A 122,576-nucleotide genomic window follows, 5' to 3' on the forward strand; every position below is an offset into this window, starting at 1 on the left:
CTTATAGCAAAGGCAAAAATACCTATGGGATTTCTGTAATTGCTGGCATCCTGTGTGGACAAATAGCCCCTGGATCTTGGGAATGTCCTATCTGGTTACCAGGGAAACTAATGATCAGCCCAGGTGTGAGATTGTGAGATTTGTAAACAAAGGATATCGCCTCCTCCCCACCCCCCCCCAGCTCCAACTTTATTGTCCGGAAATTTTCAAGTCACCCTCTCTTTGAATGTGTAATCTAAGGCTGAAAAACTTAACCTGAGCATTTAAAATGAGGAGAAGCTGCTGGGTTGGAGTGTACAGGCAGATAGTAACCAGGCATAACTCCCCCTCACAGGGGGAACAGAGCTCAATGGCTGTCATTTTTATGTAGAAGCTGCCAGGAGCAGGAGTGGGAAGGGTTCGCTCCTACCACTTAGCCACTGTGTCACGTTTGTGGCCGTGACCACCCTCATACTTACCCTGTTTCTGGGAGTCAGTGGCTGTGCTGGCTTCTGCTTGTCTCTGTGTCTGTCTCTGTCTTAGTTTCTCTCTGGCTCTGTGTGCTGATTGCCCTACTGAACCTCACCTGTGTGGGCTATGCCTCTTCCAAGATGGCTGCCGCCTCTTCCTCCTTGCCAGTTTCCAAGATGGCTCCCGCTGTTCCTTCCTATGGAATGACTGCTTTGTGTGTCAAGCCTCTGTTTGGTTGCAAGGTGATTGCTGCAGCTGTGGCTCTGGTCTTGATGGGCTTTATTAGTCACCTGAAGACTACAGTCCTGGCCTTTGCATTGCCATTCCCTCCGCAGTGCTTTAGGTCCCGAGGTTAGTGTGCTGTTAGCACCGTTTGCTTTCCTTGTCTTTTGCTCTGTGGGTTTTCAGCCCTTCTGTGTTTATTGTTCTGTGGGCTTCCTACCCTTCTGTGTTATTTGCTCTGTGGGTCTCCTACCCTTCTGTGGGTTTTCAGCCCTTCTGTGTTTATCGCTTGTGGGTTTCCAGCCCTTCTGTGTTTATTGCTCTGTAGGTTCCCTGCCCTTCTGTGTTTATTGCGCTGTGGGTGTTCAGCCCTTCTGTGGTTATCGCTTTGTGGGTTTCCAGCCCTTCTGTATTTATTGCGCTGTGGGTTTTCTGCCCTTCTGTGTTTATCGCTTTGTGGGTTTCCAGCCCTTCTGTATTTATTGCGCTGTGGGTTTTCTGCCCTTCTGTGTTTATCGCTTTGTGGGTTTCCAGCCCTTCTGTGTTTATTGCGCTGTGGGTTTTCAGCCCTTCTGTGTTTATTGCGCTGTGGGTTTTCAGCCCTTCTGTGTTTATCGCTTGTGGGTTTCCAGCCCTTCTGTGTTTATTGCTCTGTAGGTTCCCTGCCCTTCTGTGTTCTTGCTCTGTGGGTTTCCAGCCCTTCTGTGACCATTGCTTTGAACCTACATATTGCCAGAACCCGGACATTCCCTGCCTGTCTGCCTTGCCATCGCCTAGGGGCCAGGGGGCACCCCTGGACCTTCATTCCTGCGGTTCCTGTAAGTCCTACCGGCTGCCAGAACCTGAGGGCTCAACCCGAGGAGGAAGGCAGTCAAGTGTAGGTGAAGCCTAGGTCCAGTCCGGGTTCCAGTCCAGTGTGTTCCGGTCCGGTGTGTGTTCCAGTCTGGTGTGCTCCAGTCCAGTGTTCCAGTCCTGTGTTCTCCAGTCCGGGGGATTCCAGTCCAGGTGTTCCGGTTCGCTGGGCAGTGCCTGCAGTCCCTGCCGTTGTGCTTACCCAGTGTTGGTTGGTGGGTTTTGCCTGCTGCTGTCGCTCCTCGTCAGCAGCCCAAGGGCTCACGTTTGCTCCAGAGCCCGGTCCCGCGGGCTCAGAACCTGACAGAACCTGACAGAATGCAAAGGCCATGAGCCCGGCAAGAACCCCCACCCAGCTGACCCAGCTGGGGTCCAGCTCCATCGTTGTTCTTGATCCTTCTATGACTCTTCGTCAGTATCGTGGGAAACTTTTGTCTCATCCTGTTTTGAAGAAGACCCCTGAAGCGGCAGCTGAGAGAAAACGTGTCCGGTGGCTTGGAATCGCTGAAAACCCAGTTTCAGATATGGACCCTTTTATCACGCTCGCTGAATATCGCCGCAGCCTGGTCTTGAATCCAGCTTTGTGGGATACTCCTGAAGCTGTCGCAGAGAGGAGACGTCTTGGGAATTCCATGCTCTGGGCCCAGCAGGGGTCCAGTCCCATTCAAGCAGCGCGCCCAGACAAGCCTCTGAATCCAGTCCGAGCAGCACGTCCAGCCAAGCTTCAGAGTCCAGTCCGAGGGACGCTTCTGACCGAGCCTCCGATGCCAGTTCAGGTGACGCTTCCATTCGAGTCTCCGAGTCCAGTCCGTGGGGTGCTTCTGACGGAGCCTCAGATTCCTATGCAAGTGGCGCTCCAGGTCGAGCCTCCAGTCCTCGTTCAAGTGGCACGCCCCTTGAAGTCTCGGAGTCCAGTCCGTGGGGTGCTTCTGACGGAGCCTCAGATTCCTATGCAAGTGGCGCTTCGGGTCGAGCCTCCAGTCCTCCTTCAAACGGCACGCCCTTTGAAGTCTCCGAGTCCAGTCCGAGGGAAGCCTTCGATGGAGCGTCAGATTCCTGTGCAAATGGCGCTTCGGGTCAAGTCTCCGGTTCTTGTTCAAGTGACCCGTCCAGTCAAGCCACTGAGTCCAGTTCGAGGGGGGCTTCTAACCAAGCCTCCGATGCCAGTCCACAGGGTGGTTCAGGTGGCACCTCCGCTTCCAGTCTGGAGGGTACCTCCAATCAAGCTCCGAAGGCCAGTTCGAGTGGTGCTTCCGCTCGAGCCTCCGATCCCTGTCCAAAGGGTGTGTTCTGCCAAGCCTCAGTTAAAGTCCAGTTCGCGGGGCGCTCCCAGCCAAGCTCCTGAGTCCAGTTTGAGGGGCCCTGCCAGTCAAGCTTCTGATTCCAGTCCGGGTCCCAGTCCCGGTTCAACTCCTGCTCCTAGCTCCAGTTCCAGCCAAGATGCTGAGTCTGTTCCAAGTTCCAGTTCTAGCCAAGATGCTGAGCCTGCTCCAAGCTCCAGTTCCAGCCAAGATGCTGACCCTGCTCCGAGCTCCAGTTCCAGCCAAGATGCTGAGCCTGCTCCAAGCTCCAGTTCCAGCCAAGATGCTGACCCTGCTCCGAGCTCCAGTTCCAGCCAAGATGCTGAGTCTGTTCCAAGTTCCAGTTCCAGCCAAGATGCTGACCCTGCTCCTAGCTCCAGTTCCAGCCAAGATGCTGAGTCTGTTCCAAGTTCCAGTTCCAGCCAAGATGCTGAGCCTGCTCCATGCTCCAGTTCCAGCCAAGATGCTGACCCTGCTCCGAGCTCCAGTTCCAGCCAAGATGCTGAGTCTGTTCCAAGTTCCAGTTCCAGCCAAGATGCTGACCCTGCTCCTAGCTCCAGTTCCAGCCAAGATGCTGAGTCTGTTCCCAGTTCCAGTTTCAGCCAAGATGCTGACCCTGCTCCTAGCTCCGGTTCCAGCCAAGATGCTGAGTCCGTTCCTAGTTCCACTTCCAGCCAAGATGCTGAGCCTGCTCTGAGTTCCAGTTCCAGTCAAGCTTCTGACGCCCACCTGGGTCCCAGGCCCGGTTTGCTTTTTGACTCTAGTCCGGGTCCCAGTCCCGGTTTGCTTCCTGAGTTCAGTCTGGGGTCCCTCGGAGAAGGGTGCCTTTTGAATGAGGTTCCTCTTGATGCTTCCAAGTTCCTGAGTTGGCCCAGCGGGGATTGGAAGGAGCCTCCTGTTGACAAGTTCCGCTCCTGTCTGCCACTTTGGAACTTCTTTGTGACTTCCAGTCCAGTAATCTATGTCGGGCTTTTGAGACCCATCAGGAGGTTTCACCATAGTTACCCCTGGACACCTGAACTCCTCAGGGGGACCGAGAGGGGGGTCTTGAGGAGGGGGTACTGTCACGTTTGTGGCCGTGACCACCCTCATACTTACCCTGTTTCTGGGAGTCAGTGGCTGTGCTGGCTTCTGCTTGTCTCTGTGTCTGTCTCTGTCTTAGTTTCTCTCTGGCTCTGTGTGCTGATTGCCCTACTGAACCTCACCTGTGTGGGCTATGCCTCTTCCAAGATGGCTGCCGCCTCTTCCTCCTTGCCAGTTTCCAAGATGGCTCCCGCTGTTCCTTCCTATGGAATGACTGCTTTGTGTGTCAAGCCTCTGTTTGGTTGCAAGGTGATTGCTGCAGCTGTGGCTCTGGTCTTGATGGGCTTTATTAGTCACCTGAAGACTACAGTCCTGGCCTTTGCATTGCCATTCCCTCCGCAGTGCTTTAGGTCCCGAGGTTAGTGTGCTGTTAGCACCGTTTGCTTTCCTTGTCTTTTGCTCTGTGGGTTTTCAGCCCTTCTGTGTTTATTGTTCTGTGGGCTTCCTACCCTTCTGTGTTATTTGCTCTGTGGGTCTCCTACCCTTCTGTGGGTTTTCAGCCCTTCTGTGTTTATCGCTTGTGGGTTTCCAGCCCTTCTGTGTTTATTGCTCTGTAGGTTCCCTGCCCTTCTGTGTTTATTGCGCTGTGGGTGTTCAGCCCTTCTGTGGTTATCGCTTTGTGGGTTTCCAGCCCTTCTGTATTTATTGCGCTGTGGGTTTTCTGCCCTTCTGTGTTTATCGCTTTGTGGGTTTCCAGCCCTTCTGTATTTATTGCGCTGTGGGTTTTCTGCCCTTCTGTGTTTATTGCGCTGTGGGTTTTCAGCCCTTCTGTGTTTATCGCTTGTGGGTTTCCAGCCCTTCTGTGTTTATTGCTCTGTAGGTTCCCTGCCCTTCTGTGTTCTTGCTCTGTGGGTTTCCAGCCCTTCTGTGACCATTGCTTTGAACCTACCTATTGCCAGAACCCGGACATTCCCTGCCTGTCTGCCTTGCCATCGCCTAGGGGCCAGGGGGCACCCCTGGACCTTCATTCCTGCGGTTCCTGTAAGTCCTACCGGCTGCCAGAACCTGAGGGCTCAACCCGAGGAGGAAGGCAGTCAAGTGTAGGTGAAGCCTAGGTCCAGTCCGGGTTCCAGTCCAGTGTGTTCCGGTCCGGTGTGTGTTCCAGTCTGGTGTGCTCCAGTCCAGTGTTCCAGTCCTGTGTTCTCCAGTCCGGGGGATTCCAGTCCAGGTGTTCCGGTTCGCTGGGCAGTGCCTGCAGTCCCTGCCGTTGTGCTTACCCAGTGTTGGTTGGTGGGTTTTGCCTGCTGCTGTCGCTCCTCGTCAGCAGCCCAAGGGCTCACGTTTGCTCCAGAGCCCGGTCCCGCGGGCTCAGAACCTGACAGAACCTGACACACTGGACCACCAACAAAGTTAAAGCAGGTCCAAGGGGGCCTACTTGGACTTGGAAAGGGGATCAGGATGTCTTATTGTTGGTGTGGGGGGCCTTGAGTAGGGTTCAGGTATGTTAGAGGGGGGGGTGTATTATTTTAGGGGGTGGGGGACCTGATATCCCCTTATATAGGTCCGGGCTGATATTCAGTCGGGACCGTATGAATGCTAGCTGCAATCCCATGCCCAGACAGCCCTGGATATTTAATGCCTGCCAGTGCTTACATGTGGCCAGGCATTGGATATGCAGGGTTAATTCAGCCAGGAACAGTCAGCGCATAAAGTAAATGAGTGCATTTATATAATTGTTACTTTCTCTGCTGTCTAGTCTGCGTCTAAAAACGATTGCAGTGTTTCTCAGAGATGGCTAGGAAATGCACTGTGGAATCCTTATAAATAAAAATTCCATGTGTGATGGGGAACAGTATAACAGTGAGGGTATATTCCATTCACCTGATCAGAATGGAGAAATGATGAAATGCTATCAGAAATTAGATCCAGGCCAAAGTTTCAGCATGCCTGTCTGACATTGCTGCCTGGATGTTTCACCGCCATCTGAAGCTAAACATGACCAAGACTGAGCTTCTTATCTTTCCACCTAAACCGATCTCTCCTCCCCTTCCTTTTTCTATTTCTGTGGATAATACGCTCATCCTTCCCATCTCATCAGCACGTAACCTTGGGGTCATCTTTGACTCCTCCCTCTCCTTTGCTTCACATATTCAACAGACTGCTAAAACCTGTCGTTTCTTCCTCTATAACATCACCAAAATTCGTCCTTTCTTTTCTGAGCATGCAACCAGAACCCTCATCCACACTCTTATCACCTCCCACTTAGACTACGGCAACTTGCTTCTCACAGGTCTCCCACTGAGCCATCTCTCTCCTCTTCAATCTTTTCAAAATTCTGCTGCACGACTAATATTCCGCCAGTGTCGTTATGCTCATATTAGCCCTCTCCTCAAGTCACTTCATTGGCTCCCTATCCGTTTCCGCATTCAGTTCAAACTCCTCTTATTGACCTATAAGTGCATTCACTCTGCAGCTCCTCAGTACCTCTCCACTCTCATCTCTCCCTACACTCCTCCCCGGGAACTCCGCTCACTGGGCAAATCTCTCTTACCTGCACCCTTCTGCTCCACCGCTAACTCCAGACTCCGTTCCTTCTATCTTGCTGCACCGTATGCCTGGAATAAACTTCCTGAGCGGTACGCCAAGCAGCCTCATCTCTGGCCATCTTCAAATCTAGGCTAAAAACCCACCTCTTTGATGCTGCTTTTAACTCCTAAACCTAAACCTTCAACTGTCCCCTATCCCTGATATGTCCTGTCTGTCCTAACCCTTATCCCTTACTTGTCCTGTCTGTCTGTCATAATTAGATTGTAAGCTCTATTGAACAGGGACTGTCTCTCCATGTTCAAGTGTGAAGTGCTGAGTACATCCAGTAGCGCTATAGAAATGATAAGTAGTAGTAGTAGTAGGGTGCCAAGTTTAGAAAGGCACATAAACACCTATATTGCCTTTATTCAAACTATTTGGAGGGTGAAATTAACAAACAGGGGTTAAGGAGGTTAGCTCCCTTAATCCTTCCTATAAAAGGTTGGCTGAAAAGAGCAGATGTGAATCCCAGCATGTAATTTTTCCAAATGCATAGTAACATAGTAGATGACGGCAGAAAAAGACCTGCACGGTCCATCCAGTCTGCCCAACAAGATAAACTCATATGTCCTACTTCTTGTGTATACCTTACCTGGATTTGTATCTGCCATTGTCAGGGCACAGACCGTATGAGTCTGCCCAGCACTAGCCCTGCCTCCCAACCACCAGCTCCGCCTCCCACCACCGGCTCTGCCTCCCAATACATATGTCTTCCCTTTCTGAAACAGGGAATACACATGTGTATTTAGGCCCCACCCAAGCTTCATCCAAATCATGCCCCCTTCGAATATCTAAACACTGTGGATTTGCAAATGTAAAAATGAGCTTTCTGAAATGGGCTTTACATGTGTATGCAACATACATGAGTAAATGCTGCAAATCACAAATAAGGCTTCTAAATAAGCTCCTTAATTTGTTCAGACTGATAATTAAAATGGGTCAGTGGGTTTTTAGAGTTCACTAACTGCTAATGTGATCCTAGATGTTCAACTACATCTTATTTAACTGTACAAACAACTTGCCTAGAGCTTAGCTGCCCATCTGTTTATCCCAACTGATTCTGAATCTGTACCACCCATCTTGTCCCCATCTACATATCTACACTTTGCTCCTGAACTACATGGTAAGCTGTGTTGCAGAAAAGCATTAGCATCATATCTATGTTATTTGAATGTTCTAACGTGTGCTTATTAGGAGGGGCTTTTACAAAGGCGCTGTAGCATTTATAGCGCGCGCTGATTAGCGTGCACTAAAAGCTAGAGATGCCCATAAAATAGTAGGACTAGGGGGCATGTGATGAAAACTACAGTGTAGTACATTTAAAACATATTGGAGAAACTTTTTCTTCACCCAACGCGTAATTAAACTCTGGAATTCATTGAAGGCGGTTAGCTTGGCAGAGTTTAAAAAGGGTTTGGACGGTTTCCTAAAGGCCAAGTCCATAGACTGCTACTAAATGGACTTGGGAAAAATCCACAATTTTGGGAATAACACGTATAGAATGTTTGTACGTTTGGGTAGCTTGCCAGGTGCCCTTGAGCTGGATTGGCCGCTGTCGGGGACAGGATGCTGGGCTTGATGGGCCTTTAGTCTTTTCCCAGTATGGCATTACTTATGTACTTAATGGCGTTGGGCCGGCAGTAGTCCCGGAAGAGCGAGCAGTAAGCCTGTGTTGGGCTTACCAATGCTCTGTAAAAGGGCACCTAGGACAGTAAAAATTCAAGATGCCATAAATAACTGCTTTCTGGAGCAGCTGGTCCTAGAAATGATGAGGGGGAAAGCAGATTTAGATGTTGTCATCTTTGCAACTCAGGGTCTCATGCCAAGGTTACAGTAACGAGCACCTTGCCAACTGTAATCATAACACCATTAAATTTAACATTATTACAGAGAGAAGACAATAAAGAAAACCACAGTACTTGCATTTAACTTTGAAAAGGGAGAATATGATAAAACGAGGAAATTATCCTACTTTTTTTTAACTTGCTTTCCCTTAATCTCAATTTTTGCCAGCTGCATGTTGCTGAGGTTTTGAGTTACTACTACTACTATTTAACATTTCTAGAGCGCTACTCGGGTTACGCAGCGCTGTACAGTTTAACAAAGAAGGACAGTCCCTGCTCAAAGGAGCTTACAATCCAAAGGACGAAATGTCAAGTTGGGGTAGCCTAGAGTTAACAGTTTTGTTTTTGCTTTTATGCATGATTTGTATTTTTATTGTCATCTGCTTTGATCTTTGTATAGGATGAACAGTATAGCAAATTTCAATAAAAACAAGCAGAGTTATAAAGCATGGGAAATACCACCTTGAACTTACCAAACCAGAATATCATCCTTGAGCAGATCAGGGGTTTGTATTTTTTATGTAAACTCAAATTATAAATGGCTGTTCCACACACTCATTAAGCCATAGGCAGGGGCTTCTCAACCCAGTCCTCAGGGCACACCAAGTTCCACCGGGTCTTCAGGATATCCACAATGAATATGCATGAGATAACTTGGCATATTTATTGTGGATATTTGATTTATTGGCTTGATATAATGCATTACATAAAAATGCAAGAAAGCAGTTTACAAAATTAATAAAATAGAAACAATACAATACAAAATATTTTTCTAGAACCAATCAATGTATCAAAACAGTTTATAAAATTAATAACATATAAACAAAACGATACAAAATATGAAACAAAATAATTCCAGTGAAACAAAATACATCAAACATTCAAATTGTGGTTGGGAGGAGGGGATAGTGCTGGGCAGACTTATATGGTCTGTGCCCTGAAAAAGACAGGTACAAATCAAGGTAAGGTATACACATGAGTTCATCTTGTTGGGCAGACTGGATGGACCATGCAGGTCTTTTTCTGCCGTCATCTACTATGTTACTATGTTACTATGTAAATTGCCAAAGTGTTCCAGCATTACAAGAGACTAAAACAGCATATTTTTCCAGAAACCCAATGGGACTTGGTGTGCCCCGAGGACTGGGTTGAGAAAGCCTGCTGTAGGCGACAGCAAGGCTGTAAAATGGGTTTGGAATGCAACCCTTGACCTTTTCCTCTGCAGAAGCATCTACTTTCTAAAGCCATCTTTTAATGTCTATCTTATTTTTAGAACTGCTAAGAGATTCGCTTTGAAAAGGTAATAGAACCTATAACATTGTGAATTCCACCATCATGGAGAGAAGCCAGGTATTATATCATTATAAGACTCATGGGAAGGAGATTAGTGTTGCAATAAATGCCACTGACATCACCCCAATTTGTCTAGCTCGTATTTCAAAGAAGCCTCTACCCACTAAATTGTGGATTATTTTAACATTTTACGATCACGCGGGGGTTTTTTTCAAATTATTTTTTTTTGGGGGGGGGGGGGGGGGAGATAACGATAAAAATCTAGAGACAGATTAAAGGATTCCAAAACAATTCATTTACTTACCCTGTGTTGAATCTACAAAAAGCCTAGCGGTATAGTAAATTCAATAAACTGTAAACTGATATAGAAGCATTTCACAGAAATATATTGTGCAAGCAAAAACGTGCACACAGAGCACTGTGAGCTAAATTTCTAAATCTAGAGGGGCCTTTTTACCAAACTGTGGTAAAAAGTGGCCTTAGCATGTCCTTACGTGAGTCATTCCCACGCAGCTAAGGTCATTTTTACTGCCGAGGTAAAATGCCCATTTTTCTGTTTTCGCTATTAATGGTCAAGTGCTAATTTTCCCATCAGTGCATTGCGTGAGCCCCAACCCATTAGGGCTCATGTGTTAAGTACATGCTAATTGGTTAGCACGTGACAATTTAGCTGCGCTAACTGATTAGCATAGAACACTTCCACTCCCCGCCCCCCCAGACCTGCCTCAGTGCTAGCACACGCACATCCAAAAATTCCCATGGGACACCTCAGCGTGACATTTTTTGATGCAGTAAGTACACTTAGCGCAGCTTAGTAAAAGGACCCCGATTGGTTCATGCAGCCAATTTGATGTCAACACTGATTTCTAATACCTCACACAATATTGAATCCTGTTAAACTATCTGCGTAACTAATCATATTACTGATGCCATACTGTTTCAAACATTTTTCATTGATATATTGCCAACAAATGTTTTAATTCAAGGGAAAAGACCTCAGTGACTCTCATGGGTGCTAGTATGAAACACGTAGAAGAACCTCACAAGGACACCACAATCTGGTGTAAAAAAACCTCATTTATTAATACATTTATATAAGTACATACATAACTACATAAGTATTGCCATACTGGGAAAGGCCAAAGGTCCATCGAGCCCAGCATCCTGTTTCCAACAGTGGCCAATCCAGATCACAAATACCTGGCAAGATCCCAAAAAGTACAATACATTTTATACTGCTTATCCCAGAAATAGTGGATTTTCCCCAAGTCCATTTAATAACGGTTTATGGACTTTTCCTTTAGGAAGCCGTCCAAACCTTTTTTAAACTCCGCTAAGCTAACCACCTTTACCACATTCTCTGGCAACAAATTCCAGAGTTTAATTACATGTTGAGTGAAGAAAAATTTTCTCCGATTCGTTTTAAATTTACATTGTAGCTTCATCGCATGCCCCCTAGTCCTAGTATTTTTGGAAAGATTGAACAGACGCTTCACTTCTACCCGTTCAACTCCACTCATTATTTTATAGACCTCTATCATATCTCCCCTCAGCTGCCTTTTCTCCAAGCTGAAGAGCCCTTGCCGCTTTAGCCTTTCCTCATAGGGAAGTCGTCCCATCCTCTTTATCATTTTTGTCGCCCTTCTCTGCACCTTTTCTAATTCCACTATATCTTTTTTGAGATGCGGCGACCAGAATTGAACACAATATTCGAGGTGTGGTCACACCATGGAGCGATACAAAGGCATTATAACATCCTCATTTTTGTTTTCCATTCCTTTCCTAGTAATACCTAACATTCTATTATGCTTTCTTAGCCGCAGCGGCACACTGAGCAGAAGGTTTCCATGTATCATCAATGACGACACCTAGATCCCTTTCTTGGTCCATGACTCCTAACGTGGAACCTTGCACGACATATAAATTGACCCTTTACCAATTTAGTGGTCCTTTACTAAGGTGCGCTGAAAAATGGCCTGCGGTAGTGTAGGCCTGGGTTTTGGGCATGTGCAGAATCATTTTTCAGCGCACCTGTAAAAAAGGCCTTTTTAAAAATTTTTGCCAAAAATGGACGTACAGCAAAACGAAAATTGCCGCGCGTCCATTTTGGGTCTGAGACCTTACCGCCACCCATTGACCTAGTGGTAAAGTCTCATGCGGTAACCGGGCAGTAATGACCTACACGCGCCAAATGCCACTTGGTGCGCGTCCGATATGCGCAGCAGAAAATAAAAATGATTTTTTTCAGCCACGCATATCGGACGCGTGGCAAAAATGAAATTACCTCAAGAGCCACATGGTAGCTATGCGGTAACTCCAGTTTGGCGTGTGCTGGGTGTGCGTAGATGCTTACGCAACTTAATAAATGGGCCCCTTAATTCTATCATAGATTTGTAAAACAAACTCATTATAAATTTCACCTATTCCACACTATTATTAAGCATCTTATTGTTGTTTAGCAGCTTAAAATTGTTCCACATGGAGGGGCATAATCGAACAGAAACGCCTATCTCCATGGGCGTTTATCTCCGAGAACGGGTCCGTGAAGGGGGCGGACCCAAGCGTATTTTCAAAACAATTAGACGTCCATGTTTTATTCGCCAAGTTGTGAGCTGGGCGTTTTTGCTTTTCAGCGATAATGGACAATGAAATCGCCCAGCTCAAAAACGAATAAATCCAAGGCATTTGTTCGTGGGAGGGGCCAGGAGTCGTAGTGCACTGGCCCCCCTCACATGCCAGGACACCAACCAGGCACCCTAGGGGGCACTTTTACAAAAACAGAACAAAAGGTAAAAGAGCTCCCAGGTGCATAGCACCCTTCCCTTGTGTGCTGAGCCCCCCAAATCCCCCTCAAAACCCACTGCCCACAAGTCTACACCATTACTATAGCCCTAAGGAGTGAAGGGGGGCACCTACATGTGGGTACAGTGGGTTCGGGGGGGGGGGGGTTGGACGACTAAGCATTAAGCAGCACAATTGTAACAGGTAGGGGGGGGATGGGCCTGGGTCCACCTGCCTGAAGTCCACTGCACCCCCTAACAACTGCTCCAGGGACCTGCATACTGCTGCCAGGGAGGTGGGTATGACATTTGAGGGTCAAAATAAAAAGTTGTGAAACATCATTTTTTGTGGTGGGAGGGGGTTTATGACCACTGGGGGAGTCAGGGGAGGTCATCCCCGATTCCCTCCAGTGGTCATCTGGTCATTTAGGGCACTTTTTGGGGCCTTATTCGTGAAAAAACAGGGTCCAGGAAAAGTGCCCTAAATTCTAGCTAAAAACGCATACTTTTGTCCCATTATCTGTTAAATGCGCCCATCTCTGTTCGGCAGATAAACACGCCCCAGTTCCGCCTTCGCCACACCTCTGACACGCCCCCATCAACTTTGTCCGCATCCGCGACGGAGTGCAGTTGAAAACGTCCAAAATCGGCTTTCGATTATACCGCTTTAATCGTTTTTGTGAGATAAACGCCCATCTCCCGATTTAGGTCGGAACTTGGGCGTTTTTCTCGTTCGATTATAAGCTGGATAATGATCTGCGTGAGCTGAACACTTATCTTAAGGCTGATTTAAACTCTTGGGCTCAACGGAGCTGTCCGTTTCACCGACCATGGCTGCCTATCCTGCTTATTTTCGAAGGAGAAGGCCGGGCATCTTCCGACACAAATCGGGAGATGGCCGGCCGTCTCCTAAAGCCGGCCAAATCGGTATAATTGAAAGCCGATTTTGGCCGGCTTCAACTGCTTTCCGTCGCAGGGCCGGCCAAAGTTAAAGGGGGCGTGTCGGCAGGGTACCGAAGGCGGGACGGGGGCGTGGTTAAGAGATGGCTGGCTTCGGCCGATAATGGAAAAAAGAAGGCCGGCTCTGAAAAGTGTTTGGCCGGCTTTACTTGGTCCATTTATTTTTAGGACCAAGCCATAAAAAAAGTGCCCCAACTGACCAGATGTCCACTGGAGAGAATCGGGGATCACTTCCCCTTGCTCCCCCAGTGGTCACCAACCTCCTCCCATCGAAAAACATTTTTTTTATACATTTTTGTGCCAGCCTCAAATGTCATACCCAGCTCCCTGACAGCACTATGCAGGTCCCTGGAGCTTTTTTTAGTGGGTACTGCAGTGCACTTCAGGCAGGCGGACCCAGGCCCATCCCCCCCTACCTATTACACTTGTGGTGGTAAATGGGAGCCCTCCAAAACCCACCAGAAGGCCACTGTACCCACATCTAGGTGCCCCCCTTCACCCGTAAGGGCTATGGTAGTGGTGCACAGTTGTGGGTAGTGGGTTTTTTTGGGGGGGGGGGTTGAGGGGCTCAGCACACAAGGTAAGGGAGCTATGTACCTGGGAGCTTTTTCTGAAGTCCACTGCAGTGCCTTCTAGGGTGCCCAGTGGTTGTCCTGGCATGTGAGGGGGACCAGTGCACTACAAATTCTGGCTCCTCCCATGACCAAATGCACTGGATTTGGCCGGGTTTGAGATGGCCGCCATTAGTTTCCATTATCGCCGGAAACCAATAGCGACTATCTCTAACGCTGGCCCAAATGTTGAGATTTGGCCGGCCCCAACCGTATTATCGAAACGAAAGATGGCCGGCCATCTTGTTTCGATAATACGGTTGAGTATGACGCTTTAAGGGGCCGGCCTTAGAGATGGCCGCCCATATAGATGGCTGGCCCCGTTCGATTATGCCCCACGTCTCAGTGCTTTGTTGCTGAGACTAAACAGCTGACCCGCAACATAGTGCGGTATGCCTGTGTGCCTTACTGGGTAAGAACAGCTGCTAACAAAATTGCCAAGCCAAGGCATTACTACTTTAGACTTTATCCTGTGATTCCATCATTCTAGATAACACTGATTTGTGACATCAAGGACCAGCCAGCTTCAGGCGTTCTTATTTACTAGATCATTGCTAATTTGGGCACCTCTAGGCATGTAGACTGGAGAACCTTTTGAACTTTGAAGGGACTTCAAAATAATACCCTTGCAGTAAGATTTTAATTGGTGAAGTGCAGGTGCAATTACTTTTGAAATCACAAAGAACACAACGAAGATGACACAAGAATAAGCCAGTGGCGTAGCCACAGGTGGGCCTGGGTGGGCCAGGGCCCATCCACTTAGGGCTCAGGCCCACCCAACAGTAGCACATGTTTAGCGGTAGCTGGTGGAGATCCCAGGCTCTGCCAGCTGAAGACTGCCAAGGTGGAAAGAAGCATTTTCCTGCCAGCTGAGATATCTTTTGGTGGTGGTGGGGGGGGGGGGGGGGAAAGAACATTTGGTGCCCACCCACTTCTTGCCTAGGCCCACCCAAAATTTGTTGTCTGGCTACGCCCCTGGAATAAGCTCTTAGATGATGTATAAAAAGTCCAGTTTTACTGTGAGTCCAAGCCAATACTGTAACTCAAAGAGATTCGACACAGCCATGTTTCGGCCAACCGGCCTACCTCAGGAGTCTTTATGTTCTTTTGGAATGGTCTGTAGAAAAAACTGTCAGTCTGTTTTCAGAAAGAAGCCTCCGTTTATGGAGCTCAATGCTCAAACAGCTGCGTTGTGCAGGGTTTGGAACAGGCGACGTTTCACTGCCGACCCTGCACAATATAGCTCTTTGAGCATTTACTAATGAGCCCGAAGTCACTGGTTCTACTCCTATTCCATTCTTTAAACTTGCTTTTCACAGAAAAAAATGGTACTACAAATCTGTACCCCACTTATCTCTCCCTACACTCCTCCCCGGGAACTCCGCTCACTGGGCAAACCTCTCTTATCTGCACCCTTCTCCTGCACCGCTAACTCCAGACTCCGTTCCTTCTATCTTGCTGCACCGTATGCCCGGAATAAACTTCCTGAGCCGGTACGCCAAGCCTCATCTCTGGCCATCTTCAAATCTAGGCTAAAAACCCACCTCTTCGATGCTGCTTTTAACTCCTAAACCTAAGCCTTCAACTGTCCCATATCCCTTACTTGTCCTGTCTGTCTGTCATAATTAGATTTTAAGCTCTTTTGAGCTGGGACTGTCTCTCCATGTTCAAGTGTGAAGCGCTGCGTACGTCCGGTAGCACTATAGAAATGATAAGTAGTAGTAGTTATATACTATAGTGCAATATCCGGAGTTCCTCAATCTGTACCTATGACATGGTGCTATCCGGCTGTCTGAGTTTAATCTGTGACTAAGCACTTTTGTAATTTAGGAAGGGCTCATCCATTCACTGTGAACTACCGAGTTCCCTTTTTTTCTTTACTCTGGCATTTCTGCAAGAATTAGGCCGAATGAATGAATCATGTATTTGCGCACATGGGATGAGGAAATGGACACTCGGTTTGATAATCTGCACGTCCATTACCTTTTAAATAGAAACACATAAGATGAAAAGAACTAAAAAGCTGACTTCCGTTTCTGAAAAGAAGATTTCATACCGAAGACCAGAGACTCAGCATAAATGCAGCAGAAGAAACAGTGGGCTATTATATTTATTTACTCATTATTGATTTTTATTTACCGCCATCTCTGGCCGCCTTCAAATCTAAGCTAAAAGCCCACCTTTTTGATGCTGCTTTTATTTTAAATCTATTTTATTGACGATAATAATAATACAGCCAACACGAAGGCACATATACAGTGTCATCATAAAACCATAACAATCTTTTGACAGTTCCAGAACGTCAATACCTTTTAATTTCCTCCCCCCCCCTCTCCAATTATTAACAATTCCCTTCCTCTTTGTCCACTGAAAATGACATGATGCTGCTTTTAACTCCTAACCCTTATTCACTTGTTCAGAACCCTTATTTTATCATCCTCACTTTAATATTCCCTTATCTCTTGTTTGTCCTGTTTGTCTGTCCTGATTAGATTGTAAGCTCTGTGGAGCAGGGACTGTCTCTTCATGTTCAAGTGTACAGCGCTACGTACATCTAGTAGCGCTATAGAAATGATAAATAGTAGTAGTCTTTGGGGTTCCGGAATCTTGCTACTCTTGGATTCTGCACGGAATATTGACACTCTTGGGATTCCGGAATCTTGCTACTCTTTGTCCTTATCCCTTATGTGTGCTGTTGGTCTGTCCTAATTAGATTGTAAGCTCTGTCGGGCAGGGACTGTCTCTTCATGTTCAAGTGTACAGCACTGCGTACGTTTAGTAGTGCTTTAAAAATGATAAGTAGTAGTAGTAGTAGTAGAAGTGGCAATGTGGTTGCTGTTTACATGTATATTCCACGGTGCTAACCAGGGGAGAAGTTATTAATGTGGGATACTGTTAACCCCACTTATTAGTAACTAACTATCATGGCATAAAATGGGACCTGTGCTAAAATAGCACAAGTTAGTGATAAAAAATAACACATCTTAACGCTAGTCCACATTGATACTCACTTGATCTTGGCTCACTTTTATTATGTATAGAAGTGATTTTGATTTCTAGAGACATTTCTTTTTTCTTTAGTTAAGGGGGGGAAGTTATCAACATGGGCTACTGTTAAGACAGGTTATTTTAGTGATAATCAGGGTTATTAACTACGTCTCACTGCATAAAATGTAGCCCACTGGATAGCTACATCCTTTAGTTCATAGCACACTTTAGTAAGTGCATACATTCCCTCAGCAACTGCAGACCTTCACTTTCTAGACAGATTTCTGTGTAACCAAGAGGGGCATAATTGAACGCGAACGCCCATCTGCATGGGCGTCTATCTCCGAGGACAGGTCCGTGAAGGGGCGGGCCAGACCGTATTTTCGAAAAAGATGGGCGTCCATCTTTTGTTTCGATAATACGGTTTGTGCCGGGCAAATGCATTGGGATTTGTGCGGATTTGAGCTGGGCGGTTTCGTGTTTCAGCGATAATGGAAACCGAAGGCGCCCAGCTCAAAAACGAACAAATCCAAGGCATTTGGTCGTGGGAGGGGCCAGGATTCGTAGTGCACTGGTCCCCCTCGCATGCCAGGACACCAACCGGGCACCCTAGGGGGCACTTGTAAAAAGTAAAATAAAAAATTAAAATACCTCCCAAGTCCATAGCTCCCTTACCTTGGGTGCTGAGCCCCCCAAATCTCCCCCCCCAAAACCCACTCCCCACAACTCTACACCATTACCATAGCACTTATGGGTGAAGGGGGGCACCGAGATGTGGGTACAGTGGGTTTTGGGGGGGGGGGGTTGGAGGGCTCCCATTTACCAGCACAAGTGTAACAGGTAGGGGGGGATGGGCCTGAGTCCACCTGCCTGATGTCCACTGCACCCACGAACAACTGCTCCAGGGACCTGCATACTGCTGTGATGGAGCTGGCTATGACATTTGAGGATGGCATACAGGCTGGCAAAAAAGTTTTTAAAGTTCTTTTTTTTTGTGGGAGGGGGTTAGTGACCACTCGGGGAGTCAGGGGAGGTCATCCCCGATTCCCTCCGGTGGTCATCTGGGCAGTTGGGGCACTTTTTGGGGACTTGTGAAAAAAAAGGGTCCAGAAAAAGTGACCCAAATTCTTGCTTCTGGCGCCCTTCTTTTTTCCATTATCGGCCGAGCGCGCCCATCTCTCCTCGGCCGATAACACGCCCCAGTCCCGCCTTCACCACGCCTCAGACACACCCCCGTCAACTTTGTCCATTCCCGCGACAGACTGCAGTTGGAGGCGCCCAAAATCGTCTTTCAATTATACCGATTTGGGCGCCCATGAGAGAAAGGCGCCCATCTCCCGATTTGGGTCGAAATATGGCCGTCTTTCTCTTTCGAAAATAAGCCTGTCAAGCCTACACAAGTTTTAAGGGACGGAATCCAAATTCACTCTTAAGTATGTGTTTGAGTAGGCTGGCATGATATTGCTTTTATCTGAGGAAAGACAGAGCACTTCTTACATACAGAAAAAAAAAAAATCCATACTAATCTCACGTTTGTATACATTAAGCTGAACATTTCTGCTAGAGGGAGCTGTTCCCTTAATAAAGTACCACGACTCGTAGTTATTTTTAATACACGTTCATTGAAGGAGGAAAAAGGTTGAAAAAACCGAGAAACTTTTTAATTCTACAAACAGACTTTTGTCGTCAGCCGTCATCACTCGTCCCGTTTCGTTCGAAAGTTGGTCAATAGGTGGAAACGCGTTGCTGCCGGAGGGGATTTTCCTTCTCTTTTTCCAACGAAATGGTGTGAAATGGTCCCTGCACACATCCGTCCTTTCCAAGGGGTGTGTGTGCAATGTGGGTATAAATTGACAGAGCTGTAACCAGGGGCTCATTTGCAGTCAGGACAACCCGACGAAGTGTTTGACCCAAGGTGTCCAGCTTTCTTTGCCATGGCTCAAGGTACTGTACGCTCAGCCCTGATTGCATACGAACATCTACTTAAAACCATTGCTCTTTAATTTCTAATTGGGTAAAAAAAAAAAACGTAGGTGTGTAGAAACTTTGTGTATCCCTTTACCTTGCTAGTGCTTGCTGGTTCCAGAGCTGATGAATTAATTACTCAACAGAACTGTAACTAATAATGTTAGAAATGGGAATAGATCTTAATGGTTTCATAGGATTTTCTTAATCTATTAGGTACTACCCTGATCTTTTAAAATAGGGCTTTCTTTTAAGCTAAAGAGTAATGTAAGCCCTCGAACTGAAACGTTTTAAATTAGGCGTCTATAAAAAGTCTTACTCAGAGTTGAAAGATACTTTGTTTAAAATTAATCAAAATAAAGACTTTAATCATGCATAAGATGCAAGGCCAGCCTCCTTCTCATAGTCTGTACTGTGTGTGCAGGGTCTTATTTAAAGAGGCTGGTCCAGGGCTATTTGTGTTTGAAAAGTATCTGTATAAATAAAGGTCGTACAGGCAGGCAGATTAAGCAAAAGGCTTATGTGCTCGATCTGCTGTGGACAGACAGGTGACTAGACAGAGCAGACCGGCAACCTTAAATGCAAAAAAAAAATAAAAAACAACAACTGGAAAGTGAGATTTCATTTATGCTATCTGATGTTATGCACAGTATTTCATGTTAACAGGTTAAAAAAAATTTAATCCGTTTGGGCTTTTTACTTGATTTTTGGACTTTTTTTTTTTTGTTCATTTGGTTTAATTTACATTTATTTATTTTCAAATTTTTGACAAGATTAATCTTATCTGGAAATACAGCCAACGCCACTTTAACTTTTAGCTAAAATTAAATACAATCAAATATGATTCCCATTATAGGGGAAACCCCCCCCCCAAAAAAAAAAAAAATGTTAAGTAATAATATTAATAAATTTTAGCCATATAAAATTTCAAAATAAATTGCTACGCTTTCTCAGACCACTTGATCATGGGGGGGGGGGGGGGGGATTCTGAATAGAGAAGATTACTTCAACCTCCTCATTAAATTTAAAGCTGTTATTACAGTGTTCATTTGGGTTAATAAAATGGTTTTAAGCTGTGCTAAACCTTTTAATGCCCACTATATTAACGTTAATATGGATTAGTTCATAGGTTAACAATCAATTTAGCAAGCGCTAAGGAGCCCTTTAATCCCCTGTGGGATTAAAGGCCCTATGCTGGGCGGCATGGGCCATTTCTCCTGTGCGCCAGAGCCCTTATTACTGCAGTGGGTAAAAAGACCCCAGGCGCACATGGCCATGCAGTAAGAGAAGTCTCACCATATGACCATGCGATGGGGAGCCCTTACCGCCACTCACTGAGGTGGCGATAAGGGCTCCCGCAATAACCCGACAGTAACCCTTTGGAGATTGACCGTTGAGCCAGCTGGTCTGATCCAGCCATGTTTTTATTTCGTTCTTTTTTAGTTTGTGTGCAAGTTTCAGTGAATCTATGTGACTGTCCTGCTTATAATCGAACGAGAAAAACACCCAAGTTCCGACCTAAATCGGGTGATGGACGTTTATCTCACAAAAATGAATAAAGCGGTATAATCGAAAGCCGATTTTTGGACGTTTTCAACTGCACTCCGTCGCGGATGCGGACAAAGTTGATGGGGGCGTGTCAGAGGTGTGGCGAAGGCGGAACTGGGGCGTAGCTATCTGCCGAACAAAGATGGGCGCATTTCACCGATAATGGGAAAAAAGTATGCGTTTTTAGCTAGAATTTAGGACACTTTTCCTGGACCCTGTTTTTCCACGAATAAGGCCCCAAAAAGTGCCCTAAATGACCAGATGACCACTGGAGGGAATTGGGGATGACCTCCCCTGACTCCCCCAGTGGTCACTAACCCCTTCCCACCACAAAAAATGATGTTTCACAACTTTTTATTTTCACCCCCAAATGTCATACCCAGCTCCCTGGCAGCAGTATGCAGGTCACTGGAGGAGTTGTTAGGGGGTGCAGTGGACTTCAGGCAGGTGGACCCAGGCCCATCCCCCCCCTACCTGTTACAATTGTGCTGCTTAATGCTTATTAGTCGTCCAACCCCCCCAAACCCACTGTACCCACATGTAGGTGCCCCCCTTCACCCCTTAGGGCTATAGTAATGGTGTAGACTTGTGGGCAGTGGGTTTTGAGTGGGATTTGGGGGGCTCAACACACAAGGGAAGGGTGCTATGTTTTTGTAAAAGTGCCCCCTAGGGTGCCCGGTTGATGTCCTGGCATGTGAGGGGGACCAGTGCACTACGAATCCTGGCCCCTCCCACGAATAAATGTCTTGGATTTATTCGTTTTTGAGCTGGGCGCTTTCATTTTCCATTATCGCTGAAAAACAAAAACGCCCAGCTCACACATTGTTGAATAAAACATGGGCGTCTATTTTTTCCCAAAATACGGTTCGGTCCACCCCTTCACGGACCCGTTCTCGGAGATAAACGCCCATGGAAATAGGCGTTTTCGTTCAATTATGCCCCTCTGTGTCTTTCCTAGTTTAAAATTTTGCCACTCCTTCCCATACCATGATATTTTTATTTGTCACTCGATTGGCCTTATTAATATTCAGTATACAAACAGCAGATACATACATCGATATATTCACACACCATAAATAATCTCTGCAGTTTAAATCTCCACTGCTATTTCTTCTAGTTAATGGACCATATGTGCACATATCTCCTTTGGAAGAAAATTTGAAGATAAGTACTTCACTTTTTAGTAAAACCAAGTGAAATCGTAAATTCCTAAAGCCCACCTCTTCAATATCGCCTTCGGCACCTAACCACTTACCTCTATTCAGAAATCTAGACTGCCCCAATTTGACATTTCGTCCTTTAGATTGTAAGCTCCTTTGAGCAGGGACTGTCCTTCTCTGTTGAACTGTACAGCGCTGCGTAACCCTGGTAGCGCTCTAGAAATGTCAAGTAGTAGTAAATCATAAATGTGAAAGATGACAGTTAGCAAGTAATGAAAAAAAGTGGGACGTAATGAAAAAAAGTGGGACATTGGAATGAAAAAAAAAGTTAAAATTATTTAAAACAGTTAAAAATCTTATACGGAATGATGACGATGAAAGGTGTTATGCCTACTTCCATCAAATGGAAGATTACCTCTGATGGGTTATTTTCCAGAAAAATATGAGTGGAGAATTTAAACAGCGGAGATATTTATGGTGTATGATTTTTATTTGTTATGCACCTTGATCTGCTCATCAGCAAAGTTGGTATATTAAAACAATAGCAAGCATAAAAGTACACCTAGCAAGCAGCTTAAGGGAGCCTAAGGGGGTCTTTTACTAAAGATTAGCTTGAGTTATCTGCAGCAGGGCCCATAGGAATAAAATGGGAACTGCTTCAGATAACTTACCCCACCGATCCAACGTAAATCCCTACACCGAGCAACACAACACAACCAATGATCGTACTGGACAATACCCTTCGACCCACATGATGCCTGATACACAATTACCTCATTCAACCACAATATAACCTGTATTTGTTATCAACTGACTGGCGAACGCCTTTACGGTAGTATGTAAGCCACATTGAGCCTGCAAATAGGTGGGAAAATGTGGGGTACAAATGTAAAAATAAATAAATAAACTTGAGCTAACCTTTAGTAAAAGACCCCCTACATCAGGTGCTCAGTTACAGAATTGCCCCCATGGTCTTTTAAGAGAGGTTCTTATATCATTTCTTGCAGAATCCCCTACAGTAGATTAGCTGCAAGCCTCCTAAAGTTTATTCCCAAGGTAAAAAGTTGAGGTTTAAATTTTTAAAAAATCTGTCATTTGAAAAATTGCCCTTTCTTCATGTTTACTTTCCCTACCTTCCTGTGCTCTCAGATAGCCGTTTGATCTAACACATGACTGCTCTGGAACAATAGTGAACGCTGCTGCAATTCCTAAATCAAAGGCCACGCCACTAACAAAAACCAAAAGCGTAAACTAAACAAAAAAATATAAGGCGGAGTGAAAAAAACAAACAAACCTGCCTTACTACTACTTATCATTTCCACAGCGCTACAAGACTCAGGCAGTAGCCTTATGCTGCCTCTTTATCAGTCATTTCTTCTGACTCTTCAGCACAAGCAAAATGATAAAACAAACCAAACAAAAAACTGAAATAAAAAATAATAAAAGCATATCAGAACCAGAAACGTGACAGTGAGTTAAAGTTGGCATGTTCATATTTTATGTAAAAAATATGTTTGTGAAATCAATACAAATATATGGCAAACAGACATATGGTTTGATTTTTTTCCATTTACACTTCTTCTCCGGGCTCTCTGATCTCATCTCACAGTTTCCAGTACCATCTTTATGCCGACGACACTCAGCTCTACCTCTCCACACCTGACATTACTGCTGAAACCCAGGCCAAAGTTTCAGCCTGCTTGACCCACATAGCTGCCTGGATGTCACACCGCCACCTGAAACTGAACATGGCCAAAACTGAGCTTATTGTCTTTCCCCCACAAGCCCACCTCGCCCCTCCCCCCATTCTCTATTTCAGTAGATGGCACCCTCATCCTCCCTGTCTCATCTGCTCGCAACCTCATCTCTCCCTACAATCCTCCCCTTAATCTCCGCTCGCTGGACAAATCTCTCTTGTCGTCCCCCTTCTCCTCCACTGCTAATTCCAGGCTTCGTTCCTTTTCCCTTGCGGTACCTTATGCCTGGAATGGACTTCCTGAGCCTGTACGTCTAGCTCCATCTCTACCTGTTTTCAAATCTATGTTGAAAACCCACCTTTTCACCACTGCTTTTGGCTCCTAACCACTACTCAATTCCCCTCTCCTTGTTCCTTCTCACCCAGTACTTTCCTTGCTCTTAATTGTCTTGTCTGTCTGTATTTTTAGATTGTAAGCTCTATCGAGCAGGGACTGTCTCTCTGTGTCAGGTGTTCAGCGCTGCGTGGGTCTGGTAGCGCTATACAAATGTTAATAATAATAATAATTTGAGAAATGAAAAAATCTTTGTTGGGAAAAGAGACATCGATGTTCCAATAGGTGGGCAAGAAAATAACCACTCTAAAGGCCAAGAGGTAAAGGATGGGGGAAAGGTGGCACATCACCTTTTGAGTCAGTCAGTCCCCCAGATTCTATATATTGCACCCAGAATTCTGTGCCTAAATTTGTGTGCGCACCCAAGATACACATGCAAATTAATTAACATGCCAATTAACATCAACAATTGGATGCTAACAACCGGTTATTGATCATTGGCACTCATAACAATTTGCGTGCGCATCTGACTGCATGCATGCTATTCTATAATGTATGGATCCTAACTGTACTAGAATGTAACTCTCAAAGGGGTGTGGGCATGGGCGTGTCAGGTGTTCTGAAACATTGCATGTGGAATTATAGAATACGACCTCATTGCATCTAACTTGGATGCCAGTTTTACACCAGATGTCAGCAGAGGTGTAGCCAGACAACAGATTTTGGGTGGGCCTAGGCAAGAAGTGGGTGGGCACCAAGTGTTCCCTTCACCCCCTCCCCCCCCCACCACCACCACCAAAGAAAATTATCTCAGCTGGTGAAAAAACGCTCCTTTCCACCTTGGCAGTCTGTAGCAGGCATGCGCTAAACGCTGAGCATGCGCAGGTGCTGGTATTATGGACAGTAGCGTTTTCGCTACCATAGGGGGAAGTCTTCAGCTGACGGAGCTTGGGATCCCCACCGGCTACCACTAAACGTGTGCTAATGTTGGGTGGGCCTGAGCCCTAAGTGGGTGGGCCCCGGCCCACCCAGGCCCACCTGTGGCTATGCCACTGCAGCAGGCACAAGTCCTTGTGCCTAAAGTTAGGCTCAGGAATCGGCACTAGGCGTGATTCTAGAAAAGACACTCAAAATTCATCACTAAAAAAAATCGGTGCTACACGGTATTCTGTAACGGGCATTCTGGAGTTGGTTCCCTTTATAGAACAATGCATAGCGCTGGGATCCGCGTTCAACTTTGGATGCGCAGATTGGGTGTGGATCCATACTATTCTATAACATTTTGCGCATTTTAAGGAAACACCCTTGACCTATGCATGCCCCTCCCATGTCCACACCCCCTGTGCAGATCCAAGCAGAAACACTTAGGCGCTATTCTATAAACGGGTGTGTAAATGTGTTTTCACACAGATCTGCCGTTTCTGCCCCGTTTCAGCATCTTGCATGCCATAAAAACAACACACGATTTGGCAGCCTTCCGGAAACTATTAAAGACTAACCTGTTCAGAGAGACTTATAAAAAGGACCCTTCTTAAAAAACATGACATCAGAACTGTTCCAGAATTAGTTAACATTGAATTATTCTTATTTTGGTTACTTTATTACATTGTCATTATTGAATGCTTTGCACCACCCTTGATTTCAACACCTGAAATGTATTGGTTACTGATTTTCTTCTAATGTACTGTGTATTCTATATTATTATTTATTACATTTGTACCCCGCGCTTTCCCACACATGGCAGGCTCAATGCGGCTTACATAGTAACAGTATAGAGAATTACAAAGTCATAAAAAGAGTAAGCAATATGTAGTACACGCAATATTAATGGGGTTAACGGATAAGTAAATTGAACATAGGAGGAATTGGGTGCAGAAGGAAATAAGCGTTGGGAGGTAGGCGTAGAAGGATGGAGAGGAATGGATATGGGGTAGCAATAAGGATAATGGGAAACATGGTCAATGTATAACAATCGTCAATAAGAATCACGTGGGCAGACTTTGGTTGGGTTGAATCGTTAGGGTAGGCTATCTTGAAGAGATGGGTCTTCAGTGCTTTTCTGAAGGGCAGAAGGCCGTTGATGGTACGGATGGGTCTTGGTAAAGCATTCCAAAGCTGGCTACCTGAAAAGGAAAAATTGGATGCGTAGAAGGATTTGTACTTAATACCTTTGCAGTTGGGGAGGTGTAGATTAAGGTAAGTACGGGAGGACGTCAAACTGTTCATACTTTAACTAGAACATTACTCTGTATTTCTTATTCCGGAAATGGCGATCGCCACTACGGTATTTGTAAGCCACATTGAGCCTGCAAAGAGGTGGGAAAATGTGGGATATAAATGCAGAAAATAAATAAATAAATAAATTCAAATGCTTTTTCATGAAAATTCAGCATGGCAATAGCACTTCACATTCAGCACCATAAATACAATTCCCCCGGATATATGTATTTCTGAGGTGTCCTATCCTCCACTCTCCTTTCCTCTAGGGTTGGCATACTTAGGTCCTCAGATACCATCTCATATGGGTTTTATTGCAGACCCTGCACCTACTACTACTATAAATCATTTCTATAGCGCTACAAGTCATGGTTAGGGTGGTGGACTTTTTGTCCTGGGGAACTGAGGAACTGAGTTTGATTCCCACTTCAGGCACAGGCAGCTCCTTGTGATTCTGGGCAAGTCACTTAACCCTCCATTGCCCCATGTAAGCCGCATTGAGCCTGCCATGAGTGGGAAAGCGCAGGGTACAAATGTAACAAAAATAAAATAGATACTATTGGAGATTCTACATGGAATGTTGCTACTATTGGAGATTCTACATGGAATGTTGCTACTACTGGAGATTCTACATGGAATGTTGCTATTCCACTAGCAACATTCCATGTAGAAGGCTGTGTAGGCTTCTGTGCAGGACGTCAGACTCACAGAAGCAGAAGCCTGCGCGGCCACATTGATGATCTGCAAGGGCCGACTTCTACATGGAATGTTAGTGGAATAGCAACATTCCATGTAGAATCTGAAATAGTAGCAACAGTGGAGGAGTGGCCTAGTGGTTAGGGTGGTGGACTTTGGTCCTGAGGAACTGAGTTGGATTCCCACTTCAGGCACAGGCAGCTCCTTGTGACTCTGGGCAAGTCACTTAACCCTCCATTGCCCCATGTAAGCTACATTGAGCCTGCCATGAGTGGGAAAGCATGGGGTACAAATGTAACAAAAAAATAACCTTTCTATGGATAATATCCAATCTGTTTCTTTCTTCCTATTGGGCACAGCGATGCTTATTTTAAAGAAACGCTATTTGGATTTTAGATGTGCCTAAACTAGCATTTAGACGTTTACTAAATCCTGATTTTACAAAGCCAGAATATAATATCTAAAACTTGAATGTGTGCACATACAAGGGGGCATGGTCTGGGTGTGTTCTGGTAGAGACTAGGTCAGGCCTAAATAAATAAACATATGTTCCCCATTTTAGAAGGGAATGCATGTCTGTGTCCAAAAAAAAAAAAAAAAATCAACTTTGGGATGTATATCTCCTACCCAGGATCTCAAGGTTTCAGAAATGTGCTCCTACTGAGCAGTGACGACCTGGAGGGAGTAGGGGAGGTCACCCCTTAATTCCCCCAGTGATTGCTATCCTTCCTAAAAGTTATCAATAGAAATCAAACAAAATAAAACATGGAAAAGAAAATAAGATGATACCTTTTTTATTGGACATAACTTAATACATTTCTTGATAAGCGGAAGTAGTTGTGAGTTAAAATGAATTTGATTAACTTTGTAATAGTTTCTGGTGAGTATTGATGGTCCAGTGTGGATTTTTTTAGGAGTCTTCCACATGCAGCTATACCATCCGCATGTGGAATGTTGCTGTATAGTGATTCTACATCCATCATGACCAGAAGGGTGTTAGATGGTAGTTGCTTGATATTTTTCAATTTATTCAGAAAGTCTGTGGTGTCTTGTATGAAGCTGTTAGTGTTGTGTATGAGAGGTTTCAGAATTCCCTCTATGAATCCAGATATTTCTTCCGTGAGTGTGCCAATACCTGATATGATTGGTCTGCCAGGGTTTCCCGGTTTGTGGATCTTGGGTAGCATGTAGAATGAGCCCACGGAAGGTTGATTTGGTATGAGTTTCTTCAGGTGAGGTTGCGCTTGTGTAGGAAATGTTTTGATAAGGTCTTTCAGCTGTTTTGTGTAATCCTGTGTGGGGTCCTCAGTTAGTTTCCTGTAGTATTTATTGTCTGAGAGCTGTCTGTGCCCCTCTTCAATGTATTTTTGTATGTCCATAATTACCACTGCGCCTCCTTTGTCTGCGGGTTTGATGATAATGCGTTTGTTAGTTTGTAGGGTTCTTATGGCCGCTCTTTCTGGTGGGGTAAGATTGTACAGGATTCTCTTATGTTTGTTGGAAAGTTGGGATTAAGTTATGTCCAATAAAAAAGGTATCATCTTATTTTCTTTTCCATGTTTTATTTTGTTTGATTTCTATTGATAACCTTAAGAGTGGACTAACATGGCTACCACACTCCTCTACTCCCTAAAAGTGAAAGTAGCAAAAGATACAGGGCTCTGTGACCGTCTACTGGGGCCAACATAAATGTTTATTTGCCCATGTTGACCCACTGATATTTTAGATGTGTTTATAAAATGAACGGTCCTGCCACACATAATGGACACTTAAAAGTCCATTTTCACCCTGCATTTTAGAACAGGCTGTAGGTCAGAAGACCCTGTTCAAAAATACTACTGGAACTTATGCTTCTCAGTTTCAATTTGTACGTCTTTTCGACAATGCCGCCTGACATTCTCACTAGTACAGTAGTAAAATCACTTCCAGTTCTTCTTTGGGGTTTTTTTTTCCTGATTTTGAGACTTTTTCTGTTTGCTTCACACATTTGTTTTGTAATTTTCTGTTAAATGGCATTAGAACTTTTTAACATATGAATTCATTATACAGACATCCCTGGACTCTATTGGGCACAGATCTCACATTCATGTCCAAAATAATTAGCTCATAAGCTCCAATAATTTAATTATTGGAGCTACAAAGCACTTAACATTAATTAAGATTTGCACACGGATCTGCCTGCACGTTATTTTGTAAGAATGGGTGCGCAAATTGGATCACGTGCAACTCAAAAGGGGGCATGGATGGGTCAGGGGCATAAGTACATAAGTAATGCCACACTGGGAAAAGACCAAGGGTCCAACGAGCCCAGCGTCCTGTCCACGACAGCGGCCAATCCAGGCCAAGGGCACCTGGCGAGCTTCCCAAATGTACAAACATTCTATACAATCAAGCCATTGTGACATCACTAATGAGGTTGGCTCTTATTGGTGGAATGAGCCACTATGACATCACAATAGGTTAAATCACTGCTCTATGTAATAAAAGTGAGCCAAGTAGAGGACATAAGTACATAAGTAATGCCACACTGGGAAAAGACCAAGGGTCCATCGAGCCCAGCGTCCTGTCCACGACAGCGGCCAATCCAGGCCAAGGGCACCTGGCGAGCTTCCCAAACGTACAAACATTCTATACAATCAAGCCATTGTGACATCACTAATGAGGTTGGCTCTTATTGGTGGAATGAGCCACTATGACATCACACTAGGTTAAATCACTGCTCTATGTAATAAAAGTGAGCCAAGTAGGGGACATAAGTACATAAGTAATGCCACACTGGGAAAAGACCAAGGGTCCATCGAGCCCAGCGTCCTGTCCACGACAGCGGCCAATCCAGGCCAAGGGCACCTGGCGAGCTTCCCAAACGTACAAACATTCTATACAATCAAGCCATTGTGACATCACTAATGAGGTTGGCTCTTATTGGTGGAATGAGCCACTATGACATCACAATAGGTTAAATCACTGCTCTATGTAATAAAAGTGAGCCAAGTAGAGGACATAAGTACATAAGTAATGCCACACTGGAAAAAGACCAAGGGTCCAACGAGCCCAGCGTCCTGTCCACGACAGCGGCCAATCCAGGCCAAGGGCACCTGGCGAGCTTCCCAAACGTACAAACATTCTATACAATCAAGCCATTGTGACATCACTAATGAGGTTGGCTCTTATTGGTGGAATGAGCCACTATGACATCACAATAGGTTAAATCACTGCTCTATGTAATAAAAGTGAGCCAAGTAGAGGACATAAGTACATAAGTAATGCCACACTGGGAAAAGACCAAGGGTCCATCGAGCCCAGCGTCCTGTCCACGACAGCGGCCAATCCAGGCCAAGGGCACCTGGCGAGCTTCCCAAACGTACAAACATTCTATACAATCAAGCCATTGTGACATCACTAATGAGGTTAGCTCTTATTGGTGGAATGAGCCACTATGACATCACAATAGGTTAAATCACTGCTCTATGTAATAAAAGTGAGCCAAGTAGAGGACATAAGTACATAAGTAATGCCACACTGGGAAAAGACCAAGGGTCCATCGAGCCCAGCATCCTGTCCACGACAGCGGCCAATCCAGGCCAAGGGCACCTGGCGAGCTTCCCAAACGTACAAACATTCTATACAATCAAGCCATTGTGACATCACTAATGAGGTTGGCTCTTATTGGTGGAATGAGCCACTATGACATCACAATAGGTTAAATCACTGCTCTATGTAATAAAAGTGAGCCAAGTAGAGGACATAAGTACATAAGTAATGCCACACTGGGAAAAGACCAAGGGTCCATCGAGCCCAGCATCGTGTCCACGACAGCGGCCAATCCAGGCCAAGGACACCTGGCAAGCTTCCCAAACGTACAAACATTCTATACATGTTATTCCTGGAATTGTGGATTTTTCCCAAGTCCATTTAGTAGTGGTTTATGGACTTGTCCTTTAGGAAACCGTCCAACCCCTTTTTAAACTCTGCCAAGCTAACCGCCTTCACCACGTTCTCTGGCAACGAATTCCAGAGTTTAATTACGCGTTGGGTGAAGAAACCTTTTCTCCGATTTGTTTTAAATTTACTACACTGTAGTTTCATCGCATGCCCCCTAGTCCTAGTATTTTTGGAAAGCGTGAACAGATGCTTCACATCCACCTGTTCCACTCCACTCATTATTTTATATACCTGTATCATGTCTCCCCTCTATACATGTTATTCCTGGAATTGTGGATTTTTCCCCAAGTCCATTTAGTAGTGGTTTATGGACTTGTCCTTTAGGAAACCGTCCAACCCCTTTTTAAACTCTGCCAAGCTAACCGCCTTCACCTTGTTCTCTGGCAACGAATTCCAGAGTTTAATTATGCGTTGGGTGAAGAAACCTTTTCTCCGATTTGTTTTAAATTTACTACACTGTAGTTTCATCGCATGCCCCCTAGTCCTAGTATTTTTGGAAAGCGTGAACAGACAAAAGATGTGCACAGTGTTACAGAAGCGCAGGGATTTGCGCCAAATTGCGCGCCAGGATTTACACCAGGGGGCCCTTTTACTGAACCGCGTAGGCACCTACCCGTGGTCAACGCACGCCAATTTGGAACTACCGCCCGGCTACCGTGTGGCCTGGGCTGTAATTTCATTTTTTTACGTGTGCCCATTACGTGCATCAGAAAATTTCTGGTGCATGGCACTAAGCGGGCGGTAATCGGCATTGTGCACGTGTTGTTTGTTACTGCCCTGTTAATACTTGAGACCTTAAAGCTAAGTCAATGCATGGCGGTAAGGTCTCAGGGCCAAAATGGACGTGCGCCAATTTTCATTTTGCCGCACATCCATTTTCGGCCAAAAAAAAAGAGGTGTTTTTTGCAGGTGCACTGAAAAATGAGCCTGCGTGTATCCAATACATTGCGTCTACACCAGCACATGCCATTTTTCAGTGCACCTTAGTAAAAGGACCTCCAGGTTTCAGCTAGCAATAAGTCCTTGTGCTTAAAGCTGAGCACTGAATTTGGCAACCAAAGTTTAAAAAGGGGTTAGACGGTTTCCTAAAGGACAGTTTCCTAAAGGACAAGTCCATAAACCACTACTAAATGGACTTGGGAAAAATCCACAATTCCAGGAATAACATTGTATAGAATGTTTGTACGTTTGGGAAGCTCGCCAGGTGCCCTTGGCCTGGATTGACCGCTGTCGTGGACAGGATGCTGGGCTCGATGGACCCTTGGTCTTTTCCCAGTGTGGCATTACTTATGTACTTATGTCCTCTACTTGGCTCACTTTTATTACATAGAGCAGTGATTTAACCTATTGTGATGTCATAGTGGCTCATTCCACCAATAAGAGCCAACCTCATTAGTGATGTCACAATGGCTTGATTGTATAGAATGTTTGTACGTTTGGGAAGTTTGCCAGGTGCCCTTGGCCTGGATTGGCCGCTGTCATGGACAGGATGCTGGGCTCGATGGACCCTTGGTCTTTTCCCAGTGTGGCATTACTTATGTACTTATGTAAAGCTATTCTTTAAAAGAGCACTCATCCCAAAGTGCCCTTTCTAGAATACCGTTGAGTGCTGATTTATATCGATGACTACTTTTTGGCACCACTTACAGAATCATTGGGTGCTAACAATTAGTGGCGTTAATTGGCAACAATTCGGATTTGTGCACGCATCTTGGTAGGAGCTATTCTATAAAGATCCACATACAAATCTTATCGCATACAACCTTTGAGGGGGCGTGGCCATGGGCAGGGCATGGGCAAATCAGGAGCATTCACTAAAGATGTGCGCAGTGTATTAATTGCTAGGGATCCGCGCCTAACTTGTGCACCAGGATTTACACCAGGTTTCAGCTGGTGGAAACTCTCACTCCCAAAGTTTGGCACAGTAATTGGTGCGCAACTGGGAGCACCATTTATAGAATAACGCTCCACGTAGATTTTTTTCGGTGCCGTTTTTTTGAATTACTTCTCTGTATATGTTACTATATATTCGTCCCAGAGTTGTATTCTCTTTCCCGGAACCTTATCAGCTTCCTTGCGCCTCCCGTTACTCTATTTTCCACTTTGTATATATTCCCGGAGTTGGTACTCTCCTCTCCGGAACCTGTAAGCCAAATTGAGCCTACTGCTATGCGGGAAGATGTGGGATACAAATGTAATAAATAAATAAATATTAATTCAGAGATTAGATCGTGTGCAATTGATTTTCGTGCACTAAAATTTGTAAAGCTTGTTATGAAGCAAACGTGTACTAACAAATGAATATGCCAACCTCGTTTTCCGCTTCCACTTCTTCTGAACTCTAGCATTTGTCAAACTTTGCTCACCACTATCAATCACACTGTTGCTACCTTGAGGTCACTGAAAATGTCTGTGATGATTCAGAGGAAGGCAGAGACTTTGGCAGAACACCAGTCTAATTTATTTCCGCTGTTTAAAAAAAATGATTTTGCATGCCAAAATCACTTAGGTTCTACAATCCTTAGAAGTCACTTTGATATTTTTCTAAGAGATCCACTAGCCCTATCTCTGACTTACTACTACTACTACTACTTGACATTTCTAAAGCGCTACTAGGGTTACGCAGCGCTGTACAATTTAACATAAAAGGACAGGCCCTGCTCAAAGAGCTTACAATCTAATAGATAAGAGTGAGACAAATATAGGACAATCAAGCCATTGTGACATCACTGATGAGGTTGGCTCTTAGGCATTGGTGGAATGAGGCATTATGACATCACAATCTCAGCTCGGGTTAAATCACTGCTATATGTAATACTACTACTACTACTACTTGACATTTCTAAAGCGCTACTAGGGTTACGCAGCGCTGTACAATTTAACATAGAAGGACAGTCCCTGCTCAAAGGAGCTTACAATCTAAAGGACAAATGTACAGTCAGTCAAATAGGGGCAGTCTAGATTTCCTGAAAGGTATAAAGGTTAGGTGCCGAAAGCAACATTGAAGAGGTGGGCTCTGAGCAAGGATTTGAAGATGGGTAGGGAGGGGACTTGGCGTAAGGGCTCAGGAAGTTGATTCCAAGCATAAGGTGAGGCGAGGCAGAATGAGCAAAGCCTGGAGTTGGCAGTGGTGGAGAAGGGTACTGAGAGGAGGGATTTGTCCTGTGAGCGGAGGTTACGGGCGGGAACGTAAGGGGAAATGAGGGTAGAGAGGTAATGAGGGGCTGCAGACTTATAGCATATGACAGAGAAGAAGGAGGTGTGTTATTATCACCAGTGATGATCCATTGTACTGTAAGACAACCAGACACCAGACACTGGTGGGGACAGAGATTGTAATGACTAGGGTAGCAATGCTTCATACCCCATGGAGGCTGAGCAAGTGAAGAGTAATGATCTAACCCTTCTACTGACCACTGTGAAAGTCTGTAAGCAATACACGGACTCTGGGACAACTGAAGTAGTTCAGTATTTTTGGGAGTGTGGTTTGAACTCCTGCCATCACTTCAAAAGTGTTTCTGCAGCCATGCCAGAACTGTCACAACCATAAACACCTCTATAGTGTTTCTATTCAAAGCCAGCAGACCCTGTTAAAAAAAAAAAAACAACATAGTTTGCATTTCAAAATGAAAGGAGCCCTTGCAGACAAAAGTTGAGATTTATGTGGGTGTGTGAGATGTTTGGTGCTGGTGTTGTGTACACTATTCTAATTTTTACGTATGTGACATTACAAGCTAGTGGAATCAAATCAGTCCATGATCTGTGCCCTGAGTTATTGGCATCTCACCGACATTGCAGGCTGCTAGTCTCAGTAAACCACAGAACTCTGTTACAAGATACAAAGAGATAGCAGAAAATAAATACATAAATAGCCCCCACTGCGGACTACTGGGAAAAGGAAAAGAAAAAAAAATGCAAACCAGCAATCAGCTACATTGTGAAATCATTATCTTCTGAAACATAGTAACATAGTAGATGACGGCAGAAAAAGACCTGCACGGTCCATCCAGTCTGCCCAACAAGATAAATTCATATGTGCTACTTTTTATTTGTACCTGTCCTCTTCAGGGCACAGACTGTATAAGTCTGCCCAGCACTATCCCCGCCTCCCAACTACCAGTCCCACCTCCCACCACCAGCTCTGGCACAGACCGTATAAGTCTGCCCAGCACTATCCCCGCCTCCCAACCACTAGCTCCGCCTCCCACCACCGGCTCTGCCACCTAAACTTGGCTAAGCTCTCAAGGATGCATTCCTTTATAACAGAGGCATCAGGTCATGAAAGGACTGTTTGAGTCAGTTGTGAGTTTGATTACATGAACGGATCTGCAGCCCTTTTTCCTGTCGAAATGAGAAATACAAATCCATACATGAATGTCCCTTATGATTCAGAACTTTCTGGTGTGCTTGCCAAAATGATAACCCTATTACGTGCTGCACCAAGTACTCTCATAAACATATTTCTTCTTTTCACTCCCCCAAAACCATCAGAAGACATTATCCCTTAATTCCAAGAGAATTTCCAGAACACAATATAACCTGTGTGCACAGAACAGGTTAAGCAAACCAAAGTTCCACACAACAAAACCCCCTGAATGAAGGAATGCGGTATCTGCCCATGCCTTTCAAAACACTATACAAGAACCCACCTGCAAAGTTCAACAGTGAAAAACTGATCAGTTCACTCAGTACTTCATTCTTTCACTGCTCATTTGCTGTAGGAAACCCTAGTTACCCAGGCACATGGCTCTGATGTCCAGTTAATTGCTTAACACTGGCAAATATTTCAGATATCAGCTACTAGTTTAAAGAGCCTAAAAATAACCATTGAGTGAATCATTTATTATTAGCAACCAGGAACAAATAGTGACCCAAAGAAGCTAGCTTTATTCCTGGCATCCAAAAAAAGGCATGAGCAGACTGATATGTGGAGGAGTGGCCTAGTGGTTAGGGTGGTGGACTTTGGTCCTGGGGAACTGAGTTCGATTCCCACTTCAGGCACAGGCAGCTCCTTGTGACTCTGGGCAAGTCACAAGTCACTTAACCCTCCATTGCCCCATGTAAGCCGCATTCAGCCTGCCATGAGTGGGAAAGCGCAGGGTACAAATGTAACAAAAATAAAATAGATACTATTGGAGATTCTACATGGAATGTTGCTACTATTGGAGATTCTACATGGAATGTTGCTATTTCACTAGCAACATTCCATGTAGAAGGCTGCACAGGCTTCTGTTTCTGTGAATCGTGCAGGACGTCAGACTCACAGAAGCAGAAGCCTGCGCAGCCAAATTGGTGATCTGCAATGGTTGACTTCTACATGGAATGTTGCTAGTGGAATAGCAACATTCCATGTAGAATCTCAAATAGTAGCAACAGTGGAGGAGTGGCCTAGTGGTTAGGGTGGTGGACTTTGGTCCTGGGGAACTGAGTTAAATTCCCACTTCAGGCACAGGCAGCTCCTTGTGACTCTGGGCAAGTCACTTAACCCTCCATTGCCCCATGTAAGCCGCATTGAGCCTGCCATGAGTGGGAAAGCGCGGGGTACAAATGTAACAAAAATCAAATAGATACTATTGGAGATTCTAGATGGAATGTTGCTACTATTAGAGATTCTACATGGAATGTTAATGTTGCTATTCCTCTAGCAACATTCCATGTAGAAGCCTGTCCTTGCAGATCAGCAACTCGGCCGCGCAGGCTTCTGTTTCTGTGAGCCTGACGTCCTGCACGTACGTGCAGTACGTCAGGCTCACAGAAACAGAAGCCTGCGCGGCCACATTGGTGATTTGCAAGGGCAAGCTTCTACACAGAATGTTGCTAGTGGAGGAGTAGCCTAGTGGTTAGTGCAGCGGACTCTGATTCTGGGGAACTGGGTTCAATTCCCACTGCAGCTCCTTGTGACTCTGGGCAAGTCACTTAACCCTCCATTGCCCCAGGTACAAATAAGTACCTAAGCCACATTGAGCCTGCCATGAGTGGGAAAGCGCGGGGTACAAATAAAAAAAAAATATATACAGTGGGGGAAATAAGTATTTGATCCCTTGCTGATTTTGTAAGTTTGCCCACTGACAAAGACATGAGCAGCCCATAATTGAAGGGTAGGTTATTGGTAACAGTGAGAGATAGCACATCACAAATTAAATCCGGAAAATCACATTGTGGAAAGTATATGAATTTATTTGCATTCTGCAGAGGGAAATAAGTATTTGATCCCCCACCAACAAGTAAGAGATCTGGCCCCTACAGACCAGGTAGATGCTCCAAATCAACTCGTTACCTGCATGACAGACAGCTGTCGGCAATGGTCACCTGTATGAAAGACACCTGTCCACAGACTCAGTGAATCAGTCAGACTCTAACCTCTACAAAATGGCCAAGAGCAAGGAGCTGTCTAAGGATGTCAGGGACAAGATCATACACCTGCACAAGGCTGGAATGGGCTACAAAACCATCAGTAAGACGCTGGGCGAGAAGGAGACAACTGTTGGTGCCATAGTAAGAAAATGGAAGAAGTACAAAATGACTGTCAATCGACAAAGATCTGGGGCTCCACGCAAAATCTCACCTCGTGGGGTATCCTTGATCATGAGGAAGGTTAGAAATCAGCCTACAACTACAAGGGGGGAACTTGTCAATGATCTCAAGGCAGCTGGGACCACTGTCACCACGAAAACCATTGGTAACACATTACGACATAACGGATTGCAATCCTGCAGTGCCCGCAAGGTCCCCCTGCTCCGGAAGGCACATGTGACGGCCCGTCTGAAGTTTGCCAGTGAACACCTGGATGATGCCGAGAGTGATTGGGAGAAGGTGCTGTGGTCAGATGAGACAAAAATTGAGCTCTTTGGCATGAACTCAACTCGCCGTGTTTGGAGGAAGAGAAATGCTGCCTATGACCCAAAGAACACCGTCCCCACTGTCAAGCATGGAGGTGGAAATGTTATGTTTTGGGGGTGTTTCTCTGCTAAGGGCACAGGACTACTTCACCGCATCAATGGGAGAATGGATGGGGCCATGTACCGTACAATTCTGAGTGACAACCTCCTTCCCTCCGCCAGGGCCTTAAAAATGGATCGTGGCTGGGTCTTCCAGCACGACAATGACCCAAAACATACAGCCAAGGCAACAAAGGAGTGGCTCAGGAAGAAGCACATTAGGGTCATGGAGTGGCCTAGCCAGTCACCAGACCTTAATCCCATTGAAAACTTATGGAGGGAGCTGAAGCTGCGAGTTGCCAAGCGACAGCCCAGAACTCTTAATGATTTAGAGATGATCTGCAAAGAGGAGTGGACCAAAATTCCTCCTGACATGTGTGCAAACCTCATCATCAACTACAGAAGACGTCTGACCGCTGTGCTTGCCAACAAGGGTTTTGCCACCAAGTATTAGGTCTTGTTTGCCAGAGGGATTAAATACTTATTTCCCTCTGCAGAATGCAAATAAATTCATATACTTTCCACAATGTGATTTTCCGGATTTAATTTGTGATGTGCTATCTCTCACTGTTACCAATAACCTACCCTTCAATTATGGGCTGCTCATGTCTTTGTCAGTGGGCAAACTTACAAAATCAGCAAGGGATCAAATACTTATTTCCCCCACTGTATATATATATAGGAAACAAAAGAAAATGAAAATGTTGGGACTGCCCATTCCTACTTTTAGATCGAGCAACCTAAGCATAATTATTTATTTATTTGTAACATTTGTACCCCCACACTATCCCACTCAATAGCAGGCTCAATGCGGCTTACATTGTAAAACAGGACAACAAATTGATATATAGTTATTATAATGACATGTAGCTATTATAGGGAAAATGTAGGGGAGGGGTAAGAAGGATATAACAGATTGTGTGGAGGTGGGTAAAAAAAGGAGTTTGTTAAAGGAACAATAGGGGAGTACATTCCGGTTCTGAATTCTCGGCTGGGTCTAGTGGTACACATGGACTTATTATTTAATTCAGGTTATTTGTGTAAGCTTGTTTGAAGAGGTAAGTTTTTAGCAACTTCCGGAAAGCAACTCTACCACCTATTCTTATACGTGCAAATGCCTGTAAGCTTTAACCTCTCAGCTGTTGCTTAAATGTTGTTTATAAAATGGCTGGATTGCTTTTGAAAATCTCCATCCCCAAGTGTATTTGTCTGGTACAGAGCCGTAGCGAGGGGAGCTGACACCCGGGGCGGCACGGTGCACCCTCCTCTCCCCGGAGCGCATTCCTGCGGCGAGGGACGGGCGGGAGGGCCGATCCGCCCCGACCGCACGTTGCTGGGGTGTGTCGGCTCCGCGCTGGTTCACTGCTCTCTCTGTCCCGGAACAGGAAGTAACCTGTTCCGGGGCAGAGAGGGCAGTGCACCAGCGCGGAGCCGACACCCTCCCAGCGGCGTGCACCCGGGGCGGACCGCCCCCCCCCTTCCTACGCCACTGGTCTGGTATATTGACATACGTCGTGTGTGTGTATAGTTGGCAATGTGCAAACAGAATGATGCTTTTTCCTTGACTTTGCAGATCTGCAGTTGGAGAGGTTTGACCTCGAGTGTGAGACCAATAACAGGACCCATCAGACAGACGAGATGGGGTGTCGACGACTGGTTGTGAGAAGGGGGCAGCCCTTTACCATCTCGCTGTACTTTATCTCCAGGGGGTATCAGGAAGGAGTGGATGAAATCGCACTGAAGGCGGAGACAGGTATATTTCTGTGCACCTACCTTACATAGCAACACCAGAACTAGCTGTTGTAGTCCCTGAGGCATCGCTGCAGGAAACTTCCTGCCCCTCCTCAGAGATGTGCCCTGGAAAATACAGTACCAGCGACAATGCTCAAAAATCTCTCACAGACGAGCAATTACAAATATTTTCATTTCACAGACAGGTAACGTCTGAGTCAATTACTCACTTTACAAACAGGTAGCTGCCACCATGCTCACCACATCGGCAGGTAATCTTCTGTACATCTTTACCACTCTTAATCCTACTACATGTAACGACAAGGGATGAGTATAATATATGATATCAAATGTTCTCAAAGAAGATTTAAAATGTTATGAATCACATATGCTCCAAGAGCTTGGAATAGATACCTTTCATTTAAATAGGAGCAGGGGTTTAATTCACAATGCCAAAATATTTCAAGGTAAGTTTCTATGCCCGGTTGATTCTTCATATTTATGGTTCTCATTGATGCATTGCGGCAGCTGGGATTAATGACTTTTCCATTCTGTAGATGTCACAAGAGAGACAGACAATCCCTATGAGGAAAGGCTAAGACGGTTAGGGCTCTTCAGCTTGGAGAAAAGGCGGCTGAGGGGTGATAGGATAAAGTCTAAAAGATAATGAGCGGAGTAGAGCGGACAGATGTGAAGCGTTTGTTTACACTTTCAAACAATAATAGAACCAGGGGACACAAGAAGAAGCTAGAATATGGTAGATTTAAAACAAACAGGAGAAAGTTTTTCTTTACTCAGCATGTAGTTGGACTCTGGAACTCATTACCAGCGAATGTAGTGACAGCAGCTGGCCTTACGGAGTTTAAGGGGGCTTTGGACAGATTCCTGAAGGAAAAGTCCATTGAACATTATTAAATATATATATATATATTTTTTTTTTTTTTGGGAGGGGGGGGGGGGGGGGTTGCCGGGTTCTTGAAGCCTGGATTGGCCACTGTCGGAGACAGGATGCTGGGCTTCATGGACCCTTGGTCTTTTCCCAGCATGGCGGTGCTTATCCTATATAATAATTCTCACCTCCAACGTTCTGACGCTGCCTGGGACCGTGGCTCACTCGGATGTGGTCTGCTACCTGCGGTAGATAACACTGACGTCATACATCCCTTCGAGTCTGCTGCTTTCCCTTCTCTTCGCTCTGAGCTCTGACTCTGGTCCCGCCCTTGCGGAAACAGGAAATGAGGGCGGGACCAGAGCGAAGAGAAGGAAAGGCAGTAGACTCACTGATCCTGCTCGCAATTCAATGCTGCCGACGGGACCATGGTAAGAGAAGGGGAGAGGGGGGTTGGCGATTTTAGAGGGGGGGACTGGCACTCGGAGGGAGGACAGACCGAAGGAGAATGACAGAGGGAGGGAGGGGGGACTGCAACTCGGAGCAGCTGGTTCAGGAGCCGATGAGAGAAGGAAAAATTCTAGACCTAGCCCTTAGTGGAGCACATGATCTGGTGCAGGAGGTAATGGTGCTGGGGCCGCTTGATAACAGTGATCATTATATGATCAGATTTGATATTAGCTTTGAAGTAAGTATACAAAGGAAATCAAATACGTTAGCGTTTAACTTTAAAAAAGGAGACTATGATAAAATGAGAAGAACGGTGAAAAAAAAACCTAGAGGAGCAACTGCGAGGGTCAAAAATTTACATTAGGCGTGGATGCTGTTCAAAAACACCATCCTGGAAGCCCAGGCCAAATATATTCCGCGTATTAAAAAAAAGAGGACAGAAGACCAAACGACAGCTGGCGTGGTTAAAAAGTGAGGTGAAGGAAGCTATTAGAGCAGAAAATGGAAGAAGGAACCGACTGAAAATAATAAGAAACAGCATAAGGAATGTCAAGTTAAATGCAAAGCGCTGATAAGGAAGGCTAAGAAGAACTTCGAAAAAAAGATTGCGTTGGAGGCAAAAACACAATAGCAAAATTTTTTTTTTAGGTATATTAAAAGCAGGAAGCCGGCAAAAGAATCGCTTGGACTGCTAGATGACCAAGGAGTAAAAGGGGCGATCAGGGAAGACAAAGCCGTAGCGGAGAGATTGAATGAATTCTTTGCTTCGGTCTTCACCGAGGAAGATTTGGGTGGGATACCAGTGTCAGAAATGGTATTCGAAGCTGACGAGTCAGAGAAACTTAATGAATTCTCTGTAAACCTGGAGGATGTAATGGGGAAGTTCTACAAACTGAAGAGTAGCAAATCTCCTGCACCAGATGGTATTCATCCTAGAGTACTGATAGAACTAAAAAAAATGAGCTTGCGGAGCTATTGTTAGTAATATGTAATTTATCCTTAAAATTGAGTGTGGTACCGGAAGATTGGAGGGTGGCAAATGTAAGCCCGATTTTTTAAAAATGTTCCACAGAAGATCCGGGAAATTATAGACCGGTGAGTGACGTCGGTGCTGGGCAAAATGGTAGAGACTATTATTAAGAACAAAATTACAAAGCATATTCAAAAGCATGGATTAATGAGACAAAGTCAACATGGATTTAGTGAAGGGAAACCTTGCCTCACCAATGTACTACATTTCTTTGAAGGGGTGAACAAACATATGGATAAAGGTGAGCCGGTGGATATTGTGTATCTGGATTTTCAGAAGTCGTTTGACAAAGTCCCTCATGAAAGACTCCAGAGGAAATTGGAGAGTCATGAGATAGGAGGTAGTGTTCTATTGTGGATTAAAAACTGGTTAAAAGATAGAAAACAGAGAGTAGGGTTAAATGGTCAGTATTCTCAATGGAGAAGGGTAGTTAGTGGGGTTCCCCAGGGGTCTGTGATGGGACCACTGCTTTTTAACATATTTATAAATGACCTAGAGATGAGAGTAACTAGTGAGGAAGGGATCCCCAGAAGCTTAGCCGGCAGTGGGAGGCAGGGCTGGTGGTTGGGAGGTGGGGATAGTGCTGGGCAGACTTCGTATAAGCACGGTCTGTGCCGGAGCTGGTGGTGGGTGGCGGGGCGGGTGGTTGGGAGGTGGGGATAGTGCTGGGCAGACTTATACGGTCTGTGCCCTGAAAAAGACAGGTACAAATCAAGGTAAGGTATACACAAAAAATGGCACATGTGAGTTTATCTTGTTGGGCAGACTGGGTGGACCGTGCAGGTCTTTTTCTGCCGTCATCATCATCATCAATTAAATTTGCTGATGACACAAACTTATTCAAATCGTGGGTGAATTGTGAAAATTACAAGAGGACCTTACGAGACTGGGAGACTGGGCATCTAAATGGCAGATGGCGTTTAATGTGAGCAAGTGCAAAGTGATGCATGTGGGAAAGAGGAACCCGAATTATACCTACGTCATGCAAGGTTCCACGTTAGGAGTCACGGACCAAGAAAGGGATCTAGGTGTCATCGTTGATGATATGTTGAAACCTTCTGCTCAGTGTGATGCTGCGGCTAAGAAAGCAAATAGAATGTTAGGTATTAATAGGAAAGGAATGGAAAACAAAAATGAGGATGTTACAATGCCTTTGTATCGCTCCATGGTTTGACCACACCTCAAATATTGTGTTCAATTCTGGTCGCCGCATCTCAAAAAAGACATAGTGGAATTAGAAAAGGTGCAGAGAAGGGCGACAAAAATGATAAAGGGGATGGGACAACTTCCCTATGAGGAAAGGCTAAAGCGGCTAGGGCTCTTCAGCTTGGAGAAAAGGCGGCTGAGGGGAGATATGATAGAGGTCTACAAAATAATGAGTGGAGTGGAACAGGTGGATGTGAAGTGTCTGTTTACACTTTCCAAAAATACTAGAACTAGGGGGCATGCGATGAAGCTACAATGTAGTAAATTTAAAACAAATCGGTGAAAATTTTCTTCACTCAACGTGTAATTAAACTCTGGAATTCGTTGCCAGAGAATGTGGTAAAGGCAGTTAGCTTAGCGGAGTTCAAAAATGTTTGGACGGCTTCCTAAAGGAAAAGTCCATAGACCATTATTAAATGGACTTGGGGAAAATCCACTATTTCTGGGATAAGCAGTATAAAATGTTTTGTACTTTTTTGGGATCTTGCCAGGTATTTGCGACCTGGATTGGCCACTGTTGGAAACAGGATGCTGGGCTTGATGGACCTTTGGTCTTTCTCAGTATGGCAATACTTATGTACTTATGACAAGCAGGCAGAAGTGCTATTTTAAAAAACAAAACAATGAAATGACCTTGAAATGGGGAAATTTTTTAAAATCGTTTTAGCAGTCTTGGTGTAGCACTATTTTCAAAGCTGCCAAATCCAGAAAGCCAAACTCAGACAAGTGAAACAGAAAAAGCTGAGGCTGCTTTTCAAGCATTCCTCCTGCCAAACAACAGCGCCTCATCTGTTTTAAGAGCTGAAATATGTGATCACTTAATCCGTGGAATTTTTCCAGCTTTCATGACATTCCTTTACCTAGTGGTGTAATCAATTTGAGAGCCTGATGTGGCTCTTCTATATTTGGAAATCTAAGCTGATGGAACTATTTCCACAACTGTGATATTTCCATCTGTTTGTCTTGATAGGTCACCTAATAGCAGAATAGATATTAACAAGGATTTTGCAGAGAACCGTCCATCACGGGAACCATTTTTTTTCTCATTATTCACAAACTGGTGATCTAAATGGCTGGTTTCCAACTGAGAACATTCATTTTGTAAAACTTAGACCTTTCAGATACTCAGTTAATACAGACAGAATAAAACCGGAACCTCAGCTGAGGAGTCTTTTAAAATGGAGGGAGCGTAAGCGGGACTAGATAATTGTCTAATATTACAGTCCCTGGACATTTCTGCTCCAGACCATGAAACTACAGCACCAGACGATAGGTCTGATTTCAAATGACCAAACTCATACACAGATTTGCCACTTCCGTGATCTCCTTGCTGGCTGCCTAATTTGAGTCATTAGTAATAGGTAATTGTCTGATGACCTCAGCTAATTAATAACATTTAAGAGTTTGCCTCATATCCCGTTTTCCATTTTAATTGCACAGCCATCGAGAATATGAAAAATAAACATATAGCTATGTCCCTTCTATGGCCACACCCCCTTTTGGAATACATGCTATGATGACCTGAACATGTATACTCTGGAAGAAAGGAGAAACAGGGGTGATATGATACAGACGTTCAAATATTTGAAAAGTATTAATCCGCAAATGAACCTTTTCCGGAGGTGCGAAGGCGGTAGAACGAGAGGACATGAAATGAGATTGAAGGGGGGCAGACTCAAGAAAAATGTCAGGAAGTATTTTTTCACGGAGAGAGTAGTGGATGCTTGGAATGCCCTCCCGCGGGAGGTGGTGGAAATGAAAACGGTAACAGAATTCAAACACGCGTGGGATAAACATAAAGGAATCCTGTTCAGAAGGAATGGATCCTAAGGAGCTTAGCCGAGATTGGGTGGCAGAGCCGGTGGCGGGAGGCGGGGCTGGTGGTTGGGAGGCGAGGATAGTGCTGGACAGACTTACACGGTCTGTGCCCTGAAGAGGACAGGTACAAATCAAAGTCGGGTATACACAAAAAGTAGCACATATGAGTTTGTCTTGTTGGGCAGACTGGATGGACCATGCAGGTCTTTTTCTGCTGTCATTTACTATGTTACTATGTTACTATGTAAGTTAGGTACCATGTCTTATAGATTAGTGTGCAACCAGATCATGCGCAAATTTTAATGAGTGTCAATTAACATCAATAACTGGTTGTTGGCACACAATTATTGAAGGTTAAGTGCTCGTTAAGCAATCGTGAGTTGAGGCGACACTGGGAACTAATGACGTCTTAATCTAGGACCTATCGCCCTGACGCTGAGTGGCGAAACATCGCCCATGTTGGTGCGGGTCCAAAGTTGCTATTTGGTAATTAAAAAGATAAGTTTTAAAGTTTCTACTATTTTGTATTAAAGATAATATAAAGTTCAAAATGTTTGTAAAGCAAGCCAGTGACGATGCAGACAAGTCACGGGGTTTATCCCTGTGTGAAACGAATTGCTGCTGAGGTTCCTACATAATTGGAGTTACCCACAGTGTAAAAGTTAACTGGAGAATTTAAGTACTTTTAGGTGTGGCCACTTACACCAATGTTTCGAAACATAGTTCAAATGCCTGCACCTAAATTAGGTAACAGGATCTCACTTATTCTATAATTAAACATGTAACTGAAAGGAACGCCCCCGATTTACCAATGACCTTCTCATTTCCCCACCCCCTTTCTTGACTCATGCCTAAATTTATGCATGTACATTTTAATTAATTCTCTTTAGTGCCAATAACTGCTTGTTTAAAAACCAATTATCGTCACTAATTAGCTCATAACTAATTTGGAGGAGTGGTCTAGTGGTTAGGGTGGTGGACTTTGGTCCTGAGGAACTGAGTTCGATTCCCGGCACAGGCAACTCCTTGTGACTCTGGGCAAGTCACTTAACCCTCCATTGCCCCTTGTAAGCCGCATTGAGCCTGCCATGAGTGGGAAAGCGCGGGGTACAAATGTAACAAAAAATAAATAAATATTAATTTGTGCATGCAATTTTTAGTGCTTTTTATATAATTTGGGAAGAGATATCTTACTCTGATTATCTAAGCAAATTCAAGATGAAAACTTAAAGATCCAGGCCAGATTCCTATATCTCTACATAACAGCATACGATTTCATGCCACTGCACTGCTATCTTGCCCCCCCCCCCCCCCACCACCACCCTTTTTACAAAGCTGCTGGTGTAATTTTGACTGGCTTTCCCCCAACCCTTCCCCATCTTTCTGTCAGATTAATGGATACATACCCAGGCTGACAACCAGGGAGTCCTGGCTGAAATTCCACTGCTACTCCTTGTGATCTTGGGCAAGTCACTTCTCGCCATTGCCTCAGGTACAATCATTGAATGTGAGTTTTCCAAGAACGGAAAAATACCTACTTTACCTAAATCTAACTCACCTTAAACTACTTCTGAAAAGGTGTAAGCTAAATCCCTCAAATATCATAGAGGGTGGGGTCCTTTTCAAATAAGGATAAGCATTGCTTGTTTCTTCTGAAAAGTGGAATTTATTAACAAAAAGGCCAAAGCACAGTTGCATGTGCAAATGTCTCTAACATTTTAACTCAAGTAACATTAATGCATACAATTTTTGGATGTCTAACAAACTAATGACTGACTGGCGATGGAAGGTGACCTTTTACACATCGCTCATGAACTATAGGGGCCTCACTACTTTGATAAGGCTACTACCACCCCTCGCGTATCCAGGCAACTGATTCCTGAAGGGTACCGCCAACAAAGCTGGTTCCCATTAGCACATCTTTCTTCTGCCAGGCTGCCATAATAAGAGCACCTGGTCCCTTCACCGCCTGTCACTTACACCCCTCTCCCCTCCCCACCCGAGTCAAGTCAGGAAGTAGGGGTTCTTGGCAGTTTTTGTTAGCAACTCACACAATACTAAAGCCGTTGGGCCCTCCCATCCGTAGAAGATGGGCCGCCACATTGGTACTGTTGTGACTGTAATCACCCCTACTGTAGAGGGTGTCTTTTTCACTTACTTGCTACTGTTACTGATTTCCCCCCCCCCCCCACCTGTTAGCTTTGTGATGGGTGGGAAGCAGGGGCGTATCTGCGTGGGGCCACAGGGGCCTGGGCCCCCGCAGATATCGCCCTGGCCCCCCTCCCCGCTGTCAACCCTCCCCCGCTGCTTACTTTTGCTGGCGGGGGGCCCCAACCCCCGCCAGCAAAAGCAGTGGGGGAGGGTTGACGGCAGGGAGGGGGGTGGAGAGAGGCGGCGGCGGGGGGGGGGGGGGGGGAAGGAGGCAAAAATGTGCCCCCCCTCTCTGGCTCTGGCCCCCCCTACCGCCGGATTCCAGATACGCCCCTGGTGGGAAGGGTAGGTGCAGTCACTTCGATGCCTGAATTATGGTGTGGCACTCTCTGCTTCCTCTTTTTTAAAAATGTTGTCCTGCCGCTCCCTATTCATCCCCCTTGCTCCACCTGATTGCCCTGACTACTATCCACACGACCCACTCTCCCCTCCCTTCCCCCCTATATCCCTCTTGTTCCTTTCCCTTTGAATCCCCTGCCCTCTGGACCTCCTTGCCATTCCCGCACCATTTGCAGGGATCTGCTTTGATCTGCCCCCAGTCCTGTCTTTCCTTCCCTTTTTATCTCATTCTAGCCTGAATGAAAGAAAACAAATATATATATATATATTTATTTTTGTTACATTTGTACCCCACACTTTCCCACTCATGGCAGGCTCAATGCGGCTTATATGGGGCAATGGAGGGTTAAGTGACTTGCCCAGAGTCACAAGGAGCTGCCTGTGCCTGAAGTGGGAATCGAACTCAGTTCCTCAGGACCAAAGTCCACCACCCTAACCACTAGGCCACTCCTCCACTGTTGCTACTATTTGAGATTCTACATGGAATGTTGCTATTCCACTAGCAACATTCTATATAGAAGTCAGCCCTTGCAGATCACCAATGTGGCCACGCAGGCTTCTGCGAGTCTGACGTCCTGCAGGGCGTCAGACTCACAGAAACAGAAGCCTGCGCAGCCTTCTACATGGAATGTTGCTAGTGGAATAGCAACATTCCATGTAGAATCTCCAATAGTATCTATTTTATTTTTGTTACATTTGTACCCTGCGTTTTCCCACTCATGGCAGGCTCAATGCAGCTTACATGGGGCAATGGAGGGTTAAGTGACTTGCCCAGAGTCACAAGGAGCTGCCTGTGCCTGAAGTGGGAATCGAACTCAGTTCCTCAGGACCAAAGTCCACCACCCTAACCACTAGGCCACTACTCCACTTCTACCAAGTACAAAATGTAAAGCTAAAAATCAATTTATCTACTTGCCATTCAACACATCCTCATCTCTCACCACCACCACCCCTCCCTGCAGTTCATTTCTGCATTGCCACTTCTTTAAACGTAGACAACATGGCGCTACTTCTATGCTTGTGCTATAAGTTAAATTTGAAATATTTCTCTCTTTATTATCATTCCATGGTCAAACTTTTCCTTTAGGGTTTATTTCTGACTAGAGTCTAAGAAGGTAGGAGACTAGGAGTAGAGGTCTTGCCACACTCAGGTGTTATCTCTGCATGTCAGGAAACCCTCATTCTTCTCAAAGGAGCATGAAAACAATAAGTGGAAATTCTGGAATGTCTCTTAGCTCACATGGTGGAAAGGCACTTGCTGAGTGCAGGAAGAATTGATGAATTTTATCTGCCTCCACAGACTTGGATACCTCCCAGCTTGCTGAATCACTAGTATTTAACATTTATTTTCTGCTTTTTTAAATCATATTTAAGGAGGTGACACCCTAGTAGCTGTGTCTTGTAAACAGGCAACTTGATTTGATATTGCAGTATTCATTTCATTTACATTGCACTTTCAACCAAAGCAGATCACATAAAAACATGCAAAATATAATAAAAGAAATAAGCATAAAACAGCAATCACAATAATTAAAATAATCATGCAATCCTCATTCCATAAAAACTTGTACAAAATAATGAGTTTTAAGGTACTTCCTAAACTGAGAAACATTAGCACAGAACCTTAAATTGCCAGGAAGCTGGTTTCACATTAGTGTCCCGGCAATATAGTAACATAGTAACATAGTAGATGACGGCAGAAAAAGACCTGCGCGGTCCATCCAGTCTGCCCAACAAGATAACTCATATTTGCTGCTTTTTGTGTATACCCTACTTTGATTTGTACCTGTGCTCTTCAGGGCACAGACCGTATAAGTCTGCCCAGCACTATCCCCGCCTCCCAACCACCAGCCCCACCTCCCAACCACCGGCTCTGGCACAGGCACAGACCGTATAAGTCTGCCCAGCACTATCCTCACCTCCCCACCACCAGCCCCGCCTCCCAACCACCGGCTCTGGCACAGGCACAGACCGTATAAGTCTGCCCAGCACTATCCCCGCCTCCCAACCACCAGCCCCACCTCGCAACCACCGGCTCTGGCACAGGCACAGACCGTATAAGTCTGCCCAGCACTATCCTCACCTCCCCACCACCAGCCCCGCCTCCCAACCACCGGCTCTGGCACAGGCACAGACCGTATAAGTCTGCCCAGCACTATCCCCGCCTCCCAACCACCAGCCCCACCTCGCAACCACCGGCTCTGGCACAGGCACAGACCGTATAAGTCTGCCCAGCACTATCCTCACCTCCCCACCACCAGCCCCGCCTCCCAACCACCGGCTCTGGCACAGACCGTACAAGTCTGTCCAGCACTATCCCCGCTTCCCACCACCGGCTCTGGCACAGACCGTACAAGTCTGCCCAGCCCTATCCTCACCTCCCAACCACCAGCCCCGCCTCCCGATCTTGACTAAGCTCCTGAGGATCCATTCCTTCGGCACAGGATTCCTTTATGCTTATCCCACGCATGTTTGAATTCCGTTACCGTTTTCATTTCCACCACCTCCCGCGGGAGGGCATTCCAAGCATCCACTACTCTCTCCGTGAAAAAATACTTCCTGACATTTTTCTTGAGTCTGCCCCCCTTCAATCTCATTTCATGTCCTCTCGTTCTACCACCTTCCCAGCTCCGGAAAAGGTTCGTTTGCGGATTTAATAGAAACTTAAAATGGTATCTATGTGTCCATGTGCACGTAAATTTACAGAATGCAAGCACTCAGGGCCGCCGAGAGGGGGAGCAGAAGGGGCAAGATTCCATGGGCCCAGCCTTCAAGGAGGGCTTGGTCCTGGTGATCAAAAGAGACTACTCTGCCGGCCGCAGGTCCTTCTTTCTGCTACGTCCTGGCTATGCGGAAACAGGAAGTTACTTCACAGGAGGCGGGACATGGCAGGAAGAAGTATCTATAGCCAGCAGAGCACTCTCTCTCATTCGCTGCTGCAGGAGGGGGGCAGCGATAGCGGTGGGGGGTACAGCGGTGATAGTGGGGTGCGGCAGTGGGGGGGGGGGGGCAACAGCAGGGCCCTGAACATTGTTTCCCCTGGGCCCTGCTTTGTCCCTCGGTGGCCCTGCTAGCACTTCCGTGATAAGAGAGGAGGGTAATTTTGTTTCACCCACATAACTGAAAGGTAATGCATGATTTTGTAAACAACTATCTTATCATTAATATTCAATGGGAAACTACTTGGATAGTTTAGCTAAAGGGAAGGGCATCCTAGGTGCAACACCCCTACCTTGCACATGCTATTTCTGCAGGCAGAAGATTGGAGTGAAATGATGCATATGCAAATTAGGGATGGGACCAAGAAAGTTTTCGTTTCATGCCATTTCCTGAACGTTCATTTTATTTGGATTTCTTTTGTCCATTTTGTCATTGTGTCAGTTTCCAATTTGAGCGCACACTTTCTGAAATAGGTTAAAGAGGTTAGGGCTCTTCAGCTTGGAAAGAGATGGCTGAAGGGAGATTTGATTGAGGTCTACAAAATCCTGAGTGGTGTGGAATGAGTAGAAGTGAATTGATTTTTCACTCATTCCAAAAGTACAAAGACTAGGGGACACTCAAGGAAGTTACATGGAAATACTTTCAAAACAAATAGGAGGAAATATTTTTTCACTCAACGAATAGTTAAGCTCTGGAACTCTTTGTCGGAGGATGTAGTAACAGCAGTTAGCGTATCTGGGTTTTAAAATACTTTCGACAGGTTCCCGGGGAAAAGTCAATAGTCTGCTATTGAGACAGGCATGGGGAAGCCACTGCTCGCCCTGGGATTGCTAGTATGGAATGCAGGACGTCAGAAACAGAATGAAGCCTTCGTGGGAAGAAGAGGACCTCTGCTGGCGGGGATTGGAGTCTCCCGCCAGCAAAGGTAGCCCACGAAGACGGCGTCGGGTCGTCGTCGGGAGGGTGATTCGAGAGGGTCATCGTCGGCAGGGGGGTACAGGGCCAAATCTATGGGGGCCCAGGCCCCGTGGCCCCACATAGCTACACCACTGGTTTTACCTAAAAATGTCAGTGCGTTTTCAGCTGAAACTGAAGCTCTCCCCCCTCCCCCGATCACTCTCTGCTCTCCCTCCCTGGGATTACTTTCTACTCTACATCCCACCCGACCACCCATAGTCCCTTCCCAGGCCTACCTTAAGAAGTCCTGGTGGTCTAGTGGCCTTTTGGGGGGGCAGGAACAAACCCCACTCGTTCCTGCCTGGTACCACTGCTCAGTCAAAATGGCTGCCAAGACAGCTGTGGAACAAATGTCCCCACTTGCTCCTGCCATGCTGGTTCCAATATCATAATGGCTGCCAGGACCTCCAGCAGCAGTCTCATAAGACTGCCACAGGAAGTCCTGGTAGCCATTTTGACTGGAACAAGAGGGCACATGTCCCGCCCCTGCCCTGCCCATGCCCCATCCCTTGCCCCGCCCACACCCCCTGTCACATATTCCCCTCCCCCGGGTCACATATTCCCCTCCCCTTACTTACTATTTACTACCCTGGTGGTCTAGTGACCTCTTTGGGGCAGGAAAGAGCCCCCTCTTTCCTGCCCAGAGCTCTGTCCTTGCCCTGCATCCTGCTGCTGTGACGGTCTCAGGATTCAAAATGGCCACCGAGAGTTGAAGTCTCGAGAGGCCACTTCAACTCTCGGTGGCCATTTTGAATCCTGAGACCGTCACAGCAACAGAATGCAGGGCAAGGCTGCGCTCCGGGCAGGAAAGAGGGGGCTCTTTCCTGCCCCAAAGAGGTCACTAGACCACCAGGTAGTAAATAGTAAGTAAGGGGAGGGGAATATGTGGGTAAATCCGGACATATGGTAACCCTAGGAGTGGGGGCTGTTGAAGGTGCAGTTTCGGTTTCTGCTGAAATAGAGCTAGTCACTGATTCAGTCTCAATCAGGCTGTAGAGTGGAGTGGAACTGCTTAATTTATAAAATATACCTTAGGGAGGTGCATTCATTTGAAATGACATAGAAAATGTCAACGGTATTTCCCATGTTGTTTCTTGTTGGTTTTGCCTGGGAAAAACCCCAGGAACCTCCCCTCCCCCCACCCCCTATATTTTAAGTTCTTTTCCTGGGTGGTAAAGACTGCACATTTTTTGCACAGTGTGCACTCTGTGCAAATAGGGGGTCTTTTACTGAGGCATGCTAATGATTAGGACGCGCTAAATGCTAGAGATGGTCATGGGAAAATACGGGCGTCTCTAGCATTTAGGGTGTCCTATTTATTAGCACACAGCTAGCACGCCTTAGTAAATGACCCCCATAGTTTGTAATCGTTCAGAAGATGTAGGAAAAGTGTGCACTAGTAATAGAATTAGTCCCAAAGTGGAAAAAAAAGTTATTTTAAAAACCAAAACAAAATGAGAATTCCCGTAAATAACTCAGAAAACTAAACAAAATGAACATTTTTGGGCTGTACACAAATTTGCATCTTTTCATACCAGTAGTTGAGCATTATTTGGGCTGCTTCTGGGAGCATATTTTATTAAGGCAACTAGACGCCTTTATAATATAGGCAATAGACAACAGTTTAGACCTTCTCACATTGGTGTCCTGTTATAAAATCAAGCCCCAACACTCTAATGTGTATTGAGATAAGGGTAGAAAGCCAGAATAAGACCAAAATCATCTGAGAGAGTCAAGATTACAATAGTATCTATTAAATGGAAATACGTAAGGCAAACTGTAGAAGAGGATGCTGGTTGTACATCTTCGTTCCTTCCAGAGAAAGACACTGCTTGTTCTGGCCTGTCCCTCATAGTGGTTAGCATGGTGGACTTTGGTCCTGGGGAACTGGGTTCGATTCCCACTGCAGGCATAGACAGCTCCTTGTGACTCTGGGCAAGTCACTTAACCCTCCATTGCCCCAGGTACACATAAGTACCTGTATATAATATGCAAGCCGCATTGAACCTGCTATGAGTGGGAAAGTTCGGGGTACAAATGTAACAAACAAACAAACAATGTTGCTACTATTGGAGATTCTAGATGGAATGTTGCTACTATTGAGATTCTGTTGCTACTATTTGAGATTCTACATGGAATGTTGCTATTCCACTAGCAACATTCCATGTAGAAGCCTGCCCTTGCAGATCAGCAACGCGGCCGCGCAGGCTTCTGTTTCTGTGAGTCTGACGTCCTGCACGTACGTGCAGGACATCAGACTCGCAGAAACAGAAGCCTGCGCGGCTGCAAGGGCAGGCTTCTACATGGAATGTTGCTAGTGGAGGAGTCGCCTAGTGGTTAGTGTGGAGGACTTTGGTCCTGGGGAACTGGGTTCGATTCCCACTGCAGCTCCTTGTGACTCTGGATAAGTCACTTAACCCTCCATTGCCCCTGGTACCAAATAAGTACCTGAATATATGTAAACCGCTTTGAATGTAGTTGCAAAATACCACAGAAAGGTGGTATATCAAGTCCCATTTCCCTTTCTCTTATGACATCACAATATCAGAAGTGAGCCAAGTATCGGGCAATCAAGCCATTGTGACATCACTGATGAGGTTGGCTCTTATTGGTGGAATGAGTGGCGGAGTAGCCTAGTGGTTAGTGCAGTGGACTTTGATCCTGGGGAACTGAGTTCAATTCCCACTGCAGCTCCTTGTGACTCTGGGCAAGTCACTAAACCCTCCATAGCCCCAGGTACACATAAGTACCTATATATAATATGTAAGCCACATTGAACCAGCTATGAGTGGGAAAGCGCGGGGGGGGTACAAATGTAACCAAAAAAAAAAAATCAGGGGCTTCTCAAAGACAACAACAACAGGAGTCAGAAATGCTTCACTTTAACATTAAGAAACCTCAAAACTCCACCCATCAGGCATGAATGTGCCACTGACAGGGAGGTTAAAAAAAGACCTAGATATGCCTCAGGCTGCCAATTTGTTAACAGAAAAGCTGTGTCATTCCAAGCAGTCTGTGGGGGTGTTGGAAGGGAAGGAGGGGGCTTGGACAGTAGTACATGGAAGTTACTATGGTAATCAGGGAGTGGTAGTGGAGTAGAAAAGCCCAGGCACAGCCCCAACGGAGAAATTCTGGTATGGGAGATGTGAACTGTTGGTACGTTAGTTACTTTAAAAGGAAATGTAATTTTTCTACCCTATATTTGCAAGCCCTTGTGCTAGAGAGGTTAAGCATCACTCAAGGAAAAGCTGGCCTCAGACAGTACACATGAGTCATGAGCTGTTTCTGAGGACCATGGAGTTTGTGCTGAAAGTGTCACAGAGTGAACAAGAATGATCCCCTAGTCTACCTACTGAATCAACACAGATTTCTGGTCCCGATGAATGGAATTACTTGTCCTGGATGGGCAAACAGTGTGCTGAGGTGCAGTAAGGTGCGAAAGGGAACAAGAGATCATTTAAAGGCGCAGCGGTTGTTGAAAAAAACTTATATTTTCTGAATGACCTAAATACTGCTTATTTGGAGCTGGAGTTTGGAGGACTGATTGAGAGGGGAACTCTGTTTAGCCCTCTGTGAGGGGACACCTCCGTTTAGCACCCCGATGCCGTGCAATGAGAATTATTCTATAATGGCTTCTGGGCCCCCAAAGATACATCTTCCGTACCCTGGTACAGTCAATGGTAATAAGTCATCTGGACTACTGCAACGCATTATACGCGGGCTGCAAAGAACAGACTATCAAAAAACTACAAACTACCCAGATTACTGCCGCCAGACTCATATTTGGAAAAACTAAATATGAAAGTGCAAAACCCTTAAGAGAGAGGCTCCACTGGCTCCCACTTAGGGAATGCATTAAGTTCAAGATCTGCACGATTGTTCACAAAATCATTCACGCAGACGCCCCAACCTATATGCTAAACCTCATAGACTTACCTCCAAGAAACGCCACAAGATCATCCCGCAAATTTCTCGACCTGCACTTCCCCAGCTGTAAAGGACTAAAGTACAAGCAGATGCATGCTACCACATTCTCATACCTGGCCACGCAATTGTGGAATGCACTGCCTACAGACCTGAGAACAATCGACGAAACAAATATCTTTCGCAAATCTCTGAAGACATATCTCTTCAACAAGGCCTACAATCAGAACTAATAGTCACAATAATCCACTCGACAACCCACTCAGTTAAGATAGCACACCTACTATAACTACCTTAATCATTCCTTCCCTTCCTCTTTCTACCCTTATTTAACCTCTGCACAATATTAAATGTAACTGTCACCCTGCAATGACAATGTTAACAAAACTATGTAAGCCACATTGAGCCTGCAAATAGGTGGGATAATGTGGGGTACAAATGCAATAAAAAATAATATTGGCACACTTCCCATTTTAGGCTGCTGAAGATACACTAGCCATAACCTGGTGTAACTGTGGCCACCTCCATGTGGCAAGGGCACATGTAACTCACGGAATTCTTGTAAGTCACATGTGAAACTGGCAGCCCCTCCCTTGGGCCTCCCATGCTCCGCCAACATGCATGCCCCTTTGCAATTGTGCACTATGGCACTTATACACACTTATAGAATAGTGCCCAGGGCACATGCACCTGTAGGTACCACTTTTCCCTACATTGTTCAGAAGGAATGGATCCTCAGAAGCTTAGCGGAGATTGGGTGGCAGAGCCGGTGGTGGGAGGCGGGGCTGGTGGTTGGGAGGCGGGGCTAGTGCTGGGCAGACTTCTACGGTCTGTGCCCTGAAAATGGCAGATGCAAATCAAGGTCAGGTATACACAGAAAGTAGCACATATGAGTTTATCTTGTTGGGCAGACTGGATGGACCGTACAGGCCTTTCTCTGTCGTCATCTACTATTTTACTATCCAGCTTATTTTTGAAGAAGGGCGCCCATCTTCTGACACAAATCGGGAGATGGGCGCCCTTCTCCTAAGGGCAGCCAAATTGGCATAATCGGAAGCCGATTTTGGCCATCCTCAACTGCTTTCCGTCGCAGGGACGGCCAAAGTTCAAGGGGGCGTGTTGGCAGTATACCGAAGGCGGGACAGGGTGTGGTTAAGAGATGGCCGTCCTCGGCCGATAATGGAAAAAAGAAGGGCGTCCCTGACGAGCATTTGGTCGACTTTACTTGGTCCCTTTTTGTTCACGACCAAGCCTTGAAAAGTTGCCCGAACTGACCAGATGATCACTGGAGGGAATCGGGGATCACCTCCCCTTACTCCCCCAGTGGTCACCAACCCCCTCCCACCCAAAAAAAAATTAAAAAACGTTTTTTTGCCAGCCTCTATGCCAGCCTCAAATGTCATACCCATCTCCATCACAGCACTATGCAGATCCCTGGAGCAGTTTTTAGTGGGTACTGCAGTGCACTTCAGGAAGGCGTACACAGGCCTATCCCCCCCACCTGTTACACTTGTGGTGGTAAATGGGAGCCCTCCAAAACCCACCCGAAACCCACTGTACCCACATCTAGGTGCCCCCCATTACCCTTTAAGGGCTATGGTAGTGTTGTACAGTTGTGGGTAGTGGGTTTTGGGGGGATTTGGGAGGCTCAACACCCAAGGTAAGGGAGCTATGCACCTGGGAGCAATTTGTGAAGTCATTGCAATGCCCCCTAGGGTGCCCGGTTGGTGTCCTGGCATGTGAGGGGGACCAGTGCACTAAAAATGCTGGCTCCTCCCACGACCAAATGGCTTGGATTTGGCCGGTTTTGAGATGGCCGTCCTTAGTTTCCATTATCGGCGAAAACCAAGGTCGGCCATCTCTAAGGGCGGCCATCTCTAAGGTCAACCCAAAGTTGAGATTTGGCTGTCCCCGACCGTATTATCGACCCAAAAGATGGCCGCCCATCTTGTTTCGATAATATGGTCGGGGACGCCGCTTTACGGGGCTGTCCTTAGAGATGTGCACCCCCATTCGATTATGCCCCTCCGTGTCACTATGTTACTATTTATGCGCTTAAAGGGACACATAATTGTGAGCAATTACTTATAGAATTGTCCTTTCTGGTGTTCAAAGCCACCTTAAACAGCACAAGGTTGAGTTTGGCAGTAGAGGATAACATGGGAACAAAGTTTGTCCGCATCCCTGCCCCGTCTGTGTGGGTTCTGTCCCCATCCCTGCCCTGTCCCAGCAAGTTCTGTCCTCATTTGCAGAAGCTTTGAACACTTATGAACAATGGGTGGCAGTAAGGGCTCCCCGTCGCATGGCCATACGGTAAGAGTTCTCTTACCGCATGGTCACGTGTGCTGGGGGCTTTTTTTACCCGCTACGGTAAAAAGGGCCCTGGCACGCGGGAAAAATGGCCCCCGCCGCCAGTGCAGGGCTCTTTCTCCCGCAGCTTGGTAAAAGGGCTCCTAAGTGTGATATTATTATTATTATTAGCATTTGTATAGCGCTACCAGACGCACGCAGCGCTGAACACCTGATACAAAGAGACAGTCCCTGCTCAAAAGAGCTTACAATCTAAATAATACAGACAGACAAGACAGGTACGGGTGAGGGAAGTAATGGGAGCTAAAAAGCAGCAGTGAAAAGGTGGGTTTTCAGCATAGATTTGAAAACAGGTAGAGATGGAGCTAGACGTATGGGTTCGGGAAGAAGGTTCCAGGCATAAGGTGCTGCGATGGAAAAGGAACAAAGTCTGGAGTTAGCAGTGGAGGAGAAGGAGGACGACAAGAGCGATTTATCCAGTGAGCGGAGTTCACGGGGAGGAATGTAGGGAGAGATGAGAGTGGAGAGGTAATGGTGGGGTGGGGGCTGCTGAGTGGATGCATTTAAAGGTCAGTACGAGTAGTTTAAACTGAATGCAGAAGCGGACAGGGAGCCAGTGAAGTGATATTCAGCACTTAATCAGGCTATGAAGAACCACATAAAGATAGGACTGACTTTTATGCAGTTAACGCAGTGGCGTAGCAAGGGCGGGGCGGTGGGGGCAGTCCGCCCCGGGTGTCAACGGGTGGGGGGGTGCATCCGTCCACCCCCCCTCCCGGCGTAGCGCCTCCCCCCGACACGGTCCCCACCTGTCTACGAGCTCCATCCATCTGCAGCGCTGCTGTAAAAATCGCTTCGTCGGCCCTTCCCTCACTCACTCTGTCCCGCCCTTGAGGAAATAGGAAGTTACGTCAGAGTGAGTGAGTGAGGGAAGGGCCGACGAAGTGATTTTTACAGCAGCGCTGCAGATGGATGGAGCTCGTAGACAGGTGGGGACCGTGTCGGGGTGGCGCTATGCCGGTGGGGGGGTGTCGTGTTGGTCTGCACCCGGGGGGGAGGGGGTGCAGCGGCGATCCGCCCCGGGTGGCAGCCGCCCCTGCTACACCACTGAGTTAACGTGAGTCCGCCCCCCCCCCCCCAATAGCTGGTTTTCAGTTCAGCGTTTACCAGTTGTTTTCAGTGGCGTTAACCAGTTAACTGCCTCTGAAAATGAGAGGTTCACCCCAAACAGGTTATTTAACCAGCCAGGAGCCATTTCTGGCCGGTTAAATCGCTTTGAATATCAACCCCTCTATGTTTACTTATTTTTTTTTTAGCAATCCAGACTTTGACTGGAAAAAACTTTGGGAAAACCAGCAAGAAGCAATGATGTTTTCACTTTTTACTATATTAACCTTCCTGAGTTACCTCATCACCTTCTTTTGATTTTATTTATTGTAGAGTTAGGAGAAATACCCAACGATGCGAACAAAACTATTCACAAAATGAAACTGTTAGTTTTCTGAAACAAAAATTGTTCTAACAAATGGTTATCAACCCAGGAAACCTCAAAAGCCTAGGGTGCCTACAACGATGGCCATCCCCTTAACAGGCTCGTGATAACAGCCTGTTAAGGGGATGCCCATCGTTGTAGCCACTCTAGGCTTTTTTGGAGGAGTGGCCTAGTGGTTAGGGTGGTGGACTACTGGACTTTGGTCCTGGGGAACTGAGGAACTGAGTTTGATTCCCACTTCAGGCACAAGCAGTTCCTTGTGACTCTGGGCAAGTCATTTAACCCTCCATTGCCCCATGTAAGCCGCATTGAGCCTGCCATGAGTGGGAAAGCGCAGGGTACAAATGTAACAAAAAAAATATGGTTTATATATATATATATATATATATATATATGAAGTCCTGGGTTGATAACCATTTGTTAGAGTAATTTTTGTTTGTTTCTCTGTTTTTGCTCTTTAGCATATTTTCATTTTTGAGTTACTGTTATTTTTCTCCCATTTTTCCTGGACAGAACAGTCAGCACGTGCACATTTCTCACGCAGGGTTTACAGATACAACACATACACACACTGAGTTCCTCCACTGGGCTTTGGATTTCTGTTGTTCTTAGGTAGCGTTAGCGAGTGGTGGAAAGAATGAGGAGTCTTACCATCATCTGCCAGAAAAAGCTAGTCACATGTTAGCAGAAGGAAAAGATTGATAACAACAGCAGGAAATTAAAGAGAGAAAGCTGAAACAAATTTTAAAAAATGAAAAAGAACAATAAAGACTGCCAGAAACTTGAAACAGGAAGGTCAGATGAACGTCCAGTATGGGAGAAAAAAAAAAGGTGAAAACAATGTCCCAGTCAGAACTGGGCTGGGCAGAGTAGAATACACCAATGACTTAATTTCTATTGGCTTTTATGAAAGGTGATGCCAGGTAGGTGTCATAGTAGGATCCGCATTAAACGAGGCTTCTGGTTTTACAGGACCATGTCCGTTTGAGGAATCTGGCACCAAAGCTCGCATGATCCTGTCTGACTCCATCCAAGAGAAGGCGTGGAGTGCTACCGTAGCCAGTAATAATGGCACCCATCTCACTCTTTCCTTGTGCTCACCCCCGGATGCTCGGATTGGACGATACAGCCTGACAATGGAAGCTTCCATGGGGTATCAAGGCACCAGCTTCCGACTTGGTGAATTTATCTTGCTCTTCAATCCATGGTGTCCAGGTGAGTTTGTCAAGGCATGGAGCATTTACAGGGTAAAGTGTACTGGAGGTTTCAATGTTTAGGAAAGTTCATCCTCGTGTTATTTATTGGGTCAGGAGCCATCAACTTTCTAATATATTTGCAGACATCCTGTCCTGCACTGTAGCTCAGTATGTTAACATGAACTGCAAGCACTCTACAGAAGTCCTCTGACTTGAACAGTGGATCAAGCAATTATTAGCCAGGGGCGCAGCCATGGGTGAGAGCCTGAGTCCATCCACTTTCACCTCAGGCCCTCCCAGCAGCAGTGTGCCATTTCTGTAGTTGGGGATCCCCAAGACCCACCAGTTGAAGACTAGGCAGCCTGCTGTCCCCTTCAGAAAACGGTGGCCGTATGTGGCAGCGCTCAGCTCATACATGGGGTGTTGGCGTTGGCAGCTCGGAGACTGCCTTGATTCTCTGAAGAGGGTTGGTGGGCTGCTGAGACTTCAGCTGGTAGAGCTTCGGAAGCCTCACCAGCTAAGGTATTTAATTTTAATTTGGGGGGAGGAATGGGGGATTGAGGAGGTGTAGAAAGTAGGGGCAGGGAGATGAAGCTATCCATTGGCTCATAGAAAAATTGCCTTCTGGCTATGCCACTGATATTACTATGCCGTTGTTTGGTTTGTAATAATACTGATCTTGTGGGCAGGGAGTGATCCAAGTATTTCTTTGATGGATTTTACCTTTGGACTCATGATCCTCTATTGTTTTGTGGTTTTCTTATCCAAAATTCAATTTAAGATTTAAAATAAAAAAAGCCTTTCCCTTATGCAAGAGAGTACGAATCTTTCACAGACAATAATGTTCTCTTTCCCCACTTGTCAGGTGATGCTGTGTTTATGGATAATGAGGACATGCGTTCTGAATACGTGGTGACGCAACATGGACAAATATTCCAGGGAACCAAAGACTACATTTATAGCATTCCATGGAATTTTGGACAGGTATGATCCCAGTTTGATCCGGTGTTTGTGTGTTGTCTCAAACTTTCTTCAGCTTTATTTCATTGGTTTTTGTTTGTCCTACGATCCTCCCTTGTCCATGATACTTCTTTTCTCCAAGTTCACTCACCCAGTCTGCCATCCCTGCATTGCCTTCCTTTTGTCTTTCTTCTTCTCAGGCTCAGCTCCAAGGCTGGATTTAAGATTCCGGCATCCATAAACAAGACCTCCATTGGAGCTTGGAAAGTTGAGGGGGGAGGGGAGCCTACTGAAGAATAGAAAGCAGGAGGATGGTGTTGAGCCCGAGTGCCATGTGGCACTAGTGGATGGCCTTGAAGAAAGTGGTCTGGGCACTTTGCACCCTAGGCAGATGCGTACATCTAAATCTGGAGCTGCTTCTCTCGACTCTCTTCTTCCCCACTTTCCCAGGCTTATCACTGATGACTACCCCTCCCTCTTGCCCTCTCCTCTGATCTAGTTCCCACTTTCCTTTAAACAGCTCCCATTCCTACAAATCAAAAGACCACATCAAAATTTTAAGCAATATGTACTTCCTTCATTGCATTTATGTGCATTCTTCTCATGCTCAGCTTGGCAAATCTTTCTACCATGCTCATTTTCTCTCCATTGGCATCTCGGTACATTGGAGATAGAGATGATTCCAATAGAAAGTTACACCCCAAAGGACTAGTTATACAAGGAACAAACTCCAAGGCCCGAAGTTCCAGGCAGGAAACTGCTATTCATTTCCTGAGGGAAATTTAGAATTGAAGACATAAAAGAGAAAATACTTCATCCTCTGAGAGAATTCAGCTGTCAGGGAGACAGACAGACTTTCAAGACTTGGTGATTTTTGATTCCAGATTAATCATGGAGCAGTGTGTGAATGTGTTAGTAAAAAAATAAAAATAAACAAAAGTGTTGTATAACTTACAATTAGTTGGAAAGGCAATAAGATAGACTTCAAGTTCTACAGAACGAGGTGGCAAAATTGTTTTGGATGGAAAAGTAACAGAGAATGCAGCTTCTTATCTGATTTGGTTCCATTGGATCCTGATGAAAGCTAGATTTCAGTTTGATTTATTTGTTGTATTTTTAATATTGTGTATGGTCTTACCCCAGAACATCTTAAGCACTTTATATTTTTGTATCTTCCACCATCGAGACAATTACACTCAGTGCAAGAAATTTGGTTCACACTGCCAACAATTAGAATATGCCATTTGGAAGTGACAGGAAACAGAACCATTAGACATAGGGGACCTGAAGCTTGGAATTCCTTAGCAAAGAAACTGAAATCTGTTGATTGTTATAGAGACTTCAGCCAATATTTGAAAACTTGGGGGCCTTTTTACTAAGCTGCTTACCACAAGTTAAAAACTAATACTGCAGGGCGTGCTCAGGCGATATGCGGTAATGATCCCAGGGATAAGAAGTGGCTTTCTCCAGGTCTACCTTAATAAAAGTTTATAGATTTTTCCTCCAGGAATTTGTCCAAACCTTTTTAAAACTCAGATATACTAACCCTGGATTCTATAAAGTTGTGAGCCCAAATTTCTGACTATTTATTTATTTGTAGCATTTATACCCCGCTCCTTCCCGCTCGATAGCAGGTTCAGTGCGGCTTACAAAGTATGGTACAATGTATCACAAAGCTAATACAAAGTAAGGTACATGTATCACAGAGATAGCACAGTTATATAGAGTGGGACAATAGTAAAAGATGTGGGAAAAGGATTGGAGTGTGGGTAGTGCTGGTGGTGTGGATTAGGTTCGAGATTTAAGTTGGGTCATTTGGGTAGGCTTGTTTGAAGAGGTAAGTCTTCAGCAGCTTTCGGAAGGGTAGGTGTTCATTGGTTTTTCGGATATGTCTAGGTAAAGTGTTCCAGAGTTGACTGCCTATAACAGAGAAGTTGGATGTGTAGTAGGTTTTGTATTTGAGGCCTTTGCAGTTGGGAAGATGAAGGTTGAGATATGTTCGAGAAGATTTGGACCAGTTCCTGGCTAGAAGATCGAGCAAGTTGTACATGTAGCTTGGGTCTTCACCAATAAGGATCTTGTGGATCACTGTGTGGGCTTTGAAGTTTATTCGTTCCTTGATAGGGAGCCAGTGAAATTTTTCTCGAAGTGGTGTTGCGCTTTCGAATCGTGATTTGCCAAAAATGAGTCTGGCTGCTGTGTTTTGGGCAAATTATAGAATAGTTCCAGTTCTGCACCTAACTTAATTGTTAAATTAGACTTCAAATGTCTTTAAGTAACAATAATAGTCCTTAAGTTGCTTTAATTGGTTGCTAATTAACACTAATTTGTGGTTGTGTGCATAGCTGCACTTAGAGTATTCTATAAACATTCTATAAACGTAACCCCCCACCCCAATATTCAGCGCTATTTAACCGGCCAGGAACGACCAGTTATTAAGTTTCAAGTTTATTAGGATTTACTAATCCGCCAGTCGGAAGTGACAACTAGGTGGTTTACAATTTAATAATTAGTAAGAAAGTGTGCGTAGAACGTACCACAGAAAGTGGGGGAAGGGGGGAGGAATTCCATTATTTGAGAAAAGGGAGGGATGAACAATAGGGATTCTTTTCAGTAAAACAGAAAAGGTAGGAGATATTTTATAAATTAAAAATTCGGGATACCTAAATAAACGCATCTTGGAACAGGAATGTTTTGAGTTTGGTCTTGGAAGTTGCCGGAGAGTTTAAGTGTCACAGAGAAGTGGTTATCTCCCACTGAATATTCACGGTCAGTGCTTCACAGGTAACTGGTTATATCTCAAAATTAACTGGTTAGCTGTGAATATTCACTGCATTGCCAGCTAAAGTTTGGTGGCCAAATTGGGTCAGCGAAATAGCAGGTCTATCTTTGGCCACTATAAACTGAACCAGCCAGCACCGGAAACGTCCTGGCATTGAATATGTGGCCTCACTGCTGACCGTGGGAGTTAACCGGGCTGCCTCTCACAGTCTGAATATCATTGGCCCCTTACCCATGGGTTCTATATAGTGCACTTAGATTTAGGCACTGACATTTAGGCTAATGGTGACTGTCATGGCGGCATAATGTAAGCCACATTGAACCTACAAAGAGGTGGGAAAATGTGGGATACAAATGCAGCAAATAAATAAATAAATCGGCACAGATTCTATAACACCGCACGTAACTTAATTGGTTTAACAAGCTGAGTGCTGATATCAGCACTTAACAAGCAATAATGAGCACTAGTTGGCACTGATTAGAATTTATTTTATTTATTTATTGGGATTTATTTACCGCCTTTTTGAAGGAATTCACTCAAGGCGGTGTACAGTAAGAATAGATCAAACATGAGCAGTAGGCAATTAGACAAGTAAAAATATTTGAACAACAATACAAAGTATGGCATGGTATACTACTTATATAGAAACTATAAAACAACAAAACACTCTGTTATTAAGCTGGATTAGGCACTTTGAACAATTCTATATGGATATATATGTCTTTTATAAAATTAGCCTCAAAAGCCCAGAGTACCTTTAGCAAAGGACACCACTGTATTGGCTAGCATCATAGGCTCCTCCCCTTCTGAAAAAAACAACAGAGTAAAAACTTCCAGAGATATTCACTCTACGAAGAAAATGTCTGTAGTCAAAAAACGGAGAAGGGACAGATAAGAGAGATTTATCAACAGAACGGAATACCCGAGGGGGGGGGGGGGCGTAGGGAGAGACAAGAGTGGAGAGGTACTGGGGAGCGGCAGAGTGAATGCACTTATAGGTCAATAAGAGAAGTTTGAACTGAATGCGGAAATGGAGAGGGAGCCAGTGAAGTGACTTGAGGAGAGGGCTAATGTGAGCATAGCGACTTTGATGGAAAATGAGTCGCGCAGCAAAGTTTTGGACTGATTGAAGAGGAGAGAGATGGCTAAGAGGGAGGCTGGTGAGAAGCAGGTTACAATAATCAAGATGAGAGGTGATAAGAGTGTGGATGAGGGTCCTAGTAGAGTGCTCAGAGACGAAGGGACGGATTTTGCTAATGTTATAGAGAAAGAAACGACAGGTTTTGGCAATCTGTTGAATATGAGCAGAGAAGGAGAGAGAGGAGTCAAAGATGACCCCAAGGTTACGAGAAGATGAGACAGGGAGAATGAGAGTGCCATCCACAGAAATAGAGAAAGGGGGGAGAGGAGAGGTAGGCTTAGGGGGAAAGATGAGAAGCTCGGTTTTGGCCATGTTAAGTTTCAGATGACATTGAGACATCCAGGCAGCGATATCAGACAGGCATGCTGAAACTTTGGTCTGGATGCTGGTTGAGATTTTGGGGGTGGAGAGGTAGATTTGGGAGTCATCAGCCTAGCCTAGCATAGAGATGGTATTGAAAGCCATGGGATGATATCAGAGAGCCAAGTGAAGAAGTGTAGATGGAGAACAGGAGAGGACCGAGAACAGAACCCTGACGTATACCAATTGGTAGAGGGATAGAAGTGGAAGAGGATCCACCAGAGTATACACTAAAGGTGCGAAGTGACAGGTAGGAGGAGAACTAGGAAAGAAAAAACCCCTGGAATCCAAATGAAGACAGCGTATCAAGGAGTAGGCTGTGATCAACAGTGTCAAAGCGGCGGATAGATCGAGAAGGATGAGGATAGAAAAGAGACCTTTGGATTTGGCCAGGAACAGGTCGTTGGAAACTTTTGCAAGTGCAGTTTCAGTTGAATGAAGAGGGCAAAAGCCAGATTGGAGTGGGTCAAGAACAGCTTCAGACAAGACAATCTATGTGCTGATTATAGAATACGCTTAGTTGGCATTGATTTCATAGCTAAAATTTAGGCCCCATATGTAGAATTCCTCCTTAGCACTTAAATGCTTTAACGCACAACTACAAAGAGGCATCGGGGCAGGTCTTGCAGTTGCATGTGTAAGTTATAGAATAATATGACTTATGCACACAACTGCCAACTTCAGGCATGACCATTTACACCAGCCTTTGACATTGTATAATTGTTCGCGCCTAAAGTTAGGTGAGTTTATACCGACTATTTTATAACAGCAATTTTGCGTGCATTCCCATTGCAGAATTGGTGCTTGGCGCCTGTATGTATCACGCTTAAATGTTTTCACTGTTTCTTGAATCTACCCCTAACTGCTGGTACCACCTCCGGCAACAAAGTTCCAGAGATTAACTAGTCGTTGAGTGAAATAATATTTTCTCCCATTTGTTCTGAATGCACTACTTGGTATCTTCATGGTGTGTCCCCTAGATCTTGTAGTTTTAGGAGTAAACAATCAATTCATGTTCCACTCCAGTCAAGACTTTATAGACCTCTCTACCACATCCTTCTCCAACCCGAACATCCCTAACCTCTTTAGTTTTAACTCATAGGGGATTATTAATTGTGATCGAAGATGATAGTAAGAACCCAGGAAAATAAGGAAAAAGTGGAGAAACGGGATTTCAGAGTGGTTCCCCCTGAGCTGTGTTTGAATGCAGCAGCCCCAGGTTTCTAGAAAGATTGCCTGTTTTACTTTGTACTTTTCAGTTATAGTTCCCTTGAAGACAGACCACACATGCCTGGTAAATCTCTCTGAGTGAGATCTCAGATTTTCCATACTTTATTCTAGAAAGCTATTTTAGAATGAAACACCAAAGGCTTCCCAAGAATTTGTATGGCTTGAATTGTGATGTAAGGCTGCTGTCTTTTGCAAGCCTAGATTCCCACAAATCATTTAATACTGATATATTTTTTTTTTCCTTTCTCCTCTGTCCTAGAAACACTGAGAGGGGACAGCTCGTATATAGTGTAGCCATGTTTCAATTCAGTGGAGATTTTTTTTTTTTTGTAAATACTGAAGGAGAGTTAAAAAGTAAATGATTAAAAGGAAGGGTGGGGCAACCTCTAAATTCTTTGCTCCCCTCTTAGCTTGTACAGAAGAGAAACGGTCTGCTACATAATTCTGCTGCCTGCCACTCTCCGTGACATTTGCTCAACTATAGTTTTCCCTTTGAAGGCTTTTGGCTGCCACTGCTTATCAGTTCTGCACAGCATAAAGTCATGAAAGAAATTCAGCCACCCCCTTTCTCTCCCCTCCTCCCTCCTGGCCCAGGAGACCCAGAAGATAAGATGTTAGTAGCATCTGACCTACAGGCAAAGATGCTGGTGACATCATTTCTGCCTTCTTTCAAACAAAGCAGGGGATATTTAAACCACAAAATTAATTGCAGATGATTTGTTCTTGTTCAAAGAAAATGTAGATTTTCATAGGTGCAACTGGACGTGGAGGAGGGTCACAGGACTCTTCCAATTGTTTGCAAAATGCAGTTCAGTAGGTGTTCTTTACAGGGCACTTATATTTTGTGCCAAGACTCTGTGGTCCTCTTTCCCCAAAGGGTTTTGTTTTTCCCTCTCAAGTCCCTTACTTCTGGCTTGAAAGAAAGGCAGGATAAGTGAGAACAGGAAATCCAAAGGGTGTAGAAGAACAGCTGTGAAATGGCGGGGAAGTGCTTATTGCAGCTTCCTGATTGCCTCCCTAGGCCAGCAAAACCAAATAATTAAAAGAAACCTAATTGCTTTCTCTCTCTTTCCTTGGTCTCCCTCAATTCTCTCCGTGTAGTTTGAAGATGGCATTTTGGATGCATGCCTCCAGCTGCTGGATAAAAACCCTAAGTTCCTTAAAGACGCAAATCGGGACTGTTCCCGGCGCAATGACCCCGCTTACATTGGCAGAATAATGACAGCTATGGTAAGTATATAACCTTGCAAACTATCTAGTCAACGGTTAGATTTTTTTTATCAGTGATACTTCTACTTTCATCATCGTACTATTTGGCTTATGTAAATTTCTGTCCAGAACACTATACTGCCGGGCCAGTTTTTACCGTGTCTGGGAAAAAGGGCTTTTTTTCAAATGAAACCAGAACACGCCTGTTTACAGCCTGAGCCCTCAATGCAACCCATTGATCTAAGGGTACGAGCTCAAACACTACACACACAGTGACCGGTCCGTACACGCCAACTGCTGATTAACGCCAGAAATGTCCCATGCAGTAGGAAATTCTTTAAAATATTTTGTCCCGTGGTATGCGCGCACGCCAAATCCAAAATTACCGCCAGGGGTGCGCGCTAGACTGGTGATAGTCTCATTTCGGCGCACGCTGCACGTGAAACAGAGCCTACTGCACTTTTGTAAAAGGGCCTCTTATTGCCTTAGGTCTTTATCTGCCGTCATTTACTATGTTGCTCCTTGGGGTTCTACATGGAATGTTGCTACTCATTGGGATTCCGGAATCTTGTAACTCTTTAGGATTCCAGAATCTTCAGATCTTTTAGTACAAGAACAGTGCTGGGCAGACTTCTACGGTCTGTGCCCTGAGAATGGCAAGGACAAATCAAACTCGGGTACACATAGAAAGTATCACATACCATGTACAATGAGTTTATCTTGTTGAGCAGACTGGAAGGACCGTACAGGTCTTTATCTGCCATCATCGATTATGTTACTATGATTATATATGTTACTTGCAGGTGAATTGCAACGATGAAGACAATGGAGTCCTGTATGGACGATGGGATGACAACTACGGTGATGGGATCAGTCCAATGGCATGGATTGGAAGTGTTGATATCCTTAGGAGATGGACTAGATATGGATGCCAAGCAGTCAGATATGGCCAGTGCTGGGTCTTTGCAGCTTTGGCATGTACAGGTGAGGACACGTTGGATACTAAACCTAGAATTGTACATTTACATTTCTTTGACCATTTTCTCCTTTTTACTTGCATTTGATGTAGTTCAAAAATGGGTACAAAATAATGATTTGAAGATAAATCCTGAGAAAACCCAATAGGTTGTGGGCGGGGGGTTGAAATGAGGAGATGCCCCATTGCAATCTCTGCTTAACTGTATAATTGTATCATTACATAAGTACATAAGTAATGCCATACTGGGAAAAGACCAAGGGTTCATTGAGCCCAGCATCCTGTCCACGACAGCGGCCAATCCAGGCCAAGGGCACCTGGCAAGCTTCCCAAACGTACAAACATTCTATACATGTTATTCCTGGAATTTTGGATTTTTCCAAGTCCGTTTAGTAGCGGTTTATGGACTTGTCCTTTAGGAATCCGTCCAACCCCTTTTTAAACTCTGCTAAGCTAACCGCCTTCACCACTTTCTCCGGCAACGAATTCCAGAGTTTAATTACACGTTGGGTGAAGAAAAATTTTCTCCGATTTGTTTTAAATTTACTACACTGTAGTTTCATCGCATGCCCCCTAGTCCTAGTATTTTTGGAAAGCGTGAACAGACGCTTCACATCCACCTGTTCCACTCCACTCATTATTTTATATACCTCTATCATGTCTCCCCTCAGCCGTCTCTTCTCCAAGCTGTATAGCCCTAGCCTCCTTAGTCTTTCTTCATAGGGAAGTCGTCCCATCCCCGCTATCATTTTAGTCGCCCTTCGCTGCACCTTTTCCAATTCTACTATATCTTTCTTGAGATGCGGCGACCAGAATTGAACACAATACTCAAGGTGCGGTCGCACTATGGAGCGATACAACGGCATTATAACATCCTCACACCTGTTTTCCATACCTTTCCTAATAATACCCAACATTCTATTCGCTTTCTTAGCCGCAGCAGCACACTGAGCAGAAGGTTTCAGTGTGTTATCGACGACGACACCCAGATCCCTTTCTTGGTCCGTAACTCCTAACGTGGAACCTTGCATGACGTAGCTATAATTCGGGTTCTTTTTTCCCACATGCATCACCTTGCACTTGCTCACATTAAACATCATCTGCCATTTAGCCGCCCAATCTCCCAGTCTCGTAAGGTCCTCTTGTAATTTTTCACAATCCTGTCGCGATTTAACGACTTTGAATAACTTTGTGTCATCAGCAAATTTAATTACCTCGCTAGTTACTCCCATCTCTAAATCATTTATAAATATATTAAAAAGCAGCGGTCCTAGCACGGACCCCTGAGGAACCCCACTAACTACCCTTCTCCATTGTGAATACTGCCCATTTAACCCCACTCTCTGTTTCCTATCCTTCAACCAGTTTTTAATCCACAATAGGACATTTCCTCCTATCCCATGACCCTCCAATTTCCTCTGTAGCCTTTCATGAGGTACCTTGTCAAACGCGTTTTGAAAATCCAGATACACAATATCAACCGACTCCCCTTTGTCCACATGTTTGTTCACTCCTTCAAAGAATTGAAGTAAATTGGTCAGGCAAGATTTCCCCACACAAAAGCCATTGTAGGCTGAGGTAAAAAAAATTAGGGGTATCATACATTCTAGAACATGATATTTCACATGAATGCAGCAACAAAAAAAAGTGCTATATAAGCTGACATTGATGTGATGAATTAAACATTTTTTGGAACCAAGCTTTGGTTTTATCTCATCTCATGTAAACTTCTACAGTTTGGTATTACTGGTATTACAGAACGGTTTATGCATAGACTTCAGGACTTGCAGAATGTAACAGCTAAATTAGTCTTGGGGTTGGGGAGATCGTGCTACTCCCTATTTGAGTTATTTTCATTGAGTCTCATGAAAACTAGAATGACCTTTACACTTTTATTGTTTGTGTTCAAAATCCTACATGGATTAGCTCCTGAATGCTTGTGTCATTATAGTTTGTCTTATTTACCTACTCGACATTTGCACTTGGGCGAAGAACTTACGGGTTCCATCAAAGAAAACAGTGAGATTAATATAATTTCAGACAGACCTTGAAAACCCGGGTATATGTGAAATATTTGTTTCCTAACTGATCTAATGAAAGATTATAAAATTTATTGCAGATATAGTGTTATATTGTAATACATTCTATGTTATATAATTCACCTTGAACTGTTGGGTGGAGTCTCGGATGATCCATCCTGATCTTACTGAAAACTATTTAAATGGTAAAGCAGACTATAAGTGTTCAAATGTAATTTCATCTCACTTGATTTAAAAGCCATCAGTCTCTCGAGTTTTGGACTCCTTCTCCCAATATATATTGCATGTCATACCCTTCGTCTTCAGTGTGACAGAATTTTGATAAACATTTGCACTTCAAAATGCTACAGTAGGTAGCAAAGAAAATTTTGTAACCTTTGAGTTATAAAAGTCTCTGTCTAGCTCAATGTTCCCCAAGCTATGGCCAACCGAACATTGACTGTTACTGAATTGACCCAAAGCAAGGTTTACTCTGTTTGCTATTTGACAATGTATGATGTCTTAGTGAATGCTACAGTGCCAGAAAGGTTCCCAGTTCCCACCAATAGATTAGAAAGCTGCACAAGTTGGGATGAAGAGGGGTAAAACGGAGGGGAAAAGGGTTAGAGGAGCTAGAAGGAAGTCTGAGTGCAGTTGAGGGGGAGGAAAAGGGATGAGAGAGGAGCAAGAAGAAAAGTGTGGAAAAGAATAGGAAGTGTGGTAGAGGGGTGGGAAAGGAGAGGGAAGTAGGGAGGAAGTGAGTGTGTATAGAGGGGGAAAGAGAATGTCACACACAAACGCACTACCCCATCATTCACCCACCTCCACTCCTCCAGGGATGAGGGGAGGAGAGTCATGCACTGGGTTCCCAAGACTTTGCCTCCATATTGCCCTCTTTCTTTATAACCTTCTAGAATATACTTTTTTTCTGTGGTATTCATTCATTTTCTCAGACAATAAGTCTTTTATGTACCAATTTCCTGTATATTCTGCAGTCCTGAGATGCCTGGGAATTCCCACCCGCGTTGTGACCAATTACAATTCTGCCCATGACACCAACAGCAATTTAATAATTGAGCAATTCCTGGATGAAAATGGGAAACGGCAACAGAGATACAAAGATATGATCTGGTGAGTAGTGGAGAACCATAACAGCTAGTGCCAGAGGCAATGACTGATGCATATCACCATCAATGGAGTTAATTTACAGAACAAGGAAAGTGATCGGCAAGGGACAGTTTAATTCCCTTCCTCTTCTCCTGATCTCCCAGTGTTTTCATTAGCACAAACATTAGGTCTTGCTTAGGTGCATTACAACCAAGGTGACACATGAGATTTACTTTAACATGTTGAATCAGCAAAATGGTCAAAGAAAGTTAAGGAGATACAAATGAGGATTGGCCTAGTGGTTAGGGTGGTGGACTTTGGTCCTGAGGAACTGAGGTCGATTCCGGGCACAGGCAGCTCCTTGTGACTCTGGGCAAGTCACTTAACCCTCCATTGCCCCATGTAAGCCACATTGAGCCTGCCATGAGTGGGAAATTGCGGGGTACAAATGTAACAAAAAAAAAAAAAAGGACCTGGGAAGCCAATGAAAGGTCACAAATCAAAATTGAGCTAATTACTTTAACACCAAGGAGCTTTTGGTTCATGTTCTTCTGCTGCCCTAACATCTTCTGTCTTACTTTCAATCAGCAATATTCAGAGGCCATATGGTTCAACATTTTTAAATACTGTATCCAAAATTGCTAGATGGACAGCACAAGTTCCAAATTCTGAACATTTTATAATGCACTTAATAAAAAAATGTAAAAGTGTAAAAAAGTAATGGACAAGTATTAAAATGTCACAGACTTTACTAAAAGCAGCATTTTCCCAGTTACGTGCTAGCTTTATAGGATGGTACAATAAGAATCTGATAGATCGCAAGTGTTGGTGTACAGCAGAATAAAATATTTCCCTGGTTATGTAACAATTCTCACAGCCAGTGTATGGCAAGGTAACGGGGCATGTCAGTCCTACACATTTTAAGATTTCACTTATGCTCTTTTCTAAGGACCTTCCACTGTTGGGTGGAGTCTTGGATGACCCGTCCTGATCTTACTGAAAACTATGATGGATGGCAAGTACTGGATCCAACACCTCAAGAGAAGAGCGAAGGTACAGATACTGATCACAAGTCACAAGATACCTACAAACAATTACTCATGGGCCCTGTAAAATGTCTTCCATGAGCAGATACAAAGGGGTACATATTTCAAAGGATTTAGCCAGGTAGAAAGACTCCTAGCCAGTTAAATCCTATTGCTGATATTCAGTAGCACATGTGAATATCAACAGAGACTACTATGGCACTATACAATTAGTGTAGGGCTGGGCCAAGGGTGAGGTGAGGGTGGAACTGGGACCTACCCAGTTTGCACAATTTTCAGTTTACTACCAGATACAGTGGTGGAAATAAGTATTTGATCCCTTGCTGATTTTGTAAGTTTGCCCACTGACAAAGACATGAGCAGCCCATAATTGAAGGGTAGGTTATTGGTAACAGTGAGAGATAGCACATCACAAATTAAATCCGGAAAATCACATTGTGGAAAGTATATGAATTTATTTGCATTCTGCAGAGGGAAATAAGTATTTGATCCCCCACCAACCAGTAAGAGATCTGGCCCCTACAGACCAGGTAGATGCTCCAAATCAACTCGTTACCTGCATGACAGACAGCTGTCGGCAATGGTCACCTGTATGAAAGACACCTGTCCACAGACTCAGTGAATCAGTCAGACTCTAACCTCTACAAAATGGCCAAGAGCAAGGAGCTGTCTAAGGATGTCAGGGACAAGATCATACACCTGCACAAGGCTGGAATGGGCTACAAAACCATCAGTAAGACGCTGGGCGAGAAGGAGACAACTGTTGGTGCCATAGTAAGAAAATGGAAGAAGTACAAAATGACTGTCAATCGACAAAGATCTGGGGCTCCACGCAAAATCTCACCTCGTGGGGTATCCTTGATCATGAGGAAGGTTAGAAATCAGCCTACAACTACAAGGGGGGAACTTGTCAATGATCTCAAGGCAGCTGGGACCACTGTCACCACGAAAACCATTGGTAACACATTACGACATAACGGATTGCAATCCTGCAGTGCCCGCAAGGTCCCCCTGCTCCGGAAGGCACATGTGACGGCCCGTCTGAAGTTTGCCAGTGAACACCTGGATGATGCCGAGAGTGATTGGGAGAAGGTGCTGTGGTCAGATGAGACAAAAATTGAGCTCTTTGGCATGAACTCAACTCGCCGTGTTTGGAGGAAGAGAAATGCTGCCTATGACCCAAAGAACACCGTCCCCACTGTCAAGCATGGAGGTGGAAATGTTATGTTTTGGGGGTGTTTCTCTGCTAAGGGCACAGGACTACTTCACCGCATCAATGGGAGAATGGATGGGGCCATGTACCGTACAATTCTGAGTGACAACCTCCTTCCCTCCGCCAGGGCCTTAAAAATGGGTCGTGGCTGGGTCTTCCAGCATGACAATGACCCAAAACATACAGCCAAGGCAACAAAGGAGTGGCTCAGGAAGAAGCACATTAGGGTCATGGAGTGGCCTAGCCAGTCACCAGACCTTAATCCCATTGAAAACTTATGGAGGGAGCTGAAGCTGCGAGTTGCCAAGCGACAGCCCAGAACTCTTAATGATTTAGAGATGATCTGCAAAGAGGAGTGGACCAAAATTCCTCCTGACATGTGTGCAAACCTCATCATCAACTACAGAAGACGTCTGACCGCTGTGCTTGCCAACAAGGGTTTTGCCACCAAGTATTAGGTCTTGTTTGCCAGAGGGATTAAATACTTATTTCCCTCTGCAGAATGCAAATAAATTCATATACTTTTCACAATGTGATTTTCCGGATTTAATTTGTGATGTGCTATCTCTCACTGTTACCAATAACCTACCCTTCAATTATGGGCTGCTCATGTCTTTGTCAGTGGGCAAACTTACAAAATCAGCAAGGGATCAAATACTTATTTCCACCACTGTAAGTGCCCGGATAAAATTAGGACATCTTACAGGTTGTCCTAACTTTATATGACAGTTATCTGGGAACTGGTCTGAATATGGACAGGCACCTGGATTATTTCCAGTGGCCACCAAAGATCCGGATATTCAGAGACTAGATTAGGCCTGGCATTGATTATCTGGGACATTTTCTGCTTGCAGTGGTCAGCGCCTCTGTAATCCTCTGAATGCCACAGGCTCAATCGTTTATCTAGATCAGGCCTGGTTTGAGGGACTTACACATGAAGATGCCTACACGGACCATGTTCTTCAGGGTACTAAACCCAATTGTAAAGTTACTGGTTGGCATGTGACAAATAGGTCCGCAACCTGATGCAGCTTGGGTTTAGTACCCTGCGAAACATGGTCCATGTAGGCAGCAGATCCGGAGACCTATTATAAAGCTAAGTATCTGAATAAGTTTTAATTTATAATTGAATATACGAGAGTAATAAAAATATTAGATAGAGCCTGCATATATGGTGTCTTTGACTGATGAAGAGGCAGGCGATCAAAGAAAAAAGGAGGGAAACAGGCGAGTCATGAGCTGATAGCCCATGTGAAAAGAGTCACCATTGAGGTAATTGAGATACGTATATATAAAAAGAAGCACGCAATGTTGAAAGAGTTTACGAGTGCGAGTTTTTTTTTGTGGTTATTGATTATAGCTCCCACTCATTGTAAGAAATGTGATTGACCATTTAAATTGATTCATCCTATTCTCTACAGCAGTGGTTCCCAAACCTGGTCCTGGAGGCACCCCAGGTTTTCAGGATACCCACAATGAATATTCATAAGAGATTTGAATGCAGTGGAGGCAGTGCATGCAAATCTCTCTCATGAATGTTCATTGTGGGTATCCTGAAAACCTCATTGGCCGGGGTGCCTCCAGGCCCAGATTTGGGAACCACTGCTCTACAGTCAAAAAATCACTGTAGGAAGTGGTATAGAAATGCTGATTGCAGAGGATCCACAGTTGCGTAACCGAATGCCACATTCTCTCAGCACAAGTCATTTAAGAGGAAAGACTGTAAGAAAACTAGGGGTCCTTTTACTAAGGTGCGCTGAAAAATGGCCTGCGGTAGTGTAGACGTGTTTTGGGCACGCGCAGAATCATTTTTCAGTGCGCCTATAAAAAAATGCCTTTTTTAACATTTTTGCTGAAAATGGACGTGCGGCAAAATGAAAATTGCCAGGCGTCCATTTTGGGTCTGAGACCTTACCGCCAGCTGTTGACCTAGCGGTAAAGTCTCCCACAGTAACCAGGCGGTAATGACCTGCACGTGTCCAATACACGCGTCCGAAAATTTATTTTTCGGACGCGCATATCGGACACACGCCAAAAATGAAATTACCGCAAAGAGCCGTGCAATACCCAGGCACTAAATCCATTTTGGAACGCGTTGGGCGTGTACAGACGCTTACGCGGCTTAGTAAAAGGGACCCCCCCCCCAGTGCAGAAAACATAGGCGTTGATAAGTCGCTGCACTTGCATCAAGGTGTTTTTAATGGTCTGCTGTCACAGGTGTTTATTGCTGCGGCCCTGCACCAGTGAAAGCCATCAAGGAAGGGGATCTGAGTGTTAAGTACGATGTCCCGTTCATCTTTGCCGAGGTGAACGCCGATGTCATCTACTACATTCAGCAGGACGATGGTTCTACAAAGAAGTCAATCCACACTTCTCAAGTAGGCAAGTTCATTAGCACGAAGAGTGTGGGCAGAGATGGCAGAGAAGACATTACCAACAACTACAAGTATCCCGAAGGTAAGTTCATCATTTCCTGACTCTGAGCACCTTTTATCTGAGGTTCCTTGATCCAAAACGTCCCAGTTTCTGCAACACACTTTTCACGGTAGCCTATGGAATCGATGGGGCAGCCTAGAAACAGGGGCAGTTCACAGCTGAGATCTTTACTTGGTCTATCCCCTTGTTTTCTCTTCTTGCCTTTAGTTGTTATGCTTGTTTAATTTATACCTTATGGTATGGTGTACACTGCTCTTTCCTGAATGTAGACACAGTTAGGGGCCCTTTTACTAAATCGCAATTACCCCCTAATTCTATAAAAGTTGGCAAAAATTGCGCACACAAATTTGGATATGTGCCCAATTTGCATGTGCAATTTAATTGAATAATGAAACAATTACTGTCAATTAACAAGCAATTATTGGCATTAATTAGATTTAATTGGAACTTACCCCATGTAAATTTAAGTGCAGGATCTGATCCTAAATTTTATGCACAAGTGAAAAACAAGGGGTGCAAAAATGGGAGGGCCATGGGTGGAATGGGAGAGTTCCTATCACTGTTAGAGAATAATAGGGATATGCACCTAATTTAGGTGTGTACATTTGTACCACATTTCAGTTGGTGCAAATGGCCGAATCCCAGGCATAAGTGCTATTCTATAAACCGTGACTAACTTTAAATGCGGCTTATAGAATAGCGCTTTTTTCAGCACTATATATAGAACTCACTCCTAAGTGCTAACACGCATTTAAGATGGGAAAAAAGGCTTGCAAAAAATGCATTAAAGTGTTTAACAGTAACTTGCCTGTCCGTGAGCGTTCGTCATACACTAATTAATTGTTTAATTAGTGGGGCATGTCATGGGCAGGGAATGGGCGTGGAAGGGTTGTACAGCTAGCATGGTCTGATTAGCGCATGCTAATTGGATAATGTGGACCTAATGCAGGAACACTTAGCACGTTATGTTTTGCAAGTCCTGAGCGCTAATTGAAAAAAATAGAGTGGGACCTGCTAAAAAAACAAATTGAAAACATCCTTAATGTACTGCCGTGGTAAATGTATTTATTTATTTATTTAAAACATTTATAGTCCATATAATCTCCAATGTTGTTGGTGGATTATAATCATTAACCTAATTTCTAAAAATAAACACAGTACATATAACAAAGATACAACATCAGATCTCCATTATCCTCTTCAGAAATAAAAAGATTGTGCACCTTAATTATACCTCATCTCAAACTTCTAGGTATGCTTGGTGAAAAAACAAGGTTTTAAGTGCCTTTTTAAATACTCCCACTTTTTGCATCTCTCTCATTTCCAGCGGAAGATTATTCCAAAGTTATGGTCCAATAACATAAAATATTGATGAACGATATTCTTCCAACCTGATTTGATCATATGATGGAACAAAATCTGGATTTAGCATATGGAAAAGTCCCACGTTGGCACGTGCTAAACCCAGATTTTGACGTGGCTTGGTGAAAGGGCCCCTTAGTTGCAGGATGACAACCCTTACATAACAGTAACCTTTGCATTCCTATCTGCTCCAGGATCCGAAGAAGAAAGGAACGTGTTCGAAAAAGCCAATAACCAGAACAAACTTCTCCAGAAGGAAGATAATGGGGTCAGCATTAACATCAAGGTGTCGGAGGGCATGAATAAAGGCTGTGACTTTGATGTCTTCTTTGTCATTAGTAACAACACCCCAGAGGAACGACTGTGCAGGTTGATGCTCTGTGCTCGAACAGTAAACTACAGTGGGGTGCTTGGTACTGAATGTGGCAAGAAGGATCTTCTCAATGTTACTCTCCCAGCTCATGGAGGTATGAGACTCGCATCAAGAATTAAGAAGACATGAGAACATTAGGAGTGCCAGATGTAAAGATGAATTTTTCTTCATTGCCATCCAATTCTCCACAGCCTCCTTCTGCTGACTAACCTATATCAGATTCTCCGCATCCAACACCTCAGCCATTGCTTTTTATTAAGAGTGATGGCACTAATTTTGCTTGCCTGCCTGCAGAGACTATTTCCAGCCTCCCCCCCCCCCCCCCCCCCCACCCTTTGCCATTTTCAGTTTTGTTTCCTTTCTTTTTGGAACTTACTAGATATTAATATCTCTATAGGGAGGCAAATTTTCAAAGCCATATACACAGGGATGAGCTATCATTGCGAAATAATGTCATTTGCCGATAAGAACGTAAATGGCCGTGACTAAATTTCATCACGCGAAAAAACGCTCGGCGTGTTCTATATACCATGTGGAAATTTAAGCCTATTCTATAAAATTTAGGTGTATTTTAGAGAATACACCTAGGTGTATTTTTTTTACTGCGCGGATTTTTCAGGTGCTATGTATAGAATCTAGCCCTATATGACACAATGTGTGCTGTTTTCTGCAACGGTTTGCACATGCATACTAATGTGATCAGGAAAGGGTGTGCACTATGTCATGTGGGGGGGCATAATCGAACGGGGCGCCCAAGTTTTCCTGAGGACGTCCTTGCAGGACATCCCCATGAAGGGGCGGGGAAACCCGTATTATTGAAACAAGATGGGCGGCCATCTTTCATTTCGATAATACGGTCGGGGATGCCCAAATCTCAACATTTAGGTCGACCTTACAGATGGTCGTCCCTGATTTTCGGCAATAATGGAAACCGAGGACGCCCATCTCAGAAATGACCAAATCCAAGCAATTTGGTCATGGGAGGAGCCAGCATTCGTAGTGCACTGGTCCCCCTCACATGCCAGGACATCAACCGGGCACCCTAGGGGGCACTGCAGTGGACTTCAGAAAAAGCTCCCAGGTGCATAGCTCCCTTACCTTGTGTGCTGAGCCCCCAAACCCCCCCAAAACCAACTCCCCACAACTGTACACCACTACCATAGCCCTTAGGGATGAAGGGGGGCACCTACATGTTGGTACAGTGGGTTTGTGGTGGGTTTTCGAGGGCTCAGATTTACCACCACAAGTGTAACAGGTGGGGGGGATGGGCCTGGGTTCGCCTGCCTGAAGTGCACTGCAGTACCCCCTAAAACTGCTCCTGGGACCTGCATACTGCTGTCATGGAGCTGGATATGATATTTGAGGCTGGCATAGAGGCTGGAAAAAATATTAAACATTTTTCTTTTAGGGTAGGAGGGTTTAGTGACCACTGGGGAAGTAAGGGGAGGTCATCCCCGATTCCCTCCGGTGGTCATCTGGTCATTTAGGGCACATTTTTGTGGCTTGGTCGTAAAAAAAAGGACCAAGTAAAGTTGTCCAAGTGCTCGTCAGGGACGCCCTTCTTTTTTCCATTATCGGCCAAGGACACTCATGTGTTAAGCACTCCCCAGTCCCGCCTTCACTATGCTTCCGACATGCCCCCGTGAACTTTGGTTGTCCCCACGACAGAAAGCTGTTGAGGACGCCCAAAATCGGCTTTCGATTATGCCGATTTGGGTGACCCTGGGAGAAGGGCGCCCATCTCCTGATTTGTGTCGAAAGATGGGCACCCTTCTCTTTCGAAAATAAGCCTGATAGTATGCACTCATTAAGAAAAATGTGCCCTGTTTTAGCATTGTGGACACAGAGGTGTAGCTAGGTGGGGTGCCAGGGGAGCAATCACTCCCCCAAATGGACTTCTGCTGGTGCCTGTTTTTCAGGAGGTCCATCGTGTCTACACAGTGCACATGCGTGCCTACACCGTGCGTGCAAGTGCCTCTCCACTCCCCCTGGCGCTACAACCTGGCTACACGCCTCTCCACTTCCCCTGGTGTCACAACCCATTTCTGCGCCCCGCCCCTTTCTTTAAAGGAAAAATAAAATGAACACAAAAACAAACATTTTCTGGGTGCCCACCTTAGTCAAAAATGCTTCACCAATGTAAATTGGCCATTTGAAAACTGCCCTTACTCAATGTTTGTATCTTACTCCTCAACATAAGGACTTTTAGCTGAATTGGGGATGTTTTAGTCTGAGACATATAACAGATTGGATTTGTATATGGTTTGTGTTCAGTTTTGGAGGCTGTATCTCGCTAAGGACATTAAGGGGTCCTTTTGCTAAACTGCGGTATAAAGTGGCCTTTGCACACCCTTATGTGGGTTTTTCCCTTGAGCTAAAGCCATTTTTACTGCATCAGTAAAATGGCCAATTTTCCATTTTTTTTCAATTAACGGTCATATGCTAATGTTGCCATTAGCATGCGATCATTTTAAAAAAATTAGCATGAGACCATTTAGCGACACCTATTTTGTAGGTGGTAAGGGCCTGCGTGCTAATTCTGCGCTAATGAGCACACGGTAATGTAGCCGTGCTAACTGATTAGTGCAGAAATGTCCACTCTCTGCCCCAGGCATGCCCCCTCTGCGATGACATTTTTTTTAAATTTTAGCACACGGTTTGAACATGCAGATCAGAAAATTACCGAAGGACACCTGAGCGCATCCCATAGTAGCCATTTTAAGCCGTGGTTGCCACAGCTTAGTAAAAGGATCCAGTTCATAGGAAGGTGATAAAAATGGTTTGGGGTTTGTGCCAAAAGGTATATAAGAAGAGACTTGATGACCTGAATATGTAAATCCTAGAAGAAAAGAGGAATAGGGGGAGACTTGATACAGACGTTTAAATACTTGAGAACTATTCATATACAAACAAATCTTAAGAGATGGGGAAGCAACAGGACATGAACTGACAGATTGCAGGGACGTAGCCAGACACCCAGTTTTGGGTGGGCCTGTACCTATGATGGGTGGGCAGAAGAACCCCGTCCCATCCCACAGGTAATTTGGTCTCTCCTTCTCTCGCCTGCATGCCATATGGTCTCTCAAACAACCCCCCCTGTCCTACATACCTTTTATATAACAGATTTTCACCAGCAGCGAGCAGCAACTAATACACACTGCTCATGTTGGCCCCACAGCCTTTCCACTGATGCAACTTCCTGTTTCCGCATAGGCGGGAGTATATGAGAGGGAAGGCTGTGGGGCCGGTGCGAGTAGTACGTGTCAATCGCTGCTTGCTGCAGGCGAAGATCTGCTGTTTACAAGGTATGCAGGAGGGACAGTTGTTGAGAGTTTTCAGCTGGTGGGGCTTGGGAATCCCTGCCAGCCACATCATAGGTGTGGTGCTAGTAGGTGGGTCTGAACCCAAAGTGGGTGGGCCTGGGCCCACCCGTGGCTATGCCACGGGTAGGGAGTCAATTTAGGAGTAATGTCAGAAAGTACTTTTTTACAGAGAGGGTGGTGGATGCCTGGAATACATTCCCAGTGGAAGTGGTGAGGACGTGTCTACACATGAGCGTCTCAATGCCGATCTTTCGGCAGTGCTCTATAACAGAATCTTGGCACCGGCATGGTGTTATAGAATTAGCGCTAAGGACTAAATTCTAAAAACTCAGCGCTGAAAAAAAAAACTGCTCAAGGCTATTCTGTAAACCACATTTAAAGATAGGCGCTTATGCCTGGGAACCGCGACTACATTTTAGGCGTGGCCATTTACATCAATGGAAACGTGGTGCAAATGCACACACCTAAATTAGGCGCAGAACCCACCGTATTCTACAATTATCCATGTAACTGAAAACCACATCCCCGATCTGCCCATGACCCTCCCATTTCTGTGCCCCCTCTTCGAATTGCACATAAAATGTACGCATGTACATTTTAATTAATTCTAATTAGTGCCAATTGCTTGTTAAGCCAATTATCAGCACTAATTAGCTAGCTATTGAATTAAATTGCACACGCAAATTGAGCACGCGCCCAAATTAGTCCATGCAATTTTTAGTGCTTTTTATAAAATTTGGGGGTAAGCGAACAGTGTTGGGGGTACCTAGGCTGATAATTCAGTTTATAGAATTGCCCCATTATCTGTTTTTGAAAATATTTTATTCAGTTGATGCAATCCCTACATGTCAAGGGTGACTTGCAATGCTAACATTTTCATCTTGTGTTCCAGATAAAAAAGTACCATTACGTATTCTGTATGAGAAATACGGCAACTGCCTGACCCAGGATAACCTAATCAAACTGGTGGCCCTTCTCTATGAGTATGAATCCAAAGACATCATCCTTGGAGTAAGAGAGATTTATGTCAAGAATCCAGACATTAAAGTTAGGGTAAGTTTTTTTTTTTTTTTAACAATATACACATCTAAATGCCAACTTATGGATGTCTAAAACTGTCCTTCCCCATGTGAAACTCGTACAGTGCTGCGTAACCCTGGCAGCGCTATAGAAATGCTAAGTAGTAGTAGTAGTAGTAGTAGTAAAACAGATATAGAGCAGGATTCAGTTAAAGGGGCTTAAAACACACTGAGCAATATTTTATAACGGGTGTTCCAGGATGGGTGCCCTTTATAGAGTAGCGCCGGGTTTGGGTACGAGGATTTACACCAACTGAAACCTGGTGTAAATCTTGCCGCAGATCCCTGGTATTCAGTAACACTGTGCACATCATTAGTGAATGCCCCTGATTGGCCCATGCTCCTCCCATGGCCACGCCCCCTTCTGAATTTCGCCCTATAAGATTTGAGTGCAGATCTTTATAGAATAGCACCTAGCACGATGTATGGGCAAATCCAAATTCTTGCCAATTAACACCAATAATTGATTTTTAGCACCCAGTTATTAGTGCTAATTGTCTAGTTTGCCAATTTAGTTGCACGCACATCTCAGAATAATGCGCAATTTTGCGCATGGAAATTTGCACGCCATTTATAGAATTGCCCCAATAGTGCTTCTAAAATATGTACCTGAGTAAATAGGCCTTGTTAAAAATCATGGAGCTTGTATTAGTTGGAATTAACACAGGTTAGTATGTGACGACCTACATTTTTACATGTAGCAATGGAGAGTGAAATGATTTGCCTAAGGTCACAAGACACATCAGTGGAATCTGAACTCTGCTTTCCCTCAGTTTCCCACCTATGCTCTCCATTTTCCCACCATGGAGCTATTTCTCCATTAGTTTCAAACTGACTTCCAGGAAATTTCATGAATACTTCTTTAAACTGACATATTACGGAATTCCCCTTTTAAGTTCAAAAACCATTTAAACCACAGATTCGGAGTTAAAGAATGAAAAACAAGCTGTCACGAAAGCTAATGTTATAAACTGTAAGACATCTGTTTTCCCTCTGCAAATCCATTATCTTCTCTCTTGTTTGAATAGATAAATTGTTATTAATGATAGCTCTTTTCTGTCCTGGTTGCATAACCTACAAGTTCTGTGTGCTAAAAGAAAATCATGGTGCTTGGGTGGGAATATATGCCCTCCACAGAGAGAAACAGTTTGCAAATCTATTTTGTAGTTCGTAACAGCACTGGATTTCTGCATATCGTGTGCTGATGTTTCTAGTTCTAATCCTAGAGAAAAGAGATTCCTTGCAGGTTGATATCTTCTATCGAGCCAAACAAGAATTTAACCAAAGATGAGGTTTCAGTACTTATGTTTAACTCATAAATACATAAGTGTTGCCATACTGGAACAGACCAAAGATCCATTAAGCCCAGTATCCTGTGGCCAATCCAGGTCTCAAGTACCTGGCAGAAACCCAAATAGTAGAAACATTCCATGTAGAACCCCAAAGAACAGCAAGATTCTGGAATTCTGAAGAATAACAAGATTCCATGCAGAATTTCAAAGTGTAGCAACATTCCATGTAGAACCCAAAGAGTAGCAAGATTCCATTTAGAATCCCAAGTACATAAGTACATAAGTGTTGCCATACTGGGACAGACCGAAGGTCCATCAAGACCAGCATCCTGTTTCCAACATTGTCCAATCCGGGTCACAAGTACCTGGCAAGATCCCAAAACAGAACAGTATCTTTTATGCTGCATATCCCAGAAATAAGCAGTGGATTTTCCTAAGTCCATTTTAATAATGGCTTATGAAGTTTTCTTTTAGGAAGCTGTCCAAACCTTTTCTAAATCCCGTTAAGCTAACTGCTTTTACCACATTATCTGGCAATGAATTCCAGAGTTTAATTACACATTGAGTGAAGAAATACTTTCTCCAATTTGTTTTAAATTTACTACTTTGTAGGTTCATTGCGTGCTCCTTCGTCCTAGTATGTTTGGAAAAAGTAAACCAGTGATTCGTGTCTACTCATTCCACTCCACTTGTTATTTTATAGACCTCTATCATATCTCCCCTCAGCCATATTTTCTCCAAGCTGAAGAGCCCAAGCCATTTCAGCCTTTCCTCATAGGGAAGTCATCTCATCCCCATTTACCATTTTTGTCGCCCTTCTCTGTACCATTTCTAATTTCACTGTATCTTTTTTGAGATGCGGTGACCAGAATTGCACAAAGTATTCAAGGTGCGGTCGCACCATGGAGCGATACAAAGGTATTATAACATCCTTGAATAATACTTTTATTATCTTGCAGACAAATACAGACATTCTACCAATGGTTGAAATTTTCAGGATTCTTTTTATTTTCTGGCATAGCATTTCCTTAATATTGTATATATATTAAATTGGATCATGAATCTGAGTTCTGACTGACAGCTTAGTGAAGTTCTACCTATATTATTTAGGAATTTGAATTTTTAGTTATTGTTGACAGCCTCATGAAGTTGCGATAGTAATATTGTATTGCTGGGAATGATGCATTGTGAAGGTTTTCATACACTACACAGAATACATCTTGAATCTTAAAGAATGGTCAAGCACACTGGAGTGGTTGAGTTATGCATTACGTAGTGTAACAAAGAGAGGGAACAAAGCACAAAGAAAGTCCAAGCAAAAAAACAGCACCAAGGGCCTTTAAAAACAAAAGGGACACAGTGCTTATGTTAAAATAATCCAAATTTGATTGAAGGGAGACCCGACACGGGCCGTGTTTCGGTGCCACCGCACCTGCGTCAGGGGTCACACAAATGACAAGGAGGCTTATACAGACAAATTCAGACTTGCAAAGTTGTCTCTAAATATATTCCTCCATATGTAATACAATGTTAAGCTCACGCACACTTCGAGAGTGAATTTCAAACTGGCCTTTGTCAGCACTAATTGGATGTCATTGAGATTTACGCGCACAACTCACTAAATGTATTCTATAACGTGGTACGCCTAAATTCTAAGTCCAATAATTGAAAAGGGGGCACAGCCATGTGCGGGGTGTGGGCGTTTCTAAAATCTATGCGCCTTGTTGTAGAATGCACCCACTCTGTGCCTAATTTTTGTGCAGCGCTGCGTATGCCTTGTAGCGCTATAGAAATGCTAAATAGTAGTAGTAGTAGTAATTTAGGTGTTGGGATTTACGCCAAGTAAAACGTGGCCTAAATGGATGCAACTAAATTTGGTTGAATGGAGAGCCGTTCGGCATATTCTATATACCGTGCAGAACCTTAAGCCAATTCTATAAAATTTAGGTGTACTTTAGAGAATACACATAGGCATATTTCTTTTCCGTGCGGAGTTTTCAGGCGCCTAATGGGGCAATTCTATAAATCGCACTCAAAAATGGGTGTCAGAAAAGATCAGCACTAAGCATCTAATATAATAATTCGCACCTCCAACGTTCTGAAGCTGACTCTGTAGCAGCGTGGCAGTGAAGCCGTGTAGTGTTCGTAGGGTTTGTAATTGCCCCACCCTCGAGGGAACTCTGTATAGTTGCCAGGAAAACAAACACGACGTCAGAAGGAGAAGGGACCAACTGCAGGCCTTGCACTCGCTCTCAGTGCCCCGTCCTCGGAGGGAAGGGAAGGCTGCATATAATATTCACCCACCGGAAGTTTGTTCCCTCCCTCCGAGTTCCAGGGTCGTCGTCCGTCCCCCCTCCCTCCCAGTTCCAGTGTCCCCCCTCCCTCCCTTCCAATTCCAGGGTCCCCCCTCCCTTCCAGTTCCAGGCCCCCTCCCTCCGAATTTTAAAAGTCATCCTGACTTACCTCGCGCGGTAAAAAGCATGCAGGCTCGGCACTTACTTCAGTTTTCCCTTCTCTGTCTCTCAGCTCTGGTCCCGCCCTTACGGAAACAGGAAATGAGTGCAAGACCAGAGCTGAGAGACAGAGAAGGGAAAACTGAAGTGCCGAGTCTGCATGCTTTTTACCGCTGCTGCTGCCGGCTGCCGTAACCCCGACGAGGTAAGTCAGGATGGCTTTTAAAATTCGGAGGGAGGGGGCCTGGAACTGGAAGGGAGGGAGGGAGGGACCACGACCCTGGAACTGGGAAGAAGAGAGGGGGACCCTGGAACTGGGAGGGAGGGAGGGGGGACCCTGGATTTGGGAGGGAGGGAGGGCGGGGGGACGCTGGAACTTCCCTTAAAAACATTAATGGCAGAATTTGATTACCTTGCTAGCGCCCGTTTCATTTCAATGAGAAACGGGCTTTTTTTTAAACTAGTGATTCTATAAAGGGCATGCACCCTTTATAGAATTGTGCTTAGTGCCGATTCCTGCACCCTAACTTTGGGCAGAAGACAACCAAATGCTGACGCCCAAGTTGGGTACGCTGAACCATTATTCAGTAACAATGCTCGCAGTTGTCTGATTTATGCTCTGTCAATTATTGTTTGCGTTTGTGTTTCTCGGTGGAGTACTACTGAAAGTTCAGATTATAAACAAAGAACTGGTTTGGCCCAGTGTAATGTTAATCTTTTATATGCAGAATTCTGAAGAGTTGTCCTAAAATCACATTTCACTGTAGGAATAAGTTGAACGTTAGAGTTTCGCATAAATCATATTATTATTTTTTCTCTAGAAATTAAAAAAAAAATCACTTTCTCTCTGTTTTTCTAATAGTTTGCCTAAGAGTTATCCAGTTGGCAAATGTCACAAATGAATCACATGTTTTGGACTCAGTTCCTGTGGTAGGTGATGTCATTAGTTTGACTTCCCTGCCAATATGGCTGCTTCTAAAATCACTTCCTTGTGTTATCTGTGCCTCTCTAGGACTACAAATCGGTCTGGTTTAAGATCTTAGTAATCTTGTTCAAGGCACTTAAACTGCCCAAGCCTTTGGGTCAATATTCAAAGCCAGTTAACTGGCTAAGAGAGCCATTGAATATCCCCTGTAACTGCTAAAGTCAAAATTGACTACTGTGTGGGCAGTCCGGGGGTGGAGTCGGGTTGAGGTCATCACTTAATTGGATAAGTGCCTTAGAATGTTATAATGCCTTTGAATCGCTCCATGGTGTGACCGCACCTCGAATACAGTGTGCAATTCTGGTCTCCGCATCTCAAAAAAGATATAATGGAATTATAAAAAGTACAGAGAAGGGCAACGAAAATGGTAAAGGGGATGGGATGTCTTCCCTATGAGGAAAGGCTAAAGTGGCTAGGAATCTTCAGCTTGGAGAAGAGGCAACCGAGGGGAGATATGATAGAGGTATATAAAATACTGAGTGGAGTGGAACAGTAGATGTGAATCATTTGTTTACTTTTTCCAAAAATACTAGGACTAGGAGGCATGCAAAGAAGCTACTAATTATTACATTTAAAACGAATAAAAGAAAAATATTTCTTCACTCAACAAGTAATTGAACTCTGGATTTCATTGGCAGAGAATGTGGTAAAAGCAGTTAGCTTAGCAGGGTTTAAAAGAGGTTTGGCTAATTTCCTAAAAGAAAAGTTCATAAGCGATTATTAAAATGGGCTTGGGAAAATCCACTGCATATTCTAGGATAAGCAACATAAAATCTTTTTTACTGTTCTGGGATCTTGCCTGGTACTTGTAACCTAGATTTGCCACTGTTGGAAACAGGATGCTGGGCTTGATGGACCTTCGATCTGTCCCAGTATGGCAATGCTTATGTTATTATATTCTTATAATATTGAGCCCTTAACTGGTTAACTAGCCAAATAGCAGTCCTATCTTTGGCCAGTTTAACTTAACCAGTTAAGGGTTGAGTATAGGCATTTATCTGGTTAAGTGCCAGCCGGACACACATATTCAGATATTTATTTATTTATTTACATGCACTTGATATATTGATTATGCCAAAAACTGGCATCTAAGCGGTTTACAAATAGAAAAATAACCTGCCAGAGGAAGAGAAGAATAGAAAGAAGAGGGAGACAAATCAAGGCTTAGCAGAGGAGGCAAGACTGAGAAGGTGGGTTTTTAAGGCTGCTTTAAACTTAACACAGGAGGGTCCAGCCAGGGGTGAGCAGGTAATGAATGCCAAAGCTTGGGTCCGGCATAGCTAATGGCCATAGCATAGTGTCAAGATGAATGACAGATGGAAGGGGAAGCCAGCAGTGGAGGAGCAAAGTGGACGGGAGGGAGTATAAGGGGCAACGAGATGGGACAAATAGTCCGGTGCAGAGGGGAGACGAGAATTGAAAATGAAAATTAAGAGTGTAAACTGAATATGAGCAGAGAGGGATAACCAGTGTTCCGAGCAGAGAAGTGGTAGAGAAAGGGGTAGGCTGGCATTCAAGGAATTACAGTAGAAGGAGAGAATGAATGGCAGAAAGTGAAAAAAAAGGGCGGGCAGCACGAATATGATAGAGAGCAAAGAAAGAGGCTTTAAGGACAGCATTTATTTGAACTTTGAAAGTAAGAAGGCTGTCAGACTGAACTCCAAGAATCTTCGCTGAGTCATTGAACTCCAGAGGTTGCTGGTCAACGATGGGGACAGATGGAACAGTAGTATGAGGGTTGGGGAAATGAATTGCCTCACATTTAATGTTGGTACACGGATATGGCTCGGCACTGAATATCCGAGTATAATTTTGGTGGTTGACCACCACCAGCTGAATATTACCCTCTTGGTTTTTAGTGAATATCATCCAAATAGATCCTGCACTCACAGATGCATGGTCTATTTGATGTGCCTTTGCTTTGTTGGAGAAAGAAAACCGGCAGAAAAGGTTGAGCCTATTCTCGATTACGGATCTTGCTCCCCCCCAGAGTGGAAGGCAGAGGTTGATTTGAAGACGTTCAGGAAAAAAATTTAAAAACAGTACCATTTAAGGAGTCATTTATTTTATGATGAGAATTTGAGGCCTTGATTAGCCCAGAATTCTGGTGTGGTTTTTTTTGTTATATTTGTACCCTGCACTTTCCCACTCATGGCAGGCTCAATGCGGCTTACATGGGGCAATGGAGGGTTAAGTGACTTGCCCAGAGTCACAAGGAGCTGCCTGTGCCTGAAGTGCGAATCAAACTCAGTTCCTCAGGACCAAAGTCCACCACCCTAACCACTAGGCCACTCCTCCATTGTTGCTACTATTTGAGATTCTACATGGAATGTTGCTATTCTAACATTCCATGTAGAAGTCGGCCCTTGCAGATCACCAATGTGGCTGCGCAGGCTTCTGCTTCTGTGAGTCTGACGTCCTGCACGTCACAGAAACAGAAGCCTGCGCAGCCTTCTACATGGAATGTTGCTAGTGGAACATTTTTTGCATAAAAAAATGAGCATAATTTGCTCTCCCAAAAAATTGTTAGAGTTACCTAATGAAAGAAGTGCTATGCCACTTTTTAGCAGCATTCATTGACTGCAGTTACAGTGGTTTATATGTGAGGGTACTCTATACACATAAATTATATATTTGTTATATTATACTGGTGTGAACTGTTTCTAGCACTTTCTTGAAGTTGGTGGCTAAGAGTCCTGGTTTGTGTACACAAGCTAGTGGAATAGCAACATTCCATGTAGAATCTCCAATTGAATCTATTTTATTTTTGTTACATTTGTACCCCACGCTTTCCCACTCATGGCAGGCTCAATGCGGCTTACATGGGGCAATGGAGGGTTAAGTGACTTAGGACCAAAGTCCACCACCCTAACCACTAGGCCACTCCTCCATTGTTGCTACTATTTGAGATTCTACATGGAATGTTGCTATTCCACTAGCAACATTCCATGTAGAAGTCGGCCCTTGCAGATCACCAATGTGGCTGCGCAGGCTTCTGCTTCTGTGAGTCTGACGTCCTGCACGTCACAGAAACAGAAGCCTGCGCAGCCTTCTACATGGAATGTTGCTAGTGGAATAGCAACATTCCATGTAGAATCTCCAATTGAATCTATTTTATTTTTGTTACATTTGTACCCCGCGCTTTCCCACTCATGGCAGGCTCAATGCAGCTTACATGGGGCAATGGAAGGTTAAGTGACTTGCCCAGAGTCACAAGGAGCTGCCTGTGCCTGAAGTGGGAATCAAACTCAGTTCCCCAGGAAAAGTCCACCACCCTAACCACTAGGCCACTCCTCCACTGTTGCTACTATTTGAGATTCTACATGGAATGTTCCTTTTCCACTAGCAACATTCCATGTAGAAGTCGGCCCTTGCAGATCACCAATGTGGCCGCGGAGGCTTCTGCGAGTCTGACGTCCTGCACGTATGTGCAGGACGTCAGACTCACAGAAACAGAAGCCTGTGCAGCCTTCTACATGGAATGTTGCTAGTGGAATAGCAACATTCCAGGTAGAATCTCCAATAGTATCTATTCTATTTTTGTTACATTTGTACCCTGCGCTTTCCCACTCATGGCAGGCTGAATGCGGCTTACATGGGGCAATGGAGGGTTAAGTGACTTGCCCAGAGTCACAAGGAGCTGCCTGTGCCTGAAGTGGGAATCAAACTCAGTTCCTCAGTTCCCCAGGACCAAAGTCCGCCACCCTAACCACTAGGCCACTCCTCCACATGGGTGCTTGCTGTTTGTACTTTTATTATCCATGTTTTATGAAAAATCACATAAAATGCTTCGAGGAATATTAAATGTAGATCGCCTGAGAACATGACCTTTCGGTGACTCTCAAGAACACAGTTGTCTATCCTTGGTCTAAATCAGCATCCGGAAGCAAAACCAAAGTGAAAACTTGCTCTGAATCATACAGAAGTGGGTCCATACTGGCTTTGCAGTATGTGTTTCAGAATTCCCCAAATGCTTTGATGTAAGGACAGTAATAACAGAACGACTCCCTGGAGCTGTATAAAACCAGAGCCCACTAGTTATCCTAGTTTTACATAGAGCAGTAATTCCCAAATGCAGTTCAACTTTTACAAGGGGCCTGGCCTTCAGAGTGATCGATTTGCACAATGATTTGTACAAACAAATAGGTTTATTAGCATATTTTGGACATCTTGAAAATGAAATTTCTTAAGGATATTCAAGCCCAGTAAGAGAAAGGCTTTCCTTTTGCAATCTTTGCAAGAGTACATTGTTTTAGGACAGTGGTTCTTAAGCTAGTCCTAGGGACACAACCCACCCAGTTGGATTTTTAGGATATTCACAACAAATATGCATACAATGGATGCACTGCATGGAAATTTATCTCATCCTACTACTACTACTTAACATTTCTAGAGCACTACTAGGGTTACGCAGCGCTGTACAGTTTAACAAAGAAGGACAGTCCCTGCTCAAAGAGCTTACAATCTAATAGATAAGAGTGAGACAAATATAGGACAATCAAGCCATTGTGACATCACTGATGAGGTTGGCTCTTAGGCATTGGTGGAATGAGGCATTATGACATCACAATCTCAGCTCTGGTTAAATCACTGCTATATGTAATACTACTACTACTACTTAACATTTCTAGAGCGCTACTAGGGTTATGCAGCGCTGTACAGTTTAACAAAGAAGGCCAGTCCCTGCTCAAAGGAGCTTACAATCTAAAAAACTGACTAGTTGGGCATGAGCTGAAGACTGGATTAAGAACCCACTGTTCTAGTAACATATTTATTCATTTAACAGGACGTTATTATTTTAATAAAATTGAGACCTTGTAGTGCGATTGCTAGGTTGCTTGTCTACTGTACCCACAGCCTGAGTTCAAATCCTGCACTGGGATTTCTGTCAGGTAGCCTCTAGCCCACTCAGCCATCCATCCACTTTCAGTTGGTAAATGAGTACCCATCCTTGACCAGAGTGTAAAGATGACTGAGTAGTCAATGGCAAACTACCCTGCTAATAGCCCTGATAAGTCATTCACTTCTTGGTACTTGAAAAAGGACTACCTTTACCTTTTTGATTATTTTAATAGATTCCACAATCTATTTTCACTGGACAATTCAGTTGTATTTATTTCTAGCATTTGTATCCCACATTTTCCCACCAATTTGCAGGCTCAATGTGGCTTACATTTGCCGTAGTGGCGATAGCCATTTCTGGTTAACAGAATTACAAATGGTATTGCATTACGGTGCGTGCATACATGGCAAAGAAGAATACGTTATGGTAATTGCATATAAGTTCCTGAGTAAGAGATTGGGTTGTAGTCAGTCTAGTGATAAAAGTTCGGTTCTGTCTAGATCATGATCAGTCTTATTATTTAGTAATTAGGATGGTTGTTAATGTTATCAGAACTCCAATGAACTTATGTTGAACAAAAGTGTTGCTTTTTTCCCCCCCCGTTAGATTTTGGGGGAACCAATACAGAAAAGAAAGCTGGTGGCAGAGATTACAATAAAGAATCCTCTTACACAGCCCATCAGTGATTGTAAGTTCACAATGGAGGGAGCTGGCCTCACAGAAGGACAACAGTGCAAGCAGATGTAAGTGTTCTGTTCTAGTAATCTCTGTTTGTTTGTTTGAATGAATGAAGAGGAAGAAACTAGAAACTGGGGGAAACATTCAGCCCCCGGCAGTAATAACCTATAAGCTGCTTTTAGCCGCTGCTGACCTACCGTATTTTTCGGACTATAAGACGCACTTTTTTCCCCCAAAATTTGGGAGGAAAATGGGGGGTGCGTCTTATAGTCCGAAGGTAGATTTGGCTGGCTGGCTGGCTGGCTGGCAGGCCGCCCGCCCTCCGAGTTCGGGATCGCTGTCAAGGTTACCTCCTCCCCCCCCCCCCCGGCCCTGTCACCACTTCTCCCTACTCACGCGATCTTCCCTGGTGGTCTAGTGACGTCGGGGCAGGAAAGAGCCTCCTCTTTCCTGCCCAGCGCGCTGCTCTCCATCCTCCTGTATGCAGCCTGACGGTCTCGGCGAGATTCAAAATGGCCGCCAAGACTTCAATTCTCGGCAGCCATTTTGAATCTCGCCGAGACCGTCAGGCAGCAATGCATACAGGAGGATGGAGAGCAGCGCGCTGGGCAGGAAAGAGGGGGCTCTTTCCTGCCCCGACGTCACTAGACCACCAGGGAAGATTGCGTGAGTAGGGAGAAGTGGTGACAGGGCCGGGGGGGGGGGGGGAGGAGGTAACCCTGACGGCGATCCCGAACTCGGAGGGAGGGAGGGATTTGGACAAGACGCACCGGAGCACCTAGGTTTTAGAGTTGGGAAAAAGGAAAAAAAAAATTTTCCTATTTCCCTCCTCTAAAACCTAGGTGCGTCTTATGGTCCGGTGCGTCTTATAGTCTGAAAAATACGGTAATCCTGGATATTCAATATTGGGGATCCCGCCATTGCATATCCAGGTATATGGACATTGGCTGATATTCAGCTCTTTTCCTGTCTTTTTTTTTTTTAATCATTTATTTATAATTTTTCATTTTACAAGGGTCACTTGCAAACAGTAATACAGAGATGACTGTACATTAATACAATATTAGAAGAAAACAATCTCAACTAGATAAATGGATTATATACAATCTTTCTCTTTCTTAGACCACAAAATAAATAGGGAGAGTGTAACAAGACAAGGAGATCAATTAAACGGCAGTAAACAAAGAAAACGTGGTATTAACCTGATTATCCCCAGTTATTATTTATCTATATCATTATTCCACATTGATTATCTGGTTGGCTTCTTCAAACCCAAGATGGTGTTTAGTCAATTCATTTCGTTGGAAACATACTTATTGTCCAATATTAGTGGAAGCTCTTTTCCTGTCTTAACTTTATGCATTTACTTAGCCAGTTACCTCCTGATTCTACAAAATTCACCAAAAATTGTTCTCACAAATTTGGGTGTGCATCTAATTTGTGTGTGCAATTTAATTGAATAATGAGCTAATTAGTACCAATAATTGGCTTTTTAACAATTAGCAATTATTAGCACTAATTAGATTTAATTTAGTCAAAGCAGAGTATGGATGTATGTATGAGCGATGGCTTTGGGTCAGGTCAATGAAATTCCTTAATAACCCTGCTTATCTTTCATTTCAGTGATGGCTGCATTGGACCAGGAGAAGATGCAAAGGTCCGTGTGGACTTTTTCCCACAACAGTCAGGACTTCGGAAGCTGGTGGTGGATTTTGAGAGCAACAAGCTGAAGGGGGTGAAGGGATACAGAAATGTGATCATTGCCCCAATGACCAAATGAACCTGGCATGAGGGACAGCCTGTTGGTGGGAGCCAAAGGATGGAAGGAGACACGAACCCTAAATGAGCCTTTCCTGAGAACAGATATTCTCAAAATTGCACAAAACGCATGCCAGAAAATAAAAACAGAAGTTTGGTTTCTCAGCTTAGTGATTAAGACACAGTTGACGGGTTTCCCTACATTGAAACTGCCATCAAAATTCAACAAACTATCTCTTCTGTCATCAGAGCCCGGTTTGAGGCTTCCCTTTTAATATGACCTCCATCCTAGTACCCTGTCTACACCCTTTCAGAAGATAACTTCTCTTTTGAAGGTCCTGCTCCACAACTTTTTCTTGCCTATTGCAACACTTTACCAAGCCTCATTGTACACTAAATTTCTCACGAGAACATCCAGTTGAAGCTTTTCTGTACCGTATTCAGCATCCTATATAGGCTAAGAACTGGGTAAAGTATTCTTCAGTCATTTCCAGAAGACAAGGTTAAATGGCTAAATATTATGTGCTCTTAGGCAGAAAATATCCACCTCTAAATTTGTTCTGTTACTTTGGCAAATACTGTGACCTGTCCCATTACCTTGACTTGGGATTTTTGACAGTTGACTATAGAAGTCACAAAATATAACTGCAGAATGTTCTAAAATGAAAGACTAACAAGAATTCAAAGTCTAGTGCAGAAAAAGCAAGCATAATACAGCAGATGCAACCCCAAACAAGGGCGCAGAAGGATGTAATCTGCACGGAGCAGCAGGTGCAACTCTAGCCAATCTTCCCGGCCCTGGGCAGACTAGATGGACCATACTGCTCTTCATCTGCTGTCACTCTGCTGGAACTATCATTTTAAATACAGTACAGTATTGATTATTTGACGTAAATGGGAACCGACCCGTTGTCGGATAAGTGAAAAGTCGGATAATACGGAAAACACTGAATAAATCCCTCAAACAATGTATAAACAAAGGCATAACGTACCTGATTTTTAAAGCTTGTTCTAAAACAAAGGTTTTTAATAGAAATGAATGTGCTGACATCACTGGGGGGGGGGGGGGTGTCTGTCAGATATGCCAGTTGGTCAGATTAGCGAAGGTTGGATAATCAAGACTGTACTGTAACTACTTGAACATTAAGAAACTGCTTCCTGCTTTCTTTGATGACCATTAGCTTTAAGAACCCTTATACTAAAATGCAGTAAAACTGTGCACTCACTACACATTAACTAAATTGGGTAACGAGCCAATTAACATCAATACTTGGACACTCATTTGGATTTGTGCCTGCATCTTGCTATACATTATTCTATAAAACTGCAGACCCATATATCGCACTTGGCCATGAGAGGAGCATGGACAGGTTTGGGACGTTCTGCAAATTTGCGTGCAACGTTAACGAATAAAGTGGATGCATGACCAAATTGGACGCCAGGAAATACACCTACAGATGATTTTAATGACACTTGCCTTGAGCTACTACTGAAAAAGGCATGAGCTAAATCCCCAAATCCCTCTTGTATGTGAATTGCCAGCTTGGATTCTGATCGGTTGGAGGAAAATACAAAAAACTGACACATGAGTTGTAGGCGGAGATATGCATTAATATGTGCTTATGGCATCACTAGTCTGTTCTAGACAATGCAAATCTCCAGATTTCTGTTGGATGTCCAAGGAAAACACTACAACAGTGGTTTCTACCTCTGTCCTGGGGAACCGTCAGCCCGTTGAGTTTTCAGAATATCTGCAATGAATATGCATGAGATAAATTTGCATATGCAGCCTTCATTGCATGCAAATTTAGCTGATACATATTCATTATGGTTATCTTAAAAAAAAAGTCCAACGGGCTGAAGGTCCCCTAAGACAGCTTTGGGAGCTACTGCACAAAAACATGTGTCTTAGGGAAAAGTAATTAATACTGTGAACTAAATAAGTCAACCATCCAGACAGGAATCCAGGCTATGACTAAAATTATTGTTAATATCTGAACCTTATCTTTATTCTTTAAAAACCTCTTTGGTGTGAAGTGTTTATCTGAAGAACCATGGCAGCTGAATTCCTCTAATATTATCTCATCAGTCACCTTTCAGCTGCAAGACTGCAACTGGTAGAATATGAACAGAAGGAGATGAAAATATCCAACATGCTTACATGCTAAAGACCTATAAGCCTAGCAATATTTTTCTGTCTGAGGACCCCTTCCTCCCCTCAGTTCCCCACAATCTTCCAACAGACACTCAAGCAGCCCATCCTATACGAGCTTTATTACATCAATTCATTTTCCAAAACGAGGGAAATAAATGGGGTTCTTCAGTCCAGGTATCTCATCCATGACGAGCTAGGGTCAAAATTCTACGTAACTCTTACAACTCCTTAGATAATAAGTAAAGACTTGCCAGTGCTGACAAAGAAATAACTATTCTGAGCAGGAAAGGGATATATTTTGTGAGCAAACACATACTGTATGTTACATATGTACCCAAAGCACATTGTATCTATGCACCTGTTCTAATTTCTACTAATGCTGTGTCCCGTGTTCTAACAGATGTATAACCCCAATATAATTTAGTATATGCAAGCAGAAAAATAAATATTCTGATTTGTACTGTTTAAAACTGGCATTTTCTCCCTGTGTGTACAGATCCTATTATAACAGAGCACCTCAACATTCCTTTCTTTGTTTAAAGGGGTGTAGGAGGGGGCATGAAAACATTTCAGTTATAAAGATAGAAAGTAAATAAGTAAATATATATTATATATGTATGTATACACGTTGATCATCTTTACATATGTCTATATCGTTTCAAGATTTTCATCTTCTGTTTTATGATTAGTTTATATCTTCAAATGTTACAACATAGTATTGGTAAGAGGAATAATAAAAAATCATTATCTGTGGAAATGCAATGGGAGTCATCAATGTCCCTTTAATAGTGAAATCAGATTTACAGACTCTGAAGGGACGGGGTGTCAACTCAAGAGAAGGATGTGGGTTTATCGCAACCTTTAAAGGGAGACGTCATCTCGTTCCTTTTTATCTATCTATCCTAGGAGCATGCGGAGGCTCATGGGAGGACCAATCAGACATCCAGGAATTAGTCTCTAGGAGTCCAGTAGTACTTGGGGAGGAAAGCAAGGCTGAAGCCGGCAGTGAGGGGCAAGGACTGCAATACAATATCGTGGAAAACTAGGGGCTCTTTTACTAAGATGTGCCTAAAAAAACGGCCTGCGCTGTTGTAGGTGCATGTATTGGACGTGCACAGGTCCATTTTTCAGCACACCTGCAAAAAAAAGACCTTTTGTTTTGTCTGAAAATGGACGTGCAGCCAAACAAAATTGGCACGCATTCATTTTGGGCCTGATACCTTACCGCCACCCATTCAGTTAGTGGTACGGTCTCACATGTTAACCAGGCAGTAATCATCAGTGCGTGTACACCTTCCTCACAGTTCATCAGAAGAATCAGTTGCATGATGGTCTCAGAAACGTCCCTTCAATTTCAGCGTCAGCATGAATGTGGTAATCCGGTTGCAAAAGTTTAGAAAATCTGAGCATGTTTGAATCAGCACTCATCATACCATTACAAGAGATACTGTTTTTAAAATAAAATGATCAGACAATTTGATAAAGGCATCTGATTGTCTGAAGACTGTCATCCCATAACATGACATTGATCTAATGTTTATGATGGAATCTGACCTCTAGAGAGTCTATTTACCAAAGTATGTTAAAGCAGTTGGAGTACTGGTGATGCAAAATATCCTGCCCTAGATTGGAGAACATTTAAATAAACTCTGTTGCATGCAAAGCAGCTCAAAAATATGCAAATGAACCACTGCAAATCATAGGCTAATACAAAAACTTTAAAACATCTAGGTATCAGATTCCTTTTTTAGATATTGTCCTTGGGTGACTAACAGGATTATTTTCGAAAGAGAAGGGCGCCCATCTTTCGACACAAATCGGAAGATGGGCGTCCTTCTCACAGGATCGCCCGAATCGGCATAATCGAAAGCTGATTTTGGGCATCCTCAACTGCTTTCTGTCACAGGGATGACCAAAGTTCACAGGGGCATGTCGGAAGCATAGCGAAGGCGGGACTGGGGCGTGCCTAACACATGGGTATCCTCAACCGATAATGGGAAAAAAAGGGCATCCCTGACGAGCACTTGGCCGACTTTACTTGGTCCATCTTTTCTTACGACCAAGCCTCAAAAAGGTGCCCAAACTGACCAGATGACCACCAGAGGGAATCGGGGATGACCTCCCCTTACTCCCCCAGTGATCACTAACCTCCTCCCACCCTAAAAAAAAAATTTAAAAATATTTTCTCCAGCCTCAAATATCATACCCAGCTCCATGACAGCAGTATGCAGGTCCCTGGAGCAGTTTTAGTGGGTACTGCAGTGCACTTCAGGCAAGCGGACCAGGCCCACCCCCCCTACCTTTTACACTTGTGGTGGTAAATGTGAGCCCTCGAAAACCCACCACAAACCCACTGTACCCACATGTAGGTGCCCCCCTTCATCCCTAAGGGCTATGATAGTGGTGTACAGTTGTGGGGAGTGGGTTTTGGGGAGGGGTTTGGGTGGCTCAGCACACAAGGTAAGGGAGCTATGCACTTGGGAGCTTTTTCTGAAGTCCACTGCAGTGCCCCCTAGGGTGCCCGGTTGGTGTCCTGGCATGTCAGGGGGACAAGTGCACTACGACTGCTGTCTCCTCCCACGACCAAATGGCTTGGATTTGGTTGTTTCTGAGATGGGCGTCCTCGGTTTCCATTATCGCCAAAAATCAGGGACGACCATCTCTAAGGATGACCATCTCTAAGGTCGACCTAAATGTTGAGATTTGGGCGTCCCCGACCGTATTATCGAAATGAAAGATGGCCGCCCATCTTGTTTCGATAATACGGGTTTCCCTGCCTCTTCGCGGGGACATCCTGCGAGGACATCCTCAGGAAACCTTGGGCACCCCGTTCGATTATGCCCCTTCTCAGCTCACCTGATCTTTCCAAGAAGGTTTATACATTAGATGCTCTCATGTTGCACGAAACAAGAGAAAGAAATGATCATATTCAGTTAGTTTATTGGAATTTTCTTCCAGTGTCTCAGACTGAGAACAATGATTACAAAGGTAAAAACAAGTGAGCTTCAGGATCTCACAGTCAAAGTTTGGCAGTCACAAATTATGTTTCTAAAATATGGTATTTCTTCTCTTTGCACTGCCAACAATTAGATGACTAACCCTTTAACAAAATCTAGGAACTCACAGGATGTCTAGAATGCCAGGCAGCAGGAAGTGATGTATATTATCGGAAGGCTGGTGTCTGGCACCATGAGCTTTTGATTGCATCTACCCAGGGATTTCCTCCATATTTTATATCCCTCCCAACCCTAACATGCCTAGGCTAGTCTGGTCATTGTAGTGACAGTTCTGGGCCAGATGCTATGAACAAGGACTCCTTCTGAAACCTACAATCAAGGACTCTAACTCCAGTCATTAGGTATCATCCTTAAAGCAAAGGCCCAACACAGATTGAATCATAGACCTTTTCCACAAAGCCAAGCATAACACTTGTTACCTGAATAGTCAACTACCAGGCTGGCCAACAACTGCATATACCGTTCTGGAAAGGCTCATTGGTAAGAGCTCATTATGAAGTTAACTGCTAAGACTTTCCAGGTATAGGAGAAAAACCCTTTTCTTTTGGCATCTGGTGTCCAGTTACAGCGGCCTCATTAAATCCTAGGAGGTGGAGTAAAATTTCAGCTGCTGACACTATAAAATGAGTCTTTTGATTTAACAACTTTGGGGCAATTGAGATTTTTGGGTTTGATATCCCCGTGGTTAATGGCTACAAATCGTATATTTGCAATATGATAGGCATCCGGATCCTATCCAGAGTATTTTTATAAACAGAGAAACACAGAAAAATGTAGGCAAGACCATATGGCCTATCCAGTCTGCCCATCCATGCCATCTACTCTCCCTATCACTCCATTTGAGATCCTATGTACTTGTCCCAAGTTCTCTTGAATATTGTTTTTGTCTTTACCACTTTCACTGGGAGGCCATTCCACAAATCCACCACCCTTTCTGCCCCAACTTGACATTTCGTCCTTTAGATTGTAAGCTCCTTTGAGCAGGGACCGTCCTTCCTTGTTAATTTGTACAGCGCTGCATAACCCTAGTAGCGCTCTAGAAATGTTAAGTAGTAGTAATAGTATTACATATAGCAGTGATTTAACCAGAGCTGAGATTGTGATGTCATAATGCCTCATTCCACCAATGCCTAAGAGCCAACCTCATCAGTGATGTCACAATGGCTTGATTGTCCTATATTTGTCTCACTCTTATCTATTAGATTGTAAGCTCTTTGAGCAGGGACTGTCTCTCTTTGTTAAATTGTACAGCGCTGCGTAACCCTAGTAGCGCTCTAGAAATGTTAAGTAGTAGTAGTAGTAGTAAGAAGTATTTCCTCAGGTTATTTCTCAGTCTATCCCCTTTCACCTTCATCCTATGCCCCCTTGTTCCAGAGCTTCCTTTCATGTGCATGTCTGCCGTGTGGCCAAATTGTGCGCACAACTTAATTGATTAACAAGCCAATCAGTGCCGCCAATTGATACTTAACAACCAATTCGTGGCACCAATCGGCTTTAATTAGAATTTACGCACACAACTTTCTAGGTATATTCTACAACACAGTGTGCTTAAATTCGAATGTGTGCAGTTGAAAAGGGGGCATGGCCATGGGCGTGGAATAGGTGGGTAGTGGGCATATCAAAAAAACTATGCGCACTATAATGGAATACACCTGAGTTGTGCCTAACTTAGGTGCAGGTATTTAGGCCTGGTTTTAGATGGCCTAAATGGGTGCACCTAAATTTTAGTCGCAAGAATGGCACAAAGGCATATTCTATAAAATACACCTAACTTTAGGTGTAGTTTCTAGAATCAGGCTAACCACGTGGTTTTTCAGGTGTCATTTATAAGTACATAAGTATTGCCATACTGGGAAAAGATCAAAGGTCCATCGAGCCCTGCATCCTGTCCCCAACAGTGGCCAATCCAGGTCAAGGGCACCTGGCAAGCTACCCAAACGTACAAACATTTTATACAAGTTATTCCTGAAACTGAGGATTTTTCCCAAGTCCATTTAGTAGCAGTCTATAGACTTGTCCTTTAGGAAACCGTCCAACCCCTTTTTAAACTCAGATTTATAGAATCTGGCCCTAAATACAGCACCATGTTAACTGTTAGTGCATACTACAAGTTGCTTAAATACACCCTAGTAAATATGCTCCGAATATACACTAAAATGCAATAGTATGCACTGATGATATACTTAGTACGTGCATGTGCACAAAGCAAAATACTGATCACTAGAGAGAAACAAAATATATATCAAATGATGCAAAATAAAAATGTAACATAAATAAAAGAAACAAAACAAAGAAATGAAACAAAATGAAATGTTTCTGCCTATACATCCTAGCACAAAAAGACTGGCAGGAATCAAGGATGGGAGAGAGGGAGGGTGAAGGTGGAGAAAGATTTGAGAGACACAAGATTCGATAAGAAAGTGGGGCGGAGGTTGGGAGGGAGAGAGAGAGAGAGAGAGAGAGAGAGAGAGAGAGAGAGAGAGAGAGAGAGAGAGACCAGAATGGGATCCAAAGGGTGAGAGGGTGGAAGGATTGGAGGTAGAGAGCAGGGAGAGCAGAGATGGCAAAGGCAGAGCTCCTACTACTACTACTACTAATAGTATTTATATAGCGCTACCAGATGCACGCAGCGCTGTACATTTGACATAGAGAGACAGTCCCTGCTCAAAGAGCTTACAATCTAGGTAACACAAACAGACAAGACATTACGGGCAAGGAAATTACAGGGTAAAGAGGAACAGGGGAGAAGGGCAAATGAGTAGCGGTTAGGAGCCAAAGGCAGTAGTGAAAAGGTGGGCTTTCAGCATAGATTTGAAAACAGGCAGAGATGGAGCTAGACATATGGGTTCGGGAAGACGGTTCCAGGCATAAGGTGCCGCAAGATAAAAGGAACGAAGTCTGGAGTTAGCGGTGGAGGAGAAAGGGGACGACAAGAGAGATTTGTTCAGAGAGCGGAGTTCATGGGGAGGAATGTAGGGAGAGATGAGAGAGGAAAGGTAGTGAGGGGTCATAGAGTGGATGCATTTAAAGGTCAGTAAGAGGAGTTTGAACTGTATACGGAAGCGGACAGGGAGCCAGTGAAGTGACTTGAGGACTGGGCTAGTGTGGGCATAACGATTCTGGCGGAAAATAAGTCGAGCTGCAGAACTCTGGACAGATTGGAGAGGAGAGAGATGATTGAGCGGAAGACCAGTGAGAAGTAAATTGCAATAGTCCAAGCGAGAAGTAACAAGGGTGTGGATAAGGGTTTTGGTGGCGTGCTCTGCTAATGTTGAAGATAAAGAAGCGACAAGTTTTGGCGATTTGTTGAATATGAGCAGAGAAGGAGAGAGAGGAGTCGAAGATGACTCCAAGGTTACGAGCCGAGGAGACAGGGAGGATATCATATCTCCCCTCTCCTGCCTTTCTTTCAAAGTACACATATTGAGATCTTTAAGTCTGTACCCATAGGTTTTATTTATTCATTTTATTTTAATTTCTTTTCAAACTTTTATACTGCTTAAACCTAAGCAGTTTACAAAACACAAACACATCTATAAAGAAAAAACATATAAACAAAATATAAAAAAAACACACAACAAAAGAATAAAACTCTGTCTGCTAATTTACCTGCTATTACACTCAGGTTACAACTGTCCTCATCCCAAATTACATAAATGCTTTAACAAATAGGTGACTTCAGAAAACATTTAAATTGTAAAATCTGTGTACATAAATGTATCTGCCCCTTTAAAGAATTCCACATGGGAATCCCAGCAATAGAGAAGACTGAAAGTCTTATATCATTGTATCTCAGACCATAGGAGCCAACTTTTCAAAATTATTGGGGGTTCTAAGCCCAATGGAAATAACTCCTCCCTGGACACATACAAGCAATTTTCTCAATATTGGGGGTGCTCAAGCACCCACAGAGTCGGCTCCTATGTCTCAGACTAACAGATGGATCAAGTGAAATGCACATTTCTGTCTCAGATCTGGTCGAAAGGGCACCCCCTTATCTAATCTGGCCCCCATTCCTCACTCAGGAAGAACATCCCGTCAGGTAAGAAACAAACCGCTATAACGCTCTTTCTTTCATTCCCATCCTACCTAATTTAGATAACAACAGCTGTACATTCACCGAGTCAAAAGCCCCTGATATATCTAAAGATATCATGCATTTATGATAAAGACCACTGACTATTTTATTAGCAGTCCTCTGAACCAACTCCATCCTATTTATGTCTTTTAGAACGTGCAATTTCCAAAATTGTACAAAGTACTCCAAATAAGGTCTCACAAGATTTATACAGAGGCACTATCACCTTTTTCCTACTAACCATTCTCCTCTCTATACACTCAAGCAGTCTTCTGACTTTTGCTGTTGCTTTTTCTACCTGTTTGGCCACCTTAAGATTATCAGATACAAATGCCCCCAGGTCCAGCTCTTCTTTCATGCAGAAAAGTACTACTACTACTATTTAGCATTTCTATAGCGCTACAAGGCGTACGCAGCGCTGCACAAACATAGAAGAAAGACAGTCCCTGCTCAAAGAGCTATGTAATAAAAGTGAGCCAAGTATAGGACAATCAAGCCATTGTGACATCACTGATGAGGTTGGCTCTTATTGGTGGACTGAGGCATTATGACATCACAATATTAGCTCTGGTTACAAGAGACTACTACTACTACTATTTAGCATTTCTATAGCGCTACAAGGCATACGCAGCACTGCACAAACATAGAAGAAAGACAGTCCCTGCTCAAAGAGCTATGTAATAAAAGTGAGCCAAGTATAGGACAATCAAGCCATTGTGACATCACTGATGAGGTTGGCTCTTATTGGTGGACTGAGGCATTATGACATCACAATATTAGCTCTGGTTACAAGAGACTACTACTACTACTACTATTTAGCATTTCTATAGCGCTACAAGGCGTACGCAGCGCTGCACAAACATAGAAGAAAGACAGTCCCTGCTCAAAGAGCTTACAATCAAATAGACAAAAAATAAATAAAGTAAGCAAATCAAATCAATTAATGTGTACAGGAAGGGTAGGTGGAGGCGAGTGGTTACAAGTGGTTACGAGTCAAAAGCAATGTTAAAGAGGTGGGCTTTCAGTCTAGATTAAGTACGTCACAACTTACATCAGGAATACTCAAATCTAGTCCTTGAGGGCCACAACCGAGGATGGTTTTCAGGATTTCCACAACAAATATATGAGGTCTGTTTGCACTTACTGCTTTCATTGCATGCAAATTGATCTCATACATATTCATTGTGGAAATCCTGGAAACCAAGCTGGGTTATAGCCCATGAGCAATGGATTTGAGTACCCTGTCCTACACTTTACCACTCCCTTGGGTTTTTGAAATTCAAATGCATGGCCCTAAATTTTTTAGCTGCCAAATTCTTGACCATTCTTCATTTCATTAGATCCCTTCTCATGTAATCCATACCTTCCAGGGGGTCTATTGGATGGATCCTAAGGAGCTTAGCCGAGATCTCTTTATATCACCAATTGTATCTAATAACCTTGATTGGCCATGCCAAAACAAATCTCCGTACCAGCTCATTGTATCATACTTATCTTTTTGTATTACCAATTGTATCTGATAACTTGGAATGGCAACGCCACATTGAGCCTGCAAATAGGTGGGAAAATGTGGAATACAAATGCAATAAATAAATAAATAAATAAATAAATAGTAATACCCTCCTCCTCAGAATGAATGCTATTTACCACTTCCCTTTGTCACCTCCCATTCAACATGTTTCCAAACCAGTTTAGTCTCTTTAGGGCCCATGCCAAGGGGGCTCAGTTTATTTATAAGTCACTTATGTAGAATCATGCTGAAATCTAAGTACACCACGTCCAACACTCTCCCTTGATCCAATTTTCTGGTCACACATTGGATTCCAGAAATTCTACGAGCCTCTGTTTTTACAGTATTTCTATTAATTTACTCATCACCGAGGTCTGATTGTAGTTCCCAACCTCTTTTTCACTTCTACGTTTGCAGAAAGGGACAATATTCACCCTTTCTCTAGTCCTCTGGGACCACTCCCGACTCTAAAAAAAAAGCATTGAAAAGATCAGACAGCAGAGCTACCATGGTGGTCTCCTCTTCTTACTTTTGACTTTCCTAACAATAGAATTTTTTTTATTTTTTGTGCTGAATTCCCCAAAGAGTAGAAAGTTATACATAACAGCAAACCTTCATGTAATGTGAACTTAGGCAGTTACAATAGCTTACCTCCTTTATTAATAACGGCTTCCTGTCTAGACAGTACTCTTAACTTCGTACTATACAGGCACTCAAACACCAGTTCAGAAAATGGAAATTGAAGCCATTGTGCTCTCCTGTTTCAAGAAAAACAAAGTGGCTTTTTGTTAACTTATATCACACTGACAAAAATTCTTCTAGACAGGACACTGGAACTCTACAATATAAACTGTACAGAACAAGGGATCCAAACATTTACAATGTGGAGCTGTGTATTGAAGCGTATATGTTATTTCAATGAAAGGTACTGTGGCCTGATTTGCTCTTTTCAAACAACGATGGAACTGTGGCTGACCAATTACATCATGGGCTAAATTCAGTAAATTACACCCAAACTTGGGAACCCGAAAAAATGAACGCTAAGTGCAGCACTTCCCTTAGGTTGGTCTCCTGGGATCATGGCCCCTCTTATCCCCCTCCCCAGTTGGTGCACCATAGGCAATTCCTCTGCCTCAGAGACTTCATAGTCCAAGCTGCTAATTGAGGCAGTGGTTATTGAAATGAGCTGCTCAAGGTTGATGTGGAAAATCAGCTGCATGACTTTAAGCAAAGCATCTCTGTTTCTCAGTCCACTTACTCTATCACTAGGCTATTCTTCATGGGAATAACACTGTGTTCCCAGCAATTCAAGGGCTGTGACCCTGGAGGGAGATTCCATGAATACTCTTAAACAATCTAAGGATTCTGAATCTGGAATGCATCTGATGTGAACAACGCAAATGGGATGTTATATAGATTCTTGGAACTAAAAAGCTTACTATGCAAACTTCCTTCGGAGTAAACCTGCAATCTGTAAGTCAGGGATGCGAATGTTATGTTACTATGAACAATACACCAAGCTTGTATGTTACAAATATGTGGCTGGCTGCTGGAAAGTTAAAATCCTGACACTGACAAGTAAAATAATGCTTTAATTGTTCAACCAATACTATCTGGCTTGCAAACTAATTTGTAGATCAACAACCAAATATAACAAGCCTGCTCTCTATTTGCACCAAAATTATTTTAGGTGGAGGAAAGACTTCAGCAAAAAAACAGCGCTATAATTGTAAAACATCGTGAGTCAGAAAACCTCCCCCATTCATTATTTAATTTTTAAACCATTTTTTATATGCTGTTTTATATGTATGGCTTTTCCGTAAAATTGGATTTAATTGCTAGAGTTCGTGAACTTTATGACTAGTTTAACGTGGTACTTTTAAGGTTTTGTAGCTAAAAGGATCCTTTTAAAAAGTAAGATTGAACATGTTATTGCATTGTTGGGGGAAGAAGTGAAAGCAAGGATCAGTTCGTGACACAGATTTTGAAGGTTTATATGAGAAGGCACTTTATCTGAAAGAAGACTCACAGATTATAAAAGAACTGGTATTAATGGAAACCAGGTTTCCTGAGGGCTGAGATTAAGGTAATTGTAAATATGTCAGCTGATGCTTATGGGACAGGCTCGGCTCCAGCAGAGACATCTCTTTTCTGCCAGATCATAACCTGTGGTTAAAAGATGAATTTTAAAGATGATAATTATTCCTCTCCTCAAACAGAGATTGTGTCAAATCAGCTGCGTAAGGCCAAACCTCAAACAGGATGGAAAGGGTCAGAGAAGACACAAGAAAGTGAACGAAATGGAAAGTGACAAAAAAAGAGAGAGACATGAAGACCTGGAAGGGGATAGAGAAGAGAGTGCAATTCTATAACAATGTACCTATTTTTAGATGTCGATTTTATAAAGGAAAGGAGACGTGCAGTTAGGCACAAGCACAACACCAGCCACAGAGCAGGAGGGTCAGAAAAAAGTGCGTAACTTACAGTATTTTATAAGTTATACCCGTAAGTATGCACCCCACCCATGTGTGAACCTTACCTGCAAAATACATGGGGCCCGATATCCAATGCCAGGCCATATCTGGTGATCGGCATTGAATATCTGGGTTTATTTTGGCCGCTAAAAATTTAACCAGCAAGGTCGACATTCATCACTAATCGGTTAACTTTTTAGCGTTCAAATATAGTGGCCTGTTTTGACCACTCTGCATAGGCGATATGGGTGCTGAATATCTTCACCTAACCAGCTATGTTGCACAGTATAGTTGGTTAGCGGATAGTCACTAGCCAGAATATTCAGCAGGAGATAACTGGTTATCTCCCGCTGAATATCCACCGTTAGGTGCTTTAATGCTACTTAACCAGCTAGGAGCCATTCTTGCCCGGTTAAATAGTTTGACTATCAGAGGGTCACTATTTATTTAATTATTTATTTGTTACATTTGTACCCCACATTTTCCTACCTATTTGCAGGCTCAATGTGGTTTACAAAGTGCCGGAGAGTTGTTGCAGACTCCGGAGTAAACAAATACAAGGTTTTGTTGTGGTAAGATAAGGTTCACGTGGTAGGACCACATAAAGGAATCGTACAACGGAATAGTTGTTTAATGACCATTACGAACTTGTGTTGTTGTGTCGCAGGATCAGGCATTTATGTTGGATCGGAAGGGTATGCCTGTTTAAACGGGTGAGTTTTTACTGTTTTTCTGAGTGTAAGTGGTCGTATGTAGTTTTCAAGGCTTTTGGTAGTGCGTTCCATAGTTGTGTGCTGATGCAGGAAAAATTGGATGCGTAAGTTGATTTGTATTTTAGTCCTTTGCAGTTTGGGTGGTGCAGATTTAGGTATGATCATGTTGATAAGCACATATTTACATGTAGGGGTTATATACAGAATAGCACTTAGGGAGGATTTTGGCATTTATGCATGTATAGAATTACATATGCCAAAAACAAGGAGTGGGAACTGGATCAGGCTCTTCAAAACGGACTCAGGACTCCCAATGTCCTTTTATGCATTTATTTATATTTATACATACTCCTGAGGCAGGACCGAGTGTGCCGAAACATGGTACCGTGTTGAGTCATCTTACATAAACGTCTTTAATTTCACATTGGGAGTCCTGAGCCTGTTTTGAAGAGCCTGAACCAGTTCCCACTTCTTGTTTTTGGCTTTGTCTATCCCGTGGGACTTTGGTGTTCTCTCCACTTTTTGTGGTTTTTTTGCATTAGAATTACATGTGTACGTAATCAATTACTCACATATTTGGTACATAAAGGTTAGCGTCTTATTTGTACAAATACCCCCTTAAGTTTTCTTATTCAACGAAGGCGAAAAGTCATCCAGTGAAATAAAAAGTGACTGTTTCATAGCTGCAATTCCTCCCACTTGTGGCAAAAAGAACCTGAAACCTACAATGAACAGGAGACCAGAGGTCTGATAACAGCATTTATTAATTAGAGCAGTTATCAAATGAGAGGGCTGAATGCAACACACTGGACACTGAGAGACATGGGTTTATTATTTTTTTTTTATTTATGCATTCTTGTATCAAATTATTATCCCAAAAATAAATTTTGGTTCAAAGTGGCTTACAGTTTACATTTTTGTGGCGTTACAATTGTGTTCTTCAATGTGGAGAGGGCATCTATAGTTCGTGTGGTTATTCACAGGGTTTTTGAAGAGCTAGATATGAAAAGGAAAAGGTAGTGGTAGCTTTTGTGTTCAGTTGTAGAGTTTTGGTGATGTTTATTCATATAGTTTTTGAACAGGTAGATTTGAAAGGAAGGCGAAAATATCTTTGTGATTAGCTGTAGACATTTTTTGAACAGGTAGGTTTTCATTTCTTTTCTGAATTGGAGGAGATTCAAATACTGGTTCGGGTTGTCCACTCCCAGGTTTTCTAGGACTGCAAAGGTAAAACCTAACAGCCAGATTCAAACTCCATGATTGCAGAGATCCTGTTAGAGCTTTAGTGCATGTCCCCATCCAATGACTATTGCTACAACGAGTGGTCTAAGTGAACTGGGAGGGGGGGCAGTGCTGCTTTAACCACTTACATAGCCCAAGACATGCTTTTGATTAGGCTCCCCTTTTAATTTTTCCATGTTGAACAGCACTCTCCCTTTCGGACCCAACTTCCATCCAGGACCCATTAATTCGATGATGCCAACCTATCTCTGCACTTTTCCTCCTCATTGCTCTCTGATGGGAAAACAACTGCACACCATATCTTCCTTCCAATCTACAAGGACTGGCACAAGTGTCCCTTTACCTTCTTTTGGCTTGTTACATCAAGGGTGACACAACGTTTCTTCTTCCTTCCAGTCTGTGCAGGTTGGTATGAGAATGGCATTAAGGACTTTGAGCTATGAGTAGGGCAAATGCAAGGGTATTAGAAATGCTAGATGAACCTTAAGCCTTGTACCCCTTCAAGTAACTTTCAGGCCCATGTCTCCCCCCTCCCTCGCCCCCAAGGATTTTGATAAGTAAACTCAACCATCTTTATGATCCCAACAACAATGTTCCTAGAGCTATCCTATAAAAAGACATAATTGAACATAAAGCCCTTATGTGATCAGTGGCAGTGTTAACCACACGTGGAGCAGTGTTTTAGAAAGAAGTACTAATTGGAATTGAGATACCTAGGTTGGGATATCTCAGGTACTCTAGCACTGTAGAACAGGATCTGCCAACGAAGAGCCTGTTTGAAAATACATTGACAAATAGATGTTTTCTGCCCTGGTTATGTGAGGTGGGAATGTCCATTTTAGAACCATAAACATCTAAAATATCAATGGGACAACATGGGCACATAAACATGTATGTGCAGGTACATAAATGTGTAGGTTATGTAATCAGAACATGCATGTGCATGTGCCAGAACTTACATGTTTGTCAGTCATTAAGAAAAAAATACATGTGTATTTTTCCTGAAGCTGTCACAGAGTCCACGGTTCTTCTGAGGACAACTCCAAGAAGAGGGAACCAGATCTGTCTCGGCAAGGTCTTCTCTACGAGAGAAATGGAAGGATACACATACAGACCTTTCCCCTAATGGAAGAGAAATGCATCTGACGCTAGTCTGCCGTGTGATCTTAACCTGGAACAAAACTGAGGGACCTTGTTTTGTGATGAGTGGCAAAAAAGATCCAACGAGGGAGTGCCCCACTCAAAAGATCTTGCAGGCTATGTCCATGTTGTAAGACCACTCGTGAGGTTGCATTACCCTGCTCAGTCTGTCCGCCAGGCTATTTTCCTTGCCAGCCAGGTACATGGCCCGCAGAACCACCCTATGAAGTATGACCCACTGCCACATCCCCACTGCTTCCTGATACAAGTATCCTTTTCCAGTTTGGCTTTCAGCGGAGACATCAACCATTGGGGGATAAATAATAATAATCCTTCCAGTGCAGCACTTTTCTGAAACCTGGATGTCCCAGGTTACAGGTGTAAATCCTGACTTGGATTTTTTTTTGGACTTAGATGTACATTCTTCTTCTGAAATAGGGAATATGTGTGTTTTTTTAGGCAGTTGGTGCATCTTTTCTCTACGTACATCTTTTGGCTGAAATTTGTAGTATATAATTGCCAGTGCTTTTAGTGTATTTATTTATGATTTGTATCATCATTTGTAGTTGCACTATTTACATTTTTTATATCTATGATTTATGCTAACATATTTTTATGTATTTATTGACAGTCTTTTAATAGTCCTTGACAAAGCCCTGGGCAGGACAAAACATGGTCGTGTCAGACTTTTAACTATTTATGTATTTACTGTTTTATATGTGATGAATAAAATTTTGGATAGTTTTGCTTTTTAACCCTTACAATCTGCTGTTTTGTCGCTTATTCAAAATACACCCAGATGCCTCCTTGCCATGTGCACATTTTTGAGTTTTAGAGAAGTCTATTCCAGCTTTGTAAAATCAAGATTTAGGAATTCCTGCAATATAAATATCTAAATATCGGTTTATGCATATCTAAAACATGAATTGCACTTCTAAAATAAGCCCCAAAGGCTTTACAAATTAGCCAGGTGGATATAGGCCAACTTCTTACCGTGTAAATCATCGTATGGCCAAAATGAAGAGATTAGATGACTTGCCTTAATTACTATGATATGGTTTAAGGAGTTCAGCTTACAAACGCCAGGCACATTTTCCACTCCATACCCCACTTTTAACCTCCACACCACCTCTCTCCAGCACAAAGTACCATAACGAAGCACTGTGTAAAAGAACTGGTGTTATTCCTATCTGTCTGTCAGTGGTTTTCAAGAGCAGCTCCTAGGAGGAAGTACAAGCTTTCATGAATGAGGCACCACAGAAAAAAAGAGCCACCATACATGTTCCTAACATGCTAGCAAATGGATCAACAGATTAGATATATGTTTTTAGGATTAAGCATTAGGCTTACAATCTCACAGTGTGCACAGTCTTCATCGATCTGAAACAAACCTTCAACCACGATGAATTGGACAAGCAAAGACTGAAAGAAGTTTATCATTAAAACTATTCATGCTAATGTTCTTTTGTGAAGAATAAAGTTCATACATGTAAAGTGGAATTATTTCACAGACTTTTATATTGGTATTAATAGTATCTTTCACTCACTAGTAGTAAAAACCCTGGCTGCAACTGTTAAAAAAAAAAATTTCCATTTTTTTCTCACCACATGGAACACTAATTACAATTTGTGCACTTCTTGATTGACTAAACATGGCTAATGTGTAACAAGAGGTCTTCTTCCCCATACTGTGGATAATTTATAACTAAACGAGATTAACAGGGACCTCATCCCGGCCATATTTTTCAATGAAAGAATGCAGTTTTATTCTCTGACACTCTCTGAATAAAGACTGCAGCCATCGGAAGAAAAGGTCAGATCCTAGCATGCCGTGGGTGGAAAGGACTGGATCAGCCTTTTGCTATAGATGGAGTTAACCCTGTCTTTAATCTTTCAATTGAACTGATATTAGTCATCTATATACTGGTCCAGATAACATAGCAACACAGTAGATAACAGCAGATAGAGACCTGCTGGATAAAGTCCACCCAGTCTGTCAAACAGTCAACATTCACGATCAATTCATGATTAAATCAACAATGAATCTGGTACAAAATACATATACTTTTGCCATATAAGGAACAGACCATAGAGGTCCACCCAGCAATGTCCTTATGTTCCAACTGCAGTCCATCTCAATCTGTCTTGTAACATACAGGAAACAGACCGTAGAGGTCTGCCTGGCACTGGCCTTAGTTCTTCACAGCAGGAGTTACCATCTAAACACCACTCAACACATCAACATCCATGAGGTCATTTTAAGTTTTGTTTTTATGCTAGCCTCTTTCTAATTAAGGATCCTCTGTGCTCATCCCACGCTTTTTTGAATTCCGTCACAGTTCTTGTCTCCACCACCTCCCCTGGCAGGACATTCCAGGCATCGGCCATCCTCGCCGTGAAAAGTATTTCCTGAGATATAAGATAGGAGAACTTTTTTTCCCCCCAAAATCTGCCCATTTTGTCACGCTCCTTTGGGCTTCCGGCTCAATCAAAACGAGCCTCTACCCACTGGAACATAAACGTTTATCTCTGTTTTATAAATAACATTTCTGGTGCAGCTCATGGGGAATACAGGGCAAGTATAAATACTCACCGAGGAGCTTCATTTGTACCAGTCAGTAGGGGAGTTCTTTGTTTAATTCAATAATATACATCATACAGGCATTCCACTTTATTTAACTAGACTGTTGATTCTTTATACACCTATGCGATCACTTAGGTAAGTTCACAAAACCAACAGTAGTTCCATCATTTTGGATTTTAAGGTTGAAACGGTACACACTAAGATGTTTAGTGTGACTGAACCGCTTCTCTGGAACGCAATGCTTTTGTATTTGCAAGGACAGCCAGGTATACATATGAAGTATCACATACCATATGTAATGAGTTTTCCTTGTTGGGCAGACTGGATGGACCATACAGGTCTTTATCTGCTGTTATCTACTAAGTTGCTATGTTATGAATATTTAAACATCAGCACACCTTCTTTTCTCATGCTGCATTCCGCTAATGCAATACTAGACAGAGTTAAACCAATTCAATATTCACAAGAGACTCAACCGTGTCCAAGAGTTTAATAAAGTAAAATAAAGGACTTGATGAAGATTGTTGAAACCAGAGAGTAATACAGCCTGTCTGTCCCAGTTCAGTAGCCACTGTCAGGATGGGCTAATAATTGGTTGATTGACCTCTGAAGGTAATGAATTGGAGTGAATGCTGCAGTCAATGAACATTGAACTGGTAAAAAAGAGGTGATGGATTTGGCCTTTATCTCTCGTCATGTTTCTGTGTTTCTCTTAAGCCTTGCAAGGAGGAGGAACAAGAAGATGACCCACAAGGTTTGGCTAGAGGGCAAGGAAAGGACCAATAGGGTCCGTGCCTGAGACCAGCGCACACAGCACCTCACTTAAAGGCGCTGAAGGTAGCACTTGCCAGTACTTCAGTAATTGGGGGGAGAGAGTCACATGCATCTGCCAGGATTTCATTTGATTAGAGGGAGAGAACTACACGCAGAGGTTGACCACTTTGAGCCCCTATTAGACCTAACAGGAAGTGAGAGCAGCACTGAACACACATTACAACTACAATATGAAAAACAAATGCAGAACATGCACACGTGAGTGTGGGAGCAACATGTCATCTGTGCTAACTAAAGCTTCTCTACTTATTGACTGATCCCACTGCAAGTGGTCCTTATGCCCAGCTCCTTAGGAAAGAAGATCTGCAGATCTTGGAAGACAGACTGTTCCCTTGGCCCCTCAACCCTTCCACCTCCATAATTACATAAGAATAGCCATACTGGGTCAGACCAATCGTCCATCTAGTCCAGTATCCTGTTTCCAACAGGGGCTAATCCAGGCCGCAAGTATCTGGACTGTGAACACAACATTTGTACTCATCTTAACATAGTAACTGTTGGCAAACAAGTAACCTGGCCTTTGCTGTTCTCCCTGCTTCCTGTGACACTTCTTGATCTCTGGTCTTCTCCTCTCTTTGACCTTATTACCTTCCTCTGCATCTGTCCCAAATATGTTTAATTCTGTTCTTGTTCTGTACCAATACATCTGCCGCTAAACAATTTAAGCATCTGTGACCCTCTCACTTGTGATGTGTTTTTTTTTTTCCCGAAATTTGCAAACACAGAAATCATCTTGTAACATTTTTTTTGGTGTGTCTGTTATATTTCTTTTTACTTTTGAGTGCATTTTTGCTAAGAGATTTAAAGTACTTTTTAAAGTATCAGTACTTAATAAAATAGTCACAGAATGGCCTTTAAAAGACTAGAGAGGACTACGCTGCACCCATAAAAAGCAAAACAAAACAAAAAGGTTTATTATTATTTCAGAAAAATCATGTTGGTGACCCACTGTTTCAAATACTATTATAAAAAAAATTCCATTGACTGCAATTCACCCTTAAAGAACAGAACAAATTGTTTGTTTTTATGTTTCCCATGGAGATGAGGTTTACCTCATAAGCACTACAGATGTGCAGTTGTTTTCAAATGACACAAAAAATATGCACATTTGATCCTGATCTGTCTTTTGCCATGTTGCCTACAACCATCCTTACTTTCCAACTGCTGGAGCTGCCGTCTAAGCGGCACTCCTGCCCATCACAACACAAGTATCATGTGGTCATTAAAACTTTTTTCTAACTCAAACAAGAAAGGATAAGGGGCACGATGGAAAGGAATTGTGTAAATCTCCCATCTGGATGCTATAGCTGCCTGACCAACCTTGGATAACTCTTCGATTCATGATTTTTCCTTTGTAAGGAAAGCAAGGTTTATCTTTTGAACCTTGTTGTGAAAGAATTCAGCAAGGGTCTGAGGAGATAATGAAGGGGGAGTTGGGGGAGGGGGCACCTTGAGGAGAGAGTTCAATGTGGTGAAGAGAAGTCGAGGGTTAGAGCCAAGAGAGTTGGTCAGTTGGATATAATAATCCTGTTTGGAACGTAAAAGAGCAGATTGGAAGCTCTTTGAGCAGGGACTGTCTTTCTTCTATGTTTGTGCAGCGCTGCCTATGCCTTGTAGAGCTATAGAAGTGATAAATAGTAGTAGTAGTAGTAGTCTCTTGTAACCAGAGCTAATATTGTGATGTCATAATGCCTCAGGCCACCAATAAGAGCCAACCTCATCAGTGATGTCACAATGGCTTGATTGTCCTATACTTGGCTCACTTTTATTACATAGCTCTTTGAGCAGGGACTGTCTTTCTTCTATGTTTGTGCAGCGCTGCGTACGCCTTGTAGCGCTATAGAAATGCTAAATAGTAGTAGTAGTAGTAGTGGCATGTAGCTGGCGATGAGGTCAAAATGCCACCCTTGCCAGAAGTGGAATGTGACCTAGAAGTTGAAACAACAGGCTATGACCCGGGATTCATATGCCACTGACAGTCCATGTGATCTTGGGAAAGTAAAGTCACCCTTCGTTGCCTCAGGTACAAACGTAGGGGCAGGTTTATTTAAGGTTTTCTACCATTTTACTAAATAAATAGAATCTTTATATCACAAGCCATCTGGGAACAGGTAAATATGTACTGTACCTGAATGTAACTCAAGTAAACCGACACACATCTTACAAAAAGCACGCTAATAATAGAAGTTCTTCTCAGATAATATACAAACATATTTTATAAGACAGCAGGTAAAGAAAGGTCTCTTTGTAAGAATTGTTGCATATATTACAGTTTAAAAGAATGTTCATTTTTTAAAATCCTTTTCCTATATGGTAAAACAGGCTGATACTTGAGGAACAATTTGGGGGTTTCCTTCCTCATTTTCAAGGTTGAGCAAAGCAAGGGTTGCATGCTGCTTTGAATCCAATGAGAAAGGTATCTGCAAGATAGGATAGATCACAGTGAGGTACATGAGAGGTTCATTCTTTTTAACATAATCCGTTATACAGCATCAGCAGAGTGTGTACTGACATCTGACAAAACACATTTTATAGGAGGAAGCCAGGTTTATCAACGTGAACTCCAGATTAAAGTAGTGAAAATGTAAAACGGGAACAAAAATGTAATAATTTCCCCCTAGAGCTGTTCACTCGAGGTATGGCAAACTGCATGTTGTCCTGCTTTTTCAGTAGAGGATGAGGAGTGTGGTAGCCGTGTTAGTCCACTCTTAAGGTTATCATACTTCCATGCATACTTCTGACCCACCCCCCTCCTCCCACCCTGTCAGACTGTCACAGTAATGCTTGAATGTTTTCACTTATAAACACTGTCAGCTAGCACATTTGCTTATTTCCGATCTGAGGAAGAAGGGCAACCTTCGAAAGCTAATCAAGAAATGTATTAAGTTATGTCCAATAAAAAAGGTATCATCTTATTTTCTTTTCCATGTTTTATTTTGTTTGATTTCTATAGATTCTACATGGAATGTTGCTATTCCACTAGCAACATTCCATGTAGAAGTCGGCCCTTGTAGATCACCAATGTGGCCGCGCAGGCTTCTGCTTATGTGAGTCTGACGTCCTGCACGTACGTGCAGGACGTCAGACTCACAGAAACAGAAGCCTGCGCAGCCTTCTACATGGAATGTTGCTAGTGGAATAGCAACATTCCATGTAGAATCTCCAATAGTAGCAACATTCCATGTAGAATGTCCAATAGTATCTATTTTACTGTCATAGTAATGCTTGAATGTTTTCACTTATATACACTGTCAGCTAACACATTTGCTTATTTCCGATCTGAGGAAGAAGGGCGACCTTCGAAAGCTAATCAAGAAATGTACTACGTTATGTCCAATAAAAAAGGTATCATCTTATTTTCTTTTCCATGTTTTATTTTGTTTGATTTCTATTGATAATCAGTAGAGGATGGGAACTGAGATGAACACAAAATAAAAATGGGAGCACGATGAACTCATTCTCAAAGACTGGGCCCAATATTCAACCAGGATTATATGTTCACTGGCAACTGATGAATGCATAAGTTCACTATCCGTCACATTTAAGGCATTATGGGGACAATTCTAGAAGTGGGCGCCCTGAGGGCAGGTGGTAGAAGCCTAAACTATAAAGGAGCCTAAGCATTATGGAACACTAGTGTAACCTGGTATTTATTTATTGGGATTTATTGGCGCCCAGTTCAGTTGCCTATATGTGGCAGGAACACACATAACTGTAAGTTACGGGGTCCATTCACTAAGCTGTGGTAAAAGGGGGCCTGTGCTAGCGTCAGCATGTTTTTGATGCAAGCTGAGGCCCCCTATTACTGCAGAAAGTAAAAAGCTGTCTTTTGGGGGGAAAATAAATGAACCGCTTTTCACACCACCCTTTTGGGGGGGGGGGGGGCACATTTTTCTTTGACGTGAATGGTCTCCCCTCTCATGATGTGGCCTACAGCTAATCTTTGGATTTTAAATCAGAAGTGTAGCCAGATGCCCAATTTTGGGTGGGCCTGGAACCCTTGGGTGGGCAGAAGAACCCCTCCCCACAGGTGAACCGGTTTCTCAACAACCCCAACCAACCCCGTCCCCCCAGTAGGCGATCCAGTCTCTCAAACCCCTCCCCCACCTACCTTTTAGCAGCATGACAGATACACAATGCTCACATCTAAGGAGGTTTTATGACAGAACAGGAGACAGCCTGAGCCTATGTAGCCCATCAGTGGGCGGAGCTTGCCACCATATTGGATTGTCCAAAACAATAGACAGTGCTATTGAAAATAGCAAACTTGTGAGGCTAAAGATATGCAGGAAGGAGAGCACGGGTGCTGGGGCTCTCCTCCCAGTGCTAACTGAAGGTAAAGTGGGAAGTTGAGCAGGAGTGTTCACCTCCTCCATAAACCATAAAATTCTGAACTTGTGGTATAAAAGAGCATGCGGTGTGGGTATGCTTCTTCGTCCTGGAAAGGGTACTGCAGCTGCCCCAGCTGATGAGAGAGCGCAAGCCTTGAATGGGTGAAGATCACCAGCTCTTTGGACCCAATATGTCCCCGTTTTTCCAATAATAATAATCTTCTATGCGTGCTGACAGTTCCTCGATGTATATCTGTATGCTGCACAGGCTGGCATGTTTTGGACAAACCAAGACAGCAGCTGATGGGAAACTGGATTCATCTTTTTGACATCATGTCGTCGTCTGTCATAAATCTTCCTTGTTTACAGCGGCCCCACACCCTTCCTTCTAATGCAATTTCCTGTTTCTGCATAGGTGGAGTATATCAGAAGGAAGGCGGTCAGGCTGGCATGAGCAGTGTGTATCAACCAGACTGCTCACTGTCAGTGAAGATCTGCTCTTTAAAAGGTAGGCGAGAGAGAGAGAGAGGTGTTGGGAGTTTTCAGCTGGCGGGGCTTGGGGATCTCTGCCAAATACATCATCGATGTGCTGCTACTGGATGGGACACTGGTTTCTCTGTTTACTTTTGTGAACTGTTATTTAAATCTGTAAATGTTAATGCCTAAATAAATAAATAAATAAGCTAGAAGATGCAAGAGTGAAGTTGAGGGAAAACTGGCTGAGTCTTTACACCCTCTTTATTTAAAAACGATATTAAACACGTAGCCATCAGATACATCTCAGAATATATTGTTGTCATAAAAGACAGTCTGTATTTCTATAAATCATTGCAATTTAAATAAATTTAAAAGATACAAAAAGGACTCTAGGGAAATTGTGCAGTCTGCAGGAAACTCCACCAAGATTTCAAGCGGCCTTCAGACAGGAACAAAATCTCTTGTATTGTTTTGGTTTTTTTTTTTAAGGTTAAAAGGTAAAATAAAACACACATGTACAGTTGGAAAATCAAACATTTCCATTATAAAATAATAATAATAATATCCAGGCACCCTTCTCATAGAAACCTTCCCCAATTAACAGTCTTGAGATGGAGGTACATCTTCAGCTAATAATTTCTTATAAGGGTTTCAGATTCAGTCAGGTACCACAAAAAGAACCCTTAAAAACACAAAAAAGCTAAAAGGACTATGCAGGAATCAAATAGAATCCATAGTGTCAGGCACTTTGGGGCCTTATTCTATAAAGGTTATGGTCCTAAAATTCATGCTCCTAAATTACAAGCATACTCTATGCTCCAAAATAGGAGTATAAATTATGCTCATAAATTAGGAGCATAACCTTTATAAAATAAGCCCTTAATGATGTAAAATCATGAACAAAAAACAACTAGGTGATACAAAAGGGACATGAAAAAAAAAAAGCAAGCAAGAAAGAAAAGAATGCATGAAACATGGATGTTCCAAATAGGCCAGCATCAACCCCTTTGAAACTTTAGTGACTTTCAAAGACAAGTTAGGGAGAAAAAGCTGGTGGACTACTCTGTAGAAGAACTAGCAGCCTTTAAAGTACTTTAGCCATGCTGGCGTCGTGAATTATGAGCCTATTTTTTCAACTGACCTTTCTCAGTCTGTCCCATAGTTTGACCATTCCTCCTCATTCTACTCTGCACTTTCCTTCTTCCAACCCATAACACATTCTAGTGTCCATTTAGGCAGCGTTCTAGCCTCTTACTCTTTTCTCTGTGAACAAACTTATACTGCACTACTAGGAGTAGCCTAGTGGTTAGTGCAGCGGACTATGATCCTGGGGGAACTGGGTTCGATTCCCACTGCAGCTCCTTGTGACTGTGGGCAAGTCACTTAACCCTCCATTGCCCCAGGTACAAAATAAGTACCTGAATATATGTAAACTGCTTTGCATATAGTTGCAAAAATACCACAGAAAGGTGGTATATCAATTTCCCTCTCTGGATCCTTGGTCTGCAACTCTGTTCTTGGTTAGCCCTTTAACTTTTACCTAGGGCATTACCTCTTCTTCTGAGCAATTTGTCACATAGCTATGTGCCATCTCCCTGAAAAGATGCTATTGTCGCTCCCATCCTTAAGAAACCCTGACAAACCTTCCAGCACCTACCCATCTCTAACCTAACTTTTATTCTCCAAAATCCTACAAGAATCAGTTCTGGGCCAGCTTAACCTTTTTCTGAGCAAGTCATTGACTCTCTACTCTAGACACGCAGGATTTCACTCAGGCCACAACCCCAAGGCTCTTTCTCAACTGCTATGAACAACAAAATAAGGACTGCAACTGACTAATGCAATTACTTCATTCTTGTCTCCATTGATCTCTCTTCTGCCTGCGATCTAGTTGATCATTCCCACCTTCTTCTCTGTCTCCACGACCTTGGTATTTGTGATAAAGTCCTCACTTGGTTAACTTCCTATCTAGATAGCCAGATTTGAAATGATTCATGATTCTTCCCTCTCAGCTTCCTACCGTTCAATTTGCAGAGTCCCTCAGAGCTCCATCCTGGCCCCACTCTAATATCATCATAGGTCCTCCCCCTCTTTTAATCTTGTTGTTGAAATGCAGCCCTTAGCTGATGACATCCAAAATCTCTTCACTTTCACATCCTCGCCCTCCTCTGATCTTGCACCCCTTCAGCCCTGCCTCCAATCTGTAGCTGACTGGCTCTGGGAAAATTACTTTTATCTTAACTCCTGGAATGTTAATCCATGCACTTCCCCTTCCCTTTCTCCCTAACCCCTCCTCCAATCATTAAAGACTATTCTCTATCCTTTTAGGCCATGATCTATGGCATCAGTATTACTCTATATCAGAGGCTTTCAATCCAGTCTTCAAGGCACACCCAGCCAGTTGGGTTTTTCAGGATATCCCCACTGAATTCCGTTGAGAAGGTGTTTTTCCTTCAGATGCTTTGCCTATTTTTCTCTAATTGTTAAGCAAAAGGGTGGATCTAATATGCTTTGTGGTTACATGGCAGAGGAAATATTGTGTAAGTAGGAGAATTAATTCAACTAAATGTCAACATATCTTAGAAGTTAATGTTCCACATCAGTAAAGAAATTTAAGCTGAAAATAGATTAAGATATTTCAGCAAGATTACCCTAAAAGTGTACCTTACACTCAACCACACAGTATTTACAGGAAAGAAGGATGAAGATTTTGGAATGGTCCTGACAGTCCCCAGGCTTGAATATTATTGAAAATCTGTGGGGAAATCTTACACATGCTGTGCATGCATGGTGCTGTAAAATATTTCTGAGGTAGAAGAGTGGTTAAAAAAAAAATCTAAAAAGAAATACAGGAAATAATGGGAAGCAGTTATATTTGCCAAAGGGAACGTAAAAGTACTCACAAAAAGAGTACGCAATCTTTCACGCTTGCTGTATCCATTGTCTTCTTATTTAGAATCTATTTTTAAAAATTGCAAATAAATAATAATTATGTATTAAAGTTTGCAGAAAGGCTCTGTATAATTTTGTGCCATGCAGAGGTTAGATGAGCTTCTATTCAAGTCATGGATACATTGAAATATACAATTTGACTTAGGATGCCTAAACTTTTGCACAAAGTTGTAAATAAAGTGAAATGTGGTGCAAGATAGATGCAATAAAAATAGATAATCTGTCATGAATGAATGAAAACTAACTACACTCATGAGAAACAGAGCTTTTGGAAACAGCTCAACTTTCATATTACCTAGATATGTTAATTTAAAATGCACAGATTTTATGTACAGTGGGGGAAATAAGTATTTGATCCCTTGCTGATTTTGTAAGTTTGCCCACTGACAAAGACATGAGCAGCCCATAATTGAAGGGTAGGTTATTGGTAACAGTGAGAGATAGCACATCACAAATTAAATCCTGAAAATCACATTGTGGAAAGTATATGAATTTATTTGCATTCTGCAGAGGGAAATAAGTATTTGATCCCCCACCAACCAGTAA

General features: G+C 43.7%; 1 protein-coding gene across 1 annotated transcript; it reads left to right on the forward strand.

Annotated features, from left to right (window-relative positions):
• Positions 1-18,596: 18,596 nt before the first annotated feature.
• On the forward strand, positions 18,597-97,431 carry TGM2 (transglutaminase 2). The gene is made up of 13 exons (XM_030211590.1): positions 18,597-18,854; positions 38,980-39,159; positions 59,676-59,918; positions 60,765-60,883; positions 67,474-67,602; positions 68,385-68,565; positions 71,571-71,706; positions 72,632-72,735; positions 76,159-76,398; positions 77,934-78,206; positions 82,328-82,488; positions 92,694-92,830; positions 94,389-97,431. The coding sequence occupies exons 1-13, from the start codon at positions 18,845-18,847 to the stop codon at positions 94,543-94,545; spliced, it is 2,070 nt and encodes a 689-aa protein (XP_030067450.1). The 5' UTR covers positions 18,597-18,844; the 3' UTR covers positions 94,546-97,431.
• Positions 97,432-122,576: the final 25,145 nt, after the last annotated feature.

Source organism: Microcaecilia unicolor, chromosome 8, assembly GCF_901765095.1.
Source record: "Microcaecilia unicolor chromosome 8, aMicUni1.1, whole genome shotgun sequence".
Taxonomy (NCBI): domain Eukaryota; kingdom Metazoa; phylum Chordata; class Amphibia; order Gymnophiona; family Siphonopidae; genus Microcaecilia; species Microcaecilia unicolor.

Coding starts and splice junctions, on each gene's coding strand:
- TGM2 (XM_030211590.1), top strand. Junction 67,603..68,384: donor GCAGAATAATGACAGCTATG/GTAAGTATATAA, acceptor TGTTACTTGCAG/GTGAATTGCAACGATGAAGA. Junction 68,566..71,570: donor TGCAGCTTTGGCATGTACAG/GTGAGGACACGT, acceptor TATATTCTGCAG/TCCTGAGATGCCTGGGAATT.